General features: G+C 41.2%; 8 protein-coding genes across 15 annotated transcripts; 2 read left to right on the top strand and 6 right to left on the bottom strand.

The window, feature by feature from the left end:
• Nucleotides 1-4,719: 4,719 nt before the first annotated feature.
• On the top strand, nucleotides 4,720-8,289 carry psmd6 (proteasome 26S subunit, non-ATPase 6). The gene is made up of 8 exons (XM_080892744.1): nucleotides 4,720-4,992; nucleotides 5,596-5,801; nucleotides 6,207-6,352; nucleotides 6,456-6,675; nucleotides 6,762-6,870; nucleotides 7,031-7,199; nucleotides 7,916-7,993; nucleotides 8,073-8,289. Exons 1-8 carry the CDS (start codon nucleotides 4,848-4,850, stop codon nucleotides 8,167-8,169), a joined length of 1,170 nt encoding a protein of 389 aa, XP_080748870.1. The 5' UTR covers nucleotides 4,720-4,847; the 3' UTR covers nucleotides 8,170-8,289.
• Nucleotides 8,290-8,334: 45 nt separating this feature from the next.
• Nucleotides 8,335-37,443, bottom strand: atxn7 (ataxin 7). 2 transcript variants are annotated; one of them, XM_080892743.1, is made up of 14 exons: nucleotides 37,295-37,443; nucleotides 34,859-34,960; nucleotides 34,031-34,073; nucleotides 30,360-30,572; nucleotides 30,076-30,144; nucleotides 21,456-21,560; nucleotides 16,151-16,439; nucleotides 15,404-15,723; nucleotides 14,972-15,054; nucleotides 14,049-14,329; nucleotides 13,709-13,898; nucleotides 13,478-13,599; nucleotides 12,229-13,375; nucleotides 8,335-11,488 (listed from the first exon to the last, which is right to left on the bottom strand). In XM_080892743.1, the coding sequence occupies exons 4-14, from the start codon at nucleotides 30,562-30,564 to the stop codon at nucleotides 11,471-11,473; spliced, it is 2,829 nt and encodes a 942-aa protein (XP_080748869.1). In that variant the 5' UTR covers nucleotides 30,565-30,572; nucleotides 34,031-34,073; nucleotides 34,859-34,960; nucleotides 37,295-37,443; the 3' UTR covers nucleotides 8,335-11,470. The 2 variants fall into 2 exon arrangements, with proteins under 2 accessions (XP_080748869.1, XP_080748868.1); XM_080892742.1 differs by lacking the exon at nucleotides 34,031-34,073.
• A 2,440-nt stretch (nucleotides 37,444-39,883) lies between these two features.
• On the top strand, nucleotides 39,884-44,405 carry thoc7 (THO complex 7). The gene is made up of 8 exons (XM_080891536.1): nucleotides 39,884-40,009; nucleotides 40,250-40,370; nucleotides 40,472-40,599; nucleotides 40,706-40,792; nucleotides 42,120-42,177; nucleotides 43,909-43,975; nucleotides 44,081-44,150; nucleotides 44,243-44,405. Exons 1-8 carry the CDS (start codon nucleotides 39,991-39,993, stop codon nucleotides 44,302-44,304), a joined length of 612 nt encoding a protein of 203 aa, XP_080747662.1. The 5' UTR covers nucleotides 39,884-39,990; the 3' UTR covers nucleotides 44,305-44,405.
• Nucleotides 44,406-44,869: 464 nt separating this feature from the next.
• On the bottom strand, nucleotides 44,870-49,765 carry LOC308402178 (interferon-induced GTP-binding protein Mx-like). Its single transcript, XM_080890859.1, has 12 exons — nucleotides 49,378-49,765; nucleotides 48,743-48,880; nucleotides 48,464-48,618; nucleotides 47,868-48,006; nucleotides 47,498-47,696; nucleotides 47,319-47,397; nucleotides 47,101-47,223; nucleotides 46,859-47,000; nucleotides 46,622-46,780; nucleotides 45,808-45,884; nucleotides 45,444-45,692; nucleotides 44,870-45,332 (listed from the first exon to the last, which is right to left on the bottom strand). Exons 1-12 carry the CDS (start codon nucleotides 49,562-49,564, stop codon nucleotides 45,108-45,110), a joined length of 1,872 nt encoding a protein of 623 aa, XP_080746985.1. The 5' UTR covers nucleotides 49,565-49,765; the 3' UTR covers nucleotides 44,870-45,107.
• Nucleotides 49,766-50,888: 1,123 nt separating this feature from the next.
• On the bottom strand, nucleotides 50,889-65,517 carry LOC308402177 (interferon-induced GTP-binding protein Mx-like). Of its 2 annotated transcripts, none has more exons than XM_080890857.1 (12): nucleotides 64,829-65,517; nucleotides 54,864-55,001; nucleotides 54,604-54,758; nucleotides 54,095-54,233; nucleotides 53,580-53,778; nucleotides 53,409-53,487; nucleotides 53,194-53,316; nucleotides 52,916-53,057; nucleotides 52,645-52,803; nucleotides 52,464-52,540; nucleotides 52,156-52,383; nucleotides 50,889-51,286 (listed from the first exon to the last, which is right to left on the bottom strand). In XM_080890857.1, exons 1-12 carry the CDS (start codon nucleotides 65,013-65,015, stop codon nucleotides 51,005-51,007), a joined length of 1,908 nt encoding a protein of 635 aa, XP_080746983.1. In that variant the 5' UTR covers nucleotides 65,016-65,517; the 3' UTR covers nucleotides 50,889-51,004. The 2 variants fall into 2 exon arrangements, with proteins under 2 accessions (XP_080746983.1, XP_080746984.1); XM_080890858.1 differs by lacking the exon at nucleotides 64,829-65,517 and adding an exon at nucleotides 61,472-61,614.
• A 5,153-nt stretch (nucleotides 65,518-70,670) lies between these two features.
• On the bottom strand, nucleotides 70,671-76,707 carry LOC308402179 (interferon-induced GTP-binding protein Mx-like). The gene is made up of 12 exons (XM_080890860.1): nucleotides 76,495-76,707; nucleotides 75,435-75,572; nucleotides 75,164-75,318; nucleotides 74,721-74,859; nucleotides 73,447-73,645; nucleotides 73,276-73,354; nucleotides 73,061-73,183; nucleotides 72,836-72,977; nucleotides 72,520-72,678; nucleotides 72,343-72,419; nucleotides 72,056-72,259; nucleotides 70,671-71,664 (listed from the first exon to the last, which is right to left on the bottom strand). The coding sequence occupies exons 1-12, from the start codon at nucleotides 76,679-76,681 to the stop codon at nucleotides 71,374-71,376; spliced, it is 1,893 nt and encodes a 630-aa protein (XP_080746986.1). The 5' UTR covers nucleotides 76,682-76,707; the 3' UTR covers nucleotides 70,671-71,373.
• A 2,760-nt stretch (nucleotides 76,708-79,467) lies between these two features.
• LOC308402608 (interferon-induced GTP-binding protein Mx-like) lies at nucleotides 79,468-92,307 on the bottom strand. Of its 6 annotated transcripts, none has more exons than XM_080891588.1 (15): nucleotides 92,123-92,307; nucleotides 91,377-92,038; nucleotides 91,142-91,285; nucleotides 86,582-86,686; nucleotides 85,332-85,469; nucleotides 85,061-85,215; nucleotides 84,618-84,756; nucleotides 82,157-82,355; nucleotides 81,986-82,064; nucleotides 81,771-81,893; nucleotides 81,546-81,687; nucleotides 81,230-81,388; nucleotides 81,053-81,129; nucleotides 80,766-80,969; nucleotides 79,468-80,076 (listed from the first exon to the last, which is right to left on the bottom strand). In XM_080891588.1, the coding sequence occupies exons 5-15, from the start codon at nucleotides 85,435-85,437 to the stop codon at nucleotides 79,831-79,833; spliced, it is 1,629 nt and encodes a 542-aa protein (XP_080747714.1). In that variant the 5' UTR covers nucleotides 85,438-85,469; nucleotides 86,582-86,686; nucleotides 91,142-91,285; nucleotides 91,377-92,038; nucleotides 92,123-92,307; the 3' UTR covers nucleotides 79,468-79,830. The 6 variants fall into 6 exon arrangements, with proteins under 6 accessions (XP_080747714.1, XP_080747713.1, XP_080747715.1 ...); XM_080891587.1 differs by having other exon boundaries at nucleotides 91,377-92,053; XM_080891589.1 differs by having other exon boundaries at nucleotides 91,377-91,403; nucleotides 91,494-92,307.
• Nucleotides 92,308-98,389: 6,082 nt separating this feature from the next.
• On the bottom strand, nucleotides 98,390-99,607 carry LOC308402223 (histone H1-like; the record flags this gene model as incomplete). The annotated part of the gene is made up of 1 exon (XM_080890911.1): nucleotides 98,390-99,607. Exon 1 carries the CDS (start codon nucleotides 98,774-98,776, stop codon nucleotides 98,390-98,392), a length of 387 nt encoding a protein of 128 aa, XP_080747037.1. The 5' UTR covers nucleotides 98,777-99,607.
• Between the last annotated feature and the right edge of the window lie 20,921 nt (nucleotides 99,608-120,528).

Consider the following 120,528-nt stretch of genomic DNA (forward strand, 5'->3'; position numbering starts at 1 on the left):
TACTCTGTCTCATCATCCCTGCTGATGCATCCAACCACCGCAGAGTCATTTTTTCAATAATAATCCCTTACTTTACTCGTTACTTGAAAAGAGTAATCGGATTACTTAAGTAATTGGCAGTAACGCGTTACTGCCCATCTCTGACAACAACTAACCTGCATAATGGGCTTCCATTACAATTCTAAGATACAGTATTAAGTAATCATCAGGTAATGGCATAATATCATTATGCAATTTTCCATATGCCCAAACACTATGCTCTTAAATGCCACTAGTTTAGCCAACAGCAAAGTTGGAGAAAAGGAGCGCTTCAGAGAAAACGTAGTAGTGAAAGGAAGGCTCACTTTATGATGTTTCACTAATTAAGAATTCTTCGTATGGAGGATCAATCATACAACAGCTATAGAATTAACTGGGGTGTCCCTCAAGGTTTAATTTTAGATCCCTTGTTTTTCTTTTTTCTCTTTTTTTCACTTTTGTTACTAAGGGATCCTGCCCATCTCCAAATGCACTTTTCTATGTTGTTTACACCAGATTTTGAGCCTACTATCTGAATGTTGAAGCAGAAATCAAGACCAGGTGATTTCCTGTTCTAAGTTGACTGGAGTGGCACCCCGTGTGGTGTTTAAACTTCAGTATGTGTAGTGTGCATACTGTTAAGCTCTTCCACATACCTTGGTTGAAATGAGTAGTTATTTGAGATGCTGTTTATTTTCTGCGCTTTTGGTCACTCAGACCACATCACTTTCTCCAGAGATCAACTGCTAAAGATCAGGCAGTCGTCTCACTATAGTTCTTATCCATTTTTCACAAACCTGGAAAGTTTTTTGGAGATTTTAGTTGGAGGTGCAGCAGCTCTCTGTGGCTCCTGGAGAAGACGTAGACGGGGGAGTCGCGCTGGTGAAACTACGTTGGCGAGGATTCCGCACGGCACTCCCCTCCATTCACCTCGCGAATCTCCGCTCTCTTCCAAACAAAGTCGACGAATTACTGCTCTTAAACCGGACTAACAAGGACTTTGCACGCTCTGCTGCCCTCTGCTTCACTGAAACCTGGCTCAGTGAGCGAGTCCCAGACGCTGTCTTAAATCTGCTGGGCTTCCAACTTCACCGGGCGGACCGCGAAACAGAGCTCTCAGGGAAAACAAAGGGTGGTGGAGTCTGCTTCTACATTAATGAAGGTTGGTGTACTGATGTCACAGTGTTACAGAAACACTGCAGCCCACACTTGGAAAGTTTTTTCATCAACTGTAAACCTTTTTATTCACCGCGGGAGTTTTCTTCCTTCATGCTGGTCGGAGTTTACATCCCTCCACAGGCCAACGCAAACAATGCACTGTGCGAGCTGGCTGACCAGATTACTACCCTGGAGAGGAAATTCCCGGATTCCTTTACAATTATTCTTGGGGATTTTAACAGAGCAAACCTAAACTACGAACTCCCTAAATACAGACAGCATATAGACTGCCCCACCAGGGACAACATCATACTGGATCACTGCTACACCACTCTAAAAGATGCCTATCGCTCTGTGCCCCGGGCAGCTTTGGGACATTCTGATCACTGCATGGTCCATCTTATTCCAGTTTATAGGCAAAAACTCAAACGTGCCAAGCCTGTAGTCAAAACTGTGAAGAAGTGGACTAACGCAGCAAAGCAGGAACTGCAGGATTGTTTTGACTCCACTGATTGGACTGTTTTTGAAGCTGCATCTGAGAACCTAGATGAGCTCACGGACACTGTGACATCATACATCAGTTTCTGTGAAGACGTGTGTGTGCCAACAAAGACCTTTTGCACATACAACAACAATAAACCATGGTTCACTCCTTAACTCCAACATCTTCGTAAGGGCAAGGAGTACGCCTACAGAAGTGGTGACAGGGCCCTGTACAAGCAAGCCAGGAACACACTGACCAAGGAGATCAAAGCAGCTAAAAGCATCTACTCCCAGAAGCTGGAAGAACGGCTCCCAGCCAACGACCCTGTGTCAGTGTGGAGGGGCCTGCAGGAAATCACCAGCTACAGACGCCCCCCACCCACTATTGAAGCAAACAAAGACCTGGCCAATGAGTTAAACACTTTCTATTGCAGGTTTGAGACGGACAGACTCCCACGCCCCACCCTCCCCTCCCCAGGGACATTGCTTCAGACATTGACCCCCAACACACCTTCCACCTCTCCCCCCTTCACCCTGCCCCTCCCCAATCCAGTCTCAAAGACCACCCCCACCCTCCCCAATCCAGACCTAACGACCTCCACCACCCTCCCCAATCAAGACTCAACGACCACCCCCACCCTCCCCAATCCAGACTCAACGACCACCACCACCACCCACTCCAATCCAGACTCAACGACCTCCACCACACCTCTCACCCCCCTTTCCTCCTCCCTGAAACTCAGAATACACACTCAGGATGTGAGCCAACTATTCCAGAAACAGAAGCCCAGGAAAGCCCCCGGACCAGACGGCGTCTCACCCTCCTGCCTCAAAACCTGTACTGAACAGCTGGCTCCCATCTTTACTCGCATCTTCAACAGATCCCTGGAGCTGTGTGAAGTTCCCTCCTGCTTCAAACGCTCCACCATCATCCCTGTTCCCAAGAAACCCACCATCACAGGACTGAATGACTACAGACCTGTCGCCTTGACGTCTGTGGTCATGAAATCCTTTGAACGACTGGTGTTAGCCCATCTGAAAGACATTACAGGCCACCAGCTGGACCCTCTGCAGTTTGCCTACCGGGCAAACAGGTCGGTGGATGATGCAGTGAACATGGGGCTGCATTACATCCTACAACACCTTGACCGCCCGGGAACTTATGCCAGGGTCCTGTTTGTGGACTTTAGTTCGGCTTTTAACACCATTGTGCCTGAACTTCTCTCCTCCAAACTCTCCCAGCTCAGCGTGTCACCAGCTATCTGTCAGTAGATCACCAGCTTCCTGACAGACAGAAAGCAACAAGTGAGGCTGGGGGAGATCACCTCTGAAACCCGGTCCCTCAGTATTGGTGCCCCTCAAGGATGTGTCCTCTCACCACTACTGTTCTCCCCCTACACTAACGACTGCACCTCCAAGAACTCGGCTGTCAAACTCCTAAAGTTTGCAGATGACACCACTGTCATTGGCGTCATTCAAGATGGTGATGAGTCTGCATACCGGCAGGAAGTTGAGCGGCTGGTACTCTGGTGCAGTCAGCACAATCTGGAGCTGAACACTCTTAAGACTGTAGAGATGACAGTGGACTTCAGGAGACATCCCTCAACTCTGCTCCCCCTCACCATATCAGACAGCCCTGTGTCAACTGCGAAGACCTTCAAGTTCCTGGGTACAACCATCTCCCAGGACCTGAAGTGGGAGACCAACATCAACTCCATCCTCAAAAAGACCCAGCAGAGGATGTACTTCCTGAGACAACTGGGGAAGTACAGTCTTCCACAGGAGCTGCTGATCCAGTTCTACACTGCGGTCATTGAGTCTGGCCTGTGCTCCTCCATCACAGTCTGGTATGGAGCAGCCACTAAACAGGACAGGAGCAGACTGCAGCAGACTGTACGGGCAGCAGAAAGGATCATCGGCACGCCCCTGCCCTCCATCCAGGATCTGTACCTCTCAAGAACCAGGAAACGGGCAGGGAAAATCATCACAGACCCCTCACACCCTGCACACAGACTTTTTGATCTGCTGCCCTCTGGCAGACGGTACAGAAGCCTGCAGACCAGGACCACCCGACACAGGAACAGTTTCTTTCTTTCTTAACAGTTGACCTGTCACACTGCTCCCACTGCCAGACTGCAGCTGCACCTTATGTACATTTTGTAGTATTCATTCCACCTCATTAATTTCTGTATTTTATGTATATAAGTTTAGATTCGTTATTTATAGTTGGTTTACACAGCTTTGTGTATGTATGTGTAATGTGTATATATAGACACGTATGTGTGTGTGTGTGCGTGCGTGCGTGCGTGTGTGTGATTTACATTGCTGTGCTTAAGAGCCACCATCTACCGGAACCAAATTCCCTGTATGTGTCTGCACATATACTTTGCCAATAAACACGATTCTGATTCTTTATCAGCGTGAACAAGTCTGGCCATTCTCCTCTGATGTCTGGCACGAACAAGACCAAAGTCACTTAAATCACCTTTCTTCCATCTTGAGCTGTTGCTGATTAGATATTTGCCTTAACAAGTAATATAACTTGACAACACACCCCTTCACGTTTACACTGTGTCCCTTCCTGTTTGTGGAAGCTACACATGCTGATAAAACGAGAAGTGAGAGCAGCGGAGAGGATCGTAGGTGTTTCTTTTCCCTCCCTCCAGGACACCTATTGCACCCGCTTTAGACTTTTATTTTATTTTTATCTTTTTATCTTTATGTTGTTTTAGTGTACACTGAGGGCCGTGGGAGCATTGCAATTTAAAATTCCTGTGGATGATCTGTACACGTTTTTTTTTTTTAAATAAAGCTGACTTTGACTTTGACTTGGATTTTGTTTACAGTGAGAGCAAAACTGTGAATACAGTGATGAAAATGGTCAGTACTTTCAAGAATGGTGTGTATATAGCTTTAATATTTAGATATATTATTAACGAATCGCACAATAACAGTGGCGTTGTTCACACTAATCTCCAACAGGGGGCAGCACTTCTCTAAGTCTCTTGTTAGCTTTCAGTCTGTCTCCGCTCTTTTCTCCCTTTGCTGAAAGCTGCTGCGGCGGAAACAGCAGAGTCCAGTGTTTTCCGTAGTCATCGTTCACTAGCGTAAAGGCGAGTCGTTGTAGGCTTTGTCTACTCAAAGAAAGGCTTGAGTTTGTTCATTTGTTTATATAATTTAGCCCGAAAATGCCGTTAGAGAATCTAGAGGAAGAGGGTCTTCCCAAGAACCCCGACCTGAGGATAGCACAGCTGAAGTTCCTGCTCACAATGGACGGTCACCGACAGGATGCTAAAGTGAAGACGGAGCTCATGGACGCTATCAAAGCTAACAGTGAGTTAGCATTTCATCCAGTAAAAGATGTTTCATTGGAAACACGAGTCTCACAGTGCACGATTTTGTCTCTTCATCAAGACACCGGGCACATAAATGCTCCATAGATGTGACTCATGTATAAAATGTTAACTTATAATAAATGACGGACAGCGCAGGAAAGTTAGCATGCTAGCTAACGATAACAGAAGACGTCAACTGTGGAACTCACTGTGTAGTCTATTTTGCATAGCATTACCAAGTTAAAGAGTTTACATTCACTATGCAGTATTTTAAGCCTTTACATTTCCCTTAAGCTAAGGTGACAACCTTTGCGATGTCATGTTAAAATCCTTTCCCGGTTCGTTAATATGAGACGTAAAAGGTGTACGCTACGTGTTAAGACTCAAGACGTTTATTGTCATTTTCGTATGGTGTTACCCAGCCTGAAATGAAATACTGTTTCTCACCAGCCTCTACATTGCAATAAGCAATACAGTTTAAAAAGAATAAGTTTCAAAAAGTGCAGCAAAAAAGCCACAAATAGCATAAAAGTTCTAAAACTCCAGTCACATAAGTTAGCGATGTTTCACGTTTTACACCACCGTGCTTTCTGTGTTTCAGATATGGCGCCGTATTACGAGAGTCTGTGCAAGGAGCTGAAGTGGCAACTGGATAGTGACCTGCTGAGTAAAATGAAAAAGGCCAACGAGGAGGAGCTGAAGCGCCTGGATGATGTGCTGGAGGATGCAGAGAAGAACCTGGGAGAGAGTGAGATCCGAGACGCTATGATGGCCAAGGCAGAGTATCTCATCAGAATTGGAGACAAGGTATGTTTTCAGAGCAGTCAGAATATTCAAGTTTCCAGGTAGGAAAATGAACACTGTTAATGCCTGTGCATGTTGGAATATCTTTTTAGTTTTAACACTCTACAACACATATCTGCTTCTAAGTGTTTTGGGTGAAACATATTGAATAAAGTTTAGTTTTCAGAATTTTTCCAACAATAGCTGCTCCTTGGAGTTCCCAGATATCACAGCAAAGGGGTTGACAATTCCCTTTGATGTCAACACTAAGTTTACAGCAGTTAAATTGCTGGAAATGAGTTTTTAATTTTGTTTTCCCTTTATTCTCTTAGAGCTGTTTGCATGAAGGTTATCACAGTTGCCACTTCAAAGTTATATGTACAAAAAGTAAGATTGGCTATTGCCTGATCTTATCTGATGTCACCACAGGAGGGCGCCCTAACTGCATTCAGGAAGACTTATGACAAAACTGTGGCTCTGGGTCACAGACTAGACATCGTCTTCTACCTCCTGAGGATTGGCCTCTTTTATATGGATAGTGATCTCATCACACGCAACTCGGAGAAAGCCAAGAGGTAAAGGCTCTTAAAGCTTTGTTCTGAAACAAATCTGTCAGCACTTTTTTTTTTTTCTTTTCTATTTAATACTCATCTGTCTGTGCATCTCTGTTCACCGCAGCCTTATCGAGGAGGGGGGAGACTGGGACAGGAGAAATCGTCTGAAGGTTTACCAGGGCCTGTACTGTGTGGCCATCAGGGATTTCAAGCAAGCTGCTGAGCTCTTCCTCGACACAGTCTCCACCTTCACTTCCTACGAACTCATGGACTACAAGACGTTTGTTACCTACACCGTTTATGTTTGCATGATTGCTCTCAAGAGGCCTGACCTCCGTGAAAAGGTAGGAGAGAGACTCGTGTCTGCTCACAAGATGTGTAACTTGGCAACATGTCTGCTGGTAAATGTACTAAATATGTTTCTCTGTAGGTTATAAAGGGAGCAGAGATCTTGGAGGTGCTCCACAGTCTGCCCTCTGTTCGCCAGTACCTTTTCTCACTCTACGAGTGCCGTTACTCAGTCTTCTTCCAGTCCCTGGGTGAGGTTTTTGTTGTTGTTGTTGTTGTTGTTGTGTGTGTATTCTCAAGAAAAACATCTGAATGCGAAGAGACTGTACTTACAGCCATTATCTATGCTTGTGTTGGTGCTTTGCCATATTCTGAAAACATAAATATTAAATGTGAAACTTTGTGCCACAGCCACGGTGGAGCAGGAGATGAAGAAGGACTGGCTCTTTGCCCCACACTACCGCTACTACGTGAGGGAGATGAGGATTCAGGCTTACAGCCAGCTGCTAGAGTCCTACCGATCTCTTACTTTGGGATACATGGCTGAGGCATTTGGTGTCAGCACAGAGTTCATTGACCAGTGAGTTTGTTTGTTTTTAAACACCTGTGCATATACTATGTAACTCTGCAAGATTTGGAAAATATTATTGAGTGCCAATACATCCAAGAAGGCAACACTGAAAAACTTAACTGTCGGTCTTTGAGTGTGCAAATTTATTTTTCTTGGTATGCTTTGATTGTTTTATTTTGAACACGTAAATATAAAGTAAGCACAAATTACACTGTAAACAGAAAGCAAAGTACATATCACATAATATACATGCTTGAAAAGATGTATATGTATATAGATGAGGTTTAGTGTCTTGGAATAACTTGTGCTATAAATTGTTACATTCAAACTGGACCATCTGTCTAGAACAGTTATCAGGATGGTACATTGGAAACTTACTAAATCAGAATTACTTCTGCTCAAGAATATAATTAGGAGTCTATAGGCCGATGGTCATCATGTAAAACTGGGTGTTATCAGCATAAATGTGGGAGTTAATGCTATGTTTCCTGTTGGGGGGCGATTCTTGCTCCTAATGCCTGTTACATATGATGAAGCTACAGGGCAGCAGTTGGTTGTTGTAGTATTTCTTGGACATTTGTGTCACCATTAAGTTCTAAATAATTCACAGAAAACATTTGTCAAAATAAAGTTGTCCAAATTCCCTGTTCAGATTTTAGGGAATGCTGGTGTTGGGTTTTTTTTGGTCCTGGCTAACGCAACATATGCCCATTTCCTTCCCACAGGGAACTGTCCCGATTCATAGCTGCTGGCCGCCTCCACTGTAAAATTGACAAAGTTAATGAAATTGTGGAAACTAACAGGTAATGAAACTATCATCGAAACCACAATACTTCGAGTAATTCCCAGAGCACTAAAATTTTGTCCTGTTCTTGCATGCAGACCGGATAGCAAAAACTGGCAGTACCAGGAGACCATCAAGAAGGGCGACTTGCTTCTCAACAGAGTCCAGAAGCTGTCAAGAGTTATTAACATGTAACCACGGAGGCCGCCATCTTCATTAAAGCAAGGGGCTTGTATTATTCTTTTTTGGCATACTGAGACCTTTTGTTTGTCAAAGTAACTCTTCAGTTGTGTAAATAAAACTTGTTTAACTGTTGACATTGCATCACCTGTTTGTTTTAAGAAAGAGGCAGACACATCGTTTCTTATAAATAGCAGTATAAATTATTTTATTTACAGAAACTTGTTACAAAACAAATATACTATACAATCTTTACTTTAAATATTAATTCTAACCTATGTTTTGTTCATGAATTACATAGCAGCCAATACATAAGTCCAGCTGAAAATGATTCTGATAATGTATACCCCAAAAACAAAACCAAAAAAAAACTATACACGCTTTTACATAGTATGAATGGTGGTTTTATTTTTTTCTTCCCAGACAAGCTGTATTTTCTCTCACTTTCACATTCCAAGTCTACGGTGCTAAGAAAGAAAACATCCTCGTAATGTTTCCTTGTACTGGAAACAAAGTCGAGATGTCAGTAGAGATTGAGGGTAAACAAAACACTTGAGTGAAGTTTTTAAATACAAACCCTAATAACCCGGAGGGGGCTTAGGCCACACACCGATGCTAAGAAAATCTCAATGGAAAACAAAAACAGAACAAGTGTTTCGCAATGGGCAGCTGACAAGCTCAAGTTCCACTACATTTAGGGTTCAGAGGCAGACTTAAAGCCAAATCCCCTAAATACTTTGAACATTCAAGTAAGGGGAAAAACAACCCAACGAATACTGTCCTCAAACAGTTGGGATGAAACAAATTCAGGCACTTTCTTAATTTGATATTTCTTTTAAGAGCTGCTCAACGCGTTCTTTAAAAGCTGTGATTCAAATTACTCGTTTGGCAACAACGACGCGAGCAGTTGGACCGTAAAAATGTTCCTATTCCTTGCAATAATTTCTGAAGTCCCTTCAGCCTATTTTCTTTTTTTTTCGGAATAAAAGAACATGTTTCAATCATGAAATGTGTTTAAGGTTTACAAAGTGTTACGACTGAAGAGTCCACAAAAGATGGTTAGACAGCGGGGGCACAGCTTCGAGCCTGCACGACATCGCAGAATCACAGGCTAATTGGGTCACAGAGTAACTTATTTTATTAATTCGTAGGCAACATAAAATGTGTTGTAAAAGCACATGTGATTGAGACCTTGAAAAGTGAATAAAGGTTTCCTGTCATACAGACACATGCTACAGTGACAACACTTCTTTCCCTAAAGGATCCCAGTACACGATTCATGAGATGCTTCAGCTTCCACATATAGGCATATTGCATTATATAGACTTGGCAGTGAACCACTTCAAATAGTCATGTTCTCTGACTTTCTTTTTTTTGTTTTTTGTTTTTTACTAAATAAATAATGATTTTTCAAAATTGTACCAAAAATTCTGCGTGTACAAAAAAATGCCTGTGCAAAAATACATATTTGAACTATGTACAATTTGTTAACAAAATATGTTTTCTCAAATAGGGATACTTCAATACTTGTTTGATACATAGGCTACAAGAAAAAAAAAGCTAACTGAAGATTTTTAAAAAAAAAAAAAAAGTCTACTAGGTTTTCCACACTAATTGACATCAGTGGAGGTTCCATAAAACAGGTGTTGCCAAAAGATCTAAGATCTATATCCAGTGAAGCCATCTCCATGAATCTCACACTGTAACGCTCGTCCCCGAGACCTCTTGACCTAAGCTATTTCCCAACGAGTGGGGCAAGTATTGCCTGATTTAAGACTATTTTGACAGCGGAACAAGAGTACAATGCCTCGTCTACTGTGACAAATCTCTTCTGAACATAGTGTTACTGCGAGGCATTCAAACTGTAACGTCCAGAGCTTGGGTAGTGGTTACACACAGGAGGGACAATCATACCCACAGAAGACAGGTGACGTGCAAGTTTGCTCCAGTTAAGACGTACCATACCTGATTCCCTATGTTTAAAAAATAAAATAAAATACAATTCACATCTGCCCACATACAGCTGTGGAATTCACTCAGCGGTGTAAGTAACTTGTGGCTATAGTTATACAGCTTGCACAGATTTTCTTCAATCCACAAATGCGCCATCACCGCTTCATAAGCAAGACTGCCCACCTTTTACTTAAAAAAAAAAAATAAAAAAAATAAAAGTAGTTGGCAAAGCTGATAGCAGCTTTTTGGCTTGCTTTGTGGACAACTAAAGCAGTGCCTGTGGAGAAAGTAGTTATTTAGTGCTGTTCACAGTTGGGGGTAGGTCTACTGTGGCTATCATTTTGCACGCTGAAAAGATTCCGAAAATTAACAGGCTTCCTCGAGACCGAGCTCTCCCTCTCTGACAAAAGATCCAATCGAATGGGCACATCAGGTGTCCTTTTCACATTTAAAAGCACAACCGTCTTCACCAGGTCTACAAAGCCCCATTGTAGTTCAGTGTAAAAAGATCATAAGAAATCATAGAAAGGTAACACTTGCATAATTATTCCGGGTAATAAAAGAAGTGACCAGATCATCCCTACGGGCTCGTCTCAGGCTACTGCATGTTACCCGAGGTAACTCAACATGTCACCAGGGAGAATCACACTAACAAGAAGTGAAACAAGGTGATTGTGTGTATTTTTCTTAAGGTTTTTGCAAGTAACAGTTTGCTTCTCCTACTGCTTTGCTTGCAAGGCTTCTGAGATCAGGCGCTGGGGGTGTAATTAAGTTGGAAATTCCAGTAGTCCAGCAGAATTTGACATGAGAAAAAACATTACTCATACACACATAAGCACACACACACACACACTCTCACACAGTCTTTTTTTTTTTCCTTTTTCTTTTTTTAAACAAACACGGAAGAGATCTGCTCGTTGTCTCCCCAGTTGCTCAGTGTCATGACGGCTTGTTGCAGCAGCCCTTAACCTGAACCCAATGACCTTTGAACTACAGGATAAGAGACCAATGGCTGTTGCAATTGTTCCTCCGACCAAACAGGAAGACCTCTCAGAATACTGGGACAACAGTGGCGTGGGGGGGGATCCTTGGCTTGCGCATTAGATCCCTGGCGCTCCACGCTATCCCCCATTCAGTTCCCCCTGCCCGCACCTCACACACACATGGCTTTGGGAGAAACGGTAAGGACCACATATACATCATTGGGCAGTCCAAATTATCTCCACCCTGAGGATTGTGGGAAGCTGAGAGTAATGTGGATTTGATTTCAGAAGGCCTCATGCATTCCAGAGCAGTATGCGGACCACTCTGGATTATTTCCCGCCCGCCTGCCAGTTTCATACACTGAAGCCGGACACCACTGTCAGGGACGAGCCTTTGGCTGGAAAAGGAGAGGAGAAAAACATAATCTTAAAATGGCTGTAAAGTCATCAGTCCATAAACTAGTTTTGCAGTTTAAGATGAGGCTTTAATTTCTAGCAAGAATTATTTCTTTGTCTTTTTTTTTTTTTTTTTTTTTTTTTTTTTTTTTTTATTAAATCGGGAGATTCAAATGTCAGTCAAGATCATTGAATGTAATCAGAAATGTCTTATCACCTGATACTTTTGGCATTATATATCAAATACTATGAATACCTCATTTCCTCATCTTTACTCAGTTTATATCAGCCCTTCAGGTTCTTTAATATTTCATTTCATTCATTTTGATAATTCACATGAAAAACAAAAGAAAAAAATTTTTGTTTTTTTTTTAAAAGGATTATGGCTGAATACCACTTGGGCACTTTGCTTGGAGGATGCAGTTTATGTGCATGATAGCTCAGAACTGTGAGGTGTTCATAGTCATACTTTATTCATTTATTTTGAAGTAATACACTACACTTTTATTAGTCTGTGTTCAGAATAAGAAAATTGCCGTGACCTAATATATATCTGAAAAATGTGGAACTGTAATCATGGTTTAATGTAGTATCCTTAAAATCTTAATAATATCCATCCTTATCCTAAGATGACCCACATCCCCAAATTTTAAGTGCAGTGAACTGAGAAAGAAACGAAATCTTTCACAAGATGCAATCAGTGAAAACGAAAACACATCCTGAATGTGTCTCAAAAACCAACCTGATGTAAATGAGAGTTGTTGGGTAGACCCGGTGTCCCTGGTATACTCCGCCCATGCTTCCCATGGATGTTGTTAATGGCAGGTGACTTGGCCACTTTGGGTCTACCTGGTCCTGGCCCCCCACCTCCTACTCCGAGCCCACCTTCCCCACCTCCGCTATTTACGCCACTGGAGGCAGAAGAGCTTTTGCGCTTCTTGGCCTCCAGGCGCCCGTCTGAGGAGTGGTGACTAAAGCTGGTGTGGTGGTCAGATGAGGATTGGTGGTGGACAAAAGGTCCCAATGAAAGTGTTGAGTCACTGCTGTTCATTACCACGCTCATACGCTTGATGGACTCTGCAGGGCTGCCCGAGGGAGGACCTCGTGCTGGTGGCCCAGAGGAGCCACCGGCGGAACTGCCAGAGAGCTCGGCCTTGAGGCTAAGGGAGTTTGTTCGCACAGTAGGCCCACAGTTAAGCCCCACACTGTGAACCCCACTATGGGAGGAGGATGACGATGAGGACGAAGGACCTAATGAGCTGTGGTGGTAGGTGCTCCCTGAGCTGCCGACATTTGCACAGTTCTTCTTAAAAGAGGAGGAAGAGAAGTTGGCATTGGAAGAGGAAGATTCAGTGGAGCCATGGGATGAAGAGAGGATAGAACTGTTCTTCCTCTTCTTCCCCGAGCTGAAGCTAGCGCCGCTACTGGTATTGTTGGCTCCAGTGCTTCCTCCACTGGTGGCGTTGGGGATGACGGTTATGGAGGAGCCAGACGAGCTCTCCTTGGGCTTAAAAGATGATGACGATTTGGTAGTGCTGCTGCCAGAGGAACGGGACTTAGGCACCCGGCCTGAGGTTAGGGAAGGAGCTGAAGAAGAAGAGGATGAGGACAAGTGGGCTGAAGGCATCTGCGGCGACGAAGACACTTGTCGGGCTTGTGTGGTGCCATAGGCCGGGTGCTCAGCCCCACCCTGCGGCGAGCTGCGGGCATTTAAGGTGGTCCCATAGGAGAGCACTGACTTGCCCTCGTAGGATTGGCTGTAAGGAGTCTGCGGCAAGGTGGCAGGAGGGCCCAGGAAGCCTGAAGAGGGAGTGCTACAGTGGGAATTTGTGCTTGTCCTATAGGTGGGTGCAACAGAGGAGGAGTTCTCCAAGGCTAAGGGGATTTTCCTGAAGCAAAGAATATCAGAAATTAGCCAATTATTAACTTGACTCATAAATTAAAAAAAAAAGAAAAAAAAAGAAAAAAGGACGAGTCCAAGACTGACTTACTTCCACATTTGGGAGTTGACATGCTTTTCCATCATTGTGGTGAGGGTACATCGCACTTTGTCCCATCGCCGGTCAAAGGAATAATAGCCTCTCCCAAACAGTCGACTCCCAAAAGTACAGTACTGGGAATAGAAGGGAAGAACAGATGAGAACTGTAATCTTTAATGGCTTGACCAGTGTAATAAAAAAAGGAAAGTTCCTTGGGGGTAACAGCAGATGAAGTGCACTTACAGCTGCCGGTCGTGGATGATAACCTGAATAGTGACAGTCCAGTTTCTCAGCATTGTCCTCACGCTCCTCATTCTCTCCCTCATCACTGGATGGTCTAGAAAAGCCATCGGGGGTCGTTTGGGGATGGTGTAGCGACTCGTGGACTGCTGCAGAGTCTCCAGAAATACCACCTCCGTGACTGCTGTTTAGTCTAATGGAGAGAAATTGTGCCCAGTCACTTTCACCATATTCATCAAAGCTGAATCAAATTAAAACTGTCTGTTTTAAGCCTGTGTGAGCAAAGCTACACACAGACACAATACAAGCACAGCAAAAAATCAAAGTGTGGCACAGCAATTACCGTGGAAGACCAGGGCTGTGAAATTTGGGCTTTCCAATTGGCAAAGGCTTAGTGGCATCAAGGGCTGGGCCGTTTCCATGAGCCACCTGGTGGGCATCATGGCCAGAAGTGAGGTGGGAAGAGGGGTGTGGGTCCCTGAGAGGGGGGTTTTGCTGGGAATGATTTTGGTGGAGTTCTCGCTCCCTCTCCCGCTCCCTTGTTCTGTTCTTGTGCTCTGCCAGCAATGTGTCAAAGCGCTTCCTCCGCCCTGGCACCGCCCTCCGCTGGCTTAAGGAATGTGTCTGTTGAGACATTATAAAGTCAATAGAATTTTCATTATGGTAAGAGCTGGAGAGAGAGTTCTCCTTAGAACTGCTCTTAATTTCCTTTTTTATTGCTGTTTATACTTGGCAGCTCTGGCTCTAACAAATTTTTACACCATCAATTACAATCAATCACAACCATCCTTTGAAATGCAAATAATAACTTTGGTAATATTCTACACATTAAATAGAATAATACGACATAATTGAACTGTATGCCAAAGTGCTCCACTTATATTAAAACACAACGAGTGACGGCATTTTGCAGTTTCATTAAACACAGACATTGTAGTTTCCTATATTTCACAGTAGAGTTCATCATTACAGGCTCCTCAGAGTTACGCTGTGCTCCTCTTTGTGGCAAACCATCTGAGCTGACAGCATGTGTCCTAGAAACACCGGCCCTCAATTGTCAGCCTGTGGCTGCCGTGGGAAACGCTCACCCAGAGGTTTGAAGCTTGCTGCCTCCACAAGTATGTCAAGAACACGTTAGATCATCTTGCTTTGATCCTCATTGCTGACAACAAGAAAGACTGCTGAGCATTACCAGCCCAATTCTCTTTAAAAATAAAATGCATTTATACAGCTCAGTTGCAGCATGCAAAGCAGGGACTTTGTTACCTTGCATGTTAGGGATCTTGTGCAGGGTTTTCGAGATGTCACATCTATAACGCCACAGTGGATATCTGGATTAAACTCACGTTCTGATGGCAGAGCAAAGGGGGAGGAGAAAAACATTTGTTACCTTCATAATTTGGGACAAGTTGTGTTATGCAAAACATTAACATTACATAAGCCTTTCCCCTCTAAGATAATGTATGGGACATTTTGTTTAAGCTGCTGACAACATTCTGAAATGATGTCTGCTAGTTACACTCTTTCATAGGCAATAAAATAGGAACCTAATGGGAGGTTCGTCTAATAGATTAAAAAGCAAGGTTATAAAAAACAAAAACATTCAGGCTAAGCATGTAATGCTGTATGAGACTTTTAAATACTCTGAAAAAATGACAAAATGTAACTAGTCCCCCCTCGTTCCACATTCCAGCTGACCTGTGACTTTCTTGTTAACGTGACGTCTGCTACTCGCACTGCTGCTGTCCTGCTTCTTCTCCGAGAGGACAGTGAGGTGGCCCTTGCCATTGGGAATCTGGCCTGGGGCCAGTAATGGAGGCTTTGGTATGGAGGGACAGTTAAGGCCTGCTTTTAGGGCTGATGAGGAGGTCGTGATGGCGGTAGTGTTGGAGCTCACAGTGGTGCTAGAGGAGGATGTAGAGGAGGATGAGGTGGTGGCGGGGGCAGATGGAGCTTGCGCCGGCTTAGCTGGCGTGTCCGGCTTCGGATGCATCTTGTCCATCTTGACAGCTGGAAGGCTGGAAGAGAAGATGACAGCGATGAAAAGGGTGGTGAGGAGGAAGCTGAGAGTTAGAAACAGTGAGCCAGTGACAAGCGTATGGTAAGAGACAGATGTGGACATATGGATGGCCCTGCGAGGACAATCACTACTAATGTTCCGCTATATATAAAACACCTTCAAAAGAAGAAAAAGGTCAAAATCAACACTCGCGTATAAATGACTGAATCAGATTTCTACCGAGAAACAAGCAGTAAAGGCAAATAGCTCTGACTGCCACATAAACCATCAATAAGCAGTAGTACCTTATTTTCAAGTACTAGTATTGCTACAAAAACTATTACAAGTAGTCTCCATTTCAAAATAGTTTTTTTTAAATTAGACTTTAGTATGTCTGCCAGAAATGTGGTTGTAACAACCCTGCACCTGTGCAGAGTGAAACTTACATCTTTTCTGGCTGGTTCATCCTGAAGGGGGCAAAGGGGGGTCTTCGCTGAACGCCTGGCAGCTTCTCTTTGGCTGGTTTGACAAGTTTGGGATTGGAGGACGACGATGAAGAGGAGGGTAAGCTTGAGCTAGCAGCTGAAGGTCGACCAAGGATGCCTCCGGTAGCCACTGCAGCTACGGACACCGAGCCCACCCCGGGCCCAATCCCACTGCCGCTGCTCCGGTTCCTGGCAGACGCAGGAAACGGCGAGGTGGACGCTGGTTTGCTAGCCGAACTGTGTCTTCTCTCTAAAATGATAACAAACAAACCAGAAAGGCATTAAAACATAATAGTTAACACACTAATTATAATCCAACACTACTATAGGACTAAACATAGTTGTGACTCATATAAAAAAAAAAAAAAAGGAGAGAGAAATGGAAACATTAAAAATCTCCCTCTAACAGCTGTGAGCATGTTAGCTGAACAGCTAATAAGCAGTATTGGTGATTCATGCGCTGCATCTTGAAATAGAACTGGCCAACAGGTCAAGAGCTTTCTTTCTTGCCTGAGCTTCTTATAACAGCTGCTGTGCAAACTGATGAAAGTCAGTAAGACAGCAGAAAAGGTTAGAGTGATGCTTAGTTGTGGATGGAAAGACAAAAATAGAACTTGGAGGGGGGGGAAATGCTCATCTGCTTAAATCCAAAACTAGCTGTCTTTAAGCACACTGCTTTCTAAAATGAACAAACTCTGTGTGAACACAAATCACACCAATTACACATTTACACAAGACAATTACAGATCTACTTTCAAAAAAGGCTCACATCACATCCTATTTTTAGTAACAGCGTACAACAAAAGCTGCTGTCCCAATGTCACCACTACACAAGCACTTCATAGTTTAAGGTTGATTAGCTGCCACTGCATAAACAATTAAAAAGAAAAAGATAGACAAAAACATCATGAAGGATTTTTTGTTTTAATTCAGAAATGACTGGAAGCATGAAGCAGAGAGATCTGAATCTTGGCAAAAGCAGCAGCTCTCTAACAGAAATAGTGGGCGCTCTGGGTGACACAGACCGACATACACTCCTGCTGCTCTGATTACATGTAGAGAAAGAGAGACTGACAGACGTGAGCGTGGGTGTCATACGCCCTGCCTCGATCACGCTCAATCCAGGGAGCTCCCTCACCTAAACCAAACTGAGAATTTTCAGCAGTGAGGAAACATCTGACATGGAGAGAATCTCCTGCTGGAAGCTGCATGTGAGCAAAACTGAAGGATATACAGAGGAACAAGACAGACAAAGGTGACTAACAAGAATTTCAGAAGAGAGACGGCAAATAAACATTTGACTAAACACTCATAGTCAGCTCTGAGAAGCAGCAACGAAAGACAGGACAGAAAATAACTGCATGCTTAAAAGAAATGAGAGATAAAAGGTGCATCAGCACCAGAAGCATTAGTAATTTTCTACCAAGAATCTGTGTCAGCTGGCTAATGTCACCAGTGTTTTTCCTGCATGATTAATAAATAAATAAAAACAGGCACCTCCACGAAAGAGGTTTTGGCCAAAGGAAAACCACCAGGATTATAGGAAAAAGTATTTTAACTTTTTTTCAAAGCTTCTTAAATGGTCAAAAAATAAAAAAATAAAAAAATAAAAAAATAACATGAAAGGTCTTCTGCTAAGTATGGTCACCTAGACCCTCTGCTCCAAATCTGCTTATGTGTGCACTCACCTCTCAACAGTCTTTTGATTTAGTCCCATTTTGTGTGATTATAGCTAACTATATGGTAAAGCTGGGGAGTGGGTTGTGGGACAAAACTCACTGTCACAGGTAACAAAAAAAGTGGAGTGGCTACAAAGAATACGAATGCTCAAAAAAGGTACCACTCCCATTTGCCTTCAGCTATATTCCTCAAGAACGAACGCGCACACACACACACACACACACACACACACACACACACACACACACACACACCTAACTGTTAAACTTCTGCTTTCTGAAAGAAAAGGGAAAGAAGTGCTTTTAAGCGTGCCCTCTCCACACCTAGGGGCCTCTCCCGCACATCCATTCAACCTACACTCCAGATATTTTCCCCTCCCACTTCTAAGAAGCCAAACAACCCAAAAGCTTTTCTTTCACTGCCTCCCTCCCACTTCCTCTCACTGTCTTGTCCTGTCCCAGTCAACAGCGAACCTCTGCACACAAACTCACAACAAGATATCCAAGTGAGACAGTGGTGCTCTGTCTACAAAACAACGAAAGCCAACAGCAGCACCAATGGTAGTCATAACTGATGTAGGGGAGGAAAAAAGGTAAGGAAAAAAAAAAAAAAAAAGGACAGACAGACACAAGACATAGGAGGAGCCTTAATATCATGTTTCATATTATCAAACAGCTGGCTCAGTGGCATGGGGGAATCCCAGCCTGCAGAAGTGAAAAAAAGAAAGAAAATCAAGAAGTGTAATGGCCTTACTACAAACTCCACAGACATCATGTTTAAGTAAAGACAAAGTGTAACCTATTTAAAAAAAAAAAAAAAAAGAAAAGAAAAAAAAAGGTAAAACTAAAACCTTGAGTTAACCAGAAACTCAAATCCACCGTGGTTCCCTTCTTTTACCATTTGAGCTCAAGACACTGAGTGTAAAATTCTGTATGTCTCGATCTCTGAGGAGTCTTTGTTAGACAAGTTCATAAACAAATGCATAAAACGCCAAGCAAAGCAGCAGCTTCCCGTTTCGTGGTGAGTGTCACCCTTGCTGGGCTCAGCCTCAGCCGAGAAGCACAGACACCTAAAGGGAGACAGATGGGCTCAAAGAAGCACGCTAATATCATATTGAGACCATCTCAATGGTGCTGAGATCAGTGCCTTTTCCCCACGTTAACGCTGCACGGGTCCTCCCATAATGACATCACAGAGAGGACATGGGGTAAAACACAGCAAGAGCACTGCTGCTCTGTATGGCCACACATACATGGCTACAGAGTTTCACTTAGATTTAGACTGTGTGGTTATAGCTGATGCAATAAGTTCATTAAGTGAAACTTGTTTTTTTTTTAATAATTTTGATATTGCATAGTTTAAAAGCTTCTTTAAAAAAAAGTAATTATTTGCATCCAGCGGCTCAAATCGGAAGATTTACTGTGATGGGGAATCTTTGGGTTTAGCTTCACCGCCTGATTTTGAGAACAGAACTTAAAGATGTTGCAAAAGACGAAAAAGAGACTGGTGCATTCATTATGATAAACACACTACAGACAATCTGTTCACACAAAGAATCAGCAGCAGCAAACAGCTGAAGAAACAAATATCAAGAAACATGATGAAATCACTGTAAATCTCTGGGTGCTTCTACACCACGGACCAAGCAGAGCACAGTCTGCATTAACAATGCAACCCCTGTATATGGAGTAAAGCCACATGTTCTGATAATGATTGTTTTACTCTACACTTGGTACTGCCATCCAGTGTTTATCTACAGTTCCTTCAAAACCCCCTGACACCTCAAAATAGAGGCTGTATTTCAGAGACACCCATATATCTATACTGTTTAACAATGATGGAGAAGTCTCTGAGTGATGTTCACACAGTTCCAAGGACAGTTTTACCCTAGAAGCCACGTGCTGCTATACCTCCCTCTTGTGGTTGACCTTGATAAGTGTAATTGCTGCTGCACTTCAGAGAACAGGCACTTCCAGGTATTTAGTGGTAGGGCTGCTCGATTATGGCAAAAATGATAATCACGATTATTTTCACTGAAATTGAGATCACGATTATTTGACGATATTTATTTAACCCTTTAAGACCTACTATAGAACCAAGTCCACCAGAGCTTATATTATTTTTTTTACATGCTGTAGTGCCATTTGTGGGAGCATTTCAAGTTGCTATACATCAATACAACTGTTATAGCCCATATTTTAATAATATGTATGCATTAAGTCCATAGTAATTACATAAATTGCAAAAAAGTGCAATAAACTACAAAAAAAATTGAAAATCGCTTTTGTTTTGTTTACATATATTTCTACTTGGAGAAATTTAAGAGGCTTATTGTATTTAAAGTTTTGAGGGATAAAGTTGCAAAAAATAGTTTCCCACCACAGGAAATTTATTTTGAGTGTCTTCATAGTTTTATTTTGGAGATACAGCAATTTTTATATACTGCAGGAAAAACAAAAAACAATCCTATGATGCAAATTTGCAAAGAAAACAGCAGGTGCATCATTTCACTGTGGGAAGTGTTACGAACAGCTGATAGGAACGGCAAAGCGTGTTTCTGGAATATTATGTTTTTGTTCCTGCAAGCGCTTTTTATGCAATTTTTGCAAAGCTTTATGTGGAAGGAAACCGTGACCGAGGACAAGCTGATGGCATCAGATGTAAGTACAACTCCTCCGGTTTCATATGCAAAACAAATTATTGCGCTAGCTTACACGGTTCAGGTTCTACAGGGATTTAAAAATAGTTACGCAAAACGGAGCGTGCTGCTCTGACCGGCTTTAAAGGGTTAACAATGACTTTAAAAAAATAATATAAAATAGTGTGCAACACCACTGAAGTTTTTTTTTTTTAAACTCTCTTTTCAACCAACGGCAGTCACTCTCCAAATAACTTCTGCTTAGCTTTCCGAGCTTCCCTCGGGTCCTCTTAATCAGCGGTCTCCAACCTTTTTTGCGCCACGGACCGGTTTATGCCCGACAATATTTTCACGGACCGGCCTTTAAGGTGTCGCGGATAAATTAGGGAGGGGCTAATAATCGGCTCAGTCATTTTTAATGATCGTTGAAAGCCCAGATCGTAATCGTGATTAAAATTCGATTAATTATTTAGTGGCCATTGAAACATCCCCAGTTTAATGTCTTAACAGTACTAGAAATCTTAACTGAGCTGTATCTGTTAAAACAGCCCACTACTGGAAAGACTTGAGAGAGACCTATCAAATATTAACACAAGAATTTATAACACACAAACAGTAAATAAATAGGCTACTGAGTGGAGTGGAGTAGAAAACTGGGTTTGGGGGGGGGGGGGGGGGGGGGGTACACAGAAAGAAGAAGCACTACTAGGAATGTGTTAATCAAAGAAACATCACATTACTCTTGGTATGGGGGGGTATGGATATAGAGTCCCCCCAATTTTTTATTCCCAAACCTTGCTGAGTATCTGCAGTAACAGCCACCTCATTGTTGTAGTGGATTATTGCTACTACGTGAATCTAGGAAATCTAGCTCTGCACCCCAGCTGCATGAAAAATAACTGAATATATAGATACATCAAGGCGTGTGTGTGCGTGTGTATCACTTACCAAAGTGTGCTTGAAAGGCTTGTGGCTTGACTACCTGACCACAGTGGCTGCACATCACCAGGTAGAAGTCGTCCTGTGCGGGACACTGGCCAAATATGGACATGTCTGTAAACGGGAAGATAGAAGCAGATGGGGCTCAACTCAAGGAGAATAAATAAAAGCGTGACCGATGCCACAGTTGGCAGCAGACTCTGCAAAATACACACTGTTCAATGTGCAACCAAACATCAACTGCTTACTTTGTTTTATATTTAATGTGCATTTGTTGGGGAGTGGGCCGAGGGGTAAATAGACAAACGCAGCAGACCACAAGAAAATGCATTCTTGGCTGAGCCCTAACAGCAATTCTGAATTATTGCCCAACACATACAGTAGGATCCATAAATGTGTGAACAAGGCCATACTTTTCAGAATTGTCGTTTTCTACTCCATCCTAGCAGAAAAGGAAATTTAGCAATCACAGAGTCATAAATGTAGACTCAAGTTAAATTCAAGTGGTACAAAATACTGCCCCACCCATTTAGCAATGGTAGATATTCTTTTACATAGCTCCTACATTTCACGGTCTCAAAGTTCAGTGGACAAACTAACATAATTCTAACATTTTCAGATTATAAATAATACATTAAAGTCAATATCTGCTTTTCAGCCAGTCAGTGAGAGAACCTATAAAGTAGCCAGAGTTGAGGTGCTTCTGGAGCTACATACTTTCCATGCTGAGGCTGTGTGCAGTGGCTTGTGTTCTACTAATCTGCATTGAAGGCAGTGACCTGAAGAAACTGCTCTGTTTGGCCTTTAACAGTCAGGGGGTCCTTTGTACCCTCAATGTCCTCCAGTACAGACAGTAGGAGGCAGTATTGGTTTAGTGACTGAGATAATAAAAACCTGTGTAAACCTACTTTTTCTGCACACAGAAAACTGAAACCGATAAAGACTGAAGCAGGTGTGAACAAAATCTTATCAACATTCATTCCTAAATGACGCCTCGCTGGTCAGAATACTCATGAACTACTAAATGCTAATTTAACACTTGAAAACAACTCCTAGCCTTTTATCTTCTTAATTTAAAATGAAACAACAGGCCACACCTGGCCACGAAACTGCATATCAGTTAACTGTCCAATTTCTTTTGAACCTTTGAAATAGATGAACTATGTAAAGCACTGCTGTAGCAAGAGTCTGCACAATATATCACACAGTGCTACTTTATTAGAAATCCACTGTGGTGGTTTACAGAGGCAAAGTTCAGAAACTGTGCTCTTGTTCAACAGCTTAGACAAAATAAATTTGTAACACAATCCATAATAGGAATTTTAAAAAAATTAACAAGCTCAGGAAAGCAGTTTGGCCAAGTACACATGCAACCCAGGAGTGATTTGTAAATATAGATCACTTATGAGCCCTTATTCACCATGGAGAACAAGTACTGGTGATAAGCACCAATCCAAAGGTTGCCTTTCCAAGATATAAACAAACCCAGGACTGGCTTAGAGCGTGCGACATTTCTGACTCAATAATTAGGAGATATCACTAAGGAATCAGGTTTAATAAGGTGGGTGCCATCTCCTTAGTGCTTTCTATGTTGTTATTAAGAAACAAAGAAAGTCTGCCTTTTGGAATGCCACACTCTGAGCTACCAAGGGAAACTACCAGATATTCTGAGAAGGGGCAGTTTTGCAAAAGGTCCAAATGAAATTCTGAATCTCGCCCAGGTCGCAACGCTTGTTTGAGGTTTTCTCTGTCAAACATGGCTTTAATATTTAATTGATTGATTTAATTGGTAAAAGTAATTATGAAATTAACCTATAAAGAATGAATTACTTTTGCAGTTGGGCAGACTAAATGGAGTTATTTATGGTGTTTTTCAAGATGTAAAAGCTGGCAGTCCCAGGTGTACAGAAATGCTTAAAATGCAGCTTAACTAAACTAGTCATGTAGGTTACCACCTTGTGAAACCTGATCCCTAAAGTCAGGTCATATTTCCATGAAGATGACAGTATAGGGTTAAAATTAAAATGCTGACGCACACAACATCATGGATCATGATGCATTTCTTCCTGGATAAAACTGTAAAAACAAGAATTTCCCAATAGTAAATAGGCAAATACAAAGAAAACCATAAAAAGCAAGAATGCAAAGGTGTCTTCAGCTGGAGAACCTCTGCCCAATGACAAACCTCACGCTTTAAAGGCACTCCAAGGCGAATCAGAGGGAAGTGCTGTTTCTCAGCAGAATGTGATCAAAATTTACTCTGGCGGAGAGAACCAGAAACCACCTAATTAAGGAGGCTAATTAAGAGATTGCCTGGGGCGTTATGATGAGATGAGAAGAGGAGAGGATACAAGAGCAGAGAAGTGGAGCCCCTGTTCAATATGTACTCCGCCAGGACCATCAAGGGTTCTCCAAACATCACTGGCCAAGTCTTGAAGGGATGAGGGCCATTAAGCAAAGACCGTATAAAAGATGTACCTGGCAGATTCTCTCTCAAGGAGGTCAGAGGCAATCGTGTGTGGATGAATTGACAAGTCCAATGCTACTTAATGTGTTTCAATTGTCTGAAGCTATTTTGCCAAGTGTCTCCTTCAACAGCAATGGACCAAAAAGACTTGCTTTCAAAGTATCTGCTTGCTACAAAGAGGAAGGAAAATATCTTCACTTAATGGACAAAGGCATGTGAATTACGAGTGGTAAAATGTGACATGGAGTATTCACTATGCCAGTTGCAAAAGAACAAGCCATCAAAACAATAGCTAAATGCTAGCGTAGGCAACTTCTATGTTCAACGCATCTACTTTAATTCTATTCTGTCTCTACCCAATTTGCTTATCCAAGTAGCAAATTGCAGATATAATGAGAGAGCAAACATATTTGCCAAATCAATAACTTCCTGTGTATTTTTCATTAAAAACGCCTTTCTCTCAAATCTACTGAAACAGGACAGGAACTGCAGCATCCAACCACATTTCCTCACTGGATCAATAGCAAGGTCAAACAAGACTCGTTTCCGAACTGCTGCAGCAGTTCACGTGCAGTATTTTTCATTAGTATTTTTCTAATGGGATGCTCAACTATGAAAGTAGACATGCTATACAGCTTTGCTACTCCACATTCAGTGCCATAGCACTAAATGGCCTTTACTGCTAAAACTGTCCGACTTCAAAAGTGGTCTAACGCCACTGTGTCTGCCCTCGTCTCAACCTCCATTTTCTTCTTTTTCAAACATGAGGTGTTAAAGACAGAGAGAAAGAAAGTCAATGTAGACAAGAAATAAGACAGAACGGTGAATTTAAGACAAAAGGAAAAGAGCGCAAAACGGGAACAAAGTCGCAGTAAACGAACAGAGAAGCCGTCTGAGGCCTCTGCGAGACAAAGAGGCAGTGAGCAAAGGACATACGCTTGAAGGAGGAGGAAAAAGAGAGCCTGAGAGCACGAGGCAGGGGAAGAGAATGAGAGTCCAGTTAATTTCAGCATCCTCATCCGTGGCAGTGATGAACGAGCTAGGTGCAATCGTAGCAGCTCTGGCTGCCGATGAGTAGCGCACATGCTGGCTGCATCTGACCTGTGGCTGACAGTGGCACTACATTTCCCAGCTTCCCTGACTGTGACAGTGCCACTGTAAAATTTATCAACAGCGTGACAGAATGATGAATTCATCAGTCATCTAGTACCATACATTCTTATAATCTGTGTGCGTGCATGTTATTCATCTGCGTGTGGTAGAATGGCAGTAACGCCACAGAAGGAATCTGGTGGTGAGTCATGGCAGAGCGATGTAGTCATCCACTTGTAATACCCCTACCAGACGCACGCGCACACACAGGCTTTTCTATGAAGACAGACTTCTGCCACGAGCAGCATGTGTTGATGAGCCCCATGACACAAACAACAGTCACTGACAGACGCCGCAACATGATAAAGACATGTTTCATGACAGCGAAATGTCAACTGACCCCGCATCCTTGAATTTCAGATGAGCATTCTGTCTCTGTCCTTTATGCAGAAAAATTTTCTAAATGGTTGACAGATGAAAAGATACAGTGACTTAGTGGTGTCCTACGTCTCGTACCATCAACACCGCTCCATTGCACGTTGGCGCTGATTCTCCAAGTTTCATGAACTCTACACAGGACAGAAATTTTCCGAGACATAATCTATCATTTTGTGTTTTGTTGACAGCGATCGAGAGCAGCATCTAACTATCTCCCGTAAGAGTTCAACTCGGTTTAAGGGGTAGCTAACCAAGCATACGACTTACTTCATTTTCCTACTCAAACTATTCCCTTATCTGCCCAACACATGTGAGCATCATAGCATCAAGCACATAGGACACTGCTGACCACACACACACACACACACACACACACACACACAAAAGGCAATATTAGATAAGTCCTCTGTGAAGCAGTCTGCAATAAACCCCCTCCTTTATTCAACACATAAGGAGGAAAACCAAATAAAGTTGGATAGGCAATGATGACACAAGTGTGGGACAAAGTAATGTGCCAAAAACGAAGAGAGGCTGAACCGCCAATCTCCACACTCATTCAAAGTGTGACTTCAAAGTGCATTACTACTAAGACAGTGAGGCCTTAGGGCTGTCCCACTGTTAAACTCTCAAACACACAAGGGCTCTCTCAGGTTTTGTGAGCCCTTTATGCTCACACTGCATTTCTGCAAACACTCCCATAGGGAATTACCCACAGTTCATAGTGTTGTGACGTTAAACTGCGGGTTAAGGGGGAAAGCCTGAAAACATTAAAAAAGTAAATAAACAAAGGAAGGAAAGAGGAAAAAACGCTAACATGAACCAAATGCTATATAATGTGTTCATCTATTCGTCATCTGTTCATACTGTGTTCATTTTTGTTGCTGCTTGTCAAAAGCAAGTGAATTAGTACTTCTTAAAGCTACTGCCGAGAAGATGTTCAATTCACATGAATGGCTCAGCCTTGGCCATGCAGAAAATAAACAGTGTAACATAAAATGCCCCAAACAACAAATATGTTTTTGAGCCATCAATGTAATATCACATGGTAAGCCCAAACCTGCCGTCCTATTCCTGTATATACCATTTTGAGTGCCCAACCTCTCGCACACAACCACTAAACAGGTAACATCATCAGTCTGTGAGGGCTCAAACACTGGGCCTTAAGATGAATTTATACTTCTGTCTTAAATCTTCAATGTCATGATGTAAACTACACCGTTTCCTGATGATCACTTCCTGAGAAATGTAACTGCACGTCAAACTGATGCAGTCAACAATTACAGTGATTGGAAGATTTGACAGTAGTAAACAGGCCAATGTGTTTCTGGGCACTTTTTCACTCCAGTTTTTGAATTTATCAGTGACAGAATAATCATCATCGCCTCAATATAGGAAATCGCAGATTTTAGCAAATTCCTGGATGGACACTTCTGAAACTATTAGTATAGATTTGAGGAAATGTTCAAATAAGTGGAAAAACTTGACAGACAAATATGTTTGACCCAAGGAGGGAAAAACGTCCGAGCTGTCTTATCTGTCACCATCATGGCTTGCGCCACATATAAAACAAGAGGGCACGACCGCAAGGCAAATAACAACCCATCACATGCAAATTCGAATGCTGGCACCAGCAATTGCCACTTTTATAGGTTACGTCATAGCCGTATGTGAAATGACTTAAAAATACTGTCCATCCAATATGTCGATCAATGCTTTAACAACAACGATGAGAATGCGAACTACTAAAATTTAACATTTGTGCCTTCACAATGTGAATCACCTAGGTCAGAACCCTGTTAAATTCTTTTGATGATTAAGCACACCACAGCGAATGATTCATAGCTGGCCGGAGAATTATTGATGGTGTTGATGTCTAAAGGAGCTTCTTGTGGTTTTTGCTTGATTAGCACCGTTTTCTCTTGACCAAAATGATCTAGGGCTGCTCGATTATGGCAAAAATGATAATCACGATTATTTTCACTGAAATTGAGATCACGATTATTTGACGATATTTATTTAACCCTTTAAGACCTACTATAGAACCAAGTCCACCAGAGCTTATATTATTTTTTTTACATGCTGTAGTGCCATTTGTGGGAGCATTTCAAGTTGCTATACATCAATACAACTGTTATAGCCCATATTTTAATAATATGTATGCATTAAGTCCATAGTAATTACATAAATTGCAAAAAAGTGCAATAAACTACAAAAAAAATTGAAAATCGCTTTTGTTTTGTTTACATATATTTCTACTTGGAGAAATTTAAGAGGTTTATCCCTCAAAACTTTAAATACAATAAAGTTGCAAAAAATAGTTTCCCACCATAGGAAATTTATTTTGAGTGTCTTCATAGTTTTATTTTGGAGATACAGCAATTTTTATATACTGCAGGAAAAACAAAAAACAATCCTATGATGCAAATTTGCAAAGAAAACAGCAGGTGCATCATTTCACTGTGGGAAGTGTTACGAACAGCTGATAGGAACGGCAAAGCGTGTTTCTGGAATATTATGTTTTTGTTCCTGCAAGCGCTTTTTATGCAATTTTTGCAAAGCTATATGTGGAACGAAACCATGACCGAGGACAAGCTGATGGCATCAGATGTAAGTACAACTCCTCCGGTTTCATATGCAAAACAAATTATTGCGCTAGCTTACACGGTTCAGGTTCTACAGGGATTTAAAAATAGTTACGCAAAACGGAGCGTGCTGCTCTGACCGGCTTTAAAGGGTTAACAATGACTTTAAAAAAATAATATAAAATAGTGTGCAACACCACTGAAGTTTTTTTTTTTTAAACTCTCTTTTCAACCAACGGCAGTCACTCTCCAAATAACTTCTGCTTAGCTTTCCGAGCTTCCCTCGGGTCCTCTTAATCAGCGGTCTCCAACCTTTTTTGCGCCACGGACCGGTTTATGCCCGACAATATTTTCACGGACCGGCCTTTAAGGTGTCGCAGATAAATTAGGGAGGGGCTAATAATCGGCTCAGTCATTTTTAATGATCGTTGAAAGCCCAGATCGTAATCGTGATTAAAATTCGATTAATTGAGCAGCCCTAAAATGATCCATGTAAAAACAATTTCAAAACAGAGATTATTATTTTTAGTCCACATTTAGTTCTGAAAAGAAGCTTAAACAAAAGAATGCATTTTAATCTTGTTGGCCTACCTACTGCAGTAACTGCTCCTTAACAGCAAGGTCATACATGACATGCCCTGCTTGTTTCTCCGTCAGCAGGAGATAAAATTCCTTTTTAGAAAGTAACTACATCGTGGTGAAATGTATAAAACACAAGAACAAACATGTCCTATCCATAGGTATACACTTTTAAGTAGACTGCCTAATTAATAACTCAAGACAATGTACATCATTAGCTCGGCATAACGCCTTTCATAGAACAAGCTAAGCTTACAATCACCACAGTGACAAAGTTGATTCATCACTTGATTTACTTGTGCCTCAAATGAACAGGTTAGTCCTCACTTCATTTCGCCAGCAGACTCATCCTTATTTCAATCTTGAGGTCTGGCGTGTTATATTCCAGCTTAGAAACTTAAGCATCACATTAGTCTTAAGTAAACAAAATGCAATTTTACTTTTATAACAATTTACCTTTGTGATGAAATTCATTCTAAATCAAGGCCTGCCAGCAGGCCCAATCAGCTGAAGCTAATCGAGGTGTTTCCAAAAATAAAACTGCAGTACAAACTGCTTTGAAACACCTCTCTCTAGCTCAGAAGCCAGGCAATGTGTGTGTTGTACATTGAGTTTTAGCTGCTGTTTAAGATGATACCCTCTGACATGATTTTACAATTGTCCTTTAAGAGTTTATTAGTTAAACCTACTATGTTTTAACCCTGGAACCACACCTACTAGCAGAACAACAGTCATATCAAGATCAGTGTAGCCTGGTTGATTGTTTTTATCCTATTCAGGGTTTTATATGTTTATACATGAATAGCTCATGCATACTGGTTGGTGGTTTAAAAGGCCAATAAATAATAAATAAATATTTTTAAGTATTTTTCTTAATAAACAGTAAAACTATTACCATTGGTTAACATCATATGTTGGTTGTTAAACTGAAGTAAGCAAAAACACAACTTAACATTTTAACTTAAATATATTTTACAAAAAGTCCAACTTGCTCTTTTAACAGCAGTAGTTTAACATTATTATGCTGGCTTTTGTTTTGAAAAATCAGAGCTATGCCTATGAAGTAACTTTTTAACTTCTTTATACTTGCATTTCTCTTAGCAACAAACATCAATGTCTTAAGGTAAGGGGAGAGATGTGAAACATGGAAGTTTTGCAAAATGGGAGAAATATGGATGCGAAACAAAGCCCTTTAAACACACCATCCAATGAAATACGCATTATCACTTTAGTCAGCAAGTCCAAGTTGCTAATCGTTAAGTTATTTTAGGTTCATGTGCAAATGTCACCACATGAATTACCGACACGTCTGACTGATTATATCCGGGTGCGCTTGTTTTACTATAAGTTTTGCAGAACGTCACGAGTAAAGTGTTTGAATCCATGTTAGCGTGAGTGAATGTATGTATGCGTGTTAACCCCCATAACCAAAATACACCTTTGGCCCTAGAGGGAAAAAAAAAACACTCACCTTCTCTGCACAAACGCATGGCTTCTCGATTTTTCCCGAAGTCTTTAAAACTTTCCTCCGATTCAGCACCTAAAAATGAGGCGATCCGAAACACACAAATGAATAGTTGCACTTGCTTCCCTGCCCGTGCTGTTGCTACCAATAGCGTTTCTTCATATTCAACCGAAAACTGCATGCACTCGGCCAAAAAAAAAAAAAAAAAAAAAAAAAAAAAAAGACAGGACTGGCAACTGTCGCGCTCTACCTCGCTTCCTCGCAAACATACGGCACGCTGGGGAACTCACCGTCGTTGCCGTGGAGTTTGGCGGCGTCGACCCAGCTGCTCCAAGGCTGTCCCAGCATTATTTCTGGACTAGGCAACGATCTCCGCTCTGCAACAGTCGCCATTGCTGTGGAGCCTTCTCCCCGCTGGATCTGCTGCTGCTTCAGCTGCTGCCTGGCCGCTCGGCGCTGCTCCCCCCTGACGTCATCCTCGGCCCTTTCCGACATTCTTTCCGCTACAATGTAACAACACGAGAGTCAGCGCTGGTAGAGCTCGGGATAGGAGGACTTTTATACTGATTGACACGGGCATACGCGTGTTGTTTTCAGCAAACCCGCCTCTCAGAAAAAAAAAAATCGCCCTGTGTGGTAACTTGACGTTACAAGTACAAAGCTTACACAACATACTGTTTAACGTCGAATAAATAGGCCGGCTGGCGATTCAGCTGAAGGTTGCTGGTTCCCTTGGCTGTGGCTTACTCGCTAGGTATCATTTAGAAATGTAAATTACATTTAATAATTGTAAACTATACTTAAGAATAACGATCAAATACAGTGCTTTGAGGCAAATTTGTGATTGATTATAAATGAACAACAACAGTAATAATACTAATTTAATGCACAAGTTATTAGTTAATAAGGATCGCTTTTGAGATTTGACTCCATATAAACAGTTGTAAGATATACTAAATACTTTTTAGTAATTGTGGGTGTGACATTAGAAGATGACTGACCATAACATATTTATAATTTATTATTGATTCTTTGTTTTCTTCCCATACTAAGAAAATGTGAGCTTTAACATCTTAAATGTATGAGCCATAAAGCTGATATCAATATATAGACTTTCTACTGGTGACTTATGAGTGAAATACTATATTATAATGACTTTATGTTTAGAATGTATGCATTAGCTTCCCAATATTTTGAAAAATATGAGAGAAATACATTTAGAGATATTGACTTTGTATAAAAGGATTACGGTCAGTTACATTAGATTCCATTTAAAATAAAAACAGGGTCATGTTACTATTAAACACGTGTCTAAGATGTATTAATGCAAGACTTCAGAGATTTTTGAATGACATGCACAAACCTTTTAATTTCTAAGCATTTCAGATTTACAAAGTCTGTTATAATCTACCAAGTTTACTTTCACTTTCAAAATGAAACATTTCTCATTCTACCCAGACAGCATGTGCTCGCCTAAGTAAAGCTGAACAAGGAGAGAGAAAAAAGAAACAAAACTAGAACTGGGATCCTTTTACATTCTTGCCAGAAACAAAACCTAGAAAAGTACAGATGTCTTATAAAGACGGTGTAACACACTGACTGAAATTACTTATAAATGGCACATCTCATCTGTTGTGGTGTTTAATGTTTAATATTAATCATGCAGTGTTGGACTCTGTGTACCCATTTTACCCCTCTACCTGAAATTCTTACTCCAATTTGGCAAGTACTCCAAAAAGCCTTGGCCCTCTCGAGTACAGAGTTTAGTGTAGGAATGCACTGATATTATCAGATGAACATCAGTATCAACTGGTGTCAGTCTTCCTGACTGCTATCACCTACCAAATGTTGATTGGTTTCTGCTGCGTCAAATAAATCAGGTGATCACACGGTGTGATGAAGAGCTTAAATAGTTCAAGTACATTTAAAACTTCTCTTTGCTTTTAGCACAAAATGGTAATAAATAAAAGAAAAGACAAAATGAGCAAACAAAGGAAGGAAAAAAAAACAGTATTAGTAAATTGTGATCTCAAAAATCTGTTTGAAAGTCCAATTTTACCATCATGCATTTAAATGCAAATTAAAAACATCATCCTGAATGTGCTGGCTGTGTGTGTGCTCAAACACTGTGATGAAGAGCATTTTTTAACACTGAAACTACAATAATGTCAATTTAACAACCTTGATGCCAGTTGGTTTAATGTTTTAACTGGATATAGTTATTTGACATGCCCTCAGATTTTTCATTTCTTCAAAACATCTGTTGCCTTTATTGCCATAGCATCATATCTGTAAGGTCAAAGCAAAATGATCGCAATAGTGTAGTTTCAGGAACTCTGCCCAGCATAGCTGTGACATTCTTGTGGGAGGAACCAGTTAACAATTAGTGCACTGATCATAACAAGAGCATTTCAAGAGGAGGAGGACTGTGTGATTACCGTCATCCTTTCACGTACCCTCACTCCTTAATTTTAGAGAACTACTGCTTCACTGGAGAGGAAATAATTTGCATATGTAACTTATTAGCACCATATGTTAGTAGCTGAGTAAAAGCAATAACATCACAAAGGTAGTGACAACATGCCTCTGACACACACAAGAACGTCAAGCTTACTGTACCTGAAAGAGGTCACAACTGCTGCATCTTTCCTGTGGCTTGGAAGAAGAGATTCCCCTTTCTATACACTCCAGTATATGGTGATTGATATTTTGGTAGAGAGCCAACTCTTCAACTGGAGCCTAGTCCAGCCCAGCTGGTCTTCCCTAGTTTTATGTTCTTTAAGATTTTTTTTTCCTGTCCCTTTCAGTTTTACACCGTGATTCACAGCAGACATTTCTACTCTACTTGGCTACCTTATGCTTTACTTTGCTCTGTAAGCACATTTAAAAACAAAAAACAATATCAGTTTGACCCCCTCCTCATGTTCTTGCCGTTTTTATGAAATCACCTTTAAGTAAATACTCTTAGTTAATTCCAGATTGCCCTCTCACAGAAGATTTTGCTCTAGTAAGGTGAAAAATTGAACACTCCCACTGGTCCTCAAGTCGCATCAAGCTTTTGTTGAGTTTATCTTCGTTTTCAGAATCAATACCCATGTCCAGACTGTAAGACTGTATATAAAGATGGAACAAGCAATCATGATGTCATTATTGTTTTTAGAGACAGAAACTCCCATAGGTGAATGAAAGGGTAAAGTGATAAGTTATCAGCTAATGCTAGCTGGACTCAGTATTATTTCAGAATACTTCCAGGAAATCTGAGATAATATTTATGACATTGTAAAGAAAATACTGAATACTTTTTTCTTTTTAATTACTGCCGTTTGCACACAGTGCCATTATTATTATTATTGTTGTTTTTTAAATGAAACAAAGAGTACTTTCCACCCTTTTTTAATGAGTTACTGTCACTGATGACAGACTGCCTAATTGAAGTGCTAATATGTTGAAACAAGGTGCCAGCAACAGTAGCACTCTAGTCCAAATGTAAACCAAAGCTAGCCAAAAGAAAATTTAAATCATAAAATAACTGCTTAATACCTTCATTTAACAATAACTCAATTAACTTAACCTTGTAAAGCATCAAGAGCCTGACCAATATTGTCACCAAGAGACCTTGTACCAGCTACAACATAGCTACATCAGTAATCCTCATCCACTGTTTGCTTTTCCTGACATATAGATTGTAACTATCTGGACTAAAATCACCATCAGAGACGGATATACAGTTCTCACTCTCAGATAGGCCTGGCCTTTCTTTGTTATAGTGCACGCTGGAGGATGCAAATGCATGGTGTTGCTATATTGCTGATGTTTTGACACCTTTTTTTTTTTTTGTCATATGAAGATTTTTACTGGTATTATGAGGAACAGCCCTGCTGTACAGATGGAGCACACAGACAGAGATATCTGCTTATTACTACTAAGTAAAAGACTAATAAAACACTAGAATTTCACTCACCAAAACTGAACCACAAACGTCTAGATTAGGCTGCACCACACACCTGCCAATCAAAGTGACCATGCATTATGAAAGAGGCTTACCTGTCTATGAGGCATAAACTGTTTATTTGTACCAGGCTATAAAGATGTCTTACCGTCATTTACTTGGACATTTTAACATAACAGCCTGTAAAGATTGACTTGCTTTTGGGGCCAGTCTCAAATGGCCATTTATTTATCTAGCACATCCATGTTGGATTCATTTTCTAGCCCAAAATTTGCCACTTGGTCAAACACAGCAGAAGCGTGTAATCATCTCAGATGATTTAATCCAGTGAGTCTAATCAAAATCTATTGTGAGTTCAAAGAACAGAACAAAGCAGATTAGCGGACGCTGGATCAGCCAGCTGATGTTGGATCTTTTAAGCAACATACAGAGAACAGATGCTGTAGTAACGAAGACCTGTGTAACATTAGGTAGTCCAACATAGAAGTCTTGAAATTACACAATTTCTGTAATTTCCTTGATACTTACTGAGGGGCAGCTGCACTGTTGGCCTTTTTTTTAAATTCAAACAATTCATACACACATAGTAAAAAGAAAAACCTAATCTTAAAGCCCAATACAACAAGTAGTATAAAGCATATCCTCAGATGCAACTCACTGATGCTGTAATTGAACACTTCCTTGATACTGAATACTTTACAATAGAAACTGTATTCGGTGTTGGGCCGTTGTAATGGAAGTACTACATGACTAGGTATGATTATTCTGCAGCTATGAGGAAACATAAAAAACCCACCACATGTCAATACAGTTTTGAAATGAACAGCAGCAAGATCTTACCTTGGCAAAACAAGAAACAAGGAATTTATCTTTAAACTCAATCAGATGATCCACATCAGTTTGGGTGATTCCTGGCTGGCACACACACACTGGATAGGAAATCTGGAGACATACACAGACATGCATTGAGGGAAGATGTAACTATACCACACCTTTTCCTTTCTATAGTTAGTAGGTGGAATTTTTGAATTATGTGTAAAAAAACACTTTCATTCCTGTCCCCTTACTGATCAATGGGGTGGCTGTAGCTCAGGTGGTAGAGCAGGTCATCTACTGATTGGAAGGTTGGTGGTTCGATTCCTGGCTTCCCCTAGTCTGCATGCCAAATATCACTGGGCAAGATACTAACCCCAAATTGCACTCTGATGCATCCATCGGAGTATGAATGTGTGAATGTTAGCTATAAAGCACTTAGAAAAATGTGCTTTATAGCGAATGGGTGAATGCACAAGTTGTGTAAAGCGCTTTGAGTCCTCAGATGAGTAGAAAAGTGCTATACAAGAACCAGTTCATTTACCATCCATCAACTTAGTCAACATAAAGAAACACATACATCTACAGGAATCCATTTTAAAGACATGCAGACATTTTTATATTTTTGTTGTCTTCATACATTTAAGGCATATTGCTGTTTATTCAGTGGTGTACTGTACCATATGGTACCACCAACTTTACATTTGTTAGTCAAATGTTGCTTTGCAACCCTTTAAAACTTACAACCTAAATACCGTCAAAACTAAACCACACATCTTAAGTTTAAGTTATCTAATGTCAAAAATCTGTTATAATGAGCATGAAATCAAAATAAATTCACTGCCGGCGACCTGAATTCCAGGATTTACTGGTGCTACACGTTAAAAAAGTGTATTGCTAATATACACAACAACTTTTAGCAAAAGCAGAAAGAAAAATAAGAATCTTACTGCTGCAAAAGTGGCAGTCCGAAACTATTTTCACACATCAAGTCTGGAAAATGTTCAGAGAGTCAGGTCAGGAGACTGTCCAGTGTTTTCTCTTCTCACAGCTAGCTCACAGCAGAAGATTATTAATTGTTAATAGTTAGTGTGGTTTAGGTGAACAAGCTGCCTGGCTGGAAGATTGAGGACACAGTCACTCAGTGAAAATTCACCACAGTACTATCTGCGCTATTCTCACATTCGACAACATGTAATACATATAGACTATCTATCTATATGTATAGACATCTAGAAGTCAATACTTTCCTGTTAACTTTCAATAAGTTAGAGTGGGAAACAATTACAGAGTATTATGTAAACGCTTGCATATGGGTGTCTGTGGAACATGCTATTTAACCTTTCGACAGCAACAAAAATTCTGACTTGTGACAATGCAGAAGGGAAAAGTTTCAGCAGAACTAAAATATTAGTATTATATTTGATTCTGTATGCATGTGCTGTCAAACAATACTAACAGACAATTCTCACATCTTTGTCATAAATGCCAACACTGATAAAGTGGCAAAGAGCTAGTGCCACCATTATAGCCGTTGGCCTCTACGGTGTCACAGTATTAATACGGGCATGTTTGTCATTATATCAGAAAAATTGCCTAGAATACACTAATATATCATCTGAACATCAGTAACACTGACTTCTGACCAGCATGTAAGATTATGTTTACGGTGGCAGCAGCCGATGTCATCTGTTGTGTTATCTGCTTAATTTATTTATTCTTTTTTGTTGTTTTATCTTTCTCAACTGGGTGGCTAAATAACAAAAGCTACATAAAAACATGAGAAATAAAATGAGATTCAGACAGAAAAGATATGATCCAATTATCACAATGATTGGATTGGGGAACTGGTTATGCTGGATTTCCACCTTTATATAGATTCACTGAAAAGGCCTATACCGGTTAAGAACAATGTTAATAACATTCTTACGGAATATAAACATACCAGTACCCGTAGCTTAGCCTTAGTTCGGTTGTGGTTTTGACTTTATGAAATGAGTATGTTAAAGGCCATGAGTGGAAGAACATAGCATTATGTCACTTCTTTAGAAAAACAGTTGTTGTCATTGGCAGACAGGTGCAACTCTGACACATAGATAAGAGAGAACACAGGAACCAGAATTCGTATTGGCTAGAAATGCTGCCACTTCTACTCGACACTAATTACACTATCGTAGTTATTTTTTTGAATAAAAAAAGACAACATTAACCTTCACCGGAAATACGGTATTTGAAAACAGACCAAATGTCTATAAGCCGTTGTGTCATGACATTAAGCTCAATCTAGTGTGGGTCTGTGACTGGTACAAACGTTACTAAACAACACTGATGGCTAACGTTAGCCTGCTAGCTGGCTAACGTTAGCCAGCCATGACTAGCGCCAGCGAGGAAGCTGACAGCAGCCTGACAGCCCAGCAGAAGTCATTAGCCGCGGTCACATATCGACAACAACTTCACTCTTACCAAGGCTCTGGATCCTGTAGACGTAAGTCTGACACCTGGCTGATATATATCAACTGGATGCACAGGGTGAAGGAGACAGAAGACGGTGGAAAAGAGCGAGTTTAGTGCTCAGCCTCTGTGGAGGTCTTCACCTGGTGCTTCCATGTCTGTTTACCAGACTGCATTCTGGGACAGAGAAAAACGTCACCGCGCCACGACGCAAGCGCGAACTGACCAATGACTGCATGGCACCGCCGAACTTCTTCACCAGGAGATTTTATTTATTTATTTATTTAAATTTATTTCTTTATTATTTTTATTTTATTCCCCTGTTAAATGCAGTATTTACAATTGCATGAAGCCTGGGAGATATGTGATAGGGGAAATCATTACAATTAACATGTGCAATTTAAAAAAATTAATAAATAAAAAAATACTACAACACGTTCACCAAACATATGTTTAATTCGATTTAAACGATTTAAATCGATTAACTAATAATTGCGGGCAAAAACAGAGATAACTATTATATGGGAATGAAAGAATCCTGAACTAAAATCTATAACAGAAGCAATGGTGGGGGGGGGTTAAAACCTAGTTTCGGTGCAAAGTCAGAACACTCTTAAAGGACTTTTTTATTACAAGGTTTGATTGATGATTCTATTTGCAGTTTTCATATCAGCGAATGCTTCAAACTACCTGCCCAAATAAGAGTCCCTGGGAATTTGAACATGGCTGCAGGGTGTCAAAACGTGCAGTGTCCTTAAAAAAGTAGAGAGAACTAGATAAGAGACATATTCTGCAGAAATAGGAAAAAATGCAAAGACCTGACACAAGACGATATATGCCAAATTACACAAGAACTGAATTGAAAAAGTAGTGGCACAGATATTATGGAGTCATGAACCCAAAGTTGAAATTTTGGTTCAAATCATCACTATGTATGGAGGAGGCCAGGAGAGAGTTAAAACAGCGAGTGCCTACAGCCATCAGTAAAACACATTGGAGAATGTTATGGTTTGGGGCTGCATTTCAGCCTGTGGTGTCAAGAATCTTGTTAAAACCGAGGGAAATATGAATACATAAAAGTACTGTCAAATTTTGATTCACCATGCACCACCATATGGAAAGGGTCTGATTGACAAACAACTTTTTTTTCTCCGGCATGACATTGATCCCAAACACACTTTCAGTGCAGTAAAAGTATACCTGGATAGAAAAACACAAAATGAAACACCATGTCATACACTGGCCTCCCCAGAGTCCATACCTCAACATTATTGACACAGTGTGATATCATTTGGACAGAGAACAGAAAGAAAGGAAGCCAACATCCAAAGAAGAGCTCTGAAGAAACCTGGAGAACTATTCCTGAAGACTGCTCAAAGAAATTCAGAGGAAACCTTACCTTAGAGAGTTCAGGCTATCTTGAAGAATAAAGGCAATCATACACTGACAGACAAGCCAACTGCAATTGTAAAATTGGAATTGGCGTTGTAAAACTCAGTGTTTGCCTTATATAATATATTTCCATGGATGTTTGCACACATTTCAATAAACAACTGTAGCTACTTCTCATTTCTCCAGCACAATATAAATAAATGAGGGGTGGTTTAGGAGTTTCGCACAGTATTATATGCAAGCTAATTAAGAAAAATAGATCACATTGCTCCACTGTTTATGGTCATGTCCAAAAATAAAGGAGTTTTGGGAAGAGGTTAGAGCAATGATAAAGGAGATTTTGTCAATTAAACTTGTGATGGATCCCAAACTTTTCCTACTGGGATTATATCCTGTAGGGTGTAACATAAATCATTTTGAAAAAATCTTCATAAACATGGGAATACTACAAGCAAAGAGAGTGATAGCTCTAACGTGGAGGAGTCTTGGCAAACCAAGTATTTCACATTGGTTCAAAGAATTGTCTTTATGTTTACCATTAGAGAAAATTACATATACTCTAAAAGATAAACAAGAAATTTTCCAGAAAATTTGGGGGCGCTACATCCAGTATATTGGGAATAAAGATCTATCTGGTTTACTGTGTGAGACAGGGACAGCCTAGCTATTTCCTGTACAGGACTACAACCATATGCTGCAATCTGAAAGTTATTCTTTAAAATCTGTCAGAGGTCTCATGGACTCAAGTGCTTTCATTGAATGTACCTTGTGTTTCGTTTATTGTGTAAATTTGTTTGTGTATGTACTTTATATATGTATATATGTAAAACTTTAATAAACATAATGTTGAAAAAAAAGAAAAGAAAAATAGATCACACTTATAGCACTTTGCAGAATTTATTCCAAAACATATAAGAAAGTTATACGTCTGTTTGAAGAAAAAAAAAAATCAGTTTAGTGCGATGGTTCATGACACAAATTAAGACACTCTATAAATGTCATCAGTCATCATGTCATCACCAAAACATGGTTTTAACAATATACTTCCGTGTTGTTCTGCTCTTCCTAAAGTTAAAAAAAAAAACTCATCATATAAAGTTTTATCAAAAAGAAAACGCTCTGCATTTTTTTTCCAACTAAAGGTTTCACTTGTCTCATAAAATATCCAATGGCACCTATTTTTGCCCACTCCAGTCCGGTTGGTGGAAGTAATTTTTCAAACTAGCTTGCCAACCGAGGACTAAACCCCAGAAGAAGAGCAGGAGACTGTCCACTTCCTGCTGCTCAATAAAGTTTTGCAAAGCCGCAGCACAAACATGGGGGCTGTTACAGATGGTAAGTAACCGTTCTCTTCATTTATATTAGCTAGTCATACCACCTATGAGTAGTAACAATTATCTAAACCTTTAGAAATACTACTATACCCAGGCACATACCCATACCCGTCAAAAACGAACCAGTTGTGCATGGAGACGTGGGTTATTTTGGATACAGCTAACATCAAGTAGCCTTGTTAGCCGGTGTATTCGCTTTACCTGCTGTACCTGAATGGCTGTTATTTCGCCCGTATTCCAGATGAAGTTATTCGGAAACGCCTTCTCATTGACGGTGATGGAGCCGGAGATGACCGCCGAATCAATTTGCTCCTGAAGAGTTTCACGAAATGGTGCAACTCTCCCGGGACCCCGGAGGAAGGGTAAGCGAGCTCTACATACCCAACTCGGTTGCCACGCATTTCTCTAAAATCGCCTAGAAGAATTTGGTCTGAGTCATAAAAAGTGCTGTAATTCTGTTCAGATTCACACAGTATCAGAGGATGCTGGGCATTCTGGCTCAGTGTGAATTTTCCATGGGGAAGACGTTGATGGTTTACGACATGAATCTTCGGGAAATGGAGAATTATGAGAAAATCTACTCCAACATTGGTAGGACTGGGTTTTGTGAGACTGTCCATTTATCTTCGCAACTGTTTACAAGTCACATTTTGTATTACCTGCTTTTCCAACTCGTTAATTTGTCCCCATACTACAGAACAAAACATTACATCTGCACATGAGAAGATAGCAGAATGCAAAAAAGAAATTCAGAGGGCAAAGAGGATACGAAAGAATCGCCAAGGTAAGAAAGCTATTCAGTCAGCTGTCCTATTGACAAAAGACTCACGTTTTGTTATGTACCCCTTCTACAAGCTATACCTCCAGCTGTTGTCAATTCTCACCTGTAAATTCTAAAGATCTTGACATCAGTTAAAGCCTTACACCTATTTACTTGACCCTATCCCCACCAAACTATTTAAATGTGTGTTTCACCGTTTCCCTTAAATGTGCTGTAATCACACTGCTACTCGAGAGAAAAAAAAACCTGGCTCCATTGATCATTAATAATTCTAGCCTTAATTGTAATCTTTCATTCTTCAGCAAAGCATTTGGAAGAAAAGGTTTACAAACAACTGAATAAATACCTTTCAAATCATAGTTTTTATAAGTACTAATCAAGGTTGAGAACCAGTCATGGCACAGCAACAGCTCTTACTAAAGTCATCAATGACTCGAGGATCAATAATGATTCCCTGAAAGTTTTAGTTTTTCTTGATCTCACTGCTGCTTTGAACACAGTTGACCATGAGATTCTAATTCATAGGCTTCAGGACAAAGTTGGTTTAACAGGTCAAGCTCTTGATTGGCTCTCATCATATCTAAAGGGTAGAAGTTTAATGTTTCAGTTAGCAGTTTTAGATCAGAGGTTCCTCAAGAGTCTATCCTTGGTCCATTACTATTTAACTTTTACATGCTCCCACTTGGTGCTGTCTTAAAGAACCATAATAAAGCCTACAATTGTTATGCGGATGATACACGTTTGTACTTATCACTTTCCTCTGACGATCTAACGTCTGTTCGCAAAAAACTAATGAGCTATGTTGATGATATTAACTGCTGGATGTCTCAAAGCTTTTTAGAACGGAACAGAGCCCAAACCAAAACACTTTTTGTTGGTCCCAAAAGTCTGGGACATAAAAATAGTTTCTCTGAAACAGAGTGAGCAAATCAGGGACCTTGGCATCATCTTGGTGGTTTCAGTTTTGATAACCACATGAGTGAGGTTACTAGAACTTCTTTCTATTACTTAAAAATATATCAAAGGTTAGAAAATTCTTATCTCAAAATGACTTATGTGTTTGATCCATGTGTTCATGTCAAGTTTGTCAGATTATTGCAATCATCAGGATGTCTTTAGATGATTCAAAATGCAGCGGCTACTGTCTTAATTGGTGTGTGGAAATTTGACCACTTTACCCCAGTGATGAAGGAACTTCATTGACTCCCATTACAATATAAAATTACCTTAAAATTCTTCTATTACTTCACAAAACTCTGTTTCGCTCACCAGTACATTATGTATATAAGATGTAACTTGTCCAACTTCTCTCTTTCCATACTTTTTCCAGAGTATGATGCTCTAGCTAAGGTTATCCAGCAGCACCCAGACCGACATGAAACACTAAAGTAAGTCAGTCCTTGCCTTCTGGTTAGTCAGATCTTTGCATTAAATTAAATGCATCGAATTTACAGTTGTGGTCAAAAGTTGACATACACTTGGAAAGAACATAATATCATGGCTCTCTTAAGTTTCCCGTTAATTCTACAACTCTGATTTTTCTCCTACAGAGTGATTGGAACAGATACTTCTTTGTCACAAAAAACATTCATGAAGTTTGGTTCTCTTATGACTATATTATGGGTTAACAGAAAAAAGTGATCACGTCTGCTGGGTCAAAAATATACATACAGCAACATGAATTAGCAATTTTGGTGACTTAGAATGTTGTCAGTGAAAGGAGCTTCATAGCATGACCTCTTAACTTCTTGTGAGTGATTATGAGTGACGACAGCTGGGGACTTCTCTGAGGCCAGTTAAAGAGGGCTCATTGGATACAAACGCCCACAAATGGTACAATGGGGAAGTCAAGGGCGCTCAGCATGGATCTGGAAAAAGAGAATTATTGACTTGAACAAGTCAGGAAAGTCACTTGGGGCCATTTCAAAGCAGCTGCAGGTCTCAAGAGCAACAGTGCAAACAGTTGTTTGTAAGTGTAAAGTGCATGGCACTGTTTTGTCACTGCCACGATCAGGAAGAAAACACAAGCTACCATCTGCTGCTGAGAGAAAATTGGTCAGGAGGAGGAAGAGTCAACCGAGAATCACCAAAAAGCATATCTGCCAAGAATTAGAAGCTTCTGGAACACAGGTGTCATTGTCCACAGTCAAACATGTTTTGCATCTCCATGGACTGAGAGGCTCCCGTGCAAGAAGGAAGCCCTTGCTCCAAAAGTGGCACCTTAAGGCTCAACTGAAGTTTGCTGCTGATGGACAAAGATAAGACCTTCTGGAGGAAAGTTCTGTGGTCAGACGAAACAAAAATCAAGCTTTTTGGCCACAAAAATGCCCAGCAATATGTTTGGAGGAGAAAAGGTGAGGCCTTTAACCCCAAGAACACCATGCCTACCATCAAGCATGGTGGTGGTAGTATTATGCTGTGGGGCTGTTTTGTTGCCAATGGAACTGGTGCTTTACAGAGAGTAAATGGGATAATGAAGAAGGAAGATTACCTTGAAATTCTTCAACATAACCTAAAATCATCAGCCCAAAGTTTGGGTCTTGGGCGCAGTTGAGTGTTCCAGGACAATGACCCCAAACACACATCACAAGTGGTAAAAGGAATGGCTAAATCAGGCTAGAACAAGGGTTTTAGAATGGCCTTCCCAAAGTCCTGACTTAAACCCCATTGAAAACATGTGGACAATGCTGAAGAAACAATGTCAGAAAGCCATTAAATGTAACTGAACTGCACCAATTCTGTCAAGAGGAGCGGTCAAAGATTCAACCAGAAGTTTGTGGATGGCTACCAAAAGCGTCCAATTGCAGTGAAAATAGCTAAGGGACATGTAACCAAATATTAGCACTGCTGTATGTATATTTTTGACCCAGCAGACGTGATCACTTTTTTCTGTTAACCCATAATATAGTTATAAAAGAACCAAACTTCATGAATGTTTTTTGTGACAAAGAAGTATCTGATCCAATTACTCTATCAGAGAAAAATCAGAGTTGTAGAAATAACGGGAAACTCGAGAGCCATGATATTATGTTCTTTCCAAACGTTTGACCACAACTGTATGTGCTTTCAGCTTTTGTGATGATCTGGCTATGAGCTCAGTTTTACTTTGTTCTTTGCAGGCAGCTTGAGGCGCTTGATAAAGAACTCCAACAGCTGTCTCACATTAAGGAGAATGTGGATGCCAAGGTAAAACCAAAATATCTCTTAAACGCTTTAGTTTTAACTTTGAATATTTTTTTAGTTAGCAGTAAAAATTCCTACTTGTTAAAATCTTGCTTTTGTTCCACTCAGTTGGAGTTGCGGAAGAAGCAGTTCCATGTGCTGCTCAGTACCATACAGGAGCTTCAGCAGACCCTTGAGAGTGAGTGCTTTTTGTTTTAAGTAGCTGTTAAAGTGTGCATCTTAGCACATTTGGTGTCACCTCACCTCGCTGATCAACTTTCTGTTTTCTAGACGATGAGAAATCAGACAATGACGACAACAGTCAGGAGAGCCCTGCAGAGAACGGAGAGTGAATATGTGGAGATCCTGAATTTAAAACAACTTGATTTTAATTGATTTTGTTGTCTCTGATACTTTTTTAAAATGTATTTTGAATAAAGCTGACTTGTCCACAGCTGCTTTGTTTAATTTATTCACCAAATTTTAGATTCATATTAACATTGTTGATGTATATTTATGTAAAACAGAACTGATTACTTCAACTTAAATAATAATAATATTATAATCCGAAAATTATAATATAACTATTTGTTTTGCTGTTTTTAATTTACTGTGGGAAACCACAAGAGGGAGCTAAAGTAATTTAAGTAGTTACAAAGTGTAAAGGTAATGGACTGGTTCTTATCTCGTTTTTCTACTGAACAATCAAAGCACTTTTAAGCAACTTACCTGCTCTGCCTCCTGAGTCACAGCCACCCCAGTTATTTACTCAGGTTTTGAGTTAAAACTGATGAATTCAACATCTCAGCCAAACCGAAGCAGTTCAGTTTGATTTGTTATGGTTTTTTAATGAATAGAATTCTCAGAAATTAGAACGCGTCATTAAGTATCTGACACTTAAAATATAATCAGAAAGGTCAAGTTAGAAAAAAACCCTCTTTATTTAAACAAAGTTATGTGATGTGATGTCAAAATCATTTAAACAAGAACAAAAAGCACTTTAGTAGAATTTACTCACACTAGTAAACCAGAGAGTTTACAGAGCCCTTAAGCCCTAAAAGACATAATTTAGGATGGAGTGCTACATGTTACACTACATGTGTACATATAAACGGTCTCCCATCACCTGGCACCACTGACTGCAGAGCATTCACATCTAGAACTCGACCAGGTATGCACGGGCCTTCATGAGGCGTGTGACGCGATTCTGCAGAGCAGCCCTCTTGGTGCCAATGTCAGAATCCTCCTTCAGCAAGAACTCCAACTTTTCCTTGTCTTGAAGCATCTGCAGCATCTCCCTCTGCAGCTGGATGGCAGCCTCTTGCAGCATGTGGTAGCGGATCACCAGTGGGATTTGATCAGCCAGACGCTGCCCAGCAATCTGAAAGAGGAAGTAGAAAAGACAGTTATGAATAATTCCAAAAATAGCCTCTGTGTAAACACTCACTGATTTTGTCCATATATTTTTCCACTAAACATAAAGTAAACTTACTTTGTAATATGATTTAAGGTGTAGCATCAGTTCCTGAAGTGTAGCATGGTTATCCTTGGTGTACACATGTATCCGCAGCTTGCCTCTGTGATTGTGTTCCTCCTCCTCATCATCTTCTTGCTTGCTTTCACTCAAGCTGTTGCTGTATGTCCTGTCCTGGGAGTACACCAGCAGCTCCATCTTGAACTGAGTTCTTAGCATTGATTCAGCAGTGGCCTCTTTATCCTGCTTAATGGCTTCGATCTTTGCCTGGAAAAAGACTTTCAGTCAGTCTGACATTTCTTAAAATGACAAAAATGATACTTTGACATAATGCTGATAACGATTAAACAGTAAAACAGAGGCAAACTCAGACGATTGCTACCTTGGCTGTTTTTATTAGGTTAGGAAATCCAGTGAAGCTTCTCTGGGCCAGCTGTAGGAACACCCTTTTAATAGCATCTAGAGAAAACAGATATAAACAATAAAACCACAGAACTTGAAGTGATCGCATCATGGGTGCAGCATATTTCTGGGTAAATCTATTGTGTAATCCAGGCTACTTCAATAGTTTCAGTTTCAGCCAAACCTCAGTTTTAGAGAGAGGATTATTAAAAAGAAAAAGAGGTCCAACAAGCAAAAGTGCAAGATATCAAAGTCAGTTGCTTTGCCAAAACCAAGAAAATGTAGTAAGTGTAAGTGTTAAACATAGACAGCACTAAAAACATTGAACAGTGAAGAAAAATGTTTTTATAACCGTGGAGATCACTTTTCAGATTGAAGGCATACACGACCGCTTATTCCAAATCTGGCAAACATCTACATTTTGTAAAAACACGTGGAAATAAGCCATTAGATCTATGGAACAAAGTTTTATTAAGCTATGAAACAAAAGTCATTCTATATAGAAATGTCTCAAGTTCACCACCTAATCCGTTAAAACACAGCAGTGCCTCTACTTTTGCCTGAACCTGTATACTGCGAATTTGACACGCTGCTCTTTAATGACCATCTCATATCTGTCTGAAGCAGCAGGCTAAATTCAGAGGTATGTAAAAGCATTCTGTGTGCTCAAATTTAGCCAAATGCATCAAAACTCACTGGATGGGTATTCAATGTAGCATCTACTCAGAAAATCACAAAACTAGGACAAAAAGTGAGTAATTATCCAATATGTACTGCCTAGACTGTAACATCACCTGCTATGTCCTTGAGTTTCTTGACAGCTGGTTCTTCCAGCTGTTTGATCTGCTCCTTCACCATGACCTCAAAGGTCTTGTAGTTGATAAAGCCTGGTAGTTCTCTTCCACGGTACTTGTCTTCATATACCTCCACCTCTTTTTCAATTTTCCTGTTAACTGCAACACGAATGGTATACATCAGAGATGTGAAAATGGACTGCTATACACCAGCTCAGTAAAAATAAAAAGACTCACAGTTTTGTCCAGAGCGGTCCAGGTGGGCATTCCACTTCCCAAACTCTTGCCTGAGAGTAGAAAAAACATTCAAGTTCTCTCCACAGTTGAGCTCCTCTCCTGAAGTCAGGTTGATGGCATCGTGAGTGAATGCGGTCACTTTCTGCAGCACACACGTGTTAGAGGTATTTGATGTTTGTTAAGCAGAAATGCAAGGAAATGAACGTAGTCACATAAATGTTATGGGTGGTAAGGAAGCTCACATCGATGAGGAAGATGAGTCTCTCAGCCATATCAGAAGGAGGTCCATTACCATATCTGTCCAGCTCTGCCTGAGTCTGAGCAAGTTTATCCTCTATCTGCTCTTCCAGTCTTGGCAGAGATCTCTGTAAATCAAACGGCAGGGTCACACACCTTACAGCTAATCACTTGGTTGTACAGGACGTTTGTTATAAGAACGCAAAATCAGAAAAAAAATCACCTCAATGTGATTCACCAGCTCAAGGGTGAGTTTTTCAGCTAGTTTAGGAACAGTGGCGTGGCCTTCACTGTAAAGAGTGCTGGAGCAAGAATAAAACAGGTTCTCAGTACTTTACTAGATGATTCGCACCCAAACAAACCTACAACAAAAAAAGAACAAAACAAAACAAAAAAACTTACTGGAAATAGGGATGATCTTTGAAGAACATCTCCTCTTTTTCTAGGGCTTCAGTCAGAGACACTTTCTCTGTGATCTCCTTCTGACCCCTGCACCTGACAATCATGTAGCCCTTATTCAGGTGGATGACTTCATTATGGACAATTTCAAGCACGTTCTCTTCTGTGCCTTTGTCCACCAGGTCAGGCTTAGTCAAGATACCTGAGTGAGAGAGGGAGATAAAGAGAGAGAGAAGACAACTTTAAAGTGAACTTAGACCTGTCACATCTAAAAGACTGAGTTGGAATTTGCAAATATGTTCAAAAAAGAAGCCAGTATGATTGTGGAATGAAGTTTTATAGCTTTATGAAACACTATAAGGGGTCCTTTTACCCAAAGTCCTCTCTCCTTCAGGATCCACCTGCTGCGCCATTTTCAAAGCCTCTGTGGTTGCAATGTCCACATTACACGGAACAACCACCAAGCTGATGGTTTCTTGTTTTGTGATAAACTTCTGGATCAGTCTTTTTATCTGAAAGTATAAATTCACACCATGCATGTAGTTCTTTCTACGGTACTTCCTATTCTTAAAGTGAAAACACCCATCTAAACCTAAAATCACACAAACTTTTAGAATTCAAGCAGTCGTTGACTGCAAAAGATTTTCACCTTTGCATTAAAATAATCCTTATATTTAAAATGACGTTAGTTTGTCCAGTTATTTTTGAACTGTTGAAAATGAGGGATTGTAATTATTAAACAATACTTTTATTTACTCCTTGAATTAAAACTGAATGAAGTCTGCACTTGAATGCTTGACTTACTATGCATTGTAGTTAGTGTGCAGAGACAAAACTACAAAAATGTCACCGTCCAGAGACTTATGGAGCAAACCACATCTGCCTTATTTACCTGTTATTTGCCCAAGGTGCTATGAAAACCAAAGAAGTCCCTATGAAGTTTTTCAGAGGGACCCTCAACTATGATACCTGATCGCCGATGTTCTCTGGCTGTCCTTTTACAGCCACCCTGGCAATGCCGGGCAGGTCGATGAGGGTCAGGTCCGGGACCTCAGGGGAAGCGATCTCCAGACTGATGAGCTCATTGCTGATCCCCACTCCGACCCCAGCCATTTCATTTTGAGCTGAAGGTACAAACAGACAAACATAACATGATACAACTAATGATTGCAGGACTGATCAGTGAAACCTTAAAGATCCGGTAGCTCAGTCAACCAGATTTAGTAATTATGTGTTTGTATATTGTACCTTCTTCAATCTTTTTATCCACAGTTGTAGGATCTTCTATTTCCTCCTCGTGGCCCTGGTAACTTATCCTTCCAGTCCATTCTTCTCCTTCTTTCTTTCTCTTCATCTTGAGTTCAAGAGGGCATCTTGTTACAATGCCTAGATTAATGAAATGTGAATAAGAAAAAAGGGAAAAAATTAAAGATAATCTGATGAAATTATGAAAAACAGTAGTCTGTGTCAGACAGCACAAGAGTTATTTGATACTCTGTCAACAGCACATCTTAATATTTGGTAACAGTATGAATAGGGAAGAGAAGCAATTATAAATGTTTCCAAATGTAAATGAGGCCATTGCTGTAGTGTGGCTCTTTATTTCCACCTCTAACACATTGCATGATGGTATTGCAAAACCTAGTTTGTTTCAACTATATTGGAACCTTGAGTGAAGGCACAACAGAGTGAACGTTTTAAAAGCCAGGATTATTCATTTCCCTGATTATTCCCAGTCTACACTGGAGTATGATGTATCAGCTCGGTGTGTCTTTTGACGTGGTTAAAAAAATCTGTGAATGCTGCGTCAGAATCCCTTATTATTCTTTATTTCTTCATTTGAACCTTTATAATTATTCCTTATTTGCTTCTTTCTTACTCACCGCTGCCTCTCGGCAGTGCCACCCCGGACAGCGCCTCCAACACAGAGCTCTTCCCAGAGCTTTGGTCTCCAATCACGGCGATAGCAGGCAGCGCCAGGTCCTTCTCTACACCGAGAGAGCGGAGAGAGTCAATGAGGTCGATGCAGGGTCGGACTTTCTCCTCATACTGCTGGTTCAGAGTGCTCATGATGGTGATTGCTTTTCTCTTCGAAAGAACAAATGAATGCAGCTAAAATTAAAGTGACAAAGTCGCTGTGGCTTGTGAGCTGTTGTGTCGGAAGAAGACGGACTGAACCGGAGAAGTTTCGAATCGTCAGCCTGGCTGTAAGTTTCGTTTTCCCTCAGTTTCGTGTACGTTACAGGTGCCTGTGTAAAAATGATGAGAGAGAGACTGGCCCGTCCCGTCGTTTCAGTGACGGAGCACGCATTTAATAAGGCGTGTCAAACTGAGTGATGATGAACGTTAGCCAACAGTTTACGCTGCAGAAAACAAAAAGGCAGAAGACTTTCTGGAGACCTAGTGGTCACATGCCGGGTGACCTGCAGGTGTGAAATCCTGGAACCATGAACATAAACATGCGTTAGGAAATGTTGGTCTCTTGTTTTTTGTATGGCAACTGTATTGAAGGACAAGATTCAGTTTTCAAGGTATTGAAAGTAACAAAGACTGCAGACTGATTACAGCTGTAAACACAATTTGTTCTTTTTGAGTAGAAGTTAAGGATAATGTCCAACACATGCTTGGTTTTCAGTTCACCTTTGCAAAGTAAAGGATTAAGAGAACTGTAGGCAGTGGAATATACCACTCTGAGGCATTTGAGGGTCAGTCCACTTGTCAGGATTTAAGGTATTGTTTTCTATCTAGCTTTCGCTGCATATTTTATTAACATTATGTAGTTCATGTTGATGTTTTAATGAGTAGAAAAATAGTTTTAAAAAGGGGGCTCAGAACAACTTTATCCTCCCCATAATTTCTGGCAACAGTTTCATTTATATGACCAAAAAACTTTAAGGATGGCACAAAGATTAGAGGGTGGAGGGCAAATAATACCAAGCCTGTCATTGTGAATTGGTATCTGTTTCCATATTTTGTACAGTGGTATAACTAATCTAATTTATTTTGGGGCTGTACCAGTTTGAAGATGAATCCGTTGTTGAGAAATGTTCTTTTAATACATTCTGATCATATTTTTGCAGAAAAAAATGTCACTTTCAAAAAATTCAGCCTTTTAGTATATGTCTCACTTTATTTTAGTTATTCATTTCCCCCGTTAATGTATACACAAACTGTAACACACAATATAACAAAATAGCACATGGAGTGCATACCATTACCAGTGATTTTTATTTCTAACACTCAAAACATTTTTAATAAACAAAAAATATACTTCTGCAACAGCAACATACATGCGTATGACCCTTTAAGATGTTATATTATATATATATATATATTATATATATTATATATATATATATATATATATATATATATATATTATATATATCTACACACACACTAAAACAATTACAATCTATAATAAAGGCACTCAAAATGTATTGCAAAGCGAATGCTGGGGAAATATTTCTATGATTCTATGAAGTGACGTCCATCATTTTGTTTGTCAGGTTAGAAATCTGGTTTTAAGCTTTGCCCTTGTGCTGAGCTGAAGTTGAATGTGTTCATACTAAACTCAGTCAACAAAAGGCGGCCGTTTGAGAGGCGTTTAAGGCCGTTCTGAAGTTGTTCCCTTTGAATTTTTGTGCCAATGTCCTCTTGAAGCAGGGACTCTTTTCTCTCCTTATCCTGAAGCATCTGCAGCATCTCCCTCTGCAGCTGGTTGGCAAACTGCTGCAGCATCTGATAGCGGATCACCAGGGGGATCTGGTCAGCAAGACGCTGACCAGCAATCTGTGAGCGGAGAAGACAGAAATAAGGACGTAAAAAGCTTTTGTTTGTTACTGTCTGTAATATGTCAGAATTTGAACATGGTTGTTATTTTGTATTAAATTATTAGCTGTGAACAAAATCATAGAACATCTCGATATTTTGTAACCAACTTAGTTGGTTACATTGTGTTCACATCTAAAGAAAAACAGAAAAAAAGTCATACCAGACTAAGACTTAATAAAGTTGAGTAATATTCTTAAAACAAAATAAAACAAAGACTAAAACCACCCTCCCAGCAGATAATAGGGATGCGCTAAAAAGCTAAATCCTTCATGTGCCGCCATCACAAAAATATAGTTGGTGTCTCTAATACTGTCAGACCTGAATTTGGACCTGGCTTTGAGAAGACATTAAAACATTTATTCTGTATTAATAAATTATTAGGCAAAAACAAACTAACATTGTTACTGTTACTGAGGCCAAACATCTCTAAGTAAAAGATTTGCTTCTGTACTGATGTCTATGGGCAGATAAACTGGATTTGTTTCTACTTTGTGGCCCATTTTTGTCCCATCAAGCTGAGTTTGTTGGGGCAGTGAGCAAATTCAGGCTCTAACCCAAATTTCCTGTTTGTTGCTTTATGTGACTGTGTCATAAATATAACAGGTGTTCATTTCATTTAACTGTATACATTCTAAATTTCAGCTTTAGTTTTAGTTTTCTTCTTTTCTTTTTGTTGTTGCTTATCTGTAGTCACTGTTTCAAAGAGTCTACTTTTTCTCTTATATTGAAAACTTCAGTGGGATGTATCTTTTGACATGGCAAGAGTTTATGTACTATATCATGTTTTTAAATGCAAACATAAAAAACAGAGTTTCAGTAACATTTACTTGGTAATAGGATTTAAGGTGTTTCAGCATCTCTTTCAGGGTGGCCCCACTGCTATTATTGTTCACCAGGGAATTTACAGCCTCCTCTTTGTCTTCCCTCTTCCTCTTTGCTAACATCTGGCTGTATGTTGTGTCCTGAGTGTAAACGATCAGCTCCATCTGAAACTGCATCCTCAGTATGGCCTCTGCTTCAGCTTCCCGTTTAGTTCTGATGTCTTCAATCTTCAGCTAAATCACACAGAAGATGTCAGTACATATTTATCAGTGTTTATTAATAAATATACAACAAGCAGCAAAGGAGATGTTACCATTGCTGTTCTGATGAGGTTAGGAAAGCCAACCAGGCTGCTCTGTGCCAACTCAAAGAGCTCCTTCTTCACAAGCTCTAAAAAGAGAAAATTATATAAAAAATTAGAAAATGAAAGAATACCTGCAAAGTAACATGTTCTGTGATCACTTTCAATGATTGCGGTATCATAAAAAACATGCCTGACACATCTTTGAGTTTCTGGACAGCAGGCTCCTCCAGCTGTTTGATCTGCTCCTGGATCATGGCCTCAAACGTCTTGTAGTTGATAAACCCTGGGAGCTCTCTTCCACGGTACTTTCGTTCATATTGAGAAACCTCTCTCTGAATATTCCAGTTGACTATAATATGGTTGTAGTTGTGGTGGGAAAATAGTATTAATAATTAATAATTTCATCTTTTAACAGTAGGTATATTAGAGGTAACTAATTAACAAGTTTTAAATTCACTTACAATTTGTTCCAGAGGTCTCTATGGCTTCCCTCCATACTGCAAACTGACCTCTCAGTAAGGAAAAGATGCTGGACTTGTATCCACATTTTAATTCTTCACCTTTGGTGAGACTGATAGCATCCTGTGTGAATGCTGACACTCTCTAAGAAGGAACGGTTTCAAAGAACAGGAAATGTTGTTTCCAGAAGCTCATATTCATTTTTCTTACACTTTTGTTTAGGAGGTGCAAAACCTGCAGCTGGCAATTTTTTGTCTCCTAAAAAAACTGGTGAACTTACATCAATGAGGAAACCAAGTCTTTCAATTGCATCAGATGGGGGTCCATTGCTTAATTTGTCCAGGTTTGCCCGAGTTTGTTTAAGTTTCTTTTGTATCTGCTCATCAAGCCGTGGCAGAGATTTCTACAAATCACATGGACAAATCACATCAAAGCTGGAGTGGGTTAAAGCTCTCCCCAGTGACCTACAAAGGTAAAACAGTAATAAGTACTTACCTGAATATGATGCACCAGTTCAAGAGTGAGTTTTTCTGCCAGTTTAGGAACAGTGGCCTGACCCTCATCAAAGAGAGTCCTACAGCACAAACAAAAGGTTAGAGTATAAGCAACACAGCCTAACACACCACAAACACTTCTTTGCATAATTTCCAAAAAGAGCAAACTTACTGGAAATGGGCATGCTCTTCGAAGAAGGCTTCCTCATTTTTTAGTGCTTCAGAAAGTGAAACCTTCTCTGTGATCTCCTTCTGACCCCTGCATTTGACCACCATGTAGCCCTTCTTCAGCGGGATGACTTCATTATGGACAATTTTAACCACGTTCTCTTCTGTGCCTTTGTCCACCAGGTCAGGTTTGGTCAAGATACCTGACAGAGAGATATAGTGTTGGATTCCCCACCTTATGAGAAAAGCAGCTGGATAATGATGATGATAATAATCATTAATGAGCTCCAGTCAGAGCTTGGTGCCAGCCATTAAATATTGCTCACATTGTGACAAACTAATAAAAAGATTAAATGAGATTCAACAGTTTCCTCACCAGTGAAAACAGAACCAACATGATAAATGTATGCAGTAAGCATACATAGCAACTATATTTATTCAGTGGATAGAGAATAAATGACCTAAGAGAGACATTTGCTTATAAGCCAGGTGGCACTTTTTAAAATCAGTTCTAGTTACCCAAAGTCCTCTCTCCTTCAGGATCCACCTGCTGTGCCATCCTCAAAGCCTCTGTGGTTGCAATATCCACGTTGCATGGAACAACCACCAAGCTGATGGTTTCTTGTTTTCTGATGTTATTCTGGATCAGTCGTTTTATCTGAAAGTATTAGCTTGTAACGTAACAAATATTAAGCTATGAAATGGAAAAATATAGTTGCAAAAAGTTATACAAACTAATCGTGCCCAAATTAGGATTGTTCAAATCAAGTTGTGAATGAATGTAATACCCATAAAAGATCACAGCCATACTTTTCATTTTTTCACAAGAGAAATATATCATATGATTATATTATTGAGCTGTGGTTTGGATAGTGTTCTGTGGGCTGTACTGATAGCAATCATGCATATATTTATGATGGGGTCTTTCTTGCTTTTCTAAAAATCAAAAGTAAAACAGCAAACATGTGACAGGGATGAATTGAGCTGTATTTTAATCTGACTTGATGCATTCTACCACCAAATGCTACCTGTTCACCAATGTCCTCTGATTGTCCACTGACAGCCACTCTGGTGATGCCAGGCAGGTCGATGAGTGTCAGATCTGGGACATCAGGGGAAGCAATCTCCAGACTGATGAGGTCATTGCTGATCCCAGTCCCATTCCCCACCAGTTTATCTTGTGCTGAAAAGAGGATTTGGTTTGAGTCACACCTGAACAATAAGTTTAGCTGGCCTATCTTCTGCCTCCATCAATAACAGTGACATTTAAGAATACTTCACGCTGTACCTTCCCGAATCTTTTTCTCCACAAGTGAAGGCTTTTTTAGCTCTTCATTATAGTCACGGTAGCTTATCTTTCCATACCACGCCTCTCCTTTCTTCTTTCTTGTCATCTTCAGTTCTAGTGGACATCTTGTCACAATACCTGTGTTTTTTATGAGTGAATGGTGAGACAGAGAGGAAAAGATTTGAGTGAATACCCAGAGTATTTGATAAGATCATAAAAAAGCAGTCATTATACTATATTGCCAAACACATTTTCTTATGTGTCTGCAGGAATATCTAATTCTTAATCCATAGGGTTAAACATGATGTTGGCCCACCCTTTGCTGCTTCAACTCTTCTGGGAAGGCTTTCCACAAGGTTTAAGATTGGATTTACGGGGATTTTTGACCATTCTTCCTGAAGAGAACACGTCTCCACTACTCCAGAGTCCAGTGGTTTATACCCATGCATCTGACTCTTTACATTATGCTTGATGATGTGAGGTTTGCATGTAGCTGCTCAGCCAGCTAAACCCATTCCATGAAACTTTCACTTTCTGTTCTTGAGCTAATCTGAAGGCCATGTTTGGAGGTCTGTAGAAATTGAATCTCAAGCAAACTTTTCTTTCTTTGTTATTATGGGGTGTTGTGTGCAGACTAAGGTGAATAAGAGTGAACATGACAAAAATGTGGAACAAGTGAAGTGCTGTGAATACTTTGCAGATACACTGTAACTGGAAAATAAACAGAGGAAATTATTCAATAAACAAGATGAGAAAGAAAAGGAAACAAGGGAGGGCAAAGGAACCAAAATGAAACAAGACAGAGAGGGAAACAGTGAAGGTCCCAGAAACAGAAACTCAAATAGACCAAGACTCAAAGCAACAAGAATGAAAACAGAAACTAAGAAAACAGAAACAGAAACTGAAATTTATCCAGCCAGCCCGACATTTGTCTCGGCTTATCCAAATATATTCAAACGCACTTCTATAGAACCACGTCAGAGCCCATGCCAGGATAAGACCAGTGGTCAGGTAGTACTGTAAGGATTTGATTTGAACAAGTTGTTACAAGTTGAATTTGAACAGAGAAATAACGCCAATTAAACAAAGGTAAGGGATTTCAAATGTATATACACTACCGGTCAAAAGTTTTAGAACACCCCAATTTTTCCAGTTTTTATTGAAAATGATGCAGTTTAATGTCTCATTGCACCCTGAAATGAAAGCATCTTACAAATAAGCAACTTCAGTTAAAAAAAAAAGAAATAATGGAATCAATTTATAGACTAAAACGTATTCTAAACTTTTGACTCGCCACCTTTGGCAGATATAACAGCTAAACCAAAATCCTCTGATTCAGTTGTGCGCTGGGTGAGCCAGACCTCATCCTTTCAGTTTCTGAGTGCCTTTTGATGGTGAAGGTAACTCTAGTCACTGACGCCTTGACTTTCTTTGCAATTTCTCTGTGCATTTTTAACTGATGGCCTGTCTCTCTTCCATTATTAATTACCTTTTTTTGTAACAATAAACTCTCTGCAGTACAATACTGTTCAACTGATGCTCACGAGGGTATGTGTTAACGACTGCTGTCGTAATGTTGTTTCTCATATGCAAATTTAAGTGTGTAGGTGCCTTCTCGTCATTGGTGGATCCAGGGGACAGTTCCTGCGGATTGGCTAACTACCGGGAGACAACGTATTTGATGACACCGCCATGGACGGCGAGCCTTTCATCCTCGGCCCATCCTAACTGGCAGACTTTATGTTACCTGTCTAGTGATGTTTGTTTTACACAGGGGCATGTAGGGGTGGACTGCCCTTTTCTTTGATTACAGTTTTCTCATGTTTTTGTTAGTTGGGGAGGTAAGTTCCTGTCGTTTGGTTTAATTCTTTTGAGTAGGCAAGTTTGATATATCCTTGAGATAGGCTCCTTTTGTTTGTTGTTTTTTCGTTAGGTCCACCCCAAAGTTATAGTCCGCTCCTTTCCTTTGTTTTAAATCCACTCATTGTAAATAAATCACCATCAAACTGTACTAATTGTGTGATGTGCTGCTTGGGGTCAGACGGGGATGGATCACCCTTATGGTCTGGCCACCCCGAGACGGGCTATAACAGTATGGTACCACAGTGTGTTCCAACACTGCCCTTATGCAGACAGAGGGGATTGTAAGTAATCCAGAAAAGATGGAACACCTGTAGGAATTAGTAGCACCAGCTTTCAAGGCTTGATCGACTTCCATTGCTGCAGAACATCTTTAAATTGTTAACCCATTTTGTGTTCCCTGAAAAAGGCCTTTTTGTATATGTGGCACAATGTTAAAGACATGAAAATAGCCGCCCCCCATTTTATTTTATACTCAAAGACACTTTCTTTTGGTAAGGCCAATAAATATGTTGCACGGGAGATGAGTTGGCCCACCATTTCGGCAGAGTAACATATAATTCTGAAATGTACTTTTTTTCTTTTTCATTTTTGGGAAACATTAACTTTTTTAACCTCTGGCCTTTCTAACCTTTGTGCCAAGCTATTCATCGGACTTGAACGACTTGTATTGCAAAAAATAACTGGAAAAATTAGGGTGTTCTAAAACATTTGACCAGTAGTGTATATTACAAGGGCGTAGATTTGGTTTTGGCATTGGTGGGGACGGATGATTCAGCCACCGAACCCTGCCCTGTTTCTTTTTTTTTCCTTTTCGTCTTTGCTTCTTGATTAAAAAAAAGGAGAAATATACTTGCCTATGCTATTCTACATGCTTTTAAACCATTTAAAATTACAATTTATAGTTTTATATGTGAATTATATAATGTTAAGTTACTATTAAACAAATGACTGACTAAGTATTTTAGGCTTTAGTTTACTTCAGCCATATTTCATATAAATCAGATATCATACAAAAATAAAAATAGCTTAAAATACAGTCATGACAATAAAATAATATGACTTTAAGGACTTAACAACATTACTTCAGTTATAGTACACCAACATCTCTTATACATTAGTACTAAGGGAACACTGAATGACCTGGTGGGTTTTGTCCATAAAACTACTCATCTAAGATTACCACAAAGTAACAGATCTCTCAGCAAAATTATGCAACATTTTAGGCACTATTGCCCCGATCAAATCAGTGAGCTGGGATGTTTTACTCTAAACATGAACTACTGTTACAGCAACAGACATGGACTACTGGTGTCCCACACAATAACTTAATGTCCAGTATGTGAAGGAGCCAAACACAGGCCTGCTCCTCTCGTTAACTGAGATAAACTGCCGGCATATTTGTTTTACATCTATACGGTCCAGTCTCTCCTGGTGGACATGGCAACACGTTATTCATGGTTACATACAATTTTAGACTGATGTGGGCCAAAGCCTAAAACGATGTGCTGGGAGTTTACTGTTCTCCCCGGTTCAGATATTTGAAGTTTTCACAGCTACATTCTCGCCTGAAATTTTTTTAAAAGTTTATTTTGCAACCCAGAAAGAGTAATAAGAGGGGCACTGAAATTCGGGATTGTCCGAGAAAAAACGGGAGGGTTGGCATGTATTGCCTTGCATAGCCTGTAACGTTATTATGATGGACAGATTTTATGAGTGAACTTGACTTTAAGTGACTTACAGGTTTCTTTGAAAAATACTTTCTTATATCCAGGTTATTTTTGCTGCCATCCTCCTCTCCTCCTCGCATAATGAATTAATTAAATACACCATTAAATAATTAATTAAATGTGGCAATAATTAATTAAAATTGGAATTAATTAATTAAATAAATAGTAATGACACATGTAATTAATTAATTATTGACACATTTAATTAATTATTTATGTATTTCACATTTTAATTAATTATTGACACATTTCATTAATTATTTAATGATATATTTATTTATTTCACTTTGGCAGTCCTGGCGCCTGGCTCTCATCTTGAATTAATTTTATCTGTCAGCCTCACCCATCAAACCCAGGGGGCGGGGTTAACGCTGATCGAGTCAAAACCATTGCTTTGGCCTGGTGGCCATTGTTTTTAGCACACAACAACCGGCATGTGGAAACTAACAGAACTGAACTTTGAAAAACCCTGTTTGTGTGTCACCAAATACAGTTTTAATATTTTTTTAGCCGAGAATGTAGTGGTTTAATCTTCATATGTCTGGTCGGTTTGTCAAGATACAGCCTCTTTGCAAAAGTGCTTCGATGCCCAGTCTCACGGCAAAGCCTGGGATAGACCCGCTCGCCTCGCAAGCTGTTATTACCACCGACAAAGCGCAGGCCCCGGTACACAGCTTTTTCATTGCAAAAGAACCGTCTGAATGGTTAACTGAAGTTAACTTAGATAAATTATAGTTAAGGAGTATCACAGATAATGACCATGTGAGCTGTGTGACTGTTGTGTGACACCACTACACTGAAATCAGTAGGCTATTACTGAAATGCACGTGCTATATCATAAACTATGATATAAATAGGGAGGTCCTACTAACATGTTTAGTTTTAAAGGACACTTTGCTGCCTTTAGTCTCATTCATGAGCAGTATTAGTTTTCTTCTAACATCCAGAAGTCTGCACGATGTGTTTCATAGTTTGTAACAAAACTTTGACAGTTAAACATAACATGACCGAAAAAGCACAAAAAAAAAAGAAAAGAAAAAAGAAAAGAGAGAGAGAGAAAAAAAATCACACAAATTATATGTTAACCTCATTTATTTTTAGTTAAGTAAACTCTAAAAATTCTAACAGATAGCTGGTGCTTAGAATACAGTTGAATAACTATTAAAAAATAGATGATATAATATTTCTGTCCAGGTTGCAGACTTCATGATGAACATGCTGTTGCAAACTCTGCTTCTCTCGGTGGAAATGCGCCTTCTCTTTCCTCTTTGTATAAAACATTTTAAAAGTCAGTTTAATCTCAGAATTCACTGTTAAATCCAAAACACACCAGATAAAGAAAAGCGAATAGTTCAGTCTAACACATGTGCCAGTGAACCATTAAAGGTCTGTAAAACTATGCAGTTATGAAACGTAACTTTAACCTCAGCCAAACCGATTTGCTCAGTTGTAAATAAAACAGCGAAGTAAACGTGACCCGACAGACAGAACCTGAGTGAATGAAGTCCAGCGTTTAACCACTGAGAGCTAAAACTCAGGTGAGGTTTCAAAGCTGTGTGCCAGTGATTGGACATCAGCCGCTGATGAAGCTGTTCGCCTATAAAGTGCTCTGTAAGGAAACAAGCTCCAGCAGCTCTGCGCTCGGGAAAAATACTATATTTCCTTATCTTGTGCAGAAAAATGCGCTGACATTGCTTTATATCGAGTACCGGCTGCCCAGTTAAACTGTGACTATCACCAGGTAACGTAGGCGTGTTTCTTGAATTAGCAGCAGGTGTTAAACAGCTGACAGGTGAGGAGGAGGATGCATGCAGGTAAACTGAGGGTCTGTTGAGCTGTGGCCTGTTCTTCGTACCTCGCTAAGTAAGTTAGCTGGATTAGATTGTTGACGATTTTGCGTGATCCTGGATCGTTCGGTTCCCCGAAGCCCATCCGGGACTTGCTGTCATAGCAACAGAGCCGTAAGCGTAAACCTGCTGGGGAGCAGGTTTACTTTATGTAAACAGGATTAGATCGCGGCCACGCAGGTATGTCCGCGTCATTCATACGAAAGCAACAGCGATATTCCACCACTGTTTCACCATAAATAAATAACATCAATGTAACTAAAGATAATGCAGCACTTGATCCTTTTATTGATGTCACACAGATACATACAGGTCATTCCCTAAAAAAGGGAAATGTACTATTAACATTCTATTACATGTATGTGATTATTACAGATGTAATTCATATTTCAGAGTAGTAATTGTAAATTACTTCGTGTAATCAAGATGAGAGACCACGGCTATAAAAGCGAAGGTGGATTTGGGAAGTCTGTCGCAGTCATATCCTGTCCGTTTACGCGAGCAACCCATTGCGGAAGGTGCAAGATTGATAAGGAGAGTCCTCAGAATTCAGCGTATATTGCGGGACAGACAGGATCCTTTAGCTCAGCGCGACAGTGTGCTCATAGAGAGATATCGATTTTCCCGTGAGGGTATTATTCACTTAACCAACTTGTTGACGAGGGGGTGCAGGACCACCACCTGTCTTTTTTTTTGCTCTGCCCTTTTCTTGGTTGCTGTTATGAACAAACAAACAGAGTATTCCAGGGTCTCTTTCCAAGAGACGACAAGCAATATAAGTGATAAATATTACCATTCTGTAGAATATTCTTATATTTCACTTTTACTTGTTCCCATGTTCTAGTGGGTCCTGTTGTGGCTCTAATGTGAAAGGGGATATAATATAACATATTATAATATAATATAATGTAATATAATATTGGATAATATGGTGTGATATGATAAATCTACCCTACCGCCTACTGGTGTTGGCCAGAGGGGCCGATGGCGCAATATGGCAGCCTGGCTTCTGTCAGTCTGCCCCAGGGCAGCTGTGGCTACAACCGTAGCTGCCTCCACCAGTGTGTGAATGTGAGAGTGAATGAATAGTGGCATTGTAAAGCGCTTTGGGTGCCTTGAAAAGCGCTATATAAATCCACTCCATTATTATTGTTATTATTGAATTACTTACGAGTTTGATTTGTCAGCAACTTTCTGCCAGCCCTCTCTCCTTGCTTTTGCAGCCTTTGCAGTGTTCCCTTGTGTTTTAATTAAACTCTGAAACTCCTGAAATCCCTCACTCAAGAGTTCTTGCTCTGCTGCCGAAAAATACCGAGCGCGCTCCTTCGACATTTTCGCCGACCAATCAAAGGGTTGCCGATCAATGTTTCTACTATCGATGCGTAGCCCCTGTTGGGCCACCCAGTGATCTCACATTACTTCATCCAGCTATACTAATCGTCAACAACAGGTGTGTTCGGGGAACCGGAATAGCGAGCTCAGAGTTAGCGCGATGATTTGGTCTTGGATGTTTCATTTGATCTTGGATGTAGTAAGCGACGTACGAAGCACAGGGCCCGGGACTTGCTGTCATAGCAACAGAGCCGTAAGCGTAAACCTGCTCGGGAGCAGGTTTATTTTATGTAAACAGGATTAGATCGCGGCCACGCAGGTATGTCCGCTTCATTTATACGAAAGCAACAGCGATATTCCACCACTGTTTCACCATAAATAAATAACATCAATGTAACTAAAGATAATGCAGCACTTGATCCTTTTATTGATGTCACACAGATACATACAGGTCATTTCCTAAAAAAGGGAAATGTACTATTAACATTCTATTACATGTATGTGATTATTACAGATGTAATTCATATTTCAGAGTAGTAATTGTAAATTACTTCGTGTAATCAAGATGAGAGACCACGGCTATAAAAGCGAAGGTGGATTTGGGAAGCCTGTCGCAGCCATGTCCTGTCCGTATACGCGACCAACCCATTGCGGAAGGTGCAAGATTGATAAGGAGAGTCCTCAGAATTCAGCGTATATTGCGGGATAGACAGGATCCTTTAGCTCAGCGCGACAGTGTGCTCATTGAGAGATATCGATATTCCCGTGAGGGTATTATTTACTTAACCAACTTGTTGACGAGGGGGTGCAGGACCACCACCTGTCTTTTTTTCCTCTGCCCTTTTCTTGGTTGCTGTTATGAACAAACTAACAGAGTATTACAGGCCAGTATTACCTTGCCAAGAGACGAAAAGCAATCTAAGAGATAAATATTACCATTCTGTAGAATACTCCTGTATTCCACTTTTACTTGTTCCCATGTTCTTGTGGGTCCTGTTGTGGCTCTAATGTGAAAGGGGATATAATATAACATATTATAATATAATATAATGCCATATGATATTGGACAATATAGTGTCATATGATAGATCTACCCTACCGCCTACTGGTGTTGGCCAGAGGGGCCGATGGCGCGATATGGCAGCCTGGCTACAACCGTAGCTGCCTCCACCAGTGTGTGAATGTGGGAGTGAATGAATAGTGGTATCGTACAGCGCTTTGGGTGCCTTGGAAAGCGCTATATAAACCCAATCCATTATTATTATTATTATTATTAAATTACCTACGAGTTTGATTTGTCAGCAACTTTCTGCCAGCCCCTCTCTCCTTGCTTTTGCAGCCTTTGCAGTGTTCTCTTGCGTTTTCATTAAACTCTGAAACTCCTGAAATCCCTCACTCATGAGTTCTTGCTCTGCTGCCGGAAAATACCGTGCACGCCCCTTCGACATTTTCGCCGACCAATCAGCGGGTTGCCGATCAATGTTTCTACTATCAACACTGGCTCACTGGAAAAACGACCTAAACCTGTTGGTTAAATCTTTGACTTTAGTTAAAAAGAAAAAGGCTGCTTTTTTTGTTTCCTTTGTAGAAGATTTTGATTTAGTGAGTTAATAATCTGTTAATTTATGTGACCCCATCTTTATATTTTATTTTCACTATATATGAAAGTTGCTAATATGTAAGAAATGTTTATTCTCTGAATCTGTAATATATGGTGCATTTTGTTTGTATGTTTATATTACTAATAAAAGAAAAAAAAATGTTTCTACTATCGATGCGTAGCCCCTTTTACGACACCCAGTGATGTCACATTACTGCGTCCAGCTGTACTAATCGTCAACAGCAGGTGTGTTCGGGGAACCGGATTAGCGAGCTCACGGTTAGCGCGATGGTTTGGTCTTGGATGTGTCATTTGATCTTGGATGTAGTAAGCGACGTACGAAGAACAGGCCCCAGATCGCTGGTTTCGTGAGAAAAATGTCAGCTCGTTCTTTATGTTACAGAAGCACAGAGACACAAGACCAGGCGGAAAGAGACGATCGTTCGGTGAAAATGAGAATCTGTGAATGCAACATGTGGAACACGGAGAGTGGAATATGTAAACAAACCGGTTAACGTAACCCCCTGGGTGCACTCTGCATGCTGACTGTTAGCAGAGCTAGTGAAATCTCTGAAAACATCTGAGGACTTTTGCAAACATGTTCTATGTTGACAACCTGACCAGACATGTGAAGATTACGGTGCGACATTCGCGGCTAAAACACTGTTAAAAGTGTAGTTGGTGACAGAAAAACGGGGTATTTTAAAACTACAGCACCACCATTGCTGCCTGTGATTTGAAATACATTCTGGGATACCTGGCTGCCCCAAGTCTACACAAGCAATCGATTATCTAGGATCGACCTGTTTTGACTTACTTTGCACGGCAACCAATGAAATGTTAGAGAAGCTGCATGGGCAGCGTTAACCCCGCCCCCTGGGTTTGATGGGTGAGGCTGACAGATAAAATTAATTCAAGATGAGAGCCAGGCGCCAAAATGAAATAAATAAATATATCATTAAATAATTAATGAAATGTGTCAATAATTAATTAAAATGTGAAATACATAAATAATTAAATATATCATTAAATAATTAATGAAATGTGTCAATAATTAATTAAAATGTGAAATACATAAATAATTAAATATATCATTAAATAATTAATTAAATGTGTCAATAATTAATAAAAATGTGAAATACATAAATAATTATTTAAATGTGTCAATAATTAATTAATTACATGTGTCATACCTATTTATTTAATTAATTAATTCCAATTTTAATTCATTATTGACACATTTAATTAATTATTTAATGGTGTATTTAATTAATTCATTATGGCAGTCCTATGTTCCACAGGACTCCAGCAGAGAACGTAATTTAACTCTTTCTGCACCGCTGGGTGAATGAGACATTGACAGATCGTTTTTTTTTTCTATCGGTTTTGTTTTTCTTTACTCAAAGAGATCAAATTATTGGTGGGGACAATTCAATAACCGCTGGATATTGGTGGGGACGTGTCCCTTCCGTCCATGCCAAATCTACGCCCTTGGTATATTATTTAAGTAAGGTATGAAAGGATTACTTATATACTGGACTGTCACGAGTCTAATGAACAGTGAGTTTGCTGAGCTGGAAATAAGTGTCTTCTTACCAACTCCTCTCGGCAGTGCCACCCCGGACAGCGCCTCCAACACAGAGCTCTTCCCCGAGCTTTGGTCCCCTATCACGGCGATAGCAGGCAGCGCCAGGTCCTTCTCTACACCAAGAGAGCGGAGTTTATCAATGAGGTCAATGCAGGGACGGACCTTTTCCTCATACTGCTGGTTCAAAGAGTTCATGGTAGCTAATGTTTGTCTCCTGAAAAATGATTTTGTAGAAAAGGTAAAAATGACAGTGTGAACTGTAACCTGCTCTATCAAAATTGTTGGTTTAACCCGGAAAAGGGTTTGCTATAAGTTTCGTTTCTTGGCATCTGTTGTCGCATTGTTTATTCAAACATACAGAGAGGAGGCAGCTTCTTCTTAAAGTGATACTTTCTTTAACTCGCGGTTAATTGACTGTGCAGTGTGCACTATAGAGTCCATCCATCCATCCTCTTCCGCTTATCCTTTTCAGGTTTTTGCATAAGGGGGTTTGGAGCCTATCCTAGCGGCATTACAATTCTTCACTTAAATTATTTTTTCCTAAATCAGCAATTAAGTGAGTTCGGTTAGGTTTCATTTCTTTCATTTCTCCTGTTACTTTAACCTACTTCTTGCAAGATCACGGGAGATAGCCTTAAGCTGGGCAAAACGCAAAGTTCCTGTTGCTAAACCACAGTGATTTGGGTCATCCAGCATCCTGTCCACGGAAGAGGAAAAATACTTATTCTTAAGTCTTATCCTGAGCATGTTTTTCTCTCGATGTATGTGTGTGTGTAAATCTATGAGAGAAGTACCGTGAAGCTCATGATTTCTAACTTCAGTAAATGCTTTGCTGATGAGTTTGATACCTTAATCAGTTTCAGAGGTATTTACTTTGGCACAATGTTCCGTTTCTGAATTATAGTCCTCTGGAGAGGGAAACAAGGAAGCCCATGCCCATGGTGTTGAAACTATAACTGATGTCAGCAGACATGATGCTCAGCTTGAGGGGTCAAAATGGGAAATCACAAAACATATCCAGCTTTTGTATTATTTATAACAGATCAATGAAATGGTAATTGATAATTGACTGACAAAGGCTACTATTTAAAGTTAAATGGCTGTGGTGATTTTCAAATAAATACTTGAACTGCCTCAAATCAATACATCACTCATTGGTTGTACTTTCTAAAGCTGAAAAGGGACAACATCTTTGGTTTTTGCAGCAGCTGTGTGGGAAATGTGATTTGGAACATCAGGAAACTGCATATCACAGTGTCCACACGAAGCAGGACTAATGTGCACGCATGATATGTACGTGTTTTGTTTTTTTGTTTTTTTCACACTTGATTTAAACACACAGTGGACATTTCATCTCCATCCACCCTCTTCTGCTTATCGTTATCAGGGTCGCGCGGAGGAGGGGGGGGGGGGGGGGGCGTTGACCAGCCTGATGCAGGGCAAACACCACTTCAGATTTGACAAAGACAAAACATTTCAGTGCAGAGATGTGCTTCTTAGTAGAGAAAAAATACAGATAATTTCTTGCCCCTACTGTCATCACTTAAGGATGGCAAATAAACAAACCTAAAAAACCACAATTTTTTAGGATCAGTATCTGGTACTACGTGAATACACACTCTCAGGAGTTTAGCTCAAACTAACATATAATAATAGCTGCTAAATTTCCCCGAACCACAGATTTGCAGGTATACGGCACTGATATTTTCTTTTGAGCTTCTCATATAGTAGGCACATAAACAGTCTAATCAATGCAAAGTGATGGTTTCACAGAATCCAAAATCCAAGTTAACCTTTTTTGAAAGACCAAGGTCCTGATAATATTGTATTTTAAATTTGTGTAAAACCACAAGGGGGAGCTAAAGTGCGCAAGTGTTTGAATAGTCAAAAAGTTTCCAGTATCTAACAAGTGCATGAGAGATGAAAGCAGATACAATAATATAAATAGAATCTCAGTGATTTACTTAATTTTGTTTGGAGTTGGAACAGATAAACATTATATCTCAGCCAAAAGAAAATAGAGCAGTTTAGTATGAGCTGATCAGTTTATTTATTCATTTTAATTCTTCAAAAAAAATAAATAAAGAAGTCAGATTGTTCAATTAAGTAATATTACAGATACAATTAAGATGGACTGGTAAATTAAGACAAAAAAAGACTCTTTATTTAAACTTTAGATAATGTGTAGTTTAAACATCCATCCATCCATCCATTTGCTTCCGCTTATCCTTTTCAGGATCGCGGGGGGCGCTGGAGCCTATCCCAGCTGGGCGAGATAGGGCGCGAGGCGGGGTACACCCTGGACAGGTCGGCAGTCTGTAGCAGGGCCAACACACAGGGACAGACAACCATTCGCACACTAGTGGCAATTTGGATTATCCAATTAACCTATCCCCACAAGCTGCATGTCTTTGGACGGTGGGAGGAAGCCGGAGTACCCGGAGGGAACCCACACAAACACGGGGAGAACATGCAAACTCCACACAGAAAGACCTGATGGTGGAATTGAACTCAGGACCTTCTTGCTGTGCGGCAACAGTGCTAACCACCGTGCCGCCGTGGTTAGCACTAGCATTTTGTTGAAACAGTTTCAACAAAATGTGATTCAGTTTAAGTACCTGCAAGGAAATAATCTAAGCATAAACCTATATATTATAACCTATATATAGCACCTATGAGCTCTTATAGGTCTATTATTAGGTCTATTTCCTGTTTAAGCAAAGAACAGATATGTAACATTTTGGATTGATGGCCTCAGATTTATTATCTTAATGAATGTGAATGAAAAGACTCCATGTTATAGTACATATAATACATCTTCCCATCACCGCTAACTGCAAAGCCTCCACATCTAAACCTTGAAGCGACTGCAGAGCAGCCCTCTTGGTGCAAGTGTCAGAATCCTCCATCAGCAACAACTCCAACTTTTCCTTGTCCTGAAGCATCTGCAGTATCTCACTCTGCAGTAGGATTGCTGGATGACTCTTGCAGCATAAATCACCAGTGGGGTTCCATCAGCCATCAACCTGGCCACCAGCAATCTGAAGCAGGAAGCAGAAAAAAACAGTTGTTAATCATTTAAAAAAATACACTCTTTGTAAATGTACACTCACTGATTTTATTCATATTATTTTTTCACTAAATTTAAAGTCATAACAGAGACGTCAAGACACTCCCAAGCCAGCCCAAAAACATAATCTCTCCAGTGTGTACTTGTGTGTCCCCTCATGCCCAAAGCACCTCATCTATGTGGTGTCCAAAACGGACCCAAATATGCTTGAACCAATTCAACAGGCTATTTTGATGTGTAGGAGTTGCAACTCTGCTCTGAGTCCCTTCCAAATGACGAGGCTCCTCACCCTATTACTATAAGACGTAAATCAATGACAGATATTGATCGATAGCCTTGTTCAGCTTTCTTTTCACCACAGTAGACTGGTCAAAGGTGGCAAAAGAACACCTCTGACCAGGTGTTCAGTACATATACAAGTATTAAAAATACTTGAGCAAAAGCTGAAGTACTGGTTCAAGTGAAAAAGTACAGGTTCAAAAATGTACTCAAAGTAAGTAAAAAGCAGCTCTTTGTTTCTACTAGTGATTTTTGTGCAAAGTTACCTTGTAGATGGGAAACAAAATTTTAGTCTAAATTTTCATTCTAATATAGGTATTCAGCTTGAATTAGGTAAGCAAAACATGAGCAAAGAAAAAGAAGGATTAAAAAAAAAGCTCTGTTTTCTGTTGCCTACATTGTAGAAAGTTGACTTTTCCTCTAAACAGGAAAATGAGTCCAGAAAGGGTTAAAATTGAATTGAGCATGTGTGGGAACCCTAAAATTGTCTGTAATGGCTGAGTGTAGGGAAAAGAATCACAACTCACAAAAACTTTCTATTGAGAACTCCAGTAGATTTTTGATAGGCTGTGATCGGCTGATCTGGGCTACTGCTGCTCTGTGTAGATGTACACAGCTGAATTAAAAAAGATGTAAGCAGATGTTTCATGAGTCGTCCTAGCCTATTTCCATCCTCTACACACTGACTGCTTATGCTGTAGTTAAATGGTGGGATTCAGTGAATGAATGTAAGCATCATCAGTTTAACTTCAAATTCATCTCTGCTACACTTAATGTAACCAAACCATGAAACCACAACCACTCTGCACCAGGCCAAAAGACTGTAAATCTATCACAGTACAGGACACTTGTTTGTCATGCACCAAACTGCTGATTATTTTCAAGCAGTCTTTAAATAACACAGCTAGTCTGCCTTAGTTTGTTTTTCAACATGCTTCACAATTAAAAAAAAAGTAACGTGTACAGATCTAATATCCAATTTAAAACATGAGGAATCACAGTGGTTTGAAAAAGTGTTTTTCCCCTTCCTGAGTTTCTATTTTCGTGTATATTGGTCACACTTACAGTGGGGCAAACAATTATTTAGTCGGCCGCAAATTGTGCAAGTTCTCCCACTTAAAAAGATGAAAGAGGCCTGTAATTTTCATCACAGGTATACCTCAACTATGAGAGACAAAATGAGCAAAGAAACAAATCCAGAGAATCACATTGTCTGATTTTTAAAGAATTTATTTGCAAATTATGGTGTAAATAAGTAACAAAAGTTCATCTCAATACTTTTGTTGGCAATGACAGAGGTCAAACGTTTTCTCTAAGTCTTCACAAGGTTTTCACACACTGTTGCTGGTATTTTGGCCCATTCCTCCATGCAGATCTCCTCTAGAGCAACAATGTTTTGGGGCTGTTGCTGGGCAGATTTATCTATGGGAAAACTTGAGTTTTTACCAAAAACTTCTATTTTGGTTGACCATGTTCTCCCAATTGTCTTCTGGATCATCCAAATGCTCTCTAGTAAACTTCAGACGGGCCTGGACACGTCTGGCACTGCAGGATTTGAGTCCCTGGCGGCGTAGTGTGTTACTGATGGTAGCCTTTGTTACTTTGGTCCCAGCTCGCTGCAGGTCATTCACTAGGTCCCCCCGTGTGGTCCTGGGATTTTTGCTCAATGTTTTTGTGATCATTTTGACCCCACGTGATCGTGTGTAGAGCGCCAGATCGAGGGAGATTATCAGTGGTCTTGTATATCTTTCATTTTCTAATATTTGCTCCCACAGTTGATTTCTTCACACCAAGCTGCTTACCTATTGCAGATTCAGTCTTCCCAGCCTGGTGCAGGTCTACAATTTTGTTTCTGGTGTCCTTTGACAGCTCTTTGATCTTGGCCATAGTGGAGTTTGGAGTATGACTGTGCTCCACAACACTGTAAAAGAGTTGTTGTTAGCTGTTGCAAAACTTGATTGCATTTGTTGCTGCTAAGGGTGGTGATGAATACACAATTTTAAGGATTCAACCAGCCATTGATGGAATGGTAAATGGCCTGTATTTATATAGCGTTTTACTAGTCCCTAAGGACCCCAAAGCGCTTTACATATCCAGTCATCCACCCATTCACACACTGGTGATGGCAAGCTACATTGTAGCCACAGCCACCCTGGGGCGCACTGACAGAGGCGAGGCTGCCGGACACTGGCGCCACCGGGCCCTCTGACCACCACCAGTAGGCAACGGGTGAAGTGTCTTGCCCAAGGACACAACGACCGAGACTGTCCAAGCAGGGGCTCGAACCGGCAACCTTCCAATTACAAGGCGAACTCCCAACTCTTGAGCCACGATCGCAATGGGTCAAAGTCGTAAAGAAATCAGATGTCAAGAGGGAATGTGAAGATGAGGACTAATTCACACGTTTTCTAGTTCATGTTTATTTGTCTTTGGAACATTCAGAGAATACCGTGACCACATTATTGAGGTTTACAGAGTTCATTTGAATCCATGGCCTGACTTTTGTCCATATGCAATGTGACATCTGTATGTACACAGCTGTTGTTCAGTTCAGTTATGTGGAGCCTCAGCAAAGATAAATACTGTCAGAAACGTCAGCTTATTGTTTCACTGTATTTACTTATTTATTCATACACTCCAACTGAAAATGAATAGGAAAAAAATAGATGACACAATACATGAACACACAGAGTACATAATAATGTAAAAATATTCCCGTCCAAAACAGAGATTCTGATTTAGTTGAGCAGAAATCTGAAAACTCTGGATGTGTGTTGTCTGTGAAGGTTCTCAGTCATCCAGAGAAAAGTGTCTGGACTTCTTTAAGTTGCTCGAAGACGTTTCACCTCTCATCCGAGAAGCTTCTTCAGTTCTACGGTCAAATGGTGTGGAGTCTCCACAGGGCTTAAATCTGGGACTTCACACCATTAGACTGTAGAACTGAAGAAGCTTCTTGGATGAGAGGTCCAGATGCTTTTCTTTCTTAACTCCTTAGACCTGGATGTGTGTTGTTTTTCTTTTTTTCTTTTCTAGTATTTAAGACTTCCTGGTGCAACTGTCTCTATTTTCTCTGATGCCCGTATAGAAATATTCTTCAGTGTTTCTTATAAATGATTATAGGTGCAAACCCCAACCCTTTTAAACCCTTAACTTTTAATTGGAAAGATTGCAGTGAGGTCTGACCTTGTGCTTTGTGCTGCCAGGTTAAAAATTTGGTAGAAAATTTTCCATTGAGTTGAAGTTGTTGACTTCAGTTAAAGTTGTGTTCCTACTGAATTCAGACAGCAGAATGTGAGCTTGTGAGAGACGCTCAAGGCGCTTCTTAAGATCTTCTCTTTTATTTTTTGTGCCACTATCCTCTTGAAGCAGGTACTCTTTTCTTTCCTTGTCCGTAAATGCTTCCAGCATCTTACTCTGCAGCTCGCTGGCAAACTCCTGCAGCATCTGATACCGGATCACCAGGGGGATCTGGTCAGCAAGACGCTGACCAGCAATCTGTAAGCAGAGAAGACAAAAATAAGATGTACTAAAGAGCTCACTGGTTTAGGACTGAATTTGAAACATTTTCTAGTTTGCTTATTAAAAAATTCCTTAAGGTTTTATTGCAAATTACATGTAATTATCAAAAAATATTTCAGATCACTCTAGACATATTTAATCACACCATAAAATAATAGATCTTATTTTATGGATCTAAAAGTGTGATTAAATATAAAAGATGTAAGTTTTAGGTATTATTTTTTTCTCTACGAGGTTTCAGTGTTTGCTTTTCTTAATATGTTAAAAAAAACTAAAGTCAACTATTTCAATGGGATACATGTGGATACAATGAATTACATGCTTCAAACAAACAAAAGCATTAAAAAAGCAATTGAGTGACATTTACATTGTAATATGCTTCAAAATGTCTCATCATCTCCTCTGTGGTATTCCCACCAAAGTACAGACGGCCTTTGTTGGAAATTTCATTTCGTATCTCTGTGATGTATTTGCTGTCCTGAGTGTAAACAAGCATCTCCATCTTAAACTGCATCCCCAGAATGGGCTTTGCTTCCTCTTCCCTTTCATTCCTGATGGTTTCAATGTTCATCTAAATCACACAAAAAATGTCAATAAATATTCATTACCGTTTAGTAATATGTGCACAGTAATACATTATAAAGAAGACGATACCTTCGCTGTACTGATGAGGTTCGGAAAGCCCACAAAGCTGTTTTGTGCCAGTTCAAACAGCTCTTTCCTCACAACCTCTAAAAGCAATAAAACGATAATAAGTTAGTCAAAAAAATGTACCAAATGAAAGATTACCTGCAAAGTAAGATTCAAGTATTTTGAGAAAAAAAAACATGCCTGACACTTCCTTGAGTTTCTGGATAGCAGGCTCCTCCAGCTGTTTGATCTGCTTCTGGATTATGGACTCAAAAGTACTGTAGCTCACAAACAATGGCAGTTCTCTTCCACGGTACGTGCACTCAAACTGAGACTCTTCTCTCAGAATGTGCTCTTTGACTGCAGTGCAATGAAAGTTAAGTGAAGATTTAAAATATGTTTTTTTAATGACAGTAATTTTTTTACTTTAAATGTTAGAGTTACTTTATGTAGTAGCTTGTAAGCAACAGAGGGAATCTTAAAAACTGATGAATGAAAAAGTGGTTAATTAACTTACATGATGATGCAGAGTCTTTTATGATTTTCTCCCATGCTTCAAACTTATTTCTGAGTGTGAAAAAGATGCTGGAGTTGTATCCACATTTTAATTCTTCACCTTTGGTCAGACTGATAGCATCCTGTGCGAATGCTAACACAAGCTAAGATAGAACAGATTCAATTAAATGAACAGGACGTGTGTTTTCCAGAAGCTCTTATTCATTTTGCTTACACTTCTACTCACATCACTGAGAAACTTTTGTCTCTGAGTTGCATCAGATGGGGGTCCAGTCCTTAATTTTTTTAGGTTTTCCTGAGTCTGTTCCAGTTTCTTATGTGTCTGCTCATCAAGCCGTGGCAGAGATTTCTACAAATCACATGGACAAATCACATCAAAGTTGGAGTGGGTTAAAGCTCTCCCCAGTGACCTACAAAGGTAAAACAGTAATAGGTATTCACCTGAATATGATGCACCAGTTCAAGAGTGAGTTTTTCTGCCAGTTTAGGAACAGAGGCCTTGCCCTCATCAAAGAGAGTCCTACAGTACAAACAAAAGGTTAGAGTATAAGCAACACAGCCTAACACACCACAAACACTTCTTTGCATAATTTCCAAAAAGAGCAAACTTACTGGAAATGGGCATGCTCTTCGAAGAAGGCTTCCTCATTTTTTAGTGCTTCAGAAAGTGAAACCTTCCCTGTGATCTCCTTCTGACCCCTGCATTTGACCACCATGTAGCCCTTCTTCAGCGGGATGACTTCATTATGGACAATTTTAACCACGTTCTCTTCTGTGCCTTTGTCCACCAGGTCAGGTTTAGTCAAGACACCTGACAGAGAGAGATAGTGTTGGATTCCCCACCTTATGAGAAGACTGATAATTTGTATTGATCACTGCAAGCTCCAGTCAGAGTTTGGTGCCAGTCATCAAATGTTGCCAACGTTGTTTGCTCAGCAGGAAAGGGATCTTTAACATGATCACAGATGTTTGCAAAAGAAATCCAGTGGATGTCAGAAATGTGCAGACATTTTGACAAAGTACATTTAAATGCAGCGTTTCACATTACTGGATATGTTTGTCCAGTGATTGCTTCTACTCAGTCAGTTAAAATCCACCAAGAATGCAGTGTTTATTTAAGGTTTTGTTTTTTTTATTTTAATGTCAGTTACCTTCAAATTGTTTAATAAAGCTGTCACTCCATTCATTTATGCTTTTATCTTTAAAAGTTTTTGAGATGTTCATATTCAAACATTGCCACAGATATCAGTGTGCAGAAGAAAATTCAAGTTGTTCAAGTCCAATAAATAGTTTGAAATACTATACAAAGTTTAGAAAGGACATGTTAAAAAAAAGAAAGTAAAGTTATCCAAAACTGAAAAATAATGTACATTCCAGAACAGTTGTTCCCACTTTTCTGGATTACCTACAACCCCCTCTACAAAAATGGCTTGAAAAAGGCAATTAATATTTAAGAGAGACAGACCATCATAACACTTAAATGTAGGTCTTTCGTACGGAGAAATTTCACAGAACGTCAAGGTGTCAGTGATTACAGTTTCCCTCACCATGAAAAGGCACTCAGAAACTGGGGCAAACTGCTGAGTCAAATTTGTAGGCTCAGTTTTTTATACCAGTTTTTTCTTTTCTGCCCAAATTTTCTATTGAATTACCAACAGGGCTTTGCCATGACCACTACAACTTGTACTAAAGCGATTTGGCCACAACTTTGGAAATGTGCATGGGGTGATTGCCTGTGTGTAAGAGCTATCTGTGGCCCTTCTCCAACTTCCAGGCTGATGTGTTGCATTTGTAGTTCACTGCATCCATATGATGTTAATCACTTGGCAGCAGAAACAGAATCCAAAGTAAAGAAACTAAATGACTTAAGAGAGACACTTGCTTACCCAAAGTCCTCTCTCCATCAGGATCCACCAGCTTAGCCATATTCAAAGCCTCTGTAGTTGCAATGTCCACGTTGCATGGAACAACCACCAGGTTGATAGTTTCTTGTTTACTGATGGCAGTCTGGATTATAGTTTTAATCTGAAAGTATCCATTCAAAATAAAGTATAAAGATTAAAAATATTATTTCATAAATTGCATAAATGCAGTTATGAACAATACAACCAAATAACTGATGTAAGCAGGAATGTCCAGATAAAGTAGCAAACTCATAACAATAAGTACATATAATACCAAAAACCAGCAGTCACACTGGTGTGTCAGTGTTGTCCCTTTTTAACACTAACATGCCAATGCCTATCAAACTCTGGGTTTGTGTTTCATTGGATGAAATTTCTACCAAAGAAATGGCCTTAAAATTGTGAGGGAGACTAAGGTATCATACCTTATCACCAATGTCTGCCGACTGCCCATCTACAGCCACCCGGGCAATGCCAGGCAGGTCGATGAGAGTAAGGTCTGGAACATCCGGGGAGGCAATCTCCAGACTGATGAGCTCACTGCTGATCCCCATCTCATTCCCGATCAATTTAAGTTGAGCTAAAGAGAGAATATGATGTCACGTATGCCCAAGCAACACATTTAACTTGCCTACTTTGTGCTTCCACCTTTTACGTGGTTTTTAGTAGTGACATGAAAGAATTATGTAGACTCACCTTCTCGAATCATTTTCTCGACAACTGCAGGCTCTTTTATCTTTTCTTCAAAGTCGCGGTAGCTTATCTTTCCATACCACGCCTCTCCTTCCTTTGTTTTTGTCATCTTCAGTTCCAGTGGACATCTTGTCACAATACCTGTGTTTTAAAACACTGAGGGTCAGACAATTTCTCTCTCTCTTTTTTGGACAAATTAATGAACGATTTCAGATTTTAACTGAATTGTAAGAGATTGAAACAAGGTTTTGTTTTCTAGTTGGAGTCTAATGGTATGTTTGAGTAACTCTGCTTTGACAGACATTTTGATTCTCACGAGATCAGGGGAGAATCCATCTATTTCAGTTTTTTTCTGTGCTCTCCAGTTCCTTCCCTCCTTTGACTTGTTCGAAACTTTTTTTTTAAAGAAAATAGCCCCCAAACCCAGACCAACCCCCCTCCTCTACAATTGAACTGAACTGAACTGAACACACACACACACACACACACACACACACACACACACACACACACACACACACACACACACACACACACACACACAAAGAAAAAGAACCCCCCAATAAATCCATTAGCTGAAAGAAGAAACAGAATTGGCTCCAACCCAGGATGTGACAGTCTGTCAGTTTTTCTTCTGTGTGCCACATTTTATAAGGCAGACATGATCGATCTTTTGATCCAATGTTTGTTTCTATGGATGACCAGCAACACTTCAGCTGAAAATCTGTCAAATTTGTAATTTTAGTTTAAAATTCCCATTGAGTACATTCAAAAAATTCAAAAAATAAAACAAAGTCATGGAATGGTCACGTCAAAGGTCAAACCGTGTTTTACTTATTTTACTGAAATAAAATGAGTAAGCTGTCATTAAATTAATAAATCATTAAATATAGATTTTAAGGAACATGCTAGTTGCCAAAGAATGTGTTTTGCTGCCTTATCCGTGCCCTGCACCACCCACCCATCTCTGCCAGCCTTGATTCCTCATACAGTTCCGCTGTATGCTTCACTTTGACACTTCTAATGTACGGAAAGTTTCTGAGCTGGAAATAAGACAACTCACCGCTGCCTCTCGGCAGTGCCACCCCGGACAGCGCCTCCAACACAGAGCTCTTCCCCGAGCTTTGGTCTCCAATCACAGCGATAGTAGGCAGCGCCAGGTCCTTCTCTACACCGAGAGAGCGGAGAGAGTCAATGAGGTCGATGAGGGGACGGACCTTCTCATCATACTGCTGGTTCAGAGTGCTCATGATGGTCTCGGCTTGTCTTTCGACAAAATGACAATTAAAAATGGACAAAGTGATAACGTGTTCCGTGAAAAGCAGACCGTGGGTTGGAAGAGAAAGAAAAGTGATGTGTTTTGTTTCACTTTCTGCACCTCGTGGTGTCTTTTTCATTCAAAAATACAGGAAGCAGCAACAGATGGAATGTCCCTTATTAAGCTGTCACACTTCTTCCTTTAATTCCATGACTTTCACAAAGTGCATTAACCGTTCAGAAACGACAGCACGACATGCACTGTCCCCCAATTTCAGAGGCTCAAAAGTACCTTTGACACCCTGATATGACTTTAAATGAAATCATTGTGTTTAAAACTTTGATGAAAATCCTTGACAGTCAGTGACTGACTGAAGTCTAAATGCTCTGCTGGATTTTTGGGCTTGTGTGTGTGTGTGTGTGTGTGTGTGTGTGTGTGTGTGTGTGTGTGTGTGTGTGTGTGTGTGTGTGTGTGTGTGTGTGTCTCTGCCTTCAGTTTTGTTTTTAGTAACTGAAGAGCGAGCTCTGTTGGCCTCAGATCATGTGATTGGTTTGAACATTTAAGAATATCCCATTTCTTTGCCTTGGGATATTTTGGGTTGTTTCTGCAGTACACTTTGGGTCCTTATGGAGTTGTACTGTTAAATGCTTTCCAATCAACTGACATCAGCCAAATCTCTGAATTTCAGCAGAGATTATAGTACTGAGATGCACACATTTTCTTTCCAGTGATATTGGCTTAATGGTAGTTTCGAGCCAGAGTTTTGTTGAGCAACTGATGTCTTTTAAAGCCTGTTTTAATTAAGAGGAGACATCTATGTTTTCTTTTCTTTTCCATGATGTTTTCATTAGGCTACTTTAATCTCTTTCCACCCAGATTTCATTGTTTTGTCAAGTTTTGCACAACTGTGTGTGAGGCTTTTTTGTTATATGGTAATATCTCCATCGTATGCACCTCACTGACGACCATCCTTTCTGTATTGCAGAGTGCCATGGCTCACTATCATAAGTTGAGAGAGGTGCTGTCAGACATGGAGATGAAAGGCACCATCCACCAGCAAGTATGCCTCACCACTGGTAATGGCAGGAGCTACCGCCGCCTGTACTGTGGATTCCATCTCCCGCATTGGTGAGTGTGATGACCATCAGCAGCCCGCTGCGGACCCAGGCATAGATAGCATTCAGCAAACCCCTCCTATGATGGGTGCTTCTGACCTTGGTGGGTTGGCTGGTGATGGGGCCTCCCCAGACTCCCTTGCTGCTTTCCTGTCCCACAGTTTTCATTCTCTTGAACCTGAAAAGTGGACATGGATCAGGGACTTACCACACGTTTTGGTAGAATCGTTAAACCAGTTTGTCGCTTGATTGAATCAATGGCTCCACCTGAAACACTTCTTGGGCTTGAACCTGTTCGAGCAGCGGTTATTGATGTGTGAATTTGTTCATTACTGTATGTTGCCAATCGGTATTGTTTTTGGAAAAGGAAAATCACATCACAGAGTTGTCTGCACCTCTGTGAGGTCTGATTGCTTTATGGTGATGCCCATAGATATTATGGTCTGTTTTGTGTGGTGTAAACTGCACCTCATTTTGTCTATAGTGTGTCCTGGGATCTTTCTAGACGCTGAGCAGGTCTCAGATCATTTATAATCTTTGGAGGTAGTTATGTTGCTGATCTAATTCATTGTACATGTGATGTGAATTTGTTTGACATGACATGTATTATTATTATTATCACATGTGTTATTTGTTAATGTGGGTGTATTTATACATATATTTTTTGTATTTGTGTGTGTGTGTGTGCTCTTCAGGATTTTATGTAATTCTTGAGGGGTGAATGTAATCAGGTCACAAATGACATATTGTTATAATTACACAAAATGTGTTCGAAACCCAAGCTGTACCTGGTATACCTTACTTTTAGGACTACTAAGCCTGTAGTTATGTTGATTATAAGTTAGAGCCCTTCCTCATCCCTTTCTTCTTCTTTGGTTCAACCCTGTACCCCTTTGGCCTCTCCCCTTTTCTACACTTCTCATGTGGGAGAGGAGCTGGTGTGGGCAAGTTATTTACTTGGAAGTCTTTCTTTTTACCTTTCATTGTCAGACATACGGTTACATATACTCTTCCTGTTATTCTGGTACATCTTGGTGTTTTTGGTTAATGTCACAGCTGTCTGATTTTATGAGGCTATACTGGATAAAAGAGGCTGGTGTGGTGTAGAGATTTACTTTAATTTGCCAGTTTTATTTGACTTTACATTTACGGAGAGAAATTTTCAATAAATAGTGTTAGAAACGCAGCAGCTTATGTAGTTTAAATACTAACCTTTATGGGCTATTGTAAAAGCGTGAGGGATCACTATGTATTCAAATTTGAAATTTGCGTTTGTAAAATAGTTTAGAGTGTGGTCAGAGTCCTCAAAAGTTGCGCATAAATTACTGCACACAAGCGTTTGTAATACATTTCAGCTAAGTTTCACCATGTAAGGGTTCAACCAGCCACAAAGGGAATGGGTCAAGGTTAGAGGAAAATCAGTTGTCAAGAGGGAATGTGACACTCTATCTTGAAAGATGATGGCTAATTCAAACTTTTTTTTAGTTCATGTTTATCGATTCTAGGAACATGACCACATTATTGACGTTTACAGAGTTCCTTTGACTGCATGGCCTGATTTTTGTCCAGAAGCAATGTGACATCTGTATGTACACAGCTGTGGTTCAGTGCAGTTATGTGGAGCCTCAGCAAAAATGAATACTGTCAGAAACATCAGTTTTATTGTTTCACTGCATTTTATTAATTTATGTATTTAATACAACTGAAGATGAATAGGAAACCTATAACAGATGATAAAACACGTGAAGATACAGAGCACATAATAATGAAAAAGTATTCCTGTCCAAAACACAGAATCTGATTCAGTTGAGCAGAAATCTGAAAACTCTGGATGTGTGTTGTTTTTCTGTTTTTCTTCTTCTAGCACTTAAGACTTCTTTGTGCAACAGTATCTGTTTTTTATGATACCTGTATAGAAATATTCCTTTCTTATAAATGACTATAGGTGCAAAACCCAACCCTTTCAATTCTAGTAATACTTGGAGAGATTGCAGTGAGGTCCAACCTCGTGCTTTGTGCTGCCAGGTTAGGAATCTGGTTGAAAGTTTTGAATGTCAGACAGCAGAATGTGAGCTTGTGAGAGACGCTCAAGGCGCATCTTAAGATCTTCTCTTTTATTTTTTGTGCCACTATCCTCTTGAAGCAGGTACTCTTTTCTTTCCTTGTCCAAAAATGCGTCCAGCATCTTACTCTGCAGCTCGCTGGCAAACTCCTGCAGCATCTGATACCGGATCACCAGGGGGATCTGGTCAGCAAGACGCTGACCAGCAATCTGTAAGCAGAGAAGACAAAAATAAGAAGTACTAAAGAGCTCACTGGTTTAGGACTGAATTTGAGACATTTTCTACTTCGCTTATTAAAAAATTCCTTAAGGTTTTATTGCAAATTACATGTAGTTATCAAAAAATATTTCAGGTCACTCTAGACATATTTAATCACACCATAAAATAATAGATCTTATTTTATGCATCTAAAAGTGTGATTCATGGGTGACCATGGCTCAGGGGGTTGGGAAGCGGAAGGTCACTGGCTTGATCCCCGTACTCTCTGTCCTGGTTGTTGTGTCCTTGGGCAAGACACTTTACCCTACTGCCTACTGGTGTTGGCCAGAGGGGCTGATGGCGCGATATGGCAGCCTCGCTTCTGTCAGTCTGCCCCAGGGCAGCTGTGGCTACAACTCTAGCTGCCTCCACCAGTGTGTGAATGCGAGAGTGAATGAATAGTGGCATTGTAAAGCGCTTTGGGTGCCTTGAAAAGCGCTATATAAATCCAATCCATTATTATTATAAAATATGTAAGTTTTAGGTATTATTTTTTTCTCTACGAGGTTTCAGTGTTTGCTTTTCTTAATATGTTAAAAAAAAACTAAAGTCAACTATTTCAATGGGATACATGTGGATACAATGAATTACATGCTTCAAACAAACAAAAGCATTAAAAAAGCAATTGAGTGACATTTACATTGTAATATGCTTCAAAATGTCTCATCATCTCCTTTGAGGTCATCCCACCAAAGTACAGCTGGCCGTATTTGGAAATTCCATTTCGTATATCTGTGATGTATTTGCTGTCCTGAGTGTAAACAAGCATCTCCATCTTAAACTGCATCCCCAGAATGGACTTTGCTTCCTCTTCCCTTTCATTCCTGATGGTTTCAATGTTCATCTAAATCACACAAAAAATGTCAATAAATATTCATTACCGTTTAGTAATATGTGCACAGTAATACATTATAAAGAAGACGATACCTTCGCTGTATTGATGAGGTTCGGAAAGCCCACAAAGCTGTTTTGTGCCAGTTCAAACAGCTCTTTCCTCACAACCTCTAAAAGCAATAAAACGATAATAAGTTAGTCAAAAAAATGTACCAAATGAAAGATTACCTGCAAAGTAAGATTCAAGTATTTTGAGAAAAAAAAACATGCCTGACACTTCCTTGAGTTTCTGGATAGCAGGCTCCTCCAGCTGTTTGATCTGCTTCTGGATTATGGACTCAAAAGTACTGTAGCTCACAAACAATGGCAGTTCTCTTCCACGGTACGTGCGCTCAAACTGAGACTCTTCTCTCAGAATGTGCTCTTTGACTGCAGTGCAATGAAAGTTAAGTGAAGATTTAAAATATGTTTTTTTAATGACAGTAATTTTTTTACTTTAAATGTTAGAGTTACTTTATGTAGTAGCTTGTAAGCAACAGAGGGAATCTTAAAAACTGATGAATGAAAAAGTGGTTAATTAACTTACATGATGATGCAGAGTCTTTTATGATTTTCTCCCATGCTTCAAACCTATTTCTGAGTGTGAAAAAGATGCTGGAGTTGTATCCACATTTTAATTCTTCACCTTTGGTCAGACTGATAGCATCCTGTGCGAATGCTAACACAAGCTAAGATAGAACAGATTCAATTAAATGAACAGGACGTGTGTTTTCCAGAAGCTCTTATTCATTTTGCTTACACTTCTACTCACATCACTGAGAAACTTTTGTCTCTGAGTTGCATCAGATGGGGGTCCAGTCCTTAATTTTTTTAGGTTTTCCTGAGTCTGTTCCAGTTTCTTATGTGTCTGCTCATCAAGCCGTGGCAGAGATTTCTACAAATCACATGGACAAATCACATCAAAGTTGGAGTGGGTTAAAGCTCTCCCCAGTAACCTACAAAGGTAAAACAGTAATAGGTATTCACCTGAATATGATGCACCAGTTCAAGAGTGAGTTTTTCTGCCAGTTTAGGAACAGAGGCCTTGCCCTCATCAAAGAGAGTCCTACAGTACAAACAAAAGGTTAGAGTATAAGCAACACAGCCTAACACACCACAAACACTTGTTTGCATAATTTCCAAAAAGAGCAAACTTACTGGAAATGGGCATGCTCTTTGAAGAAGGCTTCCTCGTTTTTTAGTGCTTCAGAAAGTGAAACCTTCTCTGTGATCTCCTTCTGACCCCTGCATTTGACCACCATGTAGCCCTTCTTCAGAGGGATGACTTCATTATGGACAATTTTAACCACGTTCTCTTCTGTGCCTTTGTCCACCAGGTCAGGTTTAGTCAAGACACCTGACAGAGAGAGATAGTGTTGGATTCCCCACCTTATGAGAAGACTGATAATTTGTATTGATCACTGCAAGCTCCAGTCAGTTTGGTGCCAGTCATCAAATGTTGCCAACGTTGTTTGCTCAGCAGGAAAGGGATCTTTAACATGATCACAGATGTTTGCAAAAGAAATCCAGTGGATGTCAGAAATGTTTTGGAGACATATAAATGCAGCGTTTCACATTACTGGACATGTTTGTCTGGCAGTGATTGCTTGTACTCAGTCAGTTAAAATCCATCAGGAATGCACTGTTTATTTAACAGTGCATTCTTTCTTTCATTTTACTGTCTCATGACACGTTACCTTTAAATTGTTTATATATAGCTGTCGCTCCATTCATTTATGGTTTTATCTTTAATAGTAATTCAGATGTACATGTTAAAACACTGCCTCAGATATCATTTTGCAGGGATTAAAGTAAGTGGATCCAACAGGTTTTTAACAAATTGGTCAAAAGTTTTAGAACACCCCCATTTTCCCAGTTATTTTTTGCAATTCAAGTAGTTCAGGTCCGATAAATGGTTAGAAAGGCCAGAGGTAAAAAAAAATTAAAAAGTAAGGTTAGCCAAAAAGGAAAAAAGTACATTTCAGAATTATACAAAAAGGTCTTTTTCAGGGAACACAAAATGGGTTAACAAATTTCAAGCCTTGAAAGCTGGTGTTCCAACTTTTCAGGATTACCTACAACCCCCTCTGTCTGCATAAAAGCAGTGTTGGAGCATGTCAAGGTGCCTTTTTTCACCATCAAAAGGCACTCTGAAACTGGGGCAAACTCTGACAGGAAGAGGTCTGGCAGACCCACAGCCAACTGAATTTGAGGACAGGTTTCTGAGAGTTGATAGCTTGCGTAACTTTGCTAAGACATCAGAATAAGACAAAGAAGCTTGCCTGGGCCATGAAACACCACCATTGGACTACTGTAGACAGGAAGATGGTATTATAGACTGATGAATCAAAATTTGAAATCTGTTGCTCATCACGCAGGATCCTTGTACACCGTCGAGTAGGTGAAAGGATGGTTCCACAGTGTGTGGCATCACCTGCCAAACATGGAGGAGGAAGTGTGACGGTCTGGGGCTGTTTTGATGGATCCAGGGTCGGTGACTTGTACAGACTGAGAGGCACCCTGAACTAAAACAGCTACCTTAGCATTCTTCAGTACCATGCAATACCCTTTTGTATGTGTCCAGTTGGTCAGGGGTTCATCCTACAGCAAGATCATGACCCAAAACATAAGTCCAAACTATGCCATAACTACCTCAGGAAAAAAACCCAAACATGGTAAGCTTCAAAACATGGAGTAGCCAGCACAGTCTCCAGACTTAATCCCCATCGAGCTGGTTTGGGATGAACTGGACAGAAGAGTCAAGGAAACGAAACCTACAAGTGCCACACATTTATGGGAGCTTCTGCAACAGATATGGGAAGGTGGGGCCAGGTACTTTGATGAGTCACAGTGTGTGAATGTATGTGTGAATGGGTGAATGACTGAGTGTGAAGCGCTTTGGGGTCCTTAAGGACTGAGTAAAGCGCTATACAAATGCAGGCCATTTACCATTTATTTAACGGTTTAGAATAAATGATTGTCTATAAATTTATGCCATGATTTCTTCTCCAATTGCATATTTGGACTTAGTTTTAATTTCAGGGTGCAATGAGACATTAAACTGAATAATTTTAATAAATATTTTTCATAATTATCAATTGGAAAAAGTGGGGTGTCCTAAAACTTTTGACCGGTAATGTAGGTTCAAGATTTGGACCACAAAATCTTCATGCAAATCAGAGATGGTCAAACCGAAGGCCTGTATTGACTAAAGATGGAATGACCAATAGAAAAAACATGTATTTCCTTCTGAAAGTCTCTCTCAATAAGTTGCTGTCCTATTTTTAACTTGTTCCTCTTGAATATTAGTGTACCTGAGTCAAATTTGTAGGCTCAGTTTTTATACCTGCTTTTTCTTTTCTGCCCAAATTTTCTATTGAATTACCAACAGGGCTTTGCCATGACCACTACAACTTGTGCTAAAGTGATTTGGCCACAACTTTGGAAATGTGCATGGGGTGATTGCCTGTGTGGAAGAGCTATCTGTGGCTCTTCTCCAACTTCCAGGCTGATGTGCTGCGTTTGTGGTTCACTGCATCCATATGATGTTAATCACTTGGCAGCAGAAACAGAATCCAAAGTAAAGAAACTAAATGACTTAAGAGAGACACTTGCTTACCCAAAGTCCTCTCTCCATCAGGATCCACCAGCTTAGCCATATTCAAAGCCTCTGTAGTTGCAATGTCCACGTTGCATGGAACAACCACCAGGTTGATAGTTTCTTGTTTACTGATGGCAGTCTGGATTATAGTTTTAATCTGAAAGTATCCATTCAAAATAAAGTATAAAGATTAAAAATATTATTTCATAAATTGCATAAATGCAGTTATGAACAATACAACCAAATAACTGATGTAAGCAGGAATGTCCAGATAAAGTAGCAAACTCATAACAATAAATACATATAATACCAAAAACCAGCAGTCACACTGGTGTGTCAGTGTTGTCCCTTTTTAACACTAACATGCCAATGCCTATCAAACTCTGGGTTTGTGTTTTATTGGATGAAATTTCTACCAAAGAAATGGCCTTAAAATTGTGAGGGAGACTAAGGTATCATACCTTATCACCAATGTCTGCCGACTGCCCATCTACAGCCACCCGGGCAATGCCAGGCAGGTCGATGAGAGTAAGGTCTGGAACATCCGGGGAGGCAATCTCCAGACTGATGAGCTCACTGCTGATCCCCATCTCATTCCCGATCAATTTAAGTTGAGCTAAAGAGAGAATATGATGTCACGTATGCCCAAGCAACACATTTAACTTGCCTACTTTGCGCTTCCACCTTTTACGTGGTTTTTAGTAGTGACATGAAAGAATTATGTAGACTCACCTTCTCGAATCATTTTCTCGACGACTGCAGGCTCTTTTATCTTTTCTTCAAAGTCGCGGTAGCTTATCTTTCCATACCACGCCTCTCCTTTCTTCTTTCTCATCATCTTCAGTTCCAGTGGACATCTTGTCACAATACCTGTGTTTTAAAACACTGAGTGTCAGACAATTTCTCTCTCTCTTTTTTGGACAAATTAATGAACGATTTCCGATGTTTTCTATTATGACATTTAGCCTCCCGTGATTTTGGTGATACAAATATGTAAAAGGTTGTTTTTTTTCTAGTTGGAGTCTAATGCTCTGATAGACGGTTTGATTTGTACAAGATCAGGGGAGAATCCATCTTGCCGAAATGCTTTCAGCCAGAGTGATTTGGACTAATCAGCTTCCTGTGAGCATTCTGTTTTCCAGCCATGCTTCACCCTTTAAAATAAACCGTTTTTAACAACAGAGGGGAGGTCATGGACAGAAGGGAGGAGCTGCTTTAACAGCAAGCAGCTCCTAACCTAACCAGGTAGTTTAGATTCCTAAAACTAAAATCATAAATGTAACTGAAAAGAAAGCTTAAAGTTTCTGGCAGAAAACTCCTAGGCTAAACCTTTTCCATTAGTCTGAAGCAGAGGAGTTTCTCTACCAAAGGTGAAACTGAGCAAGGTTAGCTTGAAACAGAGCTGCACTTTGTTCAGCATTAACGAGTTTGCAGGTTCAGACTAGTTTTTTCTGTGGTCTCCATTTCCTTCCCTCCTTTGACTTGTTTGAAACTTCAATTTATAAGAAATAGGCCCCAAACCCAGACCAACCTCCTTCCTCTACAACTCATACACACACACACACGCACACACACATATGTTTTCATATCTTAGTAATGATGGTTTATTTGATCCAATTGATATTTGTTCTTATGGATCACCAGCAACACTTCAGCTGAAAATCTGTCACATTTGTAATTTTAGTTCAAATGTACCATTATGTACATTAAAAAAATTCAAAATAACAAAACAAAGTCATGAAATTGTCAACTCAAAGTTCAAACCCAAACTAGTTATTTTAATGAAATAAAGTAAAATAGCGTGTCATTAAATTAATCAAGTCATTAAATATAGATTTTAAGGAACAGGCTAGTTCCCAAAGAATGTGTTTTGCTGCCTGATACACGCCCTGCACCACCCCCACCTCTCTGCCAGTCTTGATACAGTTCCGTTATCTGCTTCACTTTGACACTTCTAATGTACGGAAAGTTTCTGAGCTCACCGCTGCCTCTCGGCAGTGCCACCCCGGACAGCGCCTCCAACACAGAGCTCTTCCCCGAGCTTTGGTCTCCAATCACAGCGATAGCAGGCAGCGCCAGGTCCTTCTCTACACCGAGAGAGCGGAGAGAGTCAATGAGGTCGATGAGGGGACGGACCTTCTCATCATACTGCTGGTTCAGAGTGCTCATGCTGGTCTCAGCTTGTCTTACGACAAAAATAAAAATTAAAAATGGACAAAGTGATAACATGCTTCGTGAAAAGCAGACCGTGGGTTCGAAGAGAAAGAAAAAGTGATGTGTTTTGTTTCACTTTCTGTACCTCGTGGTGTCTGTTTCATTCAAAAATACAGGAAGCAGCAACAGATGGCATGTCCCTTATTAAGCTGTCACACTTCTTCCTTTAATTCCAGGACTTTCACAAAGTGCATTAACCGTTCAGAAACGACAGCCATTTTCATGCACTGTCCCCCAATTTCAGAGGCTCAAAAGTACCTTTGACACCCTGATACGACTTTAAATGAAATCATTGTGTTTAAAACTTTGATGAAAATCCTTGGCAGTCAGTGACTGACTGAAGTCCAAATGCTCTGCTGGACTTTTTGGCTTGTGTGTGTGTGTGTGTGTGTGTGTGTGTGTGTCTGTGTGTGTGTGTGTGTGTGTGTGTGTGTGTGTGTGTGTGTGTGTGTGTGTGTGTCTGCCTTCAGTTTTGTTTTTAGTAACTGAAGAGCGAGCTCTGTTGGCCTCAGATCATGTGATTGGTTTGAACATTTAAGAATATCCCATTTCTTTGCCTTGGGATATTTTGGGTTGTTTTTGCAGTACACTTTGGGTCCTTATGTAGTAACACTGTTTAAATGCTTTCCAATCAACCAACATCAGCCAAATCTCTGAGTTTGAGTAGATTACAGTACTCGCTGCACATTTCTGAATTCATCACGCTGCTCCTATCAGCAGTCACATCATGTGAGGGGAACCAGTGCCCTGATTCCACAGCAGGCAGTATGGTATAACATTGCTTCCATCATGTTTGACAGATAATGTGGAATATGCTTTAGATTATGAGCTGTTTGTATCCTTCTCCATACTTGAAATTTGCACTGTCCACTTTCTGCTGTGGCACAACAAATTTCCCACGTGTGGGACTAGTAAAGGTTAATCTAATCTTAAGCGTTAGCAGTTCGTCTTGTAATCAAAAGGTTGCCGGTTCGAACCCCGGCTCCGACAGTCTTGGTCGTTGTGTCTTTGAGCAAGACACCGGTTGCGTACTGGTGGTGGTCAGAAGACCCGGCATCACCAGCGTGTGAATGTGTGTTAATGGGTGGATGACTGAATGTAGTGTAAAGCGCTTTGGGGTCTATAGTATGGAGGACCATAAGAGCCACGCGCATCGAAATAAAGAATTCTGTGCTTAAATAATGAATTGTAGAATAAATTCTGCATTTGTAAATTCATTTTTGAATTCCAATTTAATAAACTGCATTTCAAAAACCTTTTTCCCATTTGCACTTTTATATGTACTAAACGCTGGCTACGTAAACGCTGGCCCTCCTCTCAGAGCCTACGCTCTATCTGCTATTCCCGAACAGAGATACGCAAGTTTCTCCGTGACCGCAGCTGCCAGTCAAAGCTGCTATGATGACGTTTCACCCCAATTTAACATCACTGCGAAATAAGAGCTGCTTCATCCAAAGTCGGATTGTCTCCCAACAAGACCAAGTTTCCTCCAGAAAGTTTCCCAATTATCTATAAAACCCACATCGTTTCTTGGACACCAGTCACACAGCCAGCAATTTAAGGAGAACATGCTTAGCCGCATGACACTCCTGGTCTGATTGGAGAGGGGACTACAGAGTCTGACATTGTTTTGGCAAAGTTACACACTGATTCAATATTGATTTTAGTGACATCTGATTGATGTAACCGGGTGTCATTATTGCTGATGTGAATTATACTTTTACTGAATTCCGGTTTACCCTCAGCCAGCATGTTTTATTTCCCTCAGTGTTGCCTGCTCTGGCCCCTGGAAGACAATTGACTATGGTTGCTGCTGTCTTCATGTGTCTCAGAACAGAATCAGCAATTACCAGAGTTTGATCCCTGGCGGGTGTGTCGCCGAGTGGAGGAAACAGTTAGACACATGAACACGGTGGTGGTGTACCAGGGCTTCTGTTTAAGACTATGCTCCCTCCTCACCGTCACCCAGCCATCATGTTTTCCTGTCTGCTGAGGATAACCTGCTGGGAGACAGTTAGCAGGGCCTACGCCACCTTCCGCTGCTCCGGCTACAGGGGCCTGACCAGCTACGGGGTTTTCAAGGGTGGGATTTCAAGTGTCCAATTCAGCAATCCAGGCCTCCAGAGCTGCATAAAGGCTACATTTATTACAAGTATCATTACTGCTCATTTAAAAAAACAGAAAGCATAACTCTTCTCCAGAGTCAGAGCAGTCTTCAACAATAATTGGGTTTGACATATCAGGTTAAATAAAGACTGCTGAGGAGCAAGCATGGCTTGGGCCCATCTCAGAGCTCACCTTTGCAGCAGAATAACCATGAAAGAAATTTTACACAGTCTAAGGAATAAATTCTCCTTTGTTGATTAAACACTAGGAAACACTGTGAGGAAACCTCAGTTCTTTTCACTGGTAAAAACCTCAGGTGTAGGATAGGGCCTCTCCAGAGGTACAACCTCCCTGAGCTGTGCTGCTGACCATGCCCATCATTTTATGACCACAGTATACTCATCTTATAACAGATGTCAATCCAGCAGATTATCTTTGGCATGTGGTGGATCAGTAGATTTGCAACATGGATGCACAGCCGACAAATCTGAAGCAACTGTGTGATGCTATCATGTCAATATGAAACTAAATCTGTGAGGAATGTTTCCAGGTCTTTGTTGAATCTGCGCCACAATGAATTAAGGCAGTTCTGAAGGTGAAAGAAGGTCCAAAACAGTACTGGCAAGGTGTAACTAATGAAGTGGCCAGTGACTGTATTTAGTGTCTAGATGTTTTTTCAGTATTTTATTCACTTAATAGCAGGACAGAATACCACATGACTGTGGCCTTGTGTTATACCCTCTCTGCTCCAGTGATGCTGCAGACAAACACAAACATCGTGATCAGACATTTAAGAAGAGCCTCTTGAAGATGAAGTTCTGTGTCTCTTGACCTAAACACATAATCCAGTTAAATCTAATTTATGTTAATCAATGTCCCTCACACTGTAACTTGAAGTAATAAATTGGTTACTGATTAATTACAGAAGTATATTTGTGAGCTTAAAGATGTAAGCCTTGGACCATCGAGATGAAATGTGGTTGGGAAGCATTAATAAAACTTCATCAGTAGCTCGAGCAAGACCTCAAAACCTTCGCTCACCACGGGTGGTTAGCAGACTGTGGTTGTACCATGCAGCCTAACAACATGCAGTAAATTGCAGGTTAAAGCAGTCTGCTTACACGTTGTTAAACGAGGGAACTAATGTGTCTGTCACATTACCCTTTTGTCCCATTACATCCCAGGACTCAATTAAATTGCTGCTCACTTTCTACAGTACTTAAAACTGATCAGTAGGACCTGAAACTGCAAACATTCAAACATTCAGGCCAAGTAAGAATCAGCAGGTGAACATATTAATCTTCTAAAAGTTTTTGACCAGGAGGTTAAACTCATACAAATTAGCTTCACCCAGGCTCATGAAAACATTTTCCTGCTTACAGATAGCAGATCATTTGTGTCAGTAAGGTTTATATTTGAGCTTCTTGTTCACACAGAACAATTTTTCTTCATTTTTTTAACGATTACCAAAGTCTGTGAATCCCAAAATTGTTCAGTTGTTCTTTTTGCTCCCCCCGAGGTCACTTTCACCATGTGACAAAAACAACACCCCACCGTACACACTCGGGCCACCAGCAGCTTTCTAAATCCTCAATAAAAAGCTGACAGGTTGCAATGATGTTCCAAATAACTTATTAAAAAAACAACTAAAGAGACAGAAACTATTATGAAAACTGGTTTATTTTAAATGTCCTAGTTTGAAATGAAGCAATAAAAACATGTATAAAACATCACAAACTGTAATATTATACAAATGCTTACGTCCTGTCCTGCTGATGCAATAGAGACATCTTCCAGTGACAGTCTTCATCCGTGCGTGTGTGAGGAGGCTCCTAAACCCACCGGTACAGAAGTGCATGTTCACAACTCCCTCTGTGCAGGCGGGGTCAGGACCCTCCTCACCCTGGGTGAAGAAGGGTGGTGCTGTGGCCAGTCAGGTATGAAGTGCTGAGAGTGGATCTTTGGTCCTCTGTGCAGCTCTGTCCACTCTCAGCTGCCCTGCAAAGCAATAACACAAGAAAGATGTAATTTTAACACAAAACAGCATTTCCATTGTTGGCAGCTGCAGCATGTTGTTAAAATGCTATTTTAAACTCAACATATACACACAATAACTATAAATAAACTTAGACCTACAGTACTGTAGGACGATGATTTATACCAGCTTTTGGAAGGATTTAGTCTTCAAGACAGTTTGTAGCCAATGTGAGGTGATAACTTACATAGCTGGAACACAGCACCACTCTCCAGTTTGTAATTTGGTCATCCATCCTTCTCATCGGGTTGGGGTAAGGCTGTCTTCTGGGTAGAGCATCTCTCTGTATTAGTGCCGTCTGGAATGCTGGGAGAGGACAAGTGTAAAGCACCTGAAGACAAAAAGACAAAGACAAAAGGATGAATTCACAGATCACTGATTTGTTCAATTTACTTTTCTTCTGTTATGTGTTTTTACCTTACCTCTGATCCCTTAGCCACAGGCTATACCTTATGTATAAACAAGAGACTACAGTCAGTTCACGACATCATTTTTGAACCTTTTCTACTCATTTGTGTTGACATTAATTACGGACTTACCTTTGTCCTGCATGGTGAGCTAGCGCTTGAGAAAAAATATGTAAGTCATTTAAACAGTTACCTGTGATATTAACAAAAATAGAAGTAACAACACCTAAAACACTACCTTACAGTCACACAGGCAATGTCACATATTAAGAAAAAAACAATACATTTCACATGTGTTAGTTAATATTCTTTAAAAGTCAGATATTCTTAGTTAGCTGTGTTACAAACATCACAAGACACAAAGGCTTAAGTTAAACATTACAAAGTTATTTAAAAAGTAAAGGATATTTACAAGAAGCTGTCCTCAAAGCAAGAAAGTGTCTTATAAACACTGCAAGATGCAAAGGCCAACTTAAACGTTTAAAGTTTAAAAACAAGTTCTAACATTACCTAGTCAGAGTCCCTGTCATCAAGTGAAAGGTTAAAAGGCCTTTCCCAGAAGCGTCTGACACCAAAAGAACCTGATGATGTTGAAGGGCCACAGAACGTGCCATCACTTACCTTGCACCTTTTTGCACTTACCTCTTCAGTGCAGATGTCTTCTCTGCTTCTCTTTGCTGAGGAGGTGAGAACTGAGGTTGAAGGAGAAGCTTCGTGAGAAGAGGGGGAGGATGAGAGAAGGATATACTCACCATACTCACCTTTACTGACACGCTGGGCATCAGTGTCCTGTTCTTCATCAGAAGAGATGGTGCTCGGGAGTCTGTCATCCAGAATCCTGATGACTTCAGGAAGGCCTTCTTCTGCGGGACGTTCAACCACGTAGTCAAGACGACATGTGAGGAAACAAGTTTAAAATAACATTAGGAATGTAATAAACACCAAGTGCTAAAGGAACAGAGCTACATCTGTTAGTTTCAGCAGATGATGAGAGAAAAGCATTTTAGGCTACATTTATGTCAGACTGAATGACACAAGTTTGACTTTATTTGACCTTGAAGGAGAGGTCAGAGGTCAGATGTAATGTGATATTTTAAATCTTTACACAGTACTTTTGTATATGACCACAGACTCCACACTTTTAAGAATCATAGCTTCTAAATTGTAAAGATTTTTCTTCATTTTTGACCAATAATAAAGTTAACCTTGAAGTGGGTGTAAGCTAAATTTACATAACCCCACTCTACACCCCTACAAAGTTTGATCAGGATTAATTCAATTTTTTTCAGCTATGATGTTTACAAAAAAATAACAGGCAAGCAAAAGTTACTAAAAACATAACCTCCTTGGCATAAGTAAAAATTGCAAACACACAAAGCTGTGCAGGTATGTCTCAAAACCATGGTCAAGCAAAAAACAAACAAATAAAAACTCTTAACACAAAATCTGCATTATTAGGAATGTGCACAAGGACTGTGATAGGTTTGTAGCTTGAATCTATCCGCTGGAACGTTGAAGACAATATAATTACACTGCAAAGCAAGACACAAGTAGGCAAGCTTCTTCATGTTTCTCGTGCACGGGAGAGAACCGGACAGGCACCGTTCCTTCGCTTGACCCCAGTTGCTCTCGTCCGTTCTCCCGTACCACTGTTCTTTTATTGAGGTTACATGAATATGCATAAGTTCATTAACATATGACGTCTACATACACACAAAGAGTACCTTGCCTGTGTGTGTGTGTGTGTGTGTGTGTGTGTGTGTGTGTGTGTGTGTGTGTGTGTGTGGACTGCTGATCAAAGGGTCAAACATCCTTGGTCAGGAAGAGGGTAGCCTCCCCCTCACCCTAGATGGTTCATCCTAGATAACACGGTGAGGAAGTCCTGCAGTTCATCTAAACAAAGAGCACTTAGACTAGAACAGACGCAACTACGTTAATCCTACCATAAAACAATAAGACACGGTATGACCTCTCATGCTCCCAAAGTGCTGTCTAATACACACAAAGTTTGCAGACTATCAAGGATCAAAACCTCTACCAATCTACAACTAATTACAAAACTCTAAGCATATATAAGTAAATATTTCTAAGCATAAATGACAATCAACAATACAAACCTAACATTCTCCCCTTTTTGACCTTTATGCTTGAAAAGTTCCCAGGTATGAACACCTCATGTCTGACAGTTTCAATGCAAACATTTTTATACTCAGCATATGTCAAATCACCCTAAATTACTGAAAAGGTACACAGTTTAACAAATGTATTAGCAGTTATCCCATTCCTCATTGATCTCATCTCATGGCAAACTGCATCCCACAAACAAACAAAGAAATTGTTAATTTAATAGTGAAAATAAGAAGATAACATTTTCAAAAACATCTCAGCTTGGTGGTGCTTCCTCCGGGTGTGCACATCACATGTCTCTCTGCAGAGTGGTTTAAGCTCTGCAGGGCGTCATGAATGTCTCTTCCAGTTGTTTCCATCACTGTCCATAGGACCAGAGTCCAAATGTATGTAGGATAGACATTCAAACATACCAGTTGGTTTTGTTGTTCGTCAACATGGGTCTCAGCTATTTCCAAGCTGCAGACCTCTCAGCACTCTAGTTTTATGGCCTCTTACCAGCCCCCATCACCTGACTTCAGACCTTCGTCTTGTGAGGGGGATATTTATGACTCTGCCATTGTCCACGCTCTGCAGAAAAAGCTCTCTGTGGAAAGGGTGCTGGGTTCCGTCATCTTACTGCTGTTATGATCCCAGCAGCCTTCAGAGTGTCATCGTATGCACAGTATAGTGGCACAGCATTAGGTGATGTTCATAGGAAACTGCTGTCATCACCACCATAGCTTCTGGTTCCTGTGCTTTTCACAGAATCATGACGTCATCCTCGAACTCCTTCTGCGCTGTCGATGGAGCTTGGCACGCTCCCCTCATCCCTCGAGTTTTCATATCCCAACGCTGCTGAAGATTTAAGGCAGAGCACGTCGTACACCTTAATTGTCTTTCTCAGCGTCAATATTGAATCTTTCATTTTATTTAAAATCTTGCTGTGGGAAGTCTCCTCTTGCTGTCCTGGAAGCTCAGTAGCACAGCTCTCTGTGTGATGTCTGCTGTGCTGAAGATGATCTCTGATCCTCCTGAAGCCTCTCTCCTGGCCTCAGCTCCCATCCTGTGGACGATCCTCTCAGGCACTCCTTCTCGTCATGCATAGTCCTGATTTTGGGCCTGCTGGATCTGTCTCTCTTAGGTGAGAGTTGTCATGTGTCCATCTCCTCTGCCTTCCTCCTGGTTCAGCTGTTTCCGGCACCAGCTGGGGTCCTATAAGGATGAGCGTCGTAGTCAAGGTAACCAAGAGGGTCCTGGTCGCACACAGGTCCGTCACGCCTCGCACTTGGTTGCCCTAGAGTTGATCAGAGGCTGGAGGTTGAAGTGCGAGCTTACCCTACGGGGGCTCAATCAGCACTCCCCCCTCACCACTGAAACAACCAAGTGTGAGATTTCTCTATTGTGCTGTCTTGAGGGTGCCGGGGTTTCCTGGGACCTCGACCTCTTGCAGTGGCTCTGATAAATCCAGGAGGGTCTCTCGCTATTTTGCAGGCAGTTAAAATGGTCCTTGCTGTGGCTCCAAGGTCTGATCTCATGATGGGCCCCAACCAGCTTGACCTTTGACCTCAACCACTGCCTGGTCCTGTCAGCTATGCGCTTCTCACTGGGCCGCTGAAGATTTCTCAGGAGATTACTGCTGCACTTGTATTTCCTTGCTAGGAAGACAAACTATTTGGAGAGTATGTCAACAATCATCAAACCACATTCTTTAGTTCAGTGAACTTCACTTATAGGCCATCAAAGCCTCATCTGAACATGGGTGCACCACTTGCATAGGTTTAATATTTGTAAATAAACGGCTAATCACACAAATCACTGCAACAATAATAAAAAAACATTGTTTAATGTTAATCCTTGGACCCCTCCTCTTGACGCATGGACACACCCATGCGTCAACTCACCAAACCTGGATTCCTGTCTTAAAGAAAAAGATTAGCTAGATCATATCCCAGGCAACATCAGGGCATCTCCTCCCCTGGAGCAGCACCACCCTGGACCTATAATCCTGCAATAAAAATGTTAGTGTGTTTTGCATATTAAGGTTGCTTAACACCTGGCTCTCCCAGGAGCCTGCATACACACCATCATGGCCTGGAAAGCAAAATCTGGAAGTAAAATCAAACTTCATACCTGTAAACAATTGTATCATAAGAACAAGAAGCATTCAACATCAGCAAGACAAGTGTCATGTGCAGGTTTTCTCAAATCAGTAAACTACAATTATTTTCATAAGTCGCCTCAGACATGGATCATCCCATGTACTCAGGCAACATTAATGTAATCGGTGACTGCTCTTAAGCAAAGTCACTCCACTTATATATTACTATGGGCTCAAAAGTGGCCAGCTAATGAGCCCATATCAAACTATCCCAGAAACACTGTATCTCTTATTTGTTTTTCTCATGTCACTTGTCCGTGTCTGCCGAATCCTCTACACGCAGTCATAGAAAAACAAACATTAGCAACACAGTGACCATTGGTGGTCAGACGCAGGTCGACAGGTTCCAGAGGTGCCATAAAAAGACCATAAAGTTAGCCATCTATAGCTGTGGAAAGAAGTAACACCAGTTCTCAACACAGGAAATTTCACACATGTTATTCACATTATCAAAGTAACCTTCACATTTTCCCATCAACACAATGCAACAGCATCACCACTCATAACCTGTAAACACAGTTTTCCTCACACATAAACCCAGAAATCCTGTAGTAGGAAAAAACATCAACCAGTTGTCCTGGTATAAATCGCATCATCAATTCACATGAAGAACTGGCATGCTGTAAGAAAAGAAAATGCAAATATTAGCGCTCGCGCAGGCGTATGCATACTTTGTCACAGTTATCTCTGTGAGCAACACAAGCCTATGAATAACACACCTGATAAATGCACAGACACAGAAAATGGCATTTAAAAGGTTAAATCATCATGCAACCTCGAGTGTTGCTGTCATCTTTCTGCTCCTGTAAAAGGAAACACATGGGTTCATCTGCACCTTTGTCAGGTGGGGGTTAACTTCACACAATCATATTCAGTCAGTCAGTTATTTTAAAATTCTCACTCATCCACTCAGTGGTTCCTTCTTTTGCTAATTGTGGAAATTATCATCGCATTCGTTTCCACGCTCAGCAAAACGACGTTATTTCAAAAAGAAAAATAATTTAGACTGGATTTCCTCGTTGAATCCTTTTTGGGGGGGACTCTCATTTCCTAATTGTCCCAAATAAGTGGCTTTCTCCTGAGCCCATTTTAAATGTGGAGAAACTCACTTGCAACAATTTTCTTGACGACGTGTAACGCTTTTAATTCCCGACTTGCAGATCTGCTCAAAGAAAAGAAATTCACAAGCAAAAATCAGTTCTTGTTCAAAAATGAAAAATAAAAAATAACAGAGATTATCAAACCAAACTTTCAGTGCACTGTGAAAGTATCAAAATAAAAAGGCCTTGTTAAGTCATGACACAAACTCCTCATCAATGTCACAACAGGAGAAGAATCATCAGCTAGATTCACTCCAAACCAACCATCAACTGCACAACACACAACATAACCCTAATGTCTTATTAGCTATGAGTTTAATCACCAGGTCTGTGCTCTTCACTCATTTAGGCCACAGATCTATTTTATTCAATTTTCCTTTTTTTCCCCGTCATCATAAAACATGTGACATGCTGTCATGCACTTCACAAAAGACGTTTGTTCTGACGTATTCAGAGTTGTGTATCTAAATACAGGATTCACTCGCACATCAAAACAGGAAACTCAGTGTTTTAGAGTCTCCACTCTAACAAACCCCAACACATCCCATTCACTCGTGCTAGAATTCAGTCACCTTTCATTAATCTAAAAACCAATCAAATAATTTGCATATCGGCTATTAACCCACTAAGTTGACAGGACAACAGAAATGCATGTTCAAAATAGTATCACAAAAGACAATTTCCCTCATACAGTAAATTACTTGTGCTGCTCAATCAAGCAGGAAGCTTCTCCCAATTTACTATATCAACAACTAAATTTATTGTCTGATCTCTGGTTGGTCAAACCAGGATCTTTTTTCCCCACAAAAGTTAAATTGTTGTCCTGCAACCTAGAGAGTCAATTTTTTGCATTGGATAAATTCAGCATTTGATAACAAGTGTCTGCTAAATTGACACTATTTTAACACTGATGAAAGATAACAAGCTAATTTTCATTGCATGTGTGTTTGTGTTATTAGGCAGGTCTAATGCATGTCTGTGGAGCTGCATATCCAGCAGAGCATGTTCATAAAGCTGCCTTTCCTACACATTTCTCTACTATTATTTAATTATTTCTTAACTAATGTGCTGTGAGTCCACTGGTCTTTGCATCACACTAAGTGACTTGGACAAGATGATAAACAGACTCACATGCTGAAGATGTTGTCTAATCTTCATAAGCTCTCTTGTGTTTGTGTTAGTAGGGTTAATGCATGTTCTGCTTGTGTGTTGTGATTCTGTATATATTTCTATTTTCGCAGTGTTTCAGACTCCTTCACAATTTTCCAACTTAAGCAGTCAGTTTTGTTTTCCCCAGGTTTGCTAACCCAAATTTTGATTTCCCACATTTAATAACAAAATTTGTGTTCTCACCACTCTCACTATTGTCCTCTGCCACTTCAATAGTCCAATAGCAGGCAGTTTCTCCTTCAGCTTTGTCCTGTCCCTCCTCTGATAATAATAATAATAATAATAATAATGGATACTTTATTGATCCCCATGGGGAAATTACTTGTTTTTCTCTGCATTTGACCCATTCACTCAGTGAAGCAGTGGGCAGCCCACTAAGCAGGCGCCCGGGGAGCAGTGTGTAGGGATGGTACCTTGCTCAGGGGTACCTCAGGGTAGCTGTTAAGTGGATTCGAACCGCCGACCTTCCGATCATGGGGCGACCACTTTACCTACTGAGCTATCCCTGCCCTATGCGGTTGACTTTGTGCTAGTGGCTGAAGTGGTGCCGCTGCCTTCTTGGGCGACTTCTTAGCAGCTGCTGCCGGTCTCTTGGCTTTGGCCGCGGCGGGCTTCTTGGCTTTGCTCTCAGTAGCCTTGTTCATCTTGAAGGATCCGGAGGCCCCGGTGCCCTTGGTCTGCACCAGAGTGCCCTTCGCCACCAGGCTCTTGATGGCGGTCTTGACACGGGCCTTGTTCTTGTCCACATCGTAGCCTCCGGCAGCCAGAGCCTTCTTGAGAGCGGCCACGGACAGGCCGTTGCGCTCCTTGGAAGCGGCCACGGCTTTCACAATCAGCTCGCCCACGCTGAGGCCGACCTTCTTGGGCTTGGAAGTCATCGTCTTCTTCTTCTTGGCCTGAACCTCTGCACAGGGCGCAGGGCGTGTTTATGATGGAGCCTTTCCCACCACAGCGCTGGCACGTTGAACGCATCATGAAGGGTCCATTTCTTTCATGTCGCTAGCCAGCATGCTAGCCGCATGTGGCTTGCCCGAGTCACTCAGTCCTTTCTGAGCATTTCAACATGCTGCCACCGCCATCTTGCTCGCCCCTCCGTGGAATTCATCCAATCAGACAGGAAGATGGGTTTGCTTTCTTCTGCTGCTGCTGTTTATCCACATTGCTGCTGCTTTGCTGGGACTTTTTGTGCTCAGGACTTGCTGCTGTCTCTTTATCATGTTATTGCTTTGGAGCTGCATTCCTTATCTTCAGGGAGGAGTGAGCTCGCTTGTGAGGTTGAGAAACACATGGCACTGTAAATAAGTCAGCCAGAAACTTGGCCTGCATGTTTCCAATGATGTTAAAGTATAACTTTCTTCCGACTGCTGCATGTGGAAAATTGATTCAGGTCTGCTTTTCACCTGAAAGTGACAAACTAAAACATGTTCATTATTATCATCACTGCTTAATCAACACACATCTCTCTCTCTCTCTCTGTGTTTTTGTGAACAATCCTTTCTTAAAAGCAGAAAATGAAATTGTAGTTGTCTTTTGGCTGATCAACACAAAACCTTTTTCCTATGATTTATTTTTCATCTACAATATAAATTCTTCCTCTTTTTCATCTGCATAAATAAATCACATGGCTGATGATACCATGGTGATCCATAAATATAATCACCAGTTTATTTAATTATTTTTAACCCAACAAAACAAATAAACAAAAACATGATGCTGATGTTATGAACACTCTACACACAAGTCAAGATGCGGGAAAACTGCTCACGGAAACGCTGCACACTCTCTGTTTCCCCCTCTTTGAGTAGTTCCCAGACAGCTCTTGATCTGATAATGTGTAGCTTGCTCATCAGCTCAGAAAAAAACTGCAACGCAACATCACACAGTAGTTGCATGCTCTGCCCACAGCGGCAAAGTCTTACACTTTCATATTCAACACAGCTTCTCCATCATGTACTTTTAGATGTTTCATACAGGGTTCAGCATATTAGTTGTTTTTACAGGTGTGCTCCATATCTCAACAATGGCGCATAACAAGACGACAGTCTTTCACACAGGTCAAGTGCCTCTATGCACTTCATTAGTTTAAATATTTACCTATATCACTTCACCTCACATGTCATTGTACTGAATTTAAGCAACCACAAGCTTAATGTAGATTACTTTTAACAACTATCCACCTCAATTACGTCTATGGTCTGGCACACAGGCTGCTGTCGATCAGGGCAAGCTAAAGAATAAACATTTTGTGTCAGCAAGGGGGTGGGGGAAAGCCATTCACCAGAGCACATCTTATGTGCTGCTGATGTGGCAGGCCCTCTCCACACGCTCTTCTTTTATTCATTTAAATACTTTGTGCTGCCAGGAGCAAAGTCCAGCACAAACGTCTGTCTCCCTCCGACTCACTCTTGGTTGCTTAGAAACCCATGATAACAACAACAGTCGGTGTCACAGACCACGTGTTCTGCTCCACACACACTCACACAACAACAACAACAACAAAAACGACGATGACAACAATGACAACAACACAAAATAGGCCTACTCCGGACTCACACCGGACCGCTCGGGACCCTGACCCAGTTGTGGGACGCTCACCCACTCGCGCGACAAAACCCAATGAAGGGACGCTCGGGACACACACCCAGGGCGATTTCAAAACCGGACACTCACCGGACGCTTGGGACCCTTGGGCGATTTAACCAAAACCTCTTTTTCGGGACACAAACCCAGTTATCGCTCCACAAAGTAGCGAACTTCTCAACGCCTCACCAAATGGCGGAGACTGCACAACGACACGGTTATAGAGTCGGCCTCTTTAAACTTACTTGGCGTTGCTTAGCGTGTAATATCAGCTTCGAATCCCGCCGATCGCCATTCATCGAGGAGAAACGACAGACAGCGAATCCACAGGAACTTCCTGGCTGACGTCAGTCTTTCAGCGTGTCTCCCCCCCCCCCCTCGGTGAATGCGATCCCAGGGATCTGGCTCGAAGGACCAATTAATGATAGGTTTGTAGCTTGAATCTATCCGCTGGAACGTTGAAGACAATATAATTACACTGCAAAGCAAGACACAAGTAGGCAAGCTTCTTCATGTTTCTCGTGCACGGGAGAGAACCGGACAGGCACCGTTCCTTCGCTTGACCCCAGTTGCTCTCGTCCGTTCTCCCGTACCAGTGTTCTTTTATTGAGGTTACATGAATATGCATAAGTTCATTAACATATGACGTCTACATACACACAAAGAGTACCTTGCCTGTGTGTGTGTGTGTGTGTGTGTGTGTGTGTGTGTGTGTGTGTGTGTGTGTGTGTGTGTGTGTGTGTGGACTGCTGATCAAAGGGTCAAACATCCTTGGTCAGGAAGAGGGTAGCCTCCCCCTCACCCTAGATGGTTCATCCTAGATAACACGGTGAGGAAGTCCTGCAGTTCATCTAAACAAAGAGCACTTAGACTAGAACAGACGCAACTACGTTAATCCTACCATAAAACAATAAGACATGGTATGACCTCTCATGCTCCCAAAGTGCTGTCTAATACACACAAAGTTTGCATACTATCAAGGATCAAAACCTCTACCAATCTACAACTAATTACAAAACTCTAAGCATATATAAGTAAATATTTCTAAGCATAAATGACAATCAACAATACAAAACCTAACAGACTGTATCTGCCATAAGGACAGATACATGAAATCTTTTTACCACGTGCTATCCCTGTGTAATACAATATATCTGTCTGCTATATAATAAGATATATTATAAAGTATTACCATAACATAAGATAGGTCTTAATACCATTATTACTACTATACTATGATTACTGTTTTCATATTCTTTTTTATATTCTTTTATTTTTATTATTTTTTATCATCACGTTTTGTAGCAGGGAAAAAGTTATAGTTTATTTCAATAAAGCCTTTGATCCGGAGAAGAACAGGATGTTAGGAGAAGACCGGGATCTGGTGTGTTTACACCTGTGTGTTCTGACGTTATGACATCCTGAAGATGCTGTTAGCAAAGAGACTGATTTTGGGGCATTTTACAAATTTTTGTCCATTAAGCTATTTTTAACCATTTCATTTAAAAAGTGTCAAATTTGAAGCCTTCAAATCAAAGTAACAACTTTTTTTCAAATTCATACACCAGTCGTTAATAATTTATACACCTCTCCCAGAAAATTTAAAGCATACAAACAATTTATGGGGAAAAATCTTGGAATACACATATTTTGATAACATTAAAACGTGACATTCACACTGGAACTTATAAATTATTACAGTCATTTAGTGACTCTTAAAATAACTGAAGAAATGTTAAAAGTACCTGCAGCGAAGTCCAGGGGACTGTCGAGGAGTCGGGGTCCACGACAAGCCATTTTCAGGCTTTGCTGTTGAGATGAAAAACGAGTACAAACAATCCAAAGATGAAGTACTTGTTGTGGCTTGCAAGTAAACTCCGCTTTCAGAAAAATATTTTCCAAAACTTAGCTTTCCACAGGCTGAGGATGGAGCAAGTCAAAACAAGTCCAATAGCAAGGGATGAATGGAACATTGTGCAGCATTTATATACCCTCTGCAGGCCATGGTTACAACTATATAAATGGAGCTCACCGCAATGTAATTTACAGTTAATTCATGATCATTTATACTTACTGCCTTTGTCAGCCTTTATGTAACATGTATACTAACCACATAGGTATAGGTATACCAGGAAATAAACACAGATATTAGAAAGCAGCAAATCACTCAAGCAAACATCTGGTGACTAACATTAGCATATAGCTCATGCTAATATTACGTCTTCACATTTTTCTTTTCAAAGCTAACAATAACTTAGCGTTCTCGCTACTCACCATGCTTTTAAACAGTTATATGTTAGCAATGACAACATTTAACAAATGTTTTTAAAATGCTAGCCATGCTAATTAGCCTTAGCAATTGCTTGAGGTCTTGTTTCCAGCTCTAGTGGTCATTAGTGAGCCAGCTTTTGGCATGAAAATCAATCTTGTAAAGCTCACTGACAAAAAGCCTTAGAACCTAGAAACTATGATACTTACAACTTTGCTATGTTTGTGTCATAACATATAGCAAGACCCCATAACGATAACTGACCTTTGACCTCTTCTCAAGATTAATCTTAAGGTTAAAGAAATAATGCTATATAGAGCTATTTTAACACTATATTTTTTACTGCCATTGTTTGACAACATATAAGCATAAAGGAAATAGGGATTCTAAATATCAGGTTATTATGACTTTATTATAACCTTTACAGTAACAGGTTAGAAGTGTTAAGCAAGGATTAGTTTAGGAAAAATCACATTTGTGATTAAAACTTTTTACTTCATATTTATTACTAAATAATTCAATAAATTGCACTCAAGTACTGAATTCTCACAAAAAAATAGTAATTATACTGAAAATTATGTCAAGTATTAAAATAGTTTTCAACTGAGCATATAAACCATTGACTGTAGAAAAGATCTTTTAGAAAAACGCTTAGCCGTGTAACTTCAGAGGTAATGTTCATGTGTTGATTAATGGTTTTCTTTTATTTTTGATGTACTGCAGAATATTTTTATAAAATCCAGGCCAGGAAAAATCACCTTCATGTTTTTCTGTGTTTTATCTTCAGCTACTTTGACACACAGGCCTCTGCTGTGATGCTCACACCTTTGATAAAGTCTTGCGTGTGTCAGCTTCCTTTTTATAGATACAAAAATATGTAAATGTACTGATCTGAATTATAATATTTCTGACTGTCAAAATTTCCCAGATTCAAATCGAATTGAATTAAATCGAATCGTGGATCGAATCGATTCAGGACCTTGTGAATCGGAATTGAATTGATTCTAGAAATCAGTGACGATACCCAGCCCTAATTTTGACTATACCGCTCTATCGTGATAGCGCATGTCGATGATGTCATCAAGCTGCGCCTGTTTTGGTCGAAAGCATCGCAGCGGGTACAACCATTATCATCTGCAAATTATGCCGGGATGACAGTCGTAGCAAAGAGATGAAGCACTTTTGAAATATTGGGAAAGCCAAAAACTGCGCTTCCTCCACTTCCGTAACATCCATCCATCTTCATCCGCTTTATCCGAGGCCGGGTCGCGGGGGCAGCAGCCTAAGCAAAGAGGCCCAGACCTCCCTCTCCCCAGCCACCTCCTCCAGCTTATCCGGGGGAATACCAAGGCGTTCCCAGGCCAGCCGAGAGATATAATCTCTCCAGCGTGTCCTGGGTCTGCCCCGGGGCCTCCTCCTGGTGGGACATGCCTGGAACACCTCACCCAGGAGGCGCCCAGGGGGCATCCTTGTCAGATGCCCGAACCACCTCAGCTGGCTCCTTTCGATGTGGAGCAGCAGCGGCTCTACTCTGAGCCCCTCCCGGATGGCCGAACTTCTCACCCTATCTCTAAGGGAGAGGCCAGCCACCCTTCGGAGGAAGCTCATTTCTGCCGCTTGTATCCGCGATCTTGTTCTTTCGGTCACTACCCACAGTTTGTGGCCATAGGTGAGGGTAGGGACGTAGATTGACCGGTAAATTGAGAGCTTCGCTTTTACACTCAGCTCCCTCTTCACCACGACGGACCGGTGCAGCGTCTGCATTACTGCAGCTGCAGCCCCAATCCGTCTGTCGATCTCCGGCTCCCTTCTCCCATCACTCACGAACAAGACCCCGAGATACTTGAACTCCTCCACTTGGGACAGGAACTCATCCCCGACCCGGAGTGGGCACTCCACCCTTTTCCGGCTGAGAACCATGGCCTCAGATTTGGAGGTGCTGATCCTCATTCCCGCTGCTTCACACTCGGCTGCGAACCGTTCCAGTGCGAGCTGGAGGCCCTCACCCGATGAAGCCAACAGAACCACATCATCCACAAAAATCAGAGATGAGATTCTGAGGCCACCAAGCCGAAAGCCCTCCGCCACTTGGCTGCGCCTAGAAATCCTGTCCATAAAAATTATGAACAGAACCAGAGACAAACGGCAGCCCTGGCGGAGCCCATCACCCACCGGGAACGAGTCCGACTTATTGCCGGCAATGCGAACCAAGCTCTTGCAACGGTTGTATAGGGATCGAATGGCCCGTAGCAATGGGCCAGACACCCCATACTCCTGCAACACCTCCCACAGGACACCCCGAGGGACATGGTCGAATGCCTTCTCCAAGTCCACAAAACACATGTAGACTGGTTGGGCAAACTCCCATGCACCCTGAAGTATCCTCGAGAGGATAAAGAACGCTGGTCCAGTGTTACCGCCTGACAATTTTCTCAGTCGACGTCAGCAGCGCTCCACCAGCACTATACACAGTGCCGGTAGAGCACCGCTTTCCCCTCCTGAGACGCCTGACGGTTTGCCAGAATCTCTTCGAGGCAGTCCGAAAGTCTTTTTCTATGGCCTCTCCGAACTCCTCCCACACCCGAGTTTTTGCTTCAGCCACTGCCCGAGCCGCATTCCGCTTGGCCTGTCGATACCTGTCGGCTGCCTCCGGAGTCCCACAGGCTAACCAAGCCCGATAGGACTCCTTCTTCAGCCTGGTGGCTCCCTTCACCTCTGGTGTCCACCATTTGGTTCGGGGATTACCACCACGGCAGGCACCAACCACCTTGCGTCCGCAGATCAATGCAGCAGCTTCGGCAATGGAGACGCTGAACATGGTCCATTCGGACTCAATATCCCCAGTCTCCCTCGGAATGCTGTTGAAGCTCTGCCGGAGGTGTGCGTTGAAGATCTCGCGGACTGGGGCCTCTGCTAGACGTTCCCAGCACACCCTCACTACGCATTTAGGTGCACCAGCATCCTCCCCCGCCACCTGATCCAACTCACCACCAGGTGGTGATCAGTTGACAGCTCAGCCCCTCTCTTTACCCAAGTGTCCAGAACATATGGTCGCAGGTCTGGTGATACGATTACAAAATCGATCATCGACCTATGGCCTAGAGCGTCCTGGTGCCACGTGCACTTATGGACACTCTTATGTTCGAACAAGGTGTTCGTTATGGCCAAACTGTGATTAGCACAGAAGTCCAATAACAAAGCACCGCTCGGGTTCAGATCAGGGAGGCCGCTCCTCCCAATCACGCCCCTCCAGGTCTCGCTGTCGTTACCCACGTGGGCATTGAAGTCTCCCAGCAGGACAACAGAGCCTCCAGGTGGAGCACCTTCCAGCACACCCCCCCCCCCCCCCCCCCCCCCCCAGGGACTCTAAGAAGGCTGGGTACTCCGAACTGCCACTCGGTGCATAAGCGCAGATGACAGTCAGGACCCGTTCCCCGACCCTAAGGCGCAGGGAACAAACCCTCTCATCCACCGGGAAAAACCCCAACGTACCCGCAGCAAGACTGAGGGTATATTAGAATACCCACCCCAGCCCGCCGCCTCTCCCCAGGGGCAACTCCAGACTGAGACAGAGTCCAGCCCCTCTCCAGGAGACTGGTTCCAGAGCCCAAGCCATGCATAGAGGTGAGCCTGACTATATCTAGCCGGTACCTCTCAACCTCACGCACTAACTCAGGCTCCTTGCCCACCAGAGAGGTGACATTCCATGTCCCTATTGCCAGTCTTGGCAGCCGGGGGTCAATCCGCCAGGGCCTCCGCTCCTGGCCGCCACCCGGCACACAATGCACCCAGGCCCCATGGACTAAGGCCCGGCCACCAGACGCTCGCCCTCGGGCACCCTCCCTGGGCCTGGCTCCAGGGCGGGGCCCCGGTAACCCTATCCCGGGCAGGGTAAACTGTTCCCTCGATGTTCTTTTCATAAGGGTCTTCTGAATCGCTCTTTGTCTGGTCCCTCACCCAGGACCAATTTGCCATGGGAGACCCTACCAGGGGGCAAAAGCCCCCAGACAACATAGCCCCTGGGATCCCTGGGACACACAAACCCCTCTACCACGATAAGATAAGATAAGATAAGATAAGATAAGATAAGATAAGATAAGATAAGATAAGATAAGATAACCTTTATTAGTCCCACACGTGGGAAATTTGTTTTGTCACAGCAGGAGTGGACAGTGCAAAAGTTATGAGGCAAAAATTAGAATACAATAAGAATAAATACAGTACACAACTGTACAGAATAGAATAAAATAAAATACTATATACAGTAGAATAAAATAAAATAAATATGCAATGAGATAAAAATAGAATACAAATACAAATACTATATACAACTGAGTAAAAATACAACGATGACAGAAAGGATTATTGCACTTAGTATTATTGCATATGTATGGATGTGTGTGCTTGATCAGTTAAAGTCTTTATTATGGAGTCTGACAGCAGTGGGGAGGAAAGACCTGCGAAATCTCTCCGTCCCACACCGTGGATGCCGCAGTCTCCCACTGAAGGAGCTGCTCAGTGCTGTCACAGTCTGCTGCATGGGGTGGGAGATGTTGTCCATCAGGGATGACAGCTTAGCCGCCGTTCTCCTGTCACTCACCACCTCCACTGGGTCCAGAGGGCATCCTAGAACAGAGCTGGCCCTTCGGATCACCCTGTTCAGTCTCTTCCTGTCCCCAGCAGAGATGCTGCCGCCCCAGCAGACCACGCCATAAAAGATAGCAGAAGCCACAACAGAGTCATAGAAGGTCTTCAGGAGTGGGCCCTCCACTCCAAACGACCTGAGTCTCCGCAGCAGGTACAGCCTGCTCTGCCCTTTCCTGTAGAGGGCGTCTGAGTTATGAGTCCAGTCCAGTCTATTGTTCAGATGAACACCAAGGTACCTGTAGCTGTCCACAGCCTCAATGTCCATACCTTGGATGTTCAGTGGTTGCAGTGGAGAATGCTTGTGCCTGCGGAAGTCTACCACCAGTTCCTTGGTTTTACTGGCGTTGATCTGGAGGTAGTTCAGCTGGCACCAGTCCACAAAGGCTTGGGTCAGACCTCTGTACTCCTTGTCGTCCCCATCAGTGATGAGGCCGACTATTGCAGAGTCATCAGAGAACTTCTGCAGGAAGCACTGGGTGGAATTGTGGGAGAAGTCTGCAGTGTAGATGGTGAAGAGGAACGGAGCCAGAACCGTTCCCTGTGGGGCCCCCGTACTGCAGACGACCCTGTCCGACACACAGCCCTGAGTCCTCACATACTGTGGTCGGTCGGTGAGGTAGTCCAGGATCCAGGTAGTGAGGTGATGGTCCACTCCAGAGTTCACCAGCTTGTCCTTTAGAACCGAGGGAAGAATAGTGTTGAAGGCACTGGAGAAATCAAAGAACATGATTCTCACAGTGCTTAAGGTAGCGATTCAAGGAGGAGAATCAATGTTACTTCCGTAACATTGATTCATTAATGTTGAATTCTCTCGCAGCTGTTCTATTCCCATGTTGTTGCAGTATATTAATAACTAACCTTGTATTGTGGATGAATAATCTCAGTTGTTCTCCTGACTGAAGTTTGGCCCGTGTATAGCATCCTGCTATGCGATTGCATTTGTCCCTAACCACCAGAATCCCCCACGTTAACTTTTATCGAGTGGAAAAAAAGTTGGTGTTCATCCTCCAGCTTCACTGTGCTAATGTTATGCTAACATAGCTGTGTCGCTAGCAATCACGTAGCACAACATTATATACCAGGTAGTCCAACTTCATTAACCCTGCAAATGCCACTGCTGTTTAGTTTCCTGTCTTCATTTATGTTGGAAGTGACAGCAGAGATGTACGTTTTACTTAGTTTCAAAAATCTCTCAGTCAGAACATGGTATGTCTTGTTTAGGTGGAAACTAGCGAGCTAACTTCCTGTTAACTTCTAACTCCGTTAAATTTAATAACTTCTGTTTTCATGGATGCATGGATGTTAAACTTAATTGTTACACCTGCTAAAGCAGCAACACTGATGATTTTATTAAAGATTAAAGAATTTAGACCGTTTTTAACTCTCAGTGTTCGTTTGACTTTGGGACCTGAAAGGGATGGAGTTTTGGACCCAGATTACTCCGCGAAGCTTCTCACTACGGCAGCCGTAATGCTCTGACAATCAACCAAAACATTTTTAGCAGATTTCTGCTCGCCAAAATCAGTTCGAGGTCAGTAAGCACAACCAGAATTCATACATAAGGCACACTCAATTTTTGAGAAAATGAAAGGATTTTAAGTGTGCCTTATAGTGTGGAAACTACGTTATACAGAAAAAAGAATACATCGCGATATATATCGTTACGCACATGCTTCAAATTATATCAAGATATGGATTTTAGGCCAGATCGCCCAGCCCTAATTATATTAATAATTAAATTTCATTATCTGTGTCTTTGCCACACAGGTGTAGATACTGTAGGTTCAGTGAATGCTTAAATTGCATTGATTAGAATATACTGGACCAAAAAAAAAAAAAAAAAATATATATATATATAAACACCCAGCACGCCCCTGCGGGCGGTTTATCCTTCAAGCTCGGGTCCTCTACCAGAGGCCTGGGAGCTTGAGGGTCCTGCGCAGTATCTTAGCTGTTCCCAGGACTGCGCTCTTCTGGACAGAGATCTCCGATGTTATTCCCGGGATCTGCTGGAGCCACTCGCCTAGCTTGGGAGTCACCGCACCTAGTGCTCCGATTACCACGGGGACCACCGTTACCTTCACCCTCCACATCCTCTCGAGCTCTTCTCTGAGCCCTTGGTATTTCTCCAGCTTCTCGTGTTCCTTCTTCCTGATATTGCTGTCATTCGGAACCGCTACATCGATCACTACGGCCGTCTTCTTCTGTTTGTCTACCACCACTATGTCCGGTTGGTTAGCCACCACCATTTTGTCCGTCTGTATCTGGAAGTCCCACAGGATCTTAGCTCGGTCATTCTCCACCACCCTTGGGGGCATCTCCCATTTTGACCTCGGGACTTCCAGGTTATACTCGGCACAGATGTTCCTGTACACTATGCCGGCCACTTGGTTATGGCGTTCCATGTATGCCTTGCCTGCTAGCATCTTGCACCCTGCTGTTATGTGCTGGATTGTCTCTGGGGCATCTTTACACAGCCTGCACCTGGGGTCTTGCCTGGTGTGATAGACCCCAGCCTCTATGGATCTTGTACTCAGAGCTTGTTCTTGTGCTGCCATGATTAGTGCCTCTGTGCTGTCTTTCAGTCCAGCTTTGTCCAGCCACTGGTAGGATTTCTGGATATCAGCCACCTCCTCTATCTGCCGGTGGTACATACCGTGCAGGGGCCTGTCCTTCCATGATGGTTCCTCGTCTCCCTCCTCTTTCTTGGGTTTCTGCTGCCTGAGGTATTCACTGAGCACTCGGTCAGTTGGGGCCATCTTCCCAATGTATTCTTGGATGTTCCTTGTCTCATCCTGGACTGTGGTGCTGACACTCACCAGTCCCCGGCCCCCTTCCTTCCGCTTAGCGTACAGCCTCAGGGTGCTGGACTTGGGGTGAAACCCTCCATGCATGGTAAGGAGCTTTCTTGTCTTTATGTCAGTGGCTTCTATCTCCTCCTTTGGCCAGCCTATTACCCCAGCAGGGTACCTGATCACGGGCAGGGCGTACGTGTTGATGGCCCGGATCTTGTTCTTACCATTCAGCTGACTCCTCAGGACTTGCCTGACCCTCTGCAGGTACTTGGTGGTTGCAGCCTTTCTAGCGGCCTCTTCATGGTTCCCATTTGCCTGCGGGATCCCCAGGCAAATATATATATATATAAACACCCAGCACGCCCCTGCGGGCGGTTTATCCTTCAAGCTCGGGTCCTCTACCAGAGGCCTGGGAGCTTGAGGGTCCTGCGCAGTATCTTAGCTGTTCCCAGGACTGCGCTCTTCTGGACAGAGATCTCCGATGTTGTTCCCGGGATCTGCTGGAGCCACTCGCCTAGCTTGGGAGTCACCGCACCTAGTGCTCCGATTACCACGGGGACCACCGTTACCTTCACCCTCCACATCCTCTCGAGCTCTTCTCTGAGCCCTTGGTATTTCTCCAGCTTCTCGTGTTCCTTCTTCCTGATATTGCTGTCATTCGGAACCGCTACATCGATCACTACGGCCGTCTTCTTCTGTTTGTCTACCACCACTATGTCCGGTTGGTTAGCCACCACCATTTTGTCCGTCTGTATCTGGAAGTCCCACAGGATCTTAGCTCGGTCATTCTCCACCACCCTTGGGGGCATCTCCCATTTTGACCTCGGGACTTCTAGGTTATACTCGGCACAGATGTTCCTGTACACTATGCCGGCCACTTGGTTATGGCGTTCCATGTATGCCTTGCCTGCTAGCATCTTGCACCCTGCTGTTATGTGCTGGATTGTTTCTGGGGCATCTTTACACAGCCTGCACCTGGGGTCTTGCCTGGTGTGATAGACCCCAGCCTCTATGGATCTTGTACTCAGAGCTTGTTCTTGTGCTGCCATGATTAGTGCCTCTGTGCTGTCTTTCAGTCCAGCTTTGTCCAGCCACTGGTAGGATTTCTGGATATCAGCCACCTCCTCTATCTGCCGGTGGTACATACCGTGCAGGGGCCTGTCCTTCCATGATGGTTCCTCGTCTCCCTCCTCTTTCTTGGGTTTCTGCTGCCTGAGGTATTCACTGAGCACTCGGTCAGTTGGGGCCATCTTCCCAATGTATTCTTGGATGTTCCTTGTCTCATCCTGGACTGTGGTGCTGACACTCACCAGTCCCCGGCCCCCTTCCTTCCGCTTAGCGTACAGCCTCAGGGTGCTGGACTTGGGGTGAAACCCTCCATGCATGGTCAGGAGCTTTCTTGTCTTTATGTCAGTGGCTTCTATCTCCTCCTTTGGCCAGCTTATTACCCCAGCAGGGTACCTGATCACGGGCAGGGCGTATGTGTTGATGGCCCGGATCTTGTTCTTACCATTCAGCTGACTCCTCAGGACTTGCCTGACCCTCTGCAGGTACTTGGTGGTTGCAGCCTTTCTAGCGGCCTCTTCATGGTTCCCATTTGCCTGCGGGATCCCCAGGTACTTGTAACTGTCCTCTATATATATATATATATATATATATATATATATATATATATATATATATATATATATATATATATATATATAGATTATACTGGACATTCAAAGCTAAGATTCAGCGCACTGTGTTAGAGGCTGGGATTTGATGATATGATATTTGATGATCATATATACAACCTTTGATCATTCTTTATGTCCAGTTGAGAATGAATCTGTGCACTCAAATATTAAATGAACTGAAATCAGTAGTGTGGTCTCCAGTCTTGATATAAGGAATGAGAGAACTCAGTTGTTTTAACTCTAAGTACCATAGAGTAATGTGGTAACATCTGGACTGACGAGTTTACTGTCAGCATTTTAATCTCTAGTTTAAAGGCTGTAGGCTGCAGCCATTGCTCTAACACTGTATAAATGTAACAGGGCTCAGTGCTGGTTCTAGTAGTCTGAGCTGCTTCCAGCTTTATTTGTGAAGAGCACAGCAGTTTACAAAACACGTAGCTAGCTCGTACAGCTGCGACCTTAAAATAACGGGGCTACATAAGGTGATGCTAGCGTTAGCCATGTTAGCACGTTACCTTCAACAGGTGGTCAGACTCAGTTGTGTGATTCTTACTCTGAATCTGAATAAGTACGCGGGACCACTGTGTGCGGTAAGACCATCTCTTTTACTTCCTGTATTACCCTCTACCGGCACGCATTGCCAGTGCGTAACACGTAATTACACAATCAAACAATGAACACATACTGCCCATACAACAAATGTACCAGAGACAATTATGAATACACCACATCTCCCCTTGTAAACAAAAACAGAATATTACTTTTCTCAGGACAGAACTTTCAACCAGACTACCTCTTGATTTTTTTTTTCTCTTTTTCAAAGCCATACAAGAACATCTGGCAAACAATCTGCATTACATTTTTAACCTTTTGTTTTTGTTTTCTTTTTCTTTTCTTTTTTTGACAACTCTCTTTAGATTTATTTTACTGTGCTCTACAAAACCATTATAACACAGTTATATAACAACTTTTTTTTCTCTTACAGATCTAACTTTTTAGGTTTAACTATTGGCCTCCCTCAGGGCCGGCCCGTGGCATAGGCCGTATAGGCAAATGCTAAGGGCGCCGTCCATCAGGGGGCGCCACGCCAGTGCCACAAATGTTGAAAAAAAAAAAAAGAAAAAAAAAAGTTCGTACTATTATTTCTAAATACAAAAAATAATCCCACGTTAATTAAAATGCAAAGTAAAGCTTATTTAATAGAAATATTATTTGTTACAACATTACACTACACTGCTGATGTAGGGGGGCGCCACCTAAAATCTTGCCTAGGGCGCCAGATTGGTTAGGGCCGTTTCTGGCCTCCCTGACTTGGTTCTGACCACATTAGTGTTAACAGGTGTAGCAGGGATCACACTGGGTGTTTGAGGCTTCTGCAACACAGGCACATTAGCAGGTTCATGCACAGGTGAACTTAAAGGAATCAAATGCACACGATTACGCCTCACAGTCCCTTGTGCTAACTCCACTGTGTATGATCGGGGTGTAGAGTGCTTTTGGATAACAGTGCCTGGAGTTTTGACATCAGTCACCCAAACTTGCTCTCCTGGGGACAGGCTGCATAAAGGTTTTGCGCGGTGGCGCCTGTTGAAGTTTGCCATGTCCATCATCCTCTTCTCCCTTTCCTTTTGAGCGAGCAGTGCGTTGTCCGGCAGTGTAGGCTCCAGCTGCAATGGAAGCATCGGCAGTGTGGTTTGCAGACGTCTGCCCATTAAAAGCTCTGCAGGGCTGTATCCGGACTGCAGTGGTGTAGCTCTATAGGCAAGAAGAGCTAGATAAGGATCAGCTGCTTTTTTCAGAAGATTTTTTACAGTCTGCACAGCACGTTCTGCTTCTCCATTACTTTGCGGAAATTTGGGACTGCTTGTGATGTGTTTAAAGCCGTATGCTGCTGCAAAGTCTGTAAAGATTTGACCTGAATACTGTGGCCCATTATCAGACATGAGGACCTCTGGGATGCCATGACGGGCAAAGAAAGATTTCAGGTGAGTAATGACGTCGTTTGATTTTGTCCTGTTTAACAAAGCAATCTCGACAAATCTAGAGTGATAGTCAAGAGCGAGAAGGTAAGTTTTCCCTCCCAGCTCGAAAAGATCTGTGCCCACTCTCTGCCATGGGCGGGCAGGGTATTCTGTTGGCACGAGTGGCTCACTGTTATTGTGTCTTTCTTGAATACACGTTTTGCACTTGAGCACCATCTCAGAGATTTGTTGACTCAACCCGGGCCACCACACTGTTTGGCGTGCACGTGCTTTACATTTTACAACACCTTGGTGTCCTTCGTGTAGTTTTTCCAGCACCTCGTTTCTCATTGCTGAAGGAATGACAAGCCGTGTGTCTTTTAACAAAAGGCCGTCTTCAACAGTGAGTGTGACTCGGTTAGGCCAGTAATTTCGCAGTAAAGGCTCTTGTTTTGCATGTTCTGGCCAGCCTTCGGTGCACATGTCCATGACGCGAGCACACACACTGTCGCTTTTCAGTTGCTCCTTCAGTGTTTGCATATATGATGAACTGACAGGCATGTTTGCTACAATACTGTCCACATATATGTCTGTGCTTTCCATTAGCTCTTTGTCTGACAGGTTCATTGGTTTTTTTCAGAGGTGAGCGGGACAAAGTATCTGCTGTCCAGAGCGATTCCCCTGGGGCGTACTGCACAGTGTACGAGTAATGCATGAGTCTCATTCTGAATCGCTGGATCCTGGGTGGCAAGAGATCCAGAGCTTGTCCTCCCAGTAAGGAAACAAGAGGTTTGTGGTTCGTTTCAAGACAAAAATGTTTACCAATCAGGAAATCACGAAAACGCTCACACGCCCATGTAGATGCCAGTGCCTCTTTTTCCACTTGTGCGTATCGTTGTTCTGTAGGAGAAAGGGACCTCGATGCATACGCCACTGGTCGCCATCCTTCTTCCCACAGCTGCAAAAGAACACCTCCGAGACCATAGGATGAAGCATCTGCTGATACTTTAATGTCTCTGTTTGGGTCATACATTGTGAGCACTGGGGGTGAGGTCAGGGCATCTCGTAATGTTTTGAAAGCTCTCACTTGGTCAGTTCCCCAATACCATGCGTTCTTTTTGGAAAGAAGATCTCGCAGGGCTTTGTCTTTTTCAGCTAAATGGGGGATGAACTTGCCCACTTGATTCACCATGCCCAGAAAACTGCGCAACTCTGACACATTAGTTGGCTCTGTCATTTCTGTAATTGCCTCCGTTTTCTTCGGGTCAGGACTGATTCCTGTATCCGCTATGATGTGACCCAAGAAAGCAACCTTGCTCTGGGAGAGCTCGCATTTTTCAACATTCAGCATTATGCCTGCTTTTTCCAGTATTTGCAGTGTAGCATGGAGACGGGAATCATGCTCCTGATGGTTACGTCCCCACACCAACACATCGTCAATGTGACACACCACTCCTTCGAGACCCTCGACGACCTCCGCCATCATGCGCTGAAAGTGTTCGGGTGCTGAGTTGATCCCAAACGATAGGCGGTTAAAGTGGAACCGCCCAAAGGGTGTGATGAAGGTGGTGAGTTTGGCAGACTCATTGGACAGGGGAATCTGCCAGAAGCCCATGTTGGCATCCAGTTTGCTAAACACTTTGGCTCCTGCGAGCATTCCGAGACTTTGTTCAACCGATGGCAGCACATATTTTTCCCTGCACACATACTCATTTAGTCCGGTAAAGTCTACGCAAAGTCTTAGCCTAGGGCTGTTTTTCTTTGGAACAACAACCATGCCGGCACACCAATCCGTTGGTTCCTCAACTCGGGTAATGACACCAAGCTCTTCCATTCGTTGGAGTTCCTCCTTTACCCTTCCCATTAGAGGCAGAGGAAGCCTTCGCGGAGTTTTGAGTGAGTACGGCACAGCATTGAGTTTAATGTGAAAGGCCCGCTGCACTTTCCCTAGACCATTGCAAAGTTTAGGGTAAGTAGTCTTCAGAGTGTCCATTGAAACCGCGTCAACTCGCACCAGCAGGCCAAGAGCTGTAATGGCGGGCAGGCCTAGCAGTGGAGTGCTCAGGTTTCTTACAACATAGACCTTCTCTGTTGTCTGTTTCGCTCCGTACTTGAGCTGTAGCTTTGTAAAACCTGCAACTTCCAGTGGTGTTTTTCCAGGGCCTAACAAAGGTTTTTTTGGCTGCTGGAGAACTGGTCGGTGCTCATTAGCAAAAATCTTTGATAAGTCCGAGTCAGCTATTACAGTCACATCTGCTCCAGTATCCAGTTTGAAAGTGATTTTTGCATCTTTCACTTGTATGATGGCTGTCCACGCCTGGCCGTCACTGGAAACTGAGCCTAGGAAGAAACCTTGCTCCTCTTCCTCCTCAATACTTTGCACTGTCTTGCTTTGTCTGCAGACTCGCTGGTAGTGACCTTTTTTTCCACATAAATGACATTTTGCATCATTTGCTGGGCACTCAGGTTTCGGATGTGGAGAGCCTCCGCACTTGTAGCATTTATTACTTTGTCTCTTGCTATATTGCTGTTGTGTTTTGACAGTTTTATTTTTGAACATGTTGAACTTTGTTTTGTCGTGCTTTTGTATCACTCAACTGTTTTCGCATTTACATGCATTACATTTGTTTCACTTCTCAAAGCTGACTGTTGCTTTTTGATTTCTTCTGACTGCCTGGCCATATTTATAGCTTTATCCAAGTCCAAGTCTTTTTCCATCTGCATGCGCTCAGACAGCCTTGTGTCGGCCAAGCCCACTACTATTCTGTCTCTTATCAGCTCATCGTGGAGCGGTCCGTAGTTACAGTGCTCTGCTAATGCATGCAAGGCAGTCACGAATGCATCAACAGTCTCATTCGGCTCTTGTTTGCGCATATTAAAACGTGCGCGCTCATAAACAACATTTTTCCTGACAATGAAAAAGTTGTGGAAGCTATCTCTCACTTTAGCATAGTCCCGTTGGTCTACATCACTTAACTTTAGTCCTCTCAGGACGTCATCCGCTTCGTCTCCCATACAATATATGAGAGTGTTCACTTGATTTTCCTCCGAACTCGAAGACAGATTACTTGCCTGACGGAATCTCTCGAAGCGACGGACCCATCTTGTCCATTCGTGTGGTTTGGAAAAATCAAAGGGCTCCGGTGGTTGGATGCTAAATGTAGCGTTGGGATTGCTAGCTGCGGTGCTAACTCCTGCCCTCGGACGATCGTCTACGTCGTCATTCGGCATTTTGTTTCCACCTTCCCCTTCTCCTCACACTCGGCAGATGTATGGAGCCTTACAAGTCACACAGCACTTCTGACACCATGTGTGATTCTTACTCTGAATCTGAATAAGTACGTGGGACCACTGTGTGCGGTAAGACCATCTCTTTTACTTCCTGTATTACCCTCTACCGGCATGCATTGCCAGTGCGTAACACGTAATTACACAATCAAACAATGAACACATACTGCCCATACAACAAATGTACCAGAGACAATTATGAATACACCACAATCAGTCAGAGGTTGGGCTCTCCGTTGCGCTGCAGGGTCCCTTCATTCTTCACATATCCGTGTCGAGCCGAGTGGTCATCCTGAGGCTGAACGGCCTTTGTACAAGCACACACGCTTCTTAGCAGGGCGAAGCTATGAGCTAGAAAAATCCAGGCAGACAGCCTGTATCTGTCCAACCAATCAGAGAGCTCCTTACATCCCATGGTGTGGCTAATTTGAATAGCCGCAAAGAAGTTGTTAATTGAAAAGGTAATCCAGCAGCTAATCCCAGAGCGAACAGGAAAAAGAAATGGATTTTGAAATGCAGTTTATTAAAGTGCAAATGGAAAAAGGATTTTGAAATGCAGATTATTAAGTTGGAATTAAAAAATATATTTTGAAATGCAATTGGAAAAATGATTTTGAAATGCAGTTTATTAAATTGGAATTCAAAAATGAATTTACAAATGCAGAATTTATTCTACAATTCATTATTTTAGCACAGAATTCTTTATTTCGATGCGTGGCTCTTGTGGTCCTCCATACCATAAGGATTAAGTACGGCGCTATAAAAATACAGGCAATTTAATCGAATCAATTATTCCCGTTATTCTGGTACATTTAGGTGTTTTTGGTTAATGTCACATCTGTCTGATTTTATGATGCTATACTGGATAAAAGACGCTGTACAGTTACTTTAATTTTCCCGTTTTATTTGGCTTTCATTTGACTTTACAACGTTTGCTGAGAGAAATTTTCAATAAACGCAGCATCTTATTTAGTTTAAATACTAACCTTTATAGGTTATTGTAAAATCGTAACCAGTAGCGGTTTTTACACGGTTGCCCAGGGCGGCATCATGGGCATCGGCTGCCCCGACATCCTGCCAGCGCATTTTAGGGATGGCAAACCAATAGAAACCAATTGGTTTTCTATCGCCCATTTAGTAAGGGCGCCCTCCGTTTGCGAAGTGTGCCTGCTGCTTGCGGCACAGGGAGGAGAGGGTGGGGCGGCGGGGGATTCACTGGCTGGCTGGACCAGCTCGCAAAATAAAACAAAATAAAAACAAAACAACAAACACGAAAACACCAAACATTATGATACAGACTCATAATTTGCACCGATGTTTTTTCGAAATTCTACGCGAAAAGTGAGCGCGAGAGCCCTCGTTGCGACTGCTTGCTGAAGTCAAAGTAAACTTTATTGTCATCTCCGCTACATACAGTCCAGTATATAGAGAGACGAGACGACGAGGCTCCAGTTACAGCAGTGCAAGAAAACAAACAATAAATATAAGAAGAGTAAGAAAATAAATATACACTTTAGGACTCCGGGTAAAGGGATCAATAACAATTTAAAATTTATAATTTACAGTTTGATGATTTAAAGTCTCACACACAACCTGTCGACAGGGCAGGGGGCCGGCTGCTGCCAAATAGAGCATTTCATTCATAACGCTGTAAATCCAAGCCCATTATGTATTCATGATTTGAATCCTGGTTTGTTTGAAATCCCAGAAATAAACCTTAGACAAAGCATATCTGTGAACTAAGGTGTAGGTCTATTAGGTTATCTTGTGGTGATCCTCGGGTTGGGGGATGGGTGTTCATACTGGAGCACAAAATTAAAACCAATGGAAGATGGACAAGAAAAGTTCAAAGCCATCAGGTGCTCAGTTTAGAAAAAGGAGAAAACAAGAGGATGAGAAACAAGAAAAAGATACAGGTAAGCGGACGTGTCATTGGATAATGGCAGGTCATCCTGAAACAATCAGAATCAGAATACTTTATTAATCCCTAAGGAAATTATGTGGGTTACAGTTGCTCCAAGACGAAATTGTAAAAATAGCAACAGTAACAGACTAAACTCCAAACAATACATTATGTTACAGATTTTACACATTTAAGAAATAGCACTAATATATACAGATCACTCAGTTATAAATATCAAGGATTAACAGAGGCGATTATAAATAAATATCAAGAAAATTGACAAGAATATTACAGAGTAGGGTGTAACTATTGCAATGTTTACAGTGCATTAGATGGAGGAGTTGTCCAGGGAGATGGCCACAAGCCACAGATTTCCTGTGTTGTTCAGTGGTGGTTTTTGGTCATCTCAGTCTCTCACTGAACGTGCTCCTGTGGCTAGCCAGTAGGTCATGGAGTGGGTGGGGGGTATTATCCATGATTGTCCTTATCTTGGACAACATCTGCCTCTCAGACACCACCCTAACCACCCTCCAGAGGGAGTGGCACCAAACAGGCTAGGACCGCGAAGTTTGAAATTCGCGTTTGTAAAATAGTTTAAGGTGTGGTCAGAATCCTCAAAAGTTGCGCATAAATCACTATACACAAGCGTTTGTAACACATGCAGCTAAATTTCACTCTGAACTACAACGGAAAAAGGGCGAAACGTCTTTATCAAAGGTGCAGTTAAATGCTGCGACAATATTTTACAGTACGGCAACTTTATTGTATATATTCATTTTTTATTCGTTTTCTGCATGAAGATGATATTTTCTTTAAATATTTTTTAAAAAGTGATCGACTAACGCAATTCGTTTTAACGAAAGAAATAATCAGACTTAATTAACGTGATGTTTTCGTTACGATTTTCAGTTATTGATACTTCTTGTTTATAAAGTGATGAATTAATGATTAAAAATACAAATATATATATAAAATATTACAACAATACGTTTTTGTTTTTGTTTTTAAAAAAACGTTTGAATCGAAACTGTGAAACTAAATGAGAAATAATTTTTACGGGAAACTTATTCTGAATAAATAAAGCCGACATGTTTATCACTCCACTTTGCTTGGGTGACACTGGGAGTCAAGGTGATGAGGATGACGTGTTGAGCGGCAGGTATAAAAGCAGAAGCCAACAATCGAATGTGACTTTCACATGTGAGCGCTTCCAGGAGCTTTTTCTACAAGTACTTTGAAAACTCTACACCAACGACTTCCAAAGTTCAGCCGCCTCTTAGCCGCCGCATAACATTTCTTGCGCTTCTACACTAGCCTGTACGGCAGCGCCTTTTCTCCTTCTTTACCGATCGCAGACCCGAGCACACTTACACGCGCGCGCACAATGCATTGGGACAGCCTGGTTGCATCATATTCAAAAATTCATTAAAAATCATACTTGACTACTGTCCCTCTGAGCCAAGTTTCATCTATATCTGCTGTAGTATTCCACAAAAAATACAGGAAAA

This window comes from Rhamphochromis sp. 'chilingali' (assembly GCF_963969265.1).
Source record: "Rhamphochromis sp. 'chilingali' genome assembly, chromosome: 9".
Taxonomy (NCBI): Eukaryota; Metazoa; Chordata; class Actinopteri; order Cichliformes; family Cichlidae; genus Rhamphochromis; species Rhamphochromis sp. 'chilingali'.

Excerpts from the sequence above, each read along its gene's own strand:
- psmd6 (XM_080892744.1), top strand. The coding sequence starts at position 4,848 with ATGCCGTTAGAGAATCTAGAGGAAGAGGGTCTTCCCAAGAACCCCGAC. Across the intron at positions 5,802-6,206 it reads TCATCAGAATTGGAGACAAG|GAGGGCGCCCTAACTGCATT; the intron begins GTATGTTTTCAG and ends ATGTCACCACAG. Across the intron at positions 6,871-7,030 it reads AGTCTTCTTCCAGTCCCTGG|CCACGGTGGAGCAGGAGATG; the intron begins GTGAGGTTTTTG and ends TTTGTGCCACAG.
- atxn7 (XM_080892742.1), bottom strand. The coding sequence starts at position 30,564 with ATGTCGGAAAGGGCCGAGGATGACGTCAGGGGGGAGCAGCGCCGAGCG. Across the intron at positions 15,724-16,150 it reads ATGAACCAGCCAGAAAAGAT|CCTTCCAGCTGTCAAGATGG; the intron begins GTAAGTTTCACT and ends CTTCTCTTCCAG. Across the intron at positions 14,330-14,971 it reads CAAGATCCCTAACATGCAAG|ACACATTCCTTAAGCCAGCG; the intron begins GTAACAAAGTCC and ends ATGTCTCAACAG.
- thoc7 (XM_080891536.1), top strand. Across the intron at positions 40,793-42,119 it reads GATACGAAAGAATCGCCAAG|AGTATGATGCTCTAGCTAAG; the intron begins GTAAGAAAGCTA and ends TACTTTTTCCAG. Across the intron at positions 42,178-43,908 it reads GACCGACATGAAACACTAAA|GCAGCTTGAGGCGCTTGATA; the intron begins GTAAGTCAGTCC and ends TGTTCTTTGCAG.
- LOC308402178 (XM_080890859.1), bottom strand. The coding sequence starts at position 49,564 with ATGAGCACTCTGAACCAGCAGTATGAGGAGAAAGTCCGACCCTGCATC. Across the intron at positions 47,697-47,867 it reads TGAAGGAGAGAGGACTTTGG|GTATCTTGACTAAGCCTGAC; the intron begins GTAAAAGGACCC and ends TCTCTCACTCAG. Across the intron at positions 47,398-47,497 it reads AAAGATCATCCCTATTTCCA|CACTCTTTACAGTGAAGGCC; the intron begins GTAAGTTTTTTT and ends TTCTTGCTCCAG.
- LOC308402177 (XM_080890857.1), bottom strand. The coding sequence starts at position 65,015 with ATGAACTCTTTGAACCAGCAGTATGAGGAAAAGGTCCGTCCCTGCATT. Across the intron at positions 53,317-53,408 it reads AACTGGTGCATCATATTCAG|AAATCTCTGCCACGGCTTGA; the intron begins GTAAGTACTTAT and ends TGTGATTTGTAG. Across the intron at positions 51,287-52,155 it reads ACCTTAAATCCTATTACCAA|ATTGCTGGTCAGCGTCTTGC; the intron begins GTAAATGTTACT and ends CTCCGCTCACAG.
- LOC308402179 (XM_080890860.1), bottom strand. The coding sequence starts at position 76,681 with ATGAGCACTCTGAACCAGCAGTATGATGAGAAGGTCCGTCCCCTCATC. Across the intron at positions 74,860-75,163 it reads CGGCAGACATTGGTGATAAG|ATTAAAACTATAATCCAGAC; the intron begins GTATGATACCTT and ends GGATACTTTCAG. Across the intron at positions 72,260-72,342 it reads ACCTCATCAGTACAGCGAAG|ATGAACATTGAAACCATCAG; the intron begins GTATCGTCTTCT and ends TGTGTGATTTAG.
- LOC308402608 (XM_080891584.1), bottom strand. The coding sequence starts at position 86,828 with ATGTTATCACTTTGTCCATTTTTAATTTTTATTTTTGTCGTAAGACAA. Across the intron at positions 82,356-84,617 it reads TGATGGAGAGAGGACTTTGG|GTGTCTTGACTAAACCTGAC; the intron begins GTAAGCAAGTGT and ends TCTCTCTGTCAG. Across the intron at positions 81,389-81,545 it reads AAAAGACTCTGCATCATCAT|TCAAAGAGCACATTCTGAGA; the intron begins GTAAGTTAATTA and ends ATTGCACTGCAG.